At 30.9% G+C, this 144,179-nt stretch overlaps 9 protein-coding genes and 1 pseudogene across 11 annotated transcripts; 5 read left to right on the top strand and 5 right to left on the bottom strand.

The window, feature by feature from the left end:
• The first annotated feature begins 27 nt into the window (after positions 1-27).
• LOC125813613 (UDP-glucuronate 4-epimerase 2-like) lies at positions 28-641 on the top strand. Its single transcript, XM_049493089.1, has 2 exons — positions 28-59; positions 230-641. Exons 1-2 carry the CDS (start codon positions 28-30, stop codon positions 639-641), a joined length of 444 nt encoding a protein of 147 aa, XP_049349046.1.
• A 14,153-nt stretch (positions 642-14,794) lies between these two features.
• Positions 14,795-17,951, top strand: LOC125813543 (long-chain-alcohol oxidase FAO2-like). The gene is made up of 3 exons (XM_049493029.1): positions 14,795-15,050; positions 15,670-15,942; positions 16,203-17,951. Exons 1-3 carry the CDS (start codon positions 14,853-14,855, stop codon positions 17,934-17,936), a joined length of 2,205 nt encoding a protein of 734 aa, XP_049348986.1. The 5' UTR covers positions 14,795-14,852; the 3' UTR covers positions 17,937-17,951.
• A 7,014-nt stretch (positions 17,952-24,965) lies between these two features.
• LOC125812783 (protein NPGR2-like) lies at positions 24,966-31,316 on the top strand. Its single transcript, XM_049492255.1, has 6 exons — positions 24,966-25,292; positions 25,886-26,158; positions 26,335-26,587; positions 27,447-28,660; positions 29,678-29,831; positions 30,854-31,316. Exons 2-6 carry the CDS (start codon positions 25,967-25,969, stop codon positions 31,168-31,170), a joined length of 2,130 nt encoding a protein of 709 aa, XP_049348212.1. The 5' UTR covers positions 24,966-25,292; positions 25,886-25,966; the 3' UTR covers positions 31,171-31,316.
• A 663-nt stretch (positions 31,317-31,979) lies between these two features.
• Positions 31,980-34,366, bottom strand: LOC125813551 (berberine bridge enzyme-like 13). The gene is made up of 2 exons (XM_049493035.1): positions 33,958-34,366; positions 31,980-33,404 (listed from the first exon to the last, which is right to left on the bottom strand). Exons 1-2 carry the CDS (start codon positions 34,322-34,324, stop codon positions 32,107-32,109), a joined length of 1,665 nt encoding a protein of 554 aa, XP_049348992.1. The 5' UTR covers positions 34,325-34,366; the 3' UTR covers positions 31,980-32,106.
• Positions 34,367-37,154: 2,788 nt separating this feature from the next.
• LOC125813563 (rho GDP-dissociation inhibitor 1-like) lies at positions 37,155-54,188 on the top strand. The gene is made up of 5 exons (XM_049493037.1): positions 37,155-37,478; positions 38,217-38,280; positions 38,364-38,585; positions 48,644-48,768; positions 53,915-54,188. Exons 1-5 carry the CDS (start codon positions 37,284-37,286, stop codon positions 53,981-53,983), a joined length of 675 nt encoding a protein of 224 aa, XP_049348994.1. The 5' UTR covers positions 37,155-37,283; the 3' UTR covers positions 53,984-54,188.
• A 373-nt stretch (positions 54,189-54,561) lies between these two features.
• On the bottom strand, positions 54,562-58,730 carry LOC125813381 (putative F-box protein At3g49980). Its single transcript, XM_049492885.1, has 2 exons — positions 58,572-58,730; positions 54,562-55,795 (listed from the first exon to the last, which is right to left on the bottom strand). Exon 2 carries the CDS (start codon positions 55,754-55,756, stop codon positions 54,566-54,568), a length of 1,191 nt encoding a protein of 396 aa, XP_049348842.1. The 5' UTR covers positions 55,757-55,795; positions 58,572-58,730; the 3' UTR covers positions 54,562-54,565.
• Positions 58,731-69,245: 10,515 nt separating this feature from the next.
• LOC125812924 (cation/calcium exchanger 1-like) lies at positions 69,246-71,013 on the bottom strand. The gene has a single exon (XM_049492400.1). It carries the CDS (start codon positions 70,985-70,987, stop codon positions 69,251-69,253), a length of 1,737 nt encoding a protein of 578 aa, XP_049348357.1. The 5' UTR covers positions 70,988-71,013; the 3' UTR covers positions 69,246-69,250.
• A 3,664-nt stretch (positions 71,014-74,677) lies between these two features.
• On the bottom strand, positions 74,678-76,475 carry LOC125812994 (peroxidase 44-like). Its single transcript, XM_049492487.1, has 2 exons — positions 76,205-76,475; positions 74,678-75,492 (listed from the first exon to the last, which is right to left on the bottom strand). The coding sequence occupies exons 1-2, from the start codon at positions 76,412-76,414 to the stop codon at positions 74,734-74,736; spliced, it is 969 nt and encodes a 322-aa protein (XP_049348444.1). The 5' UTR covers positions 76,415-76,475; the 3' UTR covers positions 74,678-74,733.
• A 5,334-nt stretch (positions 76,476-81,809) lies between these two features.
• LOC125812906 (phospholipid--sterol O-acyltransferase) lies at positions 81,810-98,460 on the bottom strand. Of its 3 annotated transcripts, none has more exons than XM_049492377.1 (16): positions 98,161-98,460; positions 97,755-97,890; positions 95,655-95,799; positions 94,924-95,093; positions 94,748-94,824; positions 89,434-89,647; positions 89,179-89,356; positions 86,948-87,047; positions 85,577-85,671; positions 85,033-85,084; positions 84,449-84,520; positions 83,424-83,592; positions 82,610-82,714; positions 82,449-82,533; positions 82,277-82,366; positions 81,810-82,155 (listed from the first exon to the last, which is right to left on the bottom strand). In XM_049492377.1, exons 1-15 carry the CDS (start codon positions 98,374-98,376, stop codon positions 82,285-82,287), a joined length of 1,896 nt encoding a protein of 631 aa, XP_049348334.1. In that variant the 5' UTR covers positions 98,377-98,460; the 3' UTR covers positions 81,810-82,155; positions 82,277-82,284. The 3 variants fall into 3 exon arrangements, 2 of the variants coding, with proteins under 2 accessions (XP_049348334.1, XP_049348342.1); XM_049492385.1 differs by having other exon boundaries at positions 89,179-89,353; positions 98,161-98,391; XR_007442027.1 differs by lacking the exon at positions 81,810-82,155 and having other exon boundaries at positions 82,610-82,704; positions 98,161-98,391.
• A 2,873-nt stretch (positions 98,461-101,333) lies between these two features.
• On the top strand, positions 101,334-105,515 carry LOC125813612 (exocyst complex component EXO84B-like; annotated as a pseudogene).
• Positions 105,516-144,179: the final 38,664 nt, after the last annotated feature.

The following is a 144,179-nucleotide window of genomic DNA, read 5'->3' as shown; positions in this document are numbered from 1 at the left end:
TCTTAATGCTTACAATCTTTGATGTACATGGTACCTTCCAAAGCCAAAAATGATTCCAAGTTAGTCACAACTTCTTCAGATATAAGAAACAATCTCTTTTTTCAATTTATTCATGTTGCAAAACAGCATATAAAATAAAAGGTTAATCGCAACTGTGTAAACTCAAAATTATCAAAACTTGCTTAACTTTGTCCCTAACAAATTAAGAGTAGTAATAAAATCATTTAAGGAGACAAAAAGCAGGAATTGGTCCACTGGTCCACGCCGCCACAAAGAAAGCTGGTGAAGAAATTGCACATACGTACAATCACATCTGCGGTCTTTCCATTACAGAATTAAGATTCTTCACTGTTTATGGACCTTGGGGTCGGCCAGATGTGGCGTATTTCTTCTTCACAAAGAATATACTAAAAAGAAACCCCATTTCAGTATTTCAAGGTTCTAATAGCAAAATTGTAGCAAGGGATTTTACCTACATTGATGATATAGTGAAAGGCAGTTTAGGGGCTTCAAATACATTAGAGAAGAGCACAGGAAGTGGAGGAGAGAAGAAGAAGAATGCACAATTAAGAGTGTTTAATTTGGGGAATGCTTTACCAGTTCCAGTAACAAAGCTAGTTAGCATATTGGAAAATTGCTAAAGGTAAAGGCCAAAAGAAATGTGTTGCCATGGCCAAGAAATGGAGAATATAAAATTTGGTCACACTTGAATTCGGATTCTTCTGTGAGTGAGTTGATCAGAACTCGATGATGTTTGTTATTTAGTTATTTTATTATAGCAGATAAACGCCTTGATCACATTTTTTTTGCGGCAAAATATCACTAAACCAGCCAAGCAGCACTAACATGTTAATGAAAACCTGACAATGGCTCATCTGGTAGGAATACACAAAAATTGCAATTACTATTTTAGTGCTCAAATATGCTATTTGTGATGTTTTACCCAAAACTATATATATCCTTGATAATCGACGCACTCACGGTGTAAATTATAGCAGCTCCCTCTGCTATTTAGTCATATTTCTTAAGAGATTATTTTTTAGGAATACATTTTGAAGATAAAAGAAGGAACGACCGGAAGATTTGAGAGAAGCTCGAGTGTGTGCAATTATCAGGCACTTGAAGCATGAGAGCTAGAGGGCTAGAAAGTTGTGCTCTCGTTCACTGAGAACGTTTAACTTGATTTAAATGTACAAGCTAATCACTTTCTCATTCCCTCCGTCCTTAAGTTATATAATGAAAGTCGCTTTGTTTATGTTCAAATTCAATTCAACAAAAACACCAGGATAGACCAAGATAAGAATTAACAACACAACCAAGCTCTTTAGTTTTTTGCCTAAGACCATAAAAGGCAGTCCTATGCATCATACTCAAGTGAAAAATGAAAAAAAATTAAGGTCATTATAACTCAAGTTATAAACAGGAAAGGAACAGTACAATACAGGAAAGAATTCAACTTCCAAATGTAACAATCTCGACAAAAAAAAAATACCGCAAATCCCCTCATATAAAAAAACCTCAATCATTTTTCCATGAAACCCCAAGTAACATTAACCATTTTACTTATTGAATCCAAGAAGAAAAACCCCAAAAAATAAATCACAAAACCCACCTACATTTCCCTTTTTACACAAATTTATACAAGAAACCCCATAACCAACATTCGAAAATGTGAATCATCGAACCGGTAATCAAAAAAATACACAAAAAAAGATAAAACTCAGTACTCCAATTATTTTCCTACAGTTATAAACAGAGACCAAAAACAGAGAAACACTCACAAGTTTGGAGGAATGAGAAATCGAGTTACGAGCCGATACAGTTGTATGATTTTCCGCTCCAACATTCAATTTCCGGCCTGATTATTCTCCAACCCCAATGAATTCGCCGCCATTGCTTGTCTCTTCGCCATGGCACTCGAAACTGACAAACGCCTATTCTGGGTCAAGAAATCGAAGAAGAAGAAGAAGAAGAAGAAAGCAATAAATGGACCGTTGCTACTCTGTAATTGTGAAAAATGCGAAGGAGTAATATATAAAAGCAATAAATAAATGATTAAATTATAATGCATAGGCGGGAAAAAGGGTTTAATTGTATTGATTTAATATGGACCGTTTGATTCGATTGAAGTATTCGTTAGAAATTGGACTCGAGACATGAAGGACCAATCATATGAAGACACCTAGGCTAATTTATAATTTGGACATGGAGTGTTTGAAAAAGTTAGAAAAATTATTAGTACTACGCATTGAAAAAACAACACTAATAACATATTCGGTAAAATCTCACTAGTTGAAATCCAAAGAAGATAGTGTGTAGACGTTGTATAAAAAGCTATTTAAAATTTCATGTTTTATTGTCACATTACCCGTATAGAAAAATATTTTTCTTTATCCACTTTATAAATTATAAATTGTTAGGAGTTATTACAATATGTGTTATTCTACTTCTTCTATCACAATATATATATATATTATTTTTTTGGGTATATTACATAATGTTCGATTTGGATGTAATAGCACAATATTAGATGATTATTTTGTTATGAAGCGGAAAATGAGTTGAATACAACTTTGAATTTTAGTGTCAATGTTTATGATTGTCGTTAATTCAAAAAATATTGAATAAGATTAAGCAAAATGATTCATATCAAATAAGCCGCACAACTAATTATATGTGATGAATATTGTGTTTTTTTTATTTTACAGGATTTCCCATAATATAAGTAGTACAATAATTTTCTCATCGGGTATTTATTGTATAAGCATTCATATCGAAGAGTCATGTGTTCGTAGTTGAATAAAAAACTTAATATTTTTAAATTAATTCAGTTTGTATTTTTACTGTATCTTTGGAAAGTTCAACAACAAAGTCTTCAACAGACAATGTCTAATGAATATATTTTCCTTTTTTTTAATACTTCACAATCATTTATACCATATTGTGTTATTTCAGCTATATCATTTATATCTATTCCTTCTGACCAAAAAAGTTTATATTTATTCCTTCAAAAACTTATCAATGTAAAACTAGAAAAATGTATGCATGTAATGCTTTTATTTGATTTTTTTGTTATATCTTATTTTTTAACATGTAGTCAGATTATTTTTTTTGCATATCTTATGTTATTATTTTTTAGTTTTGGTATTATAATATTTTTATCCTTTATATATCAATTAAATTTATAAAATATTATATTAGACGGTATGATGCCTGACAAGTTAATATTTATTCCTTGAAAAACTTATATCAATAAAAAAAAATAAAAAATGTATGCATGCAATGCTTCTATTTGAATTTATTGTTATATCTTATTTTTTTACAGTCTTGTTCTAATATTTTTCAATTTTTTTTTACATATTTTACGTTATATGTTTGTCATTTTTTAGTTTTGGTATTAAAAATTTTTGTCCTTTATATATCAATTAAATTTATAAAATATTATGTATGATCGCGTGAAACGCGGACAAGTTAATTAGTTTAAGATATATTTGTAATTGTTACATTTTATCACTCATTACACATATATTCTCTTATGATTTTTATCATTCTAATGAATCTAAAAAAATTATATGGAACACACGTGTAACACACGTGTCCAGAAACTAATAGAACTAAAAGAGTGAAGCATCCTTTGGCTGGGTGATCTGTGGTCAAATTCGTGTATAACTCAGTGGCATATCTATTGTGGATGGGCTTGAGTTCACGTGCACTCATGCTTCTTTGACTATAAATAGAGAGTTAGTTCAGTCATTAATTTGAAGAGAAAAAAATTATATGGGACACACGTGTCCAGAAACTAATAGAACAAAAAGAGTGAAGCATCCTTTGGTTGGGTGATCTGTGGTCAAATTCGTGTATAACTCAATGGCATATCTATTGTGGACGGGCATGAGTTCACGTGCACTCATGCTTCTTTGACTTTAAATAGAAAGTTAGTTCAGTCATTAATTTGAAGAGAAAATAATAATATGGGACACACGTGTCCAGAAACAAATAGAACAAAAAGAGTGAAGCATCCTTTGGCTGGGTGATCTGTGGTCAAATTCGTGTATAACTCAATGGCGTATCTATTGTGGATGGGCATGAGTTCACGTGCACTCATGCTTCTTTGACTATAAATAAAAAGTTAGTTCAGTCATTAATTTGAAGAGAAATATTTCTATAAATAAAAAGTTAGTTCAGTCATTAATTTGAAGAGAAATAAAATATTCCTCTCTCCCAATTTCTTTGACTATATCTCTTGTTGCCTTGATATTTTATTTTTATTTCATAACACGTTATTGACATTATATTCTACCCTCTCTAGCAAATAATAGGCAAGTCTCAAAAGTCAAAGATATATATGCATGCACTGCCCAAAAAAATGAAATAAAAGGAGTTGATTTTAGAAGTCATTCCATTATTTGTCAACGAAGTACTATTTTTTGCATTTACACCATTGCTTTTTTGGTAAGAAATCTATTAATTAGCATTCGGATTTTAATTCATGGGAACTTACCTAAATCTCACTAGTTTATGAGATAATTATTTAGATACATTTTAGTTTGTAATATTACGTATCTTATAAGATTTTGATGCCCTCCAGATACGTCTAGATACATGTATTTCTTATATATCAGGTCAAATTTATGTATAATTTATTTTGGATACATTGTATCCAAGTGAAATCGAATCTATCTGGAATACACAATAAATCTTCGTTCGCCACTCTCTCATGTTTCTGGTATCCCAGTTACATGCGAATCACTCCAGATACATGTCTTTAGTGTGTAATCTAGTGTGATTTGCATGTATTTGGGATACATACAAATCTCCTTCGCCAGATACATGTGAATCTCATTCGCCTCCCTCCCCAATCTTGTTTGCCTCTCTCCCTATTTTTGTGTATCTTGTCGCAAAAATACATATATCTAAGTGTAAGATATGTAAGAAACTCTTAATTAGTGGTAAGATACGGAATATTTTGAAAGTATAAGTAATAATAGTTTATATGATAATGAAGTATGTGTAATTATATAGTTTTTCTTTAATTTATTCACACTTTTGCTTAAAAAAAGAGATTAAGCACTTTTTTTAAATATGTATCTCTTGCAACTTTTAAATAAGAAAAGAAGATAAATTACTTGAAAATGACTAGAATTTTAACATATTTAGACAAATAGTTTATTTTTCAAAATCTTAATTATAATGATGCAACCCTCTTTTCTTAAAAAAAAATATATTTGAACTTCTTAAGAAAATCCACTACAAGTGAAACTTTATTAAAATAAGTAAATTTAAAATAATTTTAAAGCGGAAGAATAAGTAAACAAACTAAAAATGAGAAATTCTTATATACAACATATTGTAATTCAATAAAACTAAAATAACTTGCTTGCTTAATTTGGAGAAAGCTTATAATAATAGTTAGCGTATTTGATTAAGTAATTTGCGTTATTTCATAATTTCAATCTATGTTTTAATAATTATATTTTAATACATTTAGTTATAGTTGTATTCCATAGAGTGTAAGTGTAGAATTTTCATAATGTAAGTAGTGTAAATGTTCAATTTTAAAATACAAAGGGTGTATTTCGAATTAATTATTAATACATGAGTATTTAATATATAGGGCAAATTACAGAAATCACATACTTTTAAGGCAAAATTATAATATATCCCTTAAAAGTTTATAATTACAGAAATCCCTCAAACGGATACAATAATATAACCGTGGATACATTAATTTGATGCACGAGATACATTAATCGTTAAGTAAGATACATTACATTTTATACATGATACACTAATCTGATGTACATTTTATACATGATACACTAATCTGATGCGCGAGATACACTAATATAAATGCTGATACATTAATCTGATGCGCGATATACACTAATCTGATGCGCGAGATACACTAATCTGATGCGCGAAAATAATGGATTTTGAAAATTTGTAAAACTTATAGGGGATAATGGTAATAAGTAAACTAAAATGTGAGATTTCTTTAATTTTTCCTTTAATATAATTAACCTTTAATTAGAGTAAAATGATATTTATTTTTGTCGATGAATAGATCTTAGACTATATTAGAGCCATCAAAATGGGATTAGCCCATGGGGCTGGCCCAACCCAACCCGTTCTTCAGGTAGAGTTGTGATAGAATTTTTCAAGCCTATTTAAAACTAAGGCTTATAATCCCGGCCCATATAAGCCCTTGGCCCTTGAGGCCTGATCAGAGCAGGACCGTCAGAACTATTTAGTTAAGTGTAACTTACAGAAATTTCACTAGTGTATGAGCTAATTACTTAGATGCACGCTATGTGGTAATAGTACGAATCTTACTAGATTTTGATGTGTCCAGATACATGTATCGCGGGATATATGGATTCAAAATTAGGTGTAAGTTATTCTAGATACACTCTATCCAAGTGGATTTGCAGGTATCTAGGATACATTGATAAATCCCGTGCCCTCGCCTCCCTCCCATCTTGCTCGCTCGCGTATCTAGGATGCATCACACTAGATACATGTATCTCGCATCTAGTATCTTAGATACATGCTAATCAAATTAGATTATTTGCTAGTGTTATTGAAACAACACCATTATTTACCATATTTGATTTGAAAATCTTCTCATTTTCTTGATGTCATAGAATTTAAAGTTTGAAAAGAAAAAGAAAGGGCTAGCCCGGTCCATCCCGTGGCCCTTCTAGGGTTGAGCATATTCAGGCCCTTCCAAATGAAGGATTATTCCGCCCTAGCCCATCAAATTTCTTGACCCGCAAAGCTTTAGCCGGGTGGGGCTGGGTTGGGCTTTTTGACAACTCTAGAATATATCTTTATGGAGTTGGCTAAAGGAACCTATTGATTAAGAAAAGGGGACAACAAGTCAATGAACAAGTGGATACAAAATTTGTTAAAATATAATTATTTTTATCAAAAGATAAGAAAATAATTATTTATTTAACGTACTACTAGGCTTGTCAAAATATAACAACGGTTGTACAAACTGGGAACTGACTGGGAGGAATAAATAATAATGAATAAATCTCTCAAATGTTACTCAATTTAATAAAATTAACTAATAAATGTACTTATTATTATATCAATAAATTCTTTTAATTTCAGTCGTGTTTTCTATATAACAATTCTACAGGAAAAGAGACTTTGACTAGAAAGGAAGAATAGTAATGAATAAATTTCTCAGAAGTTACATAATTTAATAAAATTAACTGATAAATTACTTATTTTATGTCAATAAGTTCATTCAACTTCAATCGTTTCCTCCACAAAATAATTCTATAGAAAAAGAGACTGTGACCAGATTTAATAAAATTAACTAATAAATTACTTACATTTATTTTTATTTCAATAAATTCATTTAACTTTTGTCATGTTTTCTACATAATAAATTATTATATATAAAAAAGAGACTTTCTTCGGATGGATTTTCGTACAGATTATTTTTTTTCTTTTCTGTTTTAACTATATATGTGGTCTGTGATGCCGTTCAAGTCATGTTTTTGATGGAGATATAAAAAAAAAAAATCAATCAAAGTTATATGGTAGGAAATATGGTATAAATTGAATTATTTTAACAATATAAAAATAAGATCAATGAGTTTGTTAGTCAAGTTCATTAAACTTCGTAGATGAGCTTCAAAAGGTGTTAGTATAGTGATCCTTTATAAAATTTATAAAAGTAATAATATATAGATTGGAAAGAAATTAAATAATAAGAAAATACATGAGAATAAGTAAAAATACTATTCGTCCTCTTTGATGGAATAGAATGGAAAAAATTAAAAAAAAAAAAAGGTCCTTTTAAGAGGATTTTTCTTTTTAACAAGATATAATAAATAAATATGTTCTTTAATTTGATTTCAGTTAAAATTTATTTTTTTAAAAAAAAATTGAACATAAACACCATAACATTAAATAAGTACACATATATATCCTACACGGCCAATCTCACACGATGTAGCAAATTCTAACATTAGCATATTCGTATTTTATTTTATCTTTCTTTATTCAAGTTTCCCAAACATTCTCTGCATCATTTTCATGATCTCAAATATTTCTTGACATGGAGAAATTAATAAATTAAAAATTTATTGGGTCAATACATACTCTTTCGAGATGATATCGTAAAAGAGTTATATTTCCTCTCTTCAATAACAGTTTTCCATTATTGAGTTGACACATTAATTAATAAGCAGTAAATAATAGATGTAATTTTATTAAATCATCCTTACTAAATATCAATCATCTAAACATTGAAAAATGAATAGTATTTAATAGTAAGGATAAAATACACACAAAATAATAAATTACTCATTGATTTTATAAACTGGACAAATATTATTCGACATATTTAAATAGTATAATAGACAAGTAAAGATTGACGAAAAAAGGATTAAAAAAAGTCAAATTATGAGAAAAATTCATGAACCATCATTGATTATAGTTAGTTGACATTTAAGACGAATGAGAACCAATTCTTCCAAACCATAAACCATCAATTGTCCCACCTCTCCACTCTTCTATCTAGAAGCGTGGAATTTGAATTTGATTAAATCTTAGTAATTTTAATTTTAATTTATATTTATATAAAAAATTAATAATTAATAACGTTAAAAAAATTTGAATTCATAAATTTCAAATTAACTAGGTTGCGCGCTTGTGTCACATCTTATCATTTTGAAATTGACATCTCTTGCCCACTCTCCTCTCCAACACCAATAGTTGCAATGCTAACAAGATATGAAGCATATAGTTATATATATAGCCAAGCATGTTAATTGCGTGATGGGAATGTACAATTTCCATATTTCACTTTCACCATAAATTTAAAATGGCTTGAGCTTCGTTTTAACATAGTTGGCTTGTTTCATTCTCAACTTTTACGTTGAGTTTTTCTTTAAAATTATACTCGTTTCAATTTCTATAGTGGTATTTAACTTGTTGATTGAATACATAATTTAAGAATGAAAAGAAAATTTTGAATTATGGTAAAATGGAAAGTTTTTAAGTTAAATTATTACTCTCTTCCTCCACTTTTACTTGTCTAGTGCTATACGAAAAAATATATGTCTACTTTAGAAAATCAAAACATAATTTATGTTATTGATCCCAAGCCATTGAATTTCTTACATTTAAAAGAAAATATAACAAAATTGTTATTCTATTTATTGCTCCTTAATAGACTGACTAAGTCAATATACTATACAAATAAAAATGAACAAAGAAAGTATTAACTATACAAAAAAAATTTAGTTCACTTAAAATAAAAATATTTATGCCATATAAATTGAGACACAGGCCTACACTATTAATTAGATTAGAATCTCATGTCTTTTTGGACTCTTGGTGTCAAGAAAGACATGAGATTCTAATTTAATTAATAGTGTAGGCTCGTGTCTCAATTTATATGGCATAATTTTTTTATTTTAAGTCAAACTAAAAATAAATAAAATTGTATACTTAATACTTTCTTTGTTCATTTTTATTTGTATAGTATTAACTTGGCCAGTCTATTAAGGAGCAATAAATAGAATGTCAATTTTATATTATTATATTTTCTTTTAAATGTAATAAATTTAATGGCTTGGGATCAATAACATAAATGGAAAAAAACCCGTCAAGTATTATTCCCTCAAGTAATGTTCAATGGCTTTTTAGATTATGTCATGTGGATCATAAAATAATGTATGGTTGAGATTCATTTCAAATCTTACACTTATCGGAAAAGCCAAAAATAATAAAGTAAAGCTAACGATATCCATTAAAATAATTCAATTGTTTTAGATTTACGTCAAATATTACCCTATTCGAAAAATAACGCTCTTTAATTTGGAGAGGATTTTTTTAAATTCAGTGAGCAAATTGTCACTGTCAACTAGGGGTGTTCATGGTTTGGATAAAAACCTATCCAAACCAATTAAATGAATCGATTTAATTTGGGTTTTGACTTGGTTTTAGATTGTTAAGAACCGATAGTATTTGGTTTGGTTATGGTTTTGTTCGAAAAAAGTCGAAGAAATAACCGAACTGAACCAACAAGTTATATACATAAATTTTATTATTATACATATATAATATATTATATTCATAAAATTTTAAAGATTTTATACATGTTTCATCAAAATTTATTTATAATTTACTTATGAAAGAAAAAATGTCTAAGGTGAGAACATTTTTTTTTTTTGGTTTCATGTATATGAGTGTCTATGGAAATTCTTTGTGGGACTGAAAATATCATTGTCTCTTCCTTCTATGCCAAAATAGTGAATTTTGAAGTTTTATTCAGTAAATTCAATGATCGAAAGTTCTGTAATGCCAGTCATTCTAACTATTTTTTTTGTTTGAATGGATTGTTGTCACATGTTCACGTTTTGAATGAATTGTTTCTTTTATTTTTATGTATGGTTAATAACCGAATAACCGAACCAAACCAAAACCGAAAACAACCAAACTAATAAATGTATATTATATTTGGTTTAGTTTGGTTTTGATAATTTTAAAACCAATTAAATTGATTTGATTTTGGTTTTAACCAATAACCGACCCAAACCAACCCGTAAACACCCCTACCGTCAACGTCTTAATTTTTAAAAAAATTGACAGTGGCAGTGGCAATTTTTATTTAATTAAGATGTTAACAGTGAATATTTACTCACTGAATTAAAAAAAAAAATCCTCTGCAGAAACTATTTTTCGAATAGGGCAATATTTTGTGTAAATGTTCAATAATCGAATTATTTTAATGAATATCTTTAGCTTTACTTTTATTATTTTTGGCTATTCTATTAAGTGTAAGATTTGAAATGAATCACAATCATACATTATTTTATGATCCACGTGACATTAATATAAGAGACCATTAAACATTACTTGAGGAAATAGTACTTGACTAGATCTTTTTTCCGAAATTTAGAAGGATATTGATTAGCAATTTTTGGGAGATGTCCAAATACTACTAATTTTCTAATTTGTGAAGTTCACTTGGTAAAATTTTCTAATTTGTGAAGTTCACTTGGTAAATAAAATCTTTACTTATAAAAAAAAATTAAATTAATATTTGATTCCATTATTGAATTGATGAGTCGACCGAATAATTAATAAAGTTTGATCTATCCTTAGGGTCATTTTCTGATACTTTATAATATTCTCTAATTAGTACTATTTTTTTAATTTATATTTTACCAGTGAGCTCCCACTCCTTTTTTGCTAGTGACTCGAACTCGCAACCTTCGGGTTGGAAGTGAGGGGTGCTTACCATCCGAGCAACTCCCTTTCATAATTCTCTAATTAGTACTAATTAAATTCACGAAGTGGAAGGGTAGATTTCCGGGTATATTCAATTTATTTTAGAACTAATTATGATTATTTGTATATTTTTAATCATGATCTGTTAATTTTATTTGTTTTTATTATTTTCATTGGGAGTTATATGACTTACGACATTTAATATATTTACAAAATATAATTGATGATAAGTTAAAATAAATAAATTGTTGAAGTTATTTATATAAGTAATTGTTGATAATCTAATATTTTAAAAATAGTCAAGGGACATTTTAGTAAACTTGCAAATATCATTACACAATACGACATAATCAAATAAAAAAATATCTTTAAACTATAACAAATGATATAATTTATTCAAATATTATAAGTAATTAATATGATGTAATATAAAACAATACATTACAAAATAAATCATAGAAGTAAGTAATGCCTAAGTAGGCAGGGCGGCCAACTTCTAGGGGGACAAAATTTATTAAGAAAAAATCACGTGTTAATTTATTATTAAAATTATTTATTTATTATAAAAGTTTCCAAGCATTACTTTACAATAAGTATATTAAAGTGGGATATGTCAAATTTTCAAATTCTTAAATTCAATTTTATAATTCTAACTCTATTATTTTTATCTAAAATTTCTCAATTTATTATTTATAAAATTATGTCAATTTTTGTAATGATGGTCCCAGTGAAAGAATGTTATTCAACAAATTTATAAAATCGTACTTAAAAGTTAAACTAACAATTGAAAAAGGTTATATTCAAAGAATTGATTATAAAAAAGTATTCAGTAATAATTTTATATCTAAAATAAAATTATTCTCTTCATTTTTGTAAAAAGATATTTTATTTTTAAATTTTTTAACGAATTGCAAATGAAAAAATGAAAAAATATTTTCGTCACCAAATACACTCATAATTATCACGGGCAGGACTTAGAAAACTTAAGTGGATATATGTCCAAATCGTATGAGTTGGCATAATTTTAGCCTATTGGTGACTTAGGTTCTTCTTGTACTTTTGCTTGAATTCAATTTAACGTGGAAGACTTATAGGTTAGGGGAAAAACCTCGTAATTATTACTCTTATCTCAATTTATGTGACACATTTCAAATTTCATAATTTAAATAAGATTATATTTTATCGTAAATTTTCATATATATTTTAAATATTTTTAATTATCAATTATTGTAATTTATAATACATTTTACGTAGTTTATAAATATATAAATTTTATTTTTAAAATTTTAAAAATTCCCAGTCAAACTTAAAATGTTTAACACTTGAAAAACGAAATACGTCACAATTATATTAAATCAAGAAATGAACGGCATCTGTTTACACATGAATTTCTGACTGTACTATGGTTGACTAATCATATTTCACATCGATCTTGTTAATATGATACGATGGAGTGTTCACCAATAAGAATTATGGGTTTGTGGTGGAGTGGTAAGTAGTCCTTCATTCTTAATTAGACGTTTTTGATTCGAGTTCTTCTGAGTATAGAATCACCTTTGTTAGGGGTGGGTGGTGAGGTTTTACCCCCCAATGTGGGACTTTCCAGTGAATCCAGATTTAATCGGACTCCAACGTAAATCGAACACCAAATGGAAAACAAATGATATGACAAAATAGTGTTTATGGTTTGATTTGAACCAATATTTTGATCATTAAAATTAAATCAAATTAAATTCAATTGTGTTTTAAATTTCTAAAATCAAATCAAATCGTGTAAAATAAAAATTAGCAGTTAGTTCTTTTACGTATTGGTTCGCTTAGTTTTTTTAATATATGACTAACTAATGATACATTGATAGTAAAACAATACATACATGAACCAATTATTTTGTAAAAGCATTATGAGTTAGTAAATTTTTCTTTACTATCACAAGATAAATGTATCTGAATCTTATAATATGTTTCAGTACTATTTTAAAGCTTTTACATATTTACGTTACATAACTATAGAAGTTTCTTTATTTCACTTGTCTAACATCTACAAATTAAATATACAACAAATAAAAAGGTCAACCCTTTAAAAGCAAAAGGAACGAGCCATTGAAAAATAGATGATATCTGAACAAAAGAAAATTAAAAATCAATAATACACCACACATACCACATTCACAATTAGACTCTAGGTTGAGGCTTTGGGCTTGGTCCATTTTTTATTTTTAATTTAAGAAATAGGCTTTAATAATGTTACGATTCATGTGAAATAAGCAGAATAAAACAATAAATTAATGGTCAAAAGGTATAAAGTATTTATATGACAAATTAATATCTTGTATATAAATAATTGTTAAATTAGTGTATTATAATTTATCGGAATGATTTGATTATTTTTTTGATTTTTTTGTAAGATCAAAATCACACCAATAAAATTAATATCAATTTTTTAATCAGTTTTTAATTTGATTTGATTTTTTATCTAGACGTAAACATCTTTATGCAATCATTTGATGTGAATAAATATTTTCATAGATAAAGCAAGATTATAAAATTTGATGTTGTTATATAGTTCAAAATAGTAGCGATAATACTTAATGGAATTGTTTGCTCTGGCGAATAAAAATAATAACTCAAAATAATATACGAAATTATTTATTTCACATAATTATGATTCCTAAAAAAATTATTTAACCCATTTTTAATAATAAAATGATAAAATTAGTTTTCTATACTGTACCGTATAACTTATCTATAAAATAGACATAAAGACTCGTATTACAAATTCTTTAATAAAAAAAATTAGCTTTAAAATTGAATATGGTTCAAAATTATATATTGATTGATGTGTACTACACTAAACTAGTTTAAAGAAAAAATGGAAATAACATACTTAAAACTTCTTTGATTTGGAACAAGTTATCTTAAAAAATAACATGCAACTTTCACATATAACAAATAAAAAAAATCATATTTGTATATTATAGCTATAGTTTGCATAATTGCGCTCCATAACAAATTTTATGTTTCCTATAGAGTCTTTGATTTGTATAATTCGCTACAAACATCCAATTTTATAAAAATTGTTCAGTTTTGTATAAATTCATTTATACATTATAATTTGTATAATAAGATCTGTATTTGTATATTTATAAGTGTATAAGACGAAAATAGATGTATTTATATTTGTATATACACTTTTCTCTCACTTTATACAAATTAAACACAAACGTATTTTATACATTTTATACCGAAATGTATAAAATAGCTAATTGTATATCGAAAATGGCTAATTGTATACCGAATGACAAAAAAAAGGATATTTGTTGCGAATTATAATTAAAATAAACTATGACTATAACATTTAATTTGAATTAATAATTTGTTATTTCATACAATTTTTCTCAAAAATAAACTCAAACTAAAATTAATCCCGATATTAGTAGGAAAGGGATTCCCAAGTCTATTAGGATTTGATATATCAAAACCGAGAACAATTCTAGTATGTATATAAATACTCCTTTTTAGCCTCTGACATTATAGCATAACTCAAAAACAAGAAAGCTGAGGTATTCTTATTTGTGACTAATTAACTAACAAATATGGTGAAGGAAAAAGAATGTCATTCTTCATTGAAAGGAGGAAGAATTAACAGTAGCTATACACATGGCTTCTCTTCTTCTCAAATTCAAACTGTTTCTTCCTTTTGTGAAACTCTTGTCCCACCTTGTAATAACAAGGGTATTGATGATAATTCATTCTTTGCTTCTTCTGGGGATCACCCTCCATACCCTAATGAGGTAAATTTTAGTCTTTTTTTTCCCTCTTTTGAACTTTTTGTTGTTGTTGGCTGTTTACTGTTTCTTGAAAAGAATTCAAGAAACTTTTTTTGCAAAAAAAGATTGTCTTTTTAGTGTGATGTGAGGATCTTTTTGTCATAAATCATAACTATCTTCTTGAAAAGACACTTTTTTTGTAAACAAGATTGTTTTTTTAGTGTGATGTGATGGTCTTTTTGTGATAAAGCATTGGTCTTTGTAACTATCTTCTATTATTGGTTTGAGGGTTTTTTTTTTTTTTTTGGCAGTTTAGTGATCTTGAAAAGACCCTTTTTTGCTAACAAGATTCTTCTTTTAACTTGATGTTTTTTTTTTTTGTGTGTGTTATTATTTTCCACTATTGGTAATAAAGCACTGGTCTTTGCTATACTCTACTATAGATTTTGAGGGTATTTTTTCCTGTCTTTTTTCTTTTTTTCCAGTTGACTGATTCTTGAAAAGACCCTTTTTTGCAAACAAGATTCTTATTTTAATATGATTTGTGTCAAAGCATTGTTCTTTGTAATATTCCAATATTGGTTATAAAGCATTGGTCTTTGCTTTCTGTGCTGATGTTTTGTTTCGATTGGTTGGTGAATAGGTTGCAGAGCTACTGGTGAAGAGGAGCAAGCCTGAGGCATTGTTCATAATAAGGATAGTTGTGTTTTTGTTATCAACAAGATTAGGGAGTCTTCTGCTCTGTGGGAGAGTTTGCTTGGATAAAAGATGGCCTTTTATTCACAACTTTTCTGAATTAGCCTTAAAGGATAGAGAATCTCTTCTACAAAGATGGTCCAGAGAAACTTTTCTCATTCCACTAAGGATTACCTTCTTGATGATCAAAATTGTCTGTTTCTTCATCTTCTTCTCTTGGGTAATGTTCCTCTCTGGCCCTACTTAACCACTCCCATATTAATTTTTTGTGTCAGATCATGGTCATCATACTCTTTTTTTAAATTTTATAATATAATACTTGAAATTATTTGTCACTAGTAAAGAAACTTCATGGGGCTGAAAAAAAAAGATAAAATTAGTGATAAGCCTCAATTATTGGACTTGTTCATGTTTATGTATCATCATTGATAACATATTGGAACTAACCTTGACTTTGGAAACTTGGTGTTTGCTGTGCAGACTGATGAAAATTGCAAGAATCCTACATGGGAAGCCATTGGATATCATCTTCCAGAGACAGCAGAGACCCTATCTGAAAACAAGAAAGAAAGACCACTTGAAAGGGGGATTGTGGAGACCATAAATGAGAGTGATGAAACTCTGGAAGAATCATTATCTAAGAAAGGTGTAGCTATAACTGAGGATACAAAAGACAACACCTTTAAGATTAAATGTGATGTTTTGATTGTTGGTTCTGGATGTGGTGGAGGTGTTGCAGCTGGAATCCTTGCGAAATCAGGTTACAAAGTCGTCGTGCTAGAAAAAGGTCATTACTTTGTGCCAGAAGATTATTCTGGTCTTGAAGGTCCTTCTTTCAGTGAGTTATATGAGACAGGTGCAATGCTTTGTAGTCTTGATGGAAAGGTAATGATTATGGCTGGTACAACAGTTGGTGGTGGATCAGCCGTAAATTGGTCTGCTTCTATTAGAACACCAAATGATGTTCTTAAAGACTGGTCTGTGAATCACAAGATTTCATGGTTTGGAACTTCTGAATATCAGTCTGCTATGGATGCAGTATGCAAACGAATTGGTGTGACGGAGAATTGTTCTGAGGAAGGACTTCAGAATCAAGTAATACGAAAAGGGTGTGAAAATCTTGGTTTGAAGGTTGATAAAATACCAAGAAATTCTTCAGAGAATCATTATTGTGGTTCTTGTGGTTATGGTTGTAAAACAGGAGATAAGAAAGGGACTGATTCCACTTGGCTTGTCGATGCTGTTAATGCAGGCGCCGTTATCTTGACTGGATGTACTGCAGAAAGGTTCATACTGGAAGATGGGAAGATGAGAAAAACATGTCTTGGAGTAATTGCTACAACTGAAAGCAAGCAGATCACTAAAAAGCTACATATCGAAGCTCGTGCCACGATTTCTTCCTGTGGATCTCTCTTCACACCTCCGTTACTAATTTCCAGTGGACTGCAGAACAAGAACATCGGGACAAACCTCCATCTCCACCCCGTTCTTTTGGCGTGGGGATACTTCCCCGAATCCATGGCTGAAATTAAAGGAAAAAATTATGAAGGAGGAATACTGACATCCCTTCATAAGATGTTGCCTGAAGAAACCAATGCACAGGCCATAGTAGAAGCTACAGCTATGGGTCCTGCTACTTTCGCCAGTTTGTTTCCGTGGATTTCTGGGCAGGATATGAAGGAACAGATGACAAAGTACTCGCGAACAGTCACTCTGTTAGCATTGGTAAAAGATCAAGGTCGAGGAGAAGTAAAGAAAGCAGGGAGGATAAAATACAGCTTGGATAGAATTGACAAAGAGAATATCAAAGCTGGATTAAGAAGGGCACTGAGGATACTGATTGCAGCAGGAGCTGTTGAAGTGGGAACATATCGAAGCGATGGACAGAAAATCAGATGTAAAGACATGAAGAATGAAGAGTTAGAAGATTTTCTGGATACAGTTGAAGCTGCTGAAGGGCCGATGTCTAAAGAAGAAAACTGGACAGTTTATGCCTCTGCACATCAAATGGGAAGCTGCCGGATGGGGTCGAGCAAGGAAGATGGAGCAGTGGATGAAAACGGAGAATGTTGGGAGGCGAAAGGCTTATATGTATGTGATGGAAGTGTGCTTCCTACTGCAGTTGGTGTCAATCCCATGATCACTATACAGTCCACTGCTTATTGCATTGCCAAGAGAATAGCAGAGTCAATGCATAATGAAAAGCTAGTTTAAGACATATATGTAATGAGTTCTGTAATCTCAGCTCGAAAATAAAAGTTTACATTTCCATTTCAATCAATTACAGCACTATTTTCAACCACTGTTAAGTGCAAATTCAACCACTGACTAGCAAACATACGAAACTCGTAAAGCAATGAACAAAGACAGATCAAATAGAATAGATGAATCGATAACAAATCGATTTGTACAACTTTACTTGTTAGTGATAATAAAGGGGCTTATGTATATGGACAAAACTACAAAGAAATATGGGGCCTAAAGGGCCAGTAATTAGAAGGAAACTCTCAAGTTCCACAAGCTGGAAACAGCAGAATCATCAATGAATAACAGTCTCAAGTAATATGTGATGGTATGTGTATTACACTCTCTCTTTTTTAAAACAATATAATTGCCACGTGAAAAACAATTTCACCGTGACAAAAAGTTAGAAACTTAAAATGAAGAACTAATCAAATTAGCCAAGAAGAAAATGGAGAAGGATGTTGAGAAAGGTTAAAGACATATGTCTATAGATTGTCGTGCTCCGAGAAAAGATAAGAAGAAGGGTCAAGCAAATATGACAGAAATAAATGAAGAAGTGGACAACTTATGTGTCATGCTCTCGAAGAGCAACTTGGTTGGATCTCCAAGGAAATTGTGAATAGATTCTGGTGCCACGTCCAGTCATGTTTACGCTAATCTTTATGAAGCAATCCTTTCACCCTTGTTGAGATTCTCTACAAAAAATTGAGATCTTGAACAAATCGAAATGTGGAGTGTCGGAAGCTGAGATTACTACGCTGGAAATTGAAGTGTTTAACTGGCTTAATTTAATATTTTTAAGGGAAATTGGTAATATTAAATGTTCTTAAATTAGGTGAAATTGTTTAAAATTGTCCTTAATTAGTAATTTGGTCCAATAATGCTTGTGTTACTCCCTCTGTCCCTAATTACTTGTACACTTTTGAATTGACACACCTATTAAGAAATCAATTAATGACATAGTAAGTTTACCATTATACCCCTATTAATTATGAAGTTCTGCATTTTTCAAAGTAATTAGTCATTTAATAGAGTGTATAATAGGTAAAAAAAATGTCCTTTCTTGATTTGTCAAAATGGACAAGTAATTAGGGACAACTATAAAAGAAAAAGTGGACAATTAATTAGGTACAGAGGGAGTATTACTTAAGGAGTGAAAAATCTATTTTTAGAGTTAACGCCATAATCCTAGAATTGAAAATTTTAGCTACGCATAATTTAATTACGAAGCAAAGAATTCATATTTATCTTAGGTTCAATTGAAAAGAAAAAGGAAATACAATAAAAATATACGAAAATAATATTGTTTTACCTTTCTTTGGGTACTAGGCTTGACAATCCCTTCAAAATTGTATTTATGATACATATATATATATCAATCCCTTCAAAATTGTATTTATGATACATATATATATATATATATATATATATATATATATATATATATATATATATATGGAAAGAATTTCTTAAATTTGAGACAAAAATACTCTTCATTAAAACGAATATAAAATTGATAGCACTTTTACACTGCCGCAACGATAGGATTTTTAAGATATTCTTTTGATTTTTCTTACTTTTATTTAATTTTCGTACTCGGTATGTCCCTTCGAACTAGCTTCGGATTGGATTTTGTGGCTTCTACTAAGATTTCAAAGTTTTATTATATTACTTTTCGCGTTCAAACTCCTTCATTTTTATCATATACATGAAGAAAAAAAAACCAACATAAATGTAATACATGAAACCATGCTCAAAGTGATGATAAAAAGCCCAAATGTTAGGCGACTGGTGGCAAAGTATATAGCAACTGTTTAGCCTCACATCACACTTCAATCTTACTTGTTAAATGTACCATCACTTTATATTTCTTTATTTTAATAGAGAATTTATAAGATTTATCAAATTTAATCACACGATAACAATGTGTTCAGCACTTTCCCTACTAAATTGATGATAAAAATTACCTTTCTCTTTTGAAGGACCATTTTAAGAACCCATAAAGTTCTGCATTTTATAATTAGCACAATAATGACTATTATCCTTTTATCCTTTGTTGTGCCCACATTCATTTGTACAATCACAATAACTATTTTGTCATATTTCAGATTTATCATGTACTCCATTACATTCAATTCAACAGATGAAACAAATTCAATGAAACAAACATAATTTAAAATTCGGAAATATTACATGCAATTATATTTTCACGATCACAAATAAAATATGAAGTGGATTCCACATTAAAAAATGCGTTGCAACAATACTAGTAACTTCCAAAGAGATTAAACACAACCTTAATCGAGATGATACAATTGATTAAAACTTCATTATAACAACATATTATGAAATTAGAGCAAATAAAAAATCTATGAAAATAGATAGAAATAAGAAATGAGAACTTTTCTTATTTTTTTTAGAAGTTTTTCAAGTCTTCAAATGTATATAATATCACTACAACAAAAATAATTTTTAGCGACAATAAATAGACACATTAATAAAGAGTGATAAAGTCTTTACCGGCATTAGTTAAGTGTCATTAGATCCAATGTCGCTAAAGCCTTTAGGGACATATACAAAGAGTGTTAATTGCCGCTAAAAATACATATTTAGCGACAATTGCTAATTAATTACCATTAAAGATCATTTTTGATGTAGTGTATGAGTTCTTATACTCTATTTATAATAGTCGTAAAGGTATATAAAAATTTGTTATAACATGACATTAATCATGAAAATAATAAAAAGATTAAATGAGGTAAAAGTTAAATTTATAATGATGAGAATTAATGGAAAATTAATTATATATCATGGAGAAGATTATAGTGGAGTAACTTCTTAGGAGTTACTGACATTCACCATAATAATATTACTTATTTTCTTGTTGGACAATTTTTTAAGATTTATGTACTTTCGATTATAAGATAAAATAATATTTGATCCATTTGACATATTCTTAATCTAAAACCACTTTAATTTTATTTTTATTATTTCTTAAATTTTGTATCAAATTAAAACAAGACAAATAAATTGAAATAGGAGAGTATTTCATACTCACTCTGTCCCTTTTTAGTTGTCCAATTTTGACTTTAACTTGTCCCTTTTTACTTATCATTTTTGACAAATTAAGAAAAGATAATATTTTTTTACATATTATCCCTCAATTTATTTAGAGAGTTGTAGTAATATTTTTGAAAAAAGTAGAATATCTTCAATGAGTAAATTTATTTTGAAAATTTATCAATTAATATGGATAAAATGGTAAACTCACTATACAATTATTTTTTTTTACGAAAAATATATTTGGCAGGACACTTTTTTGGCACGAAATGATGCTTGTATTTATTACCTTCTCCTTTATTTATTTATTATATATTTTCTTGATATCTTTTTAGCTTGATTTTTACATTCATGTAATTGTTGTTATTAAGAGCATGTATAAGGTAGTTAAATTTATGCTCAAGTTATTTGACATTTTTTTCGTCGAGAATTTCTGTGTCCTTTTTCTTATTATAAAATGACAAGTATAACTTCTAATATTTTAAGCTTTTCTAATTTAATATGTTTATAAATAGTAACTACTCATAACTCATACCCTTTAATTTTAGTCTTGATAATTTCATAACTTACAAGTATATTTTAATTTATTTTTCCTTTTTTGATATAATTTTTTTTTTTATTTGACATGATGGGAATATAAATATCATAATACCATACATAAAACAATATCATAATAACAATTTTTTATATTTTTTGTGTTTTATATTATTATAATTAAATAATTTATTTTGAATTTATGAATTGATTTATTGAATTCATATTTATTTGATAATGAAAATTGTAAAAGTGATGCTTGTATTGTATTATATTACTTTCTCCTTTATTTATTTATTTATTTATTTATTGTATGTTTTCTTGAAGGAAGACTTAGAAGAATATTTTTTGAAGCATAGTTAGGAATTACTTTTACTAGAGATTTTTTTTTTTTTACTTTGACTTGTAATATATAGTAACTTAAGTACACATATTGACAACATTACTCATTTAGTCCTCTATGATCCTACTTTTTATTGTAAAACATAATTAATATAACTATCTTATTTCAATCAAAACAATTATGAGAATAAGTTATATTTTATTTTTCTCTCAAAGAAAATTAAAGATGAAATAAATTATTATATGACATCATTGCTTATTCTTATGCATATGTAATAATTTGTTTTTGTCGCTATTCTTTTCTTGCTTGAAATGTATTTAGAAGTTTTCTTTTCATTTTTTATTACTTTGTGAATATAATAATGTAGATTATTATTTTTTATGTCTTAGCTACATAATTATAAAAATCTATGCCTATATATTATTTAATTGTGGTCTTTGATGAGATTGTAACATGACACGTCTTTTATGCAATCAATTTATTTATCTTCTTTATAATTTCTACTCTTAAATATTATTGATAACTCCTATTTGTTTCATTGTTATAATTTTTAAAAACATTTCTTTAATATATAAATAGTAAACAAATGTGATGAAAAAGACGTAACGTGAAAGATCAAAAAATAATAATTAATATCATCATAAATGATCGAGTACTCAAAAGATAGATAAGATTTAAACAAAAAAATGTATTGTTTTCAACTTAATACATAGATTATTGTTTTAAAATATGACCTCTAAATAGTTTGTTCTACCATATGCATATAAAGTCTATTTAGCATATTGAAAAAACATATCATATTTCAGATGAAGGCAAAAAATTACATTGTCTTTTAGGTCACTAGCTTGGATATAAATATTCCATACTACTTCATTATAATTAAAAATTAGCAATTCATAGAATTATTTTTTATAAATGATAAAATAAATTAACTTATTAATTTTCATTGGGGGGTGGGGGTGGAGGGTGGTTGGGGTAAGTGTGGACTAAAAAAATGAAAATTTAATTATTTTTTCAAAAACAAATTTTAATTATTTTTGTGGAAAGCGGGGGTGGGACAGTCAGGAGTTGAGCGGGGTAAAAAAATTGAAAAAATCTAACTTTGAACTGTTTTTCAAAAATAAAATTTTAAGTTATTAATTTTTTTTTTTGTTGAGGAGGGGCTAGTTTGGGTGTAGTAACAAAATAAATTGATTTTTTTAAGAAAGAAAATTTTAATATTTTATTTTATTGAATGGGGAGGGTCGGGGTACGGAGTGAGGTAAGGAAAAAATTATTATTTGAGGAAAATAAGTTTATTTGAGAACTATTTTCTAAAATATTTAAGCCAACCAAACATAAGAAAATTAAGAAACATTTTCTAGAATGAGAGATAAAATGAATTAAGTAAAAAAGAAAGTAAAGATATTGGAAGAGTAAAGTAAATGAAATAAAATTAGTAAAGTAAATAAAAGAGAAAAGTCAAAAGTGATTTTCTTTTTTTGGTGGAAAATTTAGGTGATTTTGGAGTCAATAACCAAAAGGTTGTTTCTGTCATTTCGCAGTGTCATGCCATTTAGTTTTACCCTAAAAAAGAAAAGTCAATGTGATTTTCTTTTTTTGGAGGGAAATTTAGGTGGTTTTGGAGCCAAGAACCAAAAGGCTATTTCTGCCATTTTGCAGTGTCAGGTCAAGTCGTGCAAAAAAAGTGTCCATTTAGGGTGTGTTTGGTATGAAGGATTTTCCAATTTTCTCATGTTTGGTTGAATTAAATGTTTTGGAAAATGTTTTTCAAATTAACTCATTTTCCTCAAATTTAAGGAAAATGACTTCCTTTCAAAACTTAAGAAAAACATTTTCCAAAACTCTCTTTCAACTTCAAATCACAATTTTTTTACCCCATCCTCAACCTACCCCCACTCCCTACCACCACCCCACCCAAAAAAAAATATTAAAAGTTATTTTTAAAAGATATTTCTAATTTCAATTTTTTATTTTTTTACTCCCCACCCCCTACCCTCCCCATCCCCATCAACCCCCTATTAGCCCCCCACCCCCTTCAAAAAGAAAATTTTTTTAAGCTTGTTTTTTAAAAATATTTTCAACTTCAAAAAAATCATTTTTTCACCCCTACCCTCGAACCCCCACCACCACCCACCCACCTTCCTACCGGCCCCCCCTCCCCACCCCCCAAAACAAAAATTTAAGGTTGTTTTTAAAAAATATTTTCAACTTTAAAATTTCAATTTTTCACCCCTACCCCCCCTACCAACCCCCCCCCTCCACCCTCCAAAAAAAATTTAAGTTTGTTTTTAAAAATATTTTCAATTTCAAAATTTATTTTCTATTCTAGTAAAAATAAAAGATATTTCTCAAAAACATTTTTCATTCATAAATCAAATACTAAAAATCTTTCTCGAAAAATATTTTCTACTCACCAACCAAACATGAGAAAATAAGTCAAAAATTAACTTGTTTTCTAGGAAAACATTTTCTCGAAAAACATTTTCTATGAAAAATATTTTTCTTCATACCAAACGCATCCTTAGTTTTACTTATTTTTTTAACGTGTGTCAAGTCAAAAAAATGGACATAGGGAGTAACAATTTGATTTGACACAATTATTAAGAAAATAATTAATAATATAGGTATTTTACCAAACTATTTCCTATTCAACGATATCTTAAAAAATAATTTGGAAAATAAGTATCAAGATTGAGAATAAAACATAGAAAAAAATTATTATATTTTCTTGATATGTCAAAAGTAACAAATAAAAATGAACGGAAGGAGTAAAGTTGTTGGGATGACAAATGGCAAATTGATGACAGCGTAGCATGATTAGGTAAAACATTTACTGACAACATTTATTACTCCTATTTCATCATCTTCAGCTTCCCAAAGTTGATGAAATTGACATTGACTTTGTCAGTTTCCTTACAAAAATTGTTGTGAAAAGATTCAAGAATTGTCTCCACCCCACAATTCCCACTGCTGTCTTTTTACTGCCACTATCCACCCACCCCTTCAAAATACCCCTACCTACAACCCCATATCATCATCAGACTCTTCTTGGAACTCTGCTATTAGTAGTAATAATATATATAATTTACATAAAGTGGAGAAATTTTAGAATACAGAGAGTGCCCATATATCCAAATTTCCACCCACCAAAGGGGTCCCTACTCTACCCACAAACCCAAATCATTATTGGGTTATGTTTGTTATGGTAATTTTTACAAATAAAAAGTGGAGAAGAATAAAAAAAGAAGGTAAAGTTTGAAGCTTTGATATATTCTTTGGTTGATCACAGAAAGAATGAGTTTTTTTGATTGATTGGAGATTTTAAGTATGGAAACTACTGTGGCTGGCTTGTCTTGTTTTCAGTGTTATTCATTTAATAGTGAAAGGTATAATCCCTTCTACCTGTTCCTGTTTCTCCTTTTCTTTGCTTTTAATCATTGTTTTCTTGCTTTTTTGGTGTATGAATTATGATGGGTCACTTATAGTTATTGATCATTTCTAGTTGATTTATGATGTTTTGCTAAATGACTAGTAACTTGGTATCTAAAGGTGTTTTTGTATCCCCAAAGGAAAAAGAAAAATCATTTGGAATTGAGGGACATAATATAAGTTTGAAGATAGATGTTGATCATATGGAAATTTTGTCACTGTGCTTTAATTTGTTCACTTTTTGGTTAAAGATTTAGTTTTTGGAAAAGTTTGTGCTTATTACAGTGGGATGTTGGGTTTGGAAAGAAACTGTGTCAATTGATCTGCTCCAACTTAAAGAAAGATAAAAGAAATATTTATTGAGGGGAGACAGTAATATGATTGATTTTTTATCTTCATGTGAATCCTCTTATCCTTTTCTTTTTTGTTATCCATGATTGTGACTTAAATTTGAATACATTAAAATTCAGTGGTACTTGTAGAGTTGTAGTTCTAGCTAATTTCCTTGACAAATGAGCTTAAATCCTTGTTGGTGTTGCTGACATTGAAGGAAGGATTGTAGAGTATGAAGAATGTTAATTGTGTCAGCAAAAGGGGAAGACGTCGGACTATTTGAGTTGTGCGCAAGATAATGAACTGCCTACGCTCGTCGGAACAAATTCTGATGGATGAGATGGTTCCATCTCCTGAATCCCTTGCAACTAAGGATCACACATCGAGTGTCCATTCATCACGAGCTGGAGAAGCTGGACAGAAGCCTGATACTGGAAATATCGAAGAAGCTGAATCATCTTTGCGTGAGAGTGGTTGTTTGAATTATGAGGTGAATTCCCTGTTTATTATATGTCAATCTTTTCATTTCTCTTTTTGGTTCTAACATAATGAAATGTATATCTTCCTTCCGTGCATCATCTCATCCGGAACCGCTTCAAGGTTTAATTTGCATGTCGCAGGATTTCCATTTTATGGCAGTTTAACTAAGTTATCAATATTTTCTAGGAAGCAAGAGCATTACTAGGAAGATATGAATACCAAAAAGGGAATATAGAGGCTGCTTTGCATGTTTTTGAAGGGATAGATATTGCCTCAGTGATTCCTAAGTTGAAACTTGCCCTTGCCGAAAGAGTGCAAACTCAAAAGAGACGTTCACGGAGTTTTTCTACACCACCATTGTCCATAAACGCTGCGAGTTTGCTCCTGGAAGCAGTCTTTCTCAAAGCGAAATCATTGCAGGCTCTTCAGAGGTACAAAGGTAGAGTATATGTCGCAATCAATATCACTTCTTTTTGTACTAGTCATCTTCAATAATGAACAAATTTGTTCAGTTTGCTTCATTTGTTATTTTATTTTATGAGTCAGGTACAAGGGCAGAATACATAATATTATTTCTCTTTTTACTAGCTTCCCGAATGTTTCCTTTTTCTGAAAAGTGGTTGCTTTTTCATCAGTTTTACATGATGTATTCATGTTGAAATACGAAAATGTTCGCACTTGCTGTCTGTACTTTTGTTACTTTACCCATCCTTCACTTCCCAATTAGTTTGTGATTGAGTCTTAGACTCTTAGTTGATTGATTGATTGATATTGTTGACCCATCCTTCACTCACCTACTAAATTGAGTCAGTAAATTATCCTGAAAACCTTTGGATTACCTGGTTTCTTTCATGTTTTTGGATTTCCGAAAATGTAATAAATTCATACTTGATACTCTTAATGAACTGAGAACTAAAAAAATGTCATCTGCAACTCTGCTACACCGTTCTCAAGTGTATCAGGTTGTCTTAAAATTTTTACTATGTCAATGCTTGGGCTGTATGTTGGTTTTTCATGAATGAGCATGCTTAAGGCTTTTGACTGGGCATTCTTATTGAAATACTTTTTGACCTTTTCAAATGATTTGGCTTGGGTCATACACTAGACTTGTACGAGAGGATTGCCCTTGTCTCCTAGCAAGCAAACTTTTTGGTCATTGCCACTTAAGGTAGCTTCTGATTAATTTTTATTCTGCCATGTGTGACTATAATCAACGAGGGAAATAATGTGTACCTGAAAAATTAACTGCAGGTTTTCACCCTATCACCAGCTAATGTATTTCCAATATCTTTTTGCAGAAGCTGCACAATCATGTACAGTACTTCTCGACATTCTTGAATCTTCATTACCAGCAGGCTTGCCTGAAACCTTTGCTACTGACTGTAAATTGCAGGATACTCTCAACAAGGCTGTTGAGCTGCTTCCTGAATTATGCAAACTTGCAGATGCTCCTCGAGAGGCAATTATGTCATATCGTCGAGCTCTTCTGCATCAGTGGAACCTTGACATTCAAACTACTGCAAAGATTCAGAAAGAATTTGCCATCTTTCTTCTCTATAGTGGAGGTGAATCGTGTCCCCCTAATCTCCAATCTCAAATGGACGGTTCATTTGTCCCCCGAAACAATATTGAAGAGGCTATTCTTCTCTTGATGATTTTATTGAAAAAGATTTCTCTACAAAGGATAGAGTGGGACCCTTCGATTCTTGATCATCTCTCATATGCATTATCCATCTCAGGGGGTTTAAAGGTTTTGGCTAGCAAAGTAGAAGAGCTGCTTCCCAGAACTATAGATCGGCAAGAGATGTATCTTATTTTAGCTCTCTGCTATTATGGAGGAGAAGATAACTTCACTGCATTGAACTTGTTACGGAAACTGTTGAGTAGTACAGAGGATCTCACCTGTGTTCCAGGTTTGTTATTGGCTTCAAAAGTGTGTGCTGAAAGCCCAGATTGTGCAAGAGAGGGGATAATTTATGCTCACAGAGCTATTGAAAGCCTACAAGAAAGATGTAGTCAGTTGTTGGGTGTTGCCAATTGTGTATTAGGGCTCTCACTTTCAGCTCATTCTAGAACAATACTGACAGATTCCGAGAGGGTTAAGATACATTCAGATGCACTCAAGTCCTTTGAATCTGCTGGAAAGCTGACAAAGATGAGTGATACTAATGTTATTTACCATCTTTGTCTAGAAAATGCCGAACAAAGGAAGTTGGATGTCGCAGTCCATTACGTAAACTGGTTTCTTAAACTGGAAGGTGGCTCTACACTGAAAGGATCGATGCTCTTGGCTCGGGTGTTATCAGCTCAGAAACGGTTTCTGGATGCTGAAACTGTCATTAATGTTGCCTTAGAGCAGAGTGGAAAGTGGGATCATGGAGAACTGTTGAGGACCAAAGCTAAGCTCCAAATCGCGCAGGGTCAAGTGAAAAATGCTATAGAAACATATACTCAGATTCTTGCTATTCTTCAGGTTCAGAGAAAAAGCTTCAGACTGGGGGAAGATCTCAAGGTGAGCAGGTCTTGCCCTTACAAGCTGAAATGGAGCTTTTCAACAAAGCTTTTTTTCATCTGTCTTATTTGATGCTTTTAAAGGTTGTAAGAGGTTTGCAAGTAAAATGACTATAGAACTTTTTATACATTGAACTCTATAGAGCTCTAACTCCTTATGAACTATCAATTAACAAGCTTGTTAACTAGGAATTGTTCAGGCTGTGTCTGCTAATACGAAAATTCCATGGCTATTGAAAGCCAACAGAGCTACCCTGTCCTCGGACATAAAATCTCTTAGGAAAAATAAATGGGTTACTACACAGTACAGCTGACACCGACGAGTAGCCGAGAGTGCAAGGTGTATGGACAGAGGAAAAGGGTTAAATAATTAGATAGAATCAGGAGAATTAAGTGAGGGAATGAACAAATGTAGCATGAAGGTATTGCTTCCTTAAACAAATTTCTTGGCAATGCTTGGGGGTCTCAATTAAACCATGCTGCTCATGCAAACACACTGAATTGGGATACGGCAGGCCAAAGCATGTCTTTATTTCTCATTTGAAAGGCTCCTGTTTGTTTCATATGGTTGCATATTGCATAACTGTCCGATACAGCTTGTCGGCTTGGTAATTCAGGAAAGGTTTTTTCCACTTCTTTTTATGTGTGTGTCTCCCTGACTTTTACAAGTGTGATTGTTGTAAATGTTAGGCTTTTTTCTGGTACTTCTAGCTAACTCTGACCTTCGGAATGGAGGAGAAGTCTTGAGTTGCTTAGCACATTAGTGGTTTGCCTGACATAGTGGCAGGTGAATGAAAACTGATATGCCCTTAAAGCCTCATTTTAAACCTTAGGCAGATGAATATGTTGTCCTTCTCTTACTTCTTTTAATGTGCAACCTTGAAGAGTTTGACCTTTTCACTTGTCCATCTTAGCGGTAAATACTTCTCTGGTGTTGCCCGTTTTGCTGGCTTACTTTCTTGAAATAACATTTTTATGTGGAGGAAGAAGTAAAAATTTTATTTTATGTACATATCAGGAGTTTGGAGACCATTGCAGAACATTGGAGCTGGAAACCTGGCTGGATCTTGCTTCCATCTACATTAAATTATCTCAGTGGCGAGATGCAGAGAAGTGTCTTTCCAAAACTGAGGCTATCAGTTCATATTCAGCTTGTAGATTGTATACTGCTGGTAGATATATCTCACTCATATTCTCCCCTGACTGTGCTCGTTATTTTAAACATATGCATGTAACTCAAAATGTTCATGCCTGCTGATTTATATTCATGAGAAAACCAACATAACATAATTACGAGTCCTAGTTGATTTTAGTCAATTTAACTATGCTCTAAATGTGGCATCCAAGGATGGATGATGTAATGTTGGATCTGTAATTTATAGGATTGGGACCATTTTATCCAGTGTTATGGAAAAATTCATCGGTGTTAAGGAGTTTTTGTCTACTCTTTTAAAAGTTTATATAGTCTTTATCTGATTATTTGGGACACACTTTTATTTGGAATGCCTTTAGATGATCCACTTAGTTCTATAAAATCCCCCATTTTACCTATAGGCTATAGCCAAGTTTTAACCTTTGTGTAATGTTTTCCCCATTGAACCTATTTTGTTCAAAAGTTTCTCTATTAAGTGAACTTTCCTTTTCACTGCTGTGTACATAACTTGCAAGTCATACAATTCCTTGAATTCCATTAAACCTTCTCTTTTATATCCTAGGATGTTAAATTTGGCTATTTATCTTCTAGGCCTTTTAGTGTTACCAGCAGAGAATCCTTTAGACGTCTGGTGCTTCAGCTATATACAAGTAAAAGGGTCAGGAAAATTTAGTTGATCGACAATATCATATGTGTGGGCTGTGTGTGTATGTAGGGGAATCAACTTCTTGTTTATCGACATTCTTTTGGTTATCGACTCCAACATCTTCTACATTAAATAGTTACTGGTGGTCATATGTGTAAAGATCATCTTTTGCTATGTTTTGAGTTTTACATGGTATATATGCATCTCCTGTTCTTGATTCGGCTACTTCTTTGTAGTCTTACTTAATGGTTCATATATTTGGTGTCTATGGTAAATTTTGATGTCCATGGTGAACACTATTTTGTTCACATTTGTCTGGTTAATGAGCAACTAATTCTTCCTTCGAATTAGCGGGCGGTTCTGATCATGTAGTATACTTTTGGTGTCATACTCAGGTTTGCTTAACCAATCGAAGGGCCTATATAAAGCAGCTCTGGGAGACTATTCCAATGCTTTGGCTGTTAATCCATCCCATGTGCCAAGTCTGGTATCAAGTGCAGTGGTGCTTAGGAAGATAGGTAAACAGTCTCCTGCAATTATTCGAAGCCTTCTAACAGAAGCACTACGGCTTGATCGGATGAATGCTTCTGCATGGTATAATCTGGGCCTGTTATACAAAGAGGGAGGTTTAGGTTCAGCCGCGGAAGCTGCTGACTGTTTTGAAGCTGCTATTATTCTGGAAGAAACTGAACCTGTTGAACCATTTAGATGACTCCCTACCTGTACATAATTTACTACAGTTTTTCAAGTTGCAATCTGTGCATCGAATGAATCCATCTCGGGAGCTGTGAAATGTATAGTGCAATAAGAGTGGGAAAAGTATCAATATTTCTTGTGTTTATTGACCATATTTTTGAAGCTGGTAGTCGAGGTGCGTCAAAAGAGTTCAAAATTGTACTGCATAGACCTTACTGCCTCATGTTTGCAGGAACAAAGTCCTAATCTTGTTGTTCTGAAACCACCTCACAGTAGCATTCTTGAGGGGTTCAACATAAAAGGGCAGTCTACTGCACGAAGTATCCTGCATTCACATTGGTGTGGAGAAGGACCGCACGTCAAGAGGGTGTAATGTAGGGAGCTTAACCCTGATGCAGGCTAATTCTACGGCACAAACTTGTGACCTATAGGTGTTACAAACATACAACTTAACTATTACACATATCTCCTACCGCAACAGAAAGAATAAGAATCATAATGAGTTTCTTTTTGTTTGTTTGGATCCATATTATGTATATGACATGAACAAAGAATTTGTTTTGCCATGATATATTCTATTAATGATATTAATGATAAATTTAGTTGAGTGATTTTAGATGATGAAAACGTTAACTTGAGTGATTTTATCAATACAAAAGAAAGTCTCAGATAAAATTCTCCATAGTCGAGTGATCTTCTGAGATATTAACTTGCCCAAAAATGTTGAGAAAAGAGAAGTTCTCTAATTGCATATATAATGAGCTTCGTGCACCAAACTATCTTTTTTTTTTTTAGAACACAAATTCATCTCAAGAATTTTATACCATCTATAGAAAATTCAAACACTCCAAAACAAACATAAGGCAATTGGTTCTTCCCTATATATGGTTTGTCAAAACCTTTTGATTACAACTTTGCAAAGATAAAATGAACTTAAAAATAATGCATCATATTACATTTCAAAGTGATTGACACTCTTCTCCTCCCCCTTCCTTGTAATAGGAAGTGTTGGTATACTTTGTTCATGCAAGAAGAAGTTCTCTGGATCCACCTTAGTCTTCACTTTCACTAGCCTATTGAAATTGTCTTTGTAATACTTGTTTCCCCACACACTAGCTTCTATAAAACTAGAACTCTCATTCTTATTCATCCCTATATCCAGATCTCTATAATTCACATAAGCTTCTCTAGGGAACATAGAAGCATAAGGTGTCATATAATTATAAAGTCTTCTAATCCAATCATAGTGTTTTGTGGCTGATTCTTTAGAAGGATCATTCCAAAGTGTTAAGTATTGGATCATGTAAATGATCCCTTTCCTATGAGGAAAAGGGGTTTCAGATTCTGAGATTTTAGCCATCATTCCACCATATGGATTCCATATGACTAATGGTGAGTCTTCTTCCATTAGCCTTTTCCATAGCCCTTCAAGACCATCTATTGGAATTGGCTCTTTGACGAAATCTGACTTTGCTTTGAAGTAATTCTTGAACAACGACTTACCTTGAAGGAGAACTTCTGGTGGGGTGTTACTCGGGTAACCAGCAATATACATGATCGACTTAATCCAACTCATTTCTGTACAGTCCTTGTGTGTCAATCCCAATTCAGGGAAAACATCATTCATTATTTGTAAAAGTCTGTCTGTTCTACCAAGGAACATTGAATTATAAGCAGTCTGAATAGTCTTTTCACCTTTTTTATCAGCAACTACGTTTATGATGACTCTGATGAAGAGATCTTCATCAAGCTTATCAGCTGCAACTTGTTGCCATTTGTAAAGAATGTTTGTCGCGTTTTGATCAAGTGTTTTAGGGACAGTAAAAACTGTTACAATTGATGGAACAGGTACTAACTTCAACTTCCAAGAAAGTATAATACCAAAACTAGCTCCTCCGCCTCCTCTAATTGCCCAAAACAAGTCTTCACCCATACTCTGCCTATCAAGAATCCTGCCGTTTGCATCAACTATTCTTGCATCAACCACATTATCAACTCCTAATCCGTATTTTCTCATCATAGTACCATAACCTCCGCCTGTTATGTGACCGCCAATTCCCAAACTTGTACAAAGACCAGCTGGAAAACCATGAGTCTTGCTTTTCTCTGAAATCCTATAATATACTTCACCAACAGTTGCCCCTGCCTGTGCCCAAGCATAGTTGTCCTCTGTGTTCACCACGATATCTCGAAGCTTTGACAGATCAAGAATGATGAAAGGAGACTCCATATCAGACATGTAAGAGAGACCTGCCAAAACAAAAGAAATTCTTTGAGGGGTGAACTGAGAACAGGAGATATTTTCCGTATTTGATACAACAACAACACACTTAGTGGAATCCCAATTGTGGGGTCTGGGGGAGGGTAGAGTGTACGCAGACCTTATCATTACCTCACAGAGGTAGAGATGTTGTTTCTGAAAGACCCTCGGCTCAAGTGTAGCAAATCCAAGTACAAAAAATAAGAAAACATAGCAACTAACAAGCGGAACAGCAAATCCTATGAGAAAGGAACAAGAACACAAAAACATGCGATAATCGAAACACAATAAACAACAGATAATGATAGATATTACAAGCGTTGACTACAATAATACAACTAGTACAACGACAAACGCCAACAAGCCTAAACCCTCAGAAAGCAAGAAAAACACTCCATTGCACAAACCTTTTACCCTAATACACGTCCTCTACACCTTCCCATCTAATTAAGGTCATGTCCTTGGTAACCTCAAAGTTGTGTCATGTCCTCTCTAATCATCCGTATTTGATATATAATATTAATATACGTATAAATAAGTTACCTTCATAATCATGGCCTCCACTTCTAACTCTAAGCTGAAGGCCAAGCTGTTTTGAGCAAATGACAGCAGCCTGTACATGAGATTCTGTCATTGGTGTGAAAATAAGCTGAGGTTTGGTAACAGAAGGAAGTAAACATCTGAGATTTTGTGCAGTAGATTGTAGGATTGTGTTGAACGAATCATTTGTTGGGGTGACGAAAGCTGTGGAGAAAGGGACACAATAATCAGAATTCTGGCAAATACATTCATACAACTTCCCATTAAACGACGATGTTGAATCATCTGAAAGAGCATACGTGCTCGAACATGCGTACAATAAGACTATGAGAAATATTGAGAGCATAACAGAGAAGTTTAAGGATTTCATAGTTGATACTACAATGTGATTTTGAATTAGCTTGGAGGGGTTTATATATTCTTAATTAGTATCTGGCTGATGACTAGAATATGTATACAGACATGATTAATTAATTGAGGTAATATACGTACGTATGTCATGCCAATACAATGTCTTCCTATGTATTGTTTTTTGGTTTCCCACCAAGTGTCTGATACGTATTCTCCTAGAGTTTTTTCCATTTCCGAGACTTACACCAATAAAACAAAGCACTAGCTGTACAAGATGGAGAGGTTATGACTTAAAGTAAGAGCAACATTTCTTGCTACTCAAAGAAAGAGCAAACAGGAAGAGGAGGATTAGACTCCAAGCAAATAACCAAAATAGATAGAGGAACAAAGACATATACATACATATTTTTTTTATAAAAAAAATCAACTAGGATTTGACAAGATAGTGAATTTTTATGTTGTATAATAAACAGTTTTTTTTTTCTTTTCATACAACTGTCACAACTCACAGTATATATGGGACCAGACACCTTACAAGATTTTTTTTTGGTTTTCCACTCCGTATCACTTATTGTTGCCTATAAAATTTATTAAAGAGGACGACTTTCCTATGCTTTTCTTTTTGGTTTCCCACCATGTACCTGATATGTATCGTCCTAATAAAAGATGTTCTGACTTAAAGTAAGAGCAACTATTTCTTGCTACTCAAAGAAATAGCAAACAGGAAGGAGTAGGATTACACTCAAAGCAAATAAGCAAAATAGATAGAGGAACAAAGACATATATATATGCATGCTTATTTTCTTTTTGTTATGATTGATTTTATTTTGATCTCTTAATTCTCCCTTAAAGTTAATCATTTCTTCTGTGAATCTCAGATCTGAGGACGTTTCATTATCTAAATGCTATGAAGTAAAGACTTAATAGTAAAATATAGAAAACTTGGAGCATAAATAAGAATATCAGTATATTGCTTTTAGTATGGTTCAAAATTCAAACCTTTACAATTGTGTGAAAAATTGAAAATTACTATTTGTAGACAACCAAGGCAATACATTATACATCAACCAATAGAAAAGCTCCACTCGAGTCCTAAAGTACTTCACTCAATAGTAATATTTCACGTGGGGAATATCGTTAGTTGTGCCAGCTAATATTCCTCTGTTGTCAGCAGGATAATTGTAATTATTGAGTATTTGTCTTTTTCCTTTGCCACATCTTCGGGCCATGGGTTCATTTCTATCTTTGGGCCACGAGTTCTCACTTTTTTCCCAATGACAATCACTTTGCTCGTCACCGAAGGCAATTATGGCTCTTTCTATTTTGCTTATAAATGGTGTTTTTCACAACTTTTTCAATCTCTCTTCATTTTTCTTGAACTTCTTCACTATTTCCTCTAGATCCTCTTAATTATTAATCTTCTAACCTTCATACCTTCCTATCTTCCTTTTCACTAGACACTATCATTCTGGGAAAAGGAACGATGACTTACCTTCCAAGCCTTCCATAGACACTATCATTCTCGGGGCATTTTAACTCCGAGAATGATTTTAAAGTCTATTGTGTAAACTGGTCAGGACCAGAGACAGAACTGCCAACGCCTACGCTTCCTTGATTAAAGATGAAGACATTCCAACCATTCGAAAGTGCTGCAGGTGGCCAGTGGGAAAATTAGTTCGATTTCTAGACCCCTAGAGCATCCTATAATACAGAAATGCACAATTTAAATCACAATATGTTCATGTTCTAAGAAATGACACAATTCAAATCACAATATACTAAAATCTTTCAAGCATCATGTTTTATATTCAAATTGTAAACTGCTAGTATTGTCACATTGGAACTTTTTTACTCATTACTTAACCAACTAAGAAGAAAAGTTTTATAGAAAAAAGTTATGAAATTCCGCATAAAAAATACTATCATTTTATCATCAGAATGTTATTTCTAGTTCAGATTTCAGTGGTCTTTATATTATAGCTACATACTCCTTTTTTTTCTTTCATACATTGGAATTTGAAAAAGACTAAAAAAAGTACTTAGTTTATAATATCATTTATATTTTATTTTTATTGAGTCTCACTTAATACTATTTTATGAAAAAAAAAAACGTCAATTAAACACTAAAATAACTCTATTAAAAATAATTTGATAAATGTAATACATATTTTTAAATTTCATATGCAATCTAATAGTGTCATGTAAATTATAACCGAGTAAGTATCTAAAAAAAATGGAAATGACAAGTGCCATTTTTTTAAAAAGAAATTGTGGGATTGTAATACTTTATACTTTAGTTTTTTTAACTAACAATAATAGCTTATTTAATTTTTGTTAAGATGCAGTATTTTATCTATGTGGAATGTTATGTGATAAGATTTTCACAAATAAAAGAGAAAGTGTATTACACACACCACTGAAGTGTGTTTCTCAAACTAATAAGTGATAATTTAGACATTTAATTATGAAACTAAAAAAAAAAGATAATCTAAGTATGTTTTGGATACTTATTTTAAAAAGAAAAAGGAAAAGATACTACCTCCGTCCACTATTATTTGTCATACTTTCCATTTTTAGAGTCAAATTATAAAAATTTTGACTAACATTTTACGATAAATTTTTTCATCATATTGATATGCAAAAAATTGCAATGTATAGTACTTTTCGTATAATTTATAAATATCTAAAATTTTTGTTTAAAATATTAAATTAATGTAATCTAATTTAACTTTGAAAATTAGTCAAATTAACTTTTGAAAAACACAACATGATAATTAAAAGTGGATCCGGCGAGCACCAAACAAGAAAACAAAATTCGGACACACAGCGGTGTTGTGTTTTTTTGTCTGTAAAGATTGAAATTTTGGAGCTTGTACTGCACATTTTTTTCCCTCTTCAATAATTGTCAAACCAAAATCTTGAGTGTCCCTACTGCTGTAAGACACTTTCACACTGCTCTCTCAACAGAGAAATCAAGAATGATGGATGGTGGCAAGAAAGAGGAAGCAGGTCCATCTCATGGCGGTGCTACTTGGGATAAGAGGAAGGAGGAAGAAGATGGAGAAAGTGAAGAAGATGACCATCATCAAGATCCTGCTGCTGCTGTTGCTGCTGCAACAAGTTTTGTTCCTGGTCCTCTTCTTTCTCTTAAAGATCAAATTGAAAAGGACAAGGTGAAAAACTCTATCTTTTTGTTGTTAAATCATAAAGCTTCCAACTTTATGAGTTTCTTGAGGGTTTTTTTGATGTATCATGGACATCTTAAGTCTCAACTCCTTTGATTGTTTTAGGGTTCTGCTTATCTATAGTCGTATCTGTTTTCAAGATCATTGAGTTGAGTTTTTATCCCTTCCCTAGGAGCTCCACCTCTTTTGCTTCTTTGGTGACTCGAACTTATAATCTTAGGGTTGGAAATGAGGGGTGATGGTACTCACAATCTTAAGGTTGGAAGTGAGGGTGCTTACTATACGAGCATATCTGAGTTGTATGTAGATAGTTTCTTCTGGCAGTAATTTTTGAATTTACCCCAATTTTGATATTTTAAAGGAGAAAAAGGTTTCTTTGGTGTTTAGGGTTGAGAATTTGAGCTTTCCCCTCATTGCTGTGAGTGATGTTTCTTGAAATTTCTGTGCTGTTAACATCTAAAGTCTTTCTTCTGTTTTGCTGTCAAGTTTGGTTTGGAGTTGCTTAACTTGCTTGCTCCATTCATTAAGTTGAAATTGTCTCCCAGTTGCATCAGCTATGCTGTTACCATCTAAGGCATTCCTTTTCAATTTTGCCTTGCTCACTCCAGTTTGTTTTTTATTGACTTCCTTTCTTTTAATTTGAAATAGTCTCCTGCATTTGCTAGGTCTCTTGGCATGTTTTGAATTTCCACATGATTGTTCTTTACCTTATAAATGTTTGTGTAGGAGGATGAGAGCTTGAGGAGGTGGAAAGAAAAGCTGCTTGGTTGTCTGGAAAGCGACTTAGATGGTTTGTCCCTGAACGTTGCACACTATTTACGCTGCAATTAACCTTTAAATGTTGTTTAATGACTACTTGGATCAATTTTCTAGGACAAATGGAACCTGAAGTTAAGTTCCACTCAGTTGGAATCCTTTCGTCCGACTTTGGGGAGATAAACACTCCATTACCTATCAAAGAAGAACAAAGCAATTCTGTTCTCTTTACGCTCAGGGAGGGCTCTGAGTATCGGCTTAAGCTAACATTTAGTGTTCTGCACAACATTGTTTCTGGTTTGGCCTACACAAATATAGTATGGAAGGCTGGTCTTCAAGGTTTGATTTCTAGTCTCATTTCCTCTTTCTTTTGCACCCTATGCTTAAAAAATGCTTTGTTGGACAGCCAAGCACATAGGGATTAAATACTTGCATTTCATGGTGCAGTTGTGATGTGAAACGGGTTTAGGAATTCAAAGAAATTGAAGATGAATTCTTCAATCCCACATGAACCTCAAGAAAAATTATGGAAAGCAATAAAAGGATTAGAAGATTAAGATAATTATTGGGAAAAATACACACCTAGGTAATTAATTACCTAGACATATATAAATGCAACCAATAATCTTAAATCTAGAAAGGAAGGGTTAATTTAGAATTGAAATGCAATCAACTCAAAGAAACAAATGAAGAGAATCTAGGAACTAATGAATTAACATTCAAATACGAGATACAATCCAAAGGGAGAAGAGATATGTACTCATACATGAATTACTACTACGAGTAGTTCATGGGATAATCCAAAACAATCCCTCTTCAAAAGAAAGACCTAATAACCTATTTATTCTGGGGTTCATTTTTCTAAGAAAAATACTAAGTACTCTCTAACTTTGGGATTCCTAATTTAAGACCAAAGACATGCATCTTCTTCTCTTTTTGGGCTTCTAATTGTCTCCCCTCTTTAAATAACCACATAGGTATATTGTGGATCTTGAAGTTCGAAAAGAAGCCTTCAAATTCATAATGGTCACCTCACATCCAATCATGTTGTCAGGCAACATGATTACATTTGTTTATTCAAGTAGAGGACTTCTTCGAGTTGTGCATTTATCAACTGAAAATACCATGTTATGCTATGTGAATTGAATCATTTAGTTTTTAAGTTTTAGTCATGTAGATTGTGTGTGATTTTCATGAAACAGTCAATATGGATTATGGTTCTGCACTAGGTGTTCCTTAAAGCCTTATATCCAAGTCTGGCATGGAATAGAGGCCAAAAGACTTGGTCTCCAAGTTTGTGGATTCTTCCTCTTCTATTTTTTTTTTTTTTTAAAAAAAAATGTTGCCTGATTTGGTTTCTAAGATGACTAGGGAATTTAAGGCAGTCATGAAAAACCTATTGATGACTGGTCTTATAAATAATTGTCTTCTCTATAATAACATGTCTGTGAAATTATAGAAATTTCAACTCTGTATACGACGTACATTATGATCTAAACTTTCATTCGACTCATATTTGGTTCAATTTTTTGGAATATTTACATAGAAACAATTTTACCACGTTTTGTAAGTGAGGTTATTACCATTTACAATACATATATCGTCGTCTTTTTCTTTATGCAACACATGCAACACTTACACAGGAAAACATTAAGTGATTTTAGGAGTTGAATCACTCTTCTATGGTGAAATTTACTTGCATATTCCAATCATTTCTTTTTGTAATTTTGCTAAATACATGACTGAATAATATTTTTACCATAAGTTAAGCTATTCAATCTTGAGTTTTCTTTTCAACTACAATACTCAAAAGTAAGATGCTTATTCAAAAATCAGTCTACAAGTCTATAGAGCAAAATTGTCATCAAAGCAACAATAAGAAATATTAGATTCATATTATGGAATGTGAATTTTCAAAGTTATTCTATGTTAGTTTGTTTCGGAGGTAATAAACACTAACTCACATCTGTGTCCCTCTATTTCTTTAGTGCCTCCCCTCCCCCACCATTTAAATTTCCACTCCAGAAAAAGAAAAAATCAGAGGAACTATAAGTACGTAATTTCTATTTACATTATATCTCTCACAAGCATTTATCAGAATGAGTTTTTTTTTGCTTCTTCATACTGAATTCTCTCTTCTTTTGTAGAGTTATTTCCTTCTTTTCCAATTTATACTATTGAGTGATGAGAAAGTGAAAAATTGGATAACTATAAGAAATAGAGATACAATTATCAAATTGCTTACAATATCACTCTTTAAATCTTAAACAAAGCGGTCTCCATTGAAATTGCTAAGAGGCATACATGTATAGATGCCTTTATAGTTGATTATTTTTTTTGAAACCTGTAACATGTATTCTTCAGCATACCCTTTATGCTGGCCACCTCCAAAAGTGTGATTACAACGATAACTAATTACAAAAAGCCTAGGAAGTCCATTATCTGTATTTCATCTTCTATACATTGTTCTTTACACCAAAAATAAAGAGTGGAAATGCATTTTTCCTTTGATCTTCTGAATGGAATTTGATCTTCCCATAAAAATTCTTTCATTCCTCTCCTTCCATATGGTCCACCATATGTAAGCTGGGCCAGTTTTTCACCATTTCTTCTGGCTTTTAATTCCTCCTTTCTGATCCAGCAGCTCAACAAATCTGCAGTGTGTTCAGCCATTTGTTCAGTTGGATGGCTTCATGAGTGAGGCATGCCTTTCTCACTGTCAGCCAGGTGAAGCATTTCACCTTGGTTGGTGCCATGCTTTTTCAGGTAGCTTTCCGGGGACCCTTTACTTCTTCCTGACAACTCTGATAGTTCCCTCTAGTAAACTCTACTGACTGTGAATTGGCCATCTGTGTTGTGTTTCCATCTTATGGTGTCAGGTTCATTGGTAGTCCCTGTGAAGGTTCCTATTCTACCAAGCAAAGCAGCCACTCTTTCGACCTCCCAGTCATTCAAAAGTCTTCTGAAAATCTAATGTCATCCTTTAGCTGTCTAGATTAGTCTCAGTGTTGATGCTTAGTTGATGTTGATCCTTCCAGATTAGGCTGTGTTAAACTACTACAATGAACATGTACCTAAACTTAGGGATCAAGATGAATGAAATAAGCTGATTTTACACCCCTCAATTTTCTACAACTGCACCTTTTTTCCTTCGTTATCTTATTTTCATTGATCAACTAATTATCATTGTTGTATCATAGAGAATAATAAACAAAATCAACAAAAGAAAGGAGAGGATACGGAATAAGCTCGATTAGTTGCAATTATTGTCATATAATATGGTAAAAAAATACTTTAAATATTGTGAAAATTCCTATAGTTTGATTATCGAAAAGTGAAATATGGGAAGTATGTATAAGATAAAACAAAGAGTGATATAATTGTACAGCGAAAGAACATAAAACACTTAATATACAGGAAAAGGCTTGTTCTAATGACAAATTTGAAGGTTCTTAATAGGTATATCTGAGATTGTATCTTTGGAAATTACCTCATTTATGATAGGCAGAATGACTTCAACTCCTCATTTTCAATAACCTATTCCTAAAACCAGTGTTTTGGACAGCGAAAGGCGACAAGGGCTTGCCTCACCTTTTTGAATTAAGGCGCCAATTAATACCAAAGATGTAAATTTTTAATTGCACATATAAATATCCAAAATCTTAATAGCAATAACATATATTAGCAAACATTATAATTCAAAAACTAGTAGTAGATATTAAAAGTCTAGAACTTGAATGAACCAATAATTCAAAATACTATACTAATTAGTATAAAACTAAATTAAGTAGGGAAGGAATAATTATAGAAGAATTAAATTGTTTTTTTAAAAAAAATATACATAGCCAGTGAGCAGCAGAGCAGTACAACATAACAGAAGAACAGAGCACACAGTTCACACTTCACCACCAGTCTACCACTAAAAATAGAGGTCTGAAAAACAAAGCTGCATAGTCGTACTGCTGAAAAACAGAGAAGAAGAAGAAAAGAAGGGAAGAACTAGAAGAGAAGAAGAGATTCGCGTAAGTCTCCAGGGTCGTACCTGAACAACAGTCGCGTAAATTGTACCTGAGCAGCAGCATCGCGATTCGCGAAGATCACGTAAGTCTCTAGGGGTCGCGACTTGTGAAATCTGAGGAGAAGAGGAGGAGCAGCAGTCACGACGCCTAATCTGAGGTGAGTTTGCAAAAATACCCAAAAAACCCCCTTAATTTTAACTTTTAATTATTAATCAGACTTTTTTTTTTATAAACAAAGGCGATGCCTATTGCATAGTCGCCAGTTGCCTTTTGATCGCCATGGCACACCTTTTAGAGGTCACCTCGCCTCGCCTTGTCGCCAAAGGCGAAAGGTGCTCGCCTTTAATAACACTGGTTAAAACCAACAAAAAGTATCTTCGAGCATGCATTTTAGATTATGTACAAAAATCCACTTCCAATCTATAAATAGATAGTGCATAACAAAATCACTTTATCAATAAGGGGTCGTTTGGTAGAGTGTATTAGAAAAGAAGAACAAAGCAATTTTGTTCTCTTAACGCTCAGGGAGGGCTCTGAGTATCGGCTTAAGCTAATATTTAGTGTTCTGCACAACATTGTTTCTGGTTTGGCCTACACAATATAGTATGGAAGGCTGGTCTTCAAGGTTTGATTTCTAGTCTCATTTCCTCTTTCTTTTGCACCCTATGCTTAAAAAATGCTTTGTTGGACAGCCAAGCACATAGGGATTAAATACTTGCATTTCATGGTGCAGTTGTGATGTGAAACGGTTTTAGGAATTCAAAGAAATTGAAGATGAATTCTTCAATCCCACATGAACCTCAAGAAAAATTATGGAAAGCAATAAAAGGATTAGAAGATTAAGATAATTATTGGGAAAAATACACACCTAAGTAATTAATTACCTAGACATATATAAATGCAACCAATAATCTTAAATCTAGAAAGGAAGGGTTAATTTAGAATTGAAATGCAATCAACTCAAAGAAACAAATGAAGAGAATCTAGGAACTAATGAATTAACATTCAAATACGAGATACAATCCAAAGGGAGAAGAGATATGTACTCATACATGAATTACTACTACGAGTAGTTCATGGGATAATCCAAAACAATCCCTCTTCAAAGAAAGACCTAATAACCTATTTATTCTGGGGTTCATTTTTCTAAGAAAAATACTAAGTACTCTCTAACTTTGGGATTCCTAATTTAAGACCAAAGACATGCATCTTCTTCTCTTTTTGGGCTTCTAATTGTCTCCCCTCTTTAAATAACCACATAGGTATATTGTGGATCTTGAAGTTCGAAAAGAAGCCTTCAAATTCATAATGGTCACCTCACATCCAATCATGTTGTCTGACAACATGATTACATTTGTTTATTCAAGTAGAGGACTTCTTCGAGTTGTGCATTTATCAACTGAAAAGACCATGTTATGCTATGTGAATTGAATCATTTAGTTTTTAAGTTTTAGTCATGTAGATTGTGTGTGATTTTCATGAAACAGTCAATATGGATTATGGTTCTGCACTAGGTGTTCCTTAAAGCCTTATATCCAAGTCTGGCATGGAATAGAGGCCAAAAGACTTGGTCTCCAAGTTTGTGGATTCTTTCTCTCTTTTTTTTTTTTTTTAAATGAAGATAAAGAATCCACAAACTTGGAGACCAAGTCTTTTGGCCTCTATTCCATGCCATGCTTGGATATAAGGCTTTAAGGAACACCTAGTGGATTCTTTCTCTTCTTGGATGGAATCTTAACAAATGTTGCGTGATTTGGTTTCTTAGATGACTAGGGAATTTAAGGCGGTCATGAAAAACCTATTGATGACTGATCTTATAAATAATTGTCTTCTCTATAATAACATGTTTGTGAAATTATAGAAATTTCAACTCTGTATACGACGTACATTATGATCTAAACTTTCGTTCAACTCATATTTGGTTCAATTTTTTGGAATATTTACATAAAAAGAATTTTACCACATTTTGTAAGTGAGGTTATTACCATTTACTATACATATATCGTCGTCTTTTTCTTTATGCAACACTTACACAGGAAAACATTAAGTGATTTTAGGAGTTGAATCACTCTTCATGGTAAAATTTACTTGCGTATTCCAATCATTTCTTTTTGTAATTTTGCTAAATACATGACTGAATAATAGTTTTACCATAAGTTAAGCTATTCAATCTCGAGTTTTGTTTTCAACTACAATACTCAAAAGTAAGATGCTTATTCAAAAATCAATCTACAAGTCTATAGAGTAAAATTGTCTTTTAAAGCAACAATAAGAAATATTAGATTCATATTATGGAATGTGAATTTTTAAAGTTATTCCAGTGTTATTAAAGGCGAGCGCCTTTCGCCTTTGGCGACAAGGCGAGGCGAGGCGAGGCCTCGCCGCCTATTTCCAGCGAGGTGAGGCGACCTCTAAAAGGCGTGCCATGACGATCTAAAGGCGACTGGCTACTGACGTGGTAATGCAATTGGCGTCGCCTTTTTTTTTTATAAAAAAAAAGGCTGATTTAATAATTAAAAGCCAAAATTAGGTTTTTTGGGTATTTTTGCAAACTCACCTCAGATTAGGCGTCGCGACTGCTGCTCCTCCTCTTCTCCTCAGATTTCGCAAGTCGCGACCTCTAGAGACTTACGTGACCTTCGCGAATCGCGACGCTGCTGCTCAGGTACAATTTACACGACTGTTGTTCAGGTACGACCCTGGAGACTTACGCGAATCTCTTCTTCTCTTCTAGTTCTTCCCTTCTTTTCTTCTTCTTCTTTTCTGTTTTTCAGCAGTACGACTATGCTGCTTTGATTTGCAGACTTCTATTTTTAGTGGTAGACTGGTGGTGAAGTGTGAATTGTGTGCTCTGTTCTTCTGTTATGTTGTACTGCTCTGCTGCTCACGCTATATATATTTTTTTTTTAAAAATAATTTAATTCTTCTATAATTATTTCTTCCCTACTTAATTTAGTTTTATACTAATTAATATAGTATTTTGAATTATTGGTTCATTCAAGTTCTAGACTTCTAATATCTACTATTAGTTTTTGAATTGAAATGTTTGCTAATATATGTTATTGCTATTAAGATTTTGGATATTTATATATGCAATTAAATTTTTTAATTTTTGGTATTAATTGGCACCTTAATTCAAAAAGGTGAGTGCCTCCCCTCGTGGCGAGGCAGGCCCTTGTCACCTTTCGCCGTCCAAAACACTGAGTTATTCTATGTTGGTTTGTTTCGGAGATAAAAAACACTAACTCACATCTGTGTCCCTCTATTTCTTTAGTGCCTCCCCTCCCCCACCATTTAAATTTCCACTCCAGAAAAAGAAAAAATCATACGAACTAAAGTACGTAATTTCTATTTACATTATATCTCTCACAAGCATTTATCAGAATGAGATTTTTTTGCTTCTTCATACTGAATTCTCTCTGTTTTTGTAGAGGTATTTCCTTCTTTTCCAATTTATACTATTGAGTGATGAGAAAGTGAAAACTTGGATAACTATAAGAAATGGAGATACAATTATCAAATTGCTTATAATATCACTCTTTAAATCTTAAACAAAGCAGTCTCCATTGAAATTGCTAAAGAGGCATACATATATAGATGCCTTTTTAGTTGATTATTTTTTTTGAAACCTGTAACATGTATTCTTCAGCATACCCTTTATGCTGGCCACTGCCAAAAGTGTGATTACAACGATAACTAATTACAAAATGCCTAGGAAGTCCATTATCTGTATTTCATCTTCTATACATTGTTCTTTACACCAAAAATAAAGAGTGGAAATGCATTTTTCCTTTGATCTTCTGAATGGAATTTGATCTTCCCATAAAGATTCTTTCATTCCTCTCCTTCCATATGGTCCACCATATGTAAGCTGGGCCAGTTTTTCACCATTTCTTCTGGCTTTTAATTCCTCCTTTCTGATCCAGCAGCTCAACAAATCTGCAGTGTGTTCAGCCATTTGTTCAGTTGGATGGCTTCATGAGTGAGGCATGCCTTTCTCACTGTCAGCCAGGTGAAGCATTTCACCTTGGTTGGTGCCATGCTTTTCCTGGTAGCTTTCTGGGGACCCTCTACTTCTTCCTGACAACTCTGATAGTCCCCTCTTGTAAACTCTATTGACTGTGAATTGGCCATCTGTGTTGTGTTTCCATCATATGGTGTCAGGTTCATTGGTAGTCCCTGTGAAGGTTCCTATTCTACCAAGCAAAGCAGCCACTCTTTCGACCTCCCAGTCATTCGAAAGTCTTCTGAAAATCAATTTCATCCTTTAGCTGTCTAGATTAGTCTTAGTGTTGATGTTTAGTTGATGTTGATCCTTCCAGATTAGGCTTAGTGTTAAACTACTACAATGAACATGTACCTAAACCTAGGGATCAAGATGAATGAAATAAGCTGATTTTACACCCCTCAATTTTCTACAACTCCACCTTTTTTCCTTCCGTTATCTTCTTTTCATTGATCAACTAATTACCATTGTTGTATCATAGAGAATAATAAACAAAATATCAAAAGAAAGGAGAGGATACGGAATAAGCTCGATAAGTTGCAATTATTGTCATATAATATGGTCAAAAAATACTTTAAATACTGTGAAAATTCCTTTAGTTTGATTCTCAAAAAGTGAAGTATAAGAAGTGTATGTAAGATAAAACAAAGAGTAATATAATTGTACAGCGAAAGGACATAAAACATTTAATATACAGGTAAAGGCTTGTTCCAATGACAAATTTGAAGGTTTGTTAAATAAAAAATTTCTGCTTAATAGGTATATCTGAGATTGTATCTTTGGAAATTACCTCATTTATGATAGGCAGAATGACTTCAACTCCTCATTTTCAATAACCTATTCCTAAAACCAACGAAAAGTATCTCCAAGCATGCATTTTAGAGTATGTCCAAAAATCCACTTACAATCTATAAATAGATAGTGCATAACAGAATTACTTTATCAATAAGGGGTCGTTTGGTAGAGTGTATTAGCAAAAATAATGCATGTATTAGCTTTGTATATTAGTATTTCCTTGTTGGTACACTTTTTCATGCTATTATAACTCTATTGTGTATTGAGGAATGTATTACTAATACCATGGATTTCTAGGTATTAGTAATGCAAAGAGATTTAATACATGCATTAACATGGGTAAAGACTCAATTATCCCTCAAAAACATTTTTACATCTTTTCCACCATAATAATGGAGGATATTTTGTAAATAAATAATTTTGTACAATGCATACTATTTTTATTACACCAATTCAAACAATGCATAAGAAATAATCTATGCATAACTAATGCAAGCATAACTAATATAAGCATTATTAATGCAAACATCAATAGACTCCATTGAGCATCATTTTTATACACTCTACCAAATGACCCCTAAATATATAAAATAATCAATGTTTGATCTGCCTGATCATAGTAAAAGACTCACTTACCATATTAAATAGCATTTGTCATCACAAGTTATATATCTCACATTCCATAGCAGTTTTCCCTAATTTAATCACTATATTTCTAGCAAATATTTTTTCATTTGCGTAACTTCTAATTACAGTAATGCTTAATGTGTATTAATGTCTCACAATTTAACTACATCAGGTTTGTTGTTGTTGTTTGTATTGATAAAATGATTTTATTTTTCAGCCAATATTTTGAGGGAAATATAAGAGAAAAAGGTCAGAAAATTGACAAAAAAGATATTTCTACCAATGATCGCCTAAGAGAGGTGCCAAATCACGTACTATATGCCTAGCTTTACTATATATAGATAGATGTGATTTCCTTTGTTGAAAGAGATTCGTTCAAGTATGAATGGGCTCATATAGTAGATTTTTCCTTATCTGGATTTCCCTTTAGCAGGAGGTATAAAATGCATTTCTGTCTATAAAAATTGTAGACAAACGTTTGAGGCAAGGTGCGCCAATCGTGGAATAGAACTAGAAAGAGTAGGAAGGCAGGCGGTTTATTCAATGGTTCTTTATCAGTTGGAAAGAGTGCAAGGATTTGGTTGGTTAGATAATGTATCCAAGTGAGAAATTTATTTAATTATCACAGTGAAAAGAACAATCCAACTCCCCATGGATGTAAACCATATGCTTGCCGAACCACATTAAATTCTTGCACTTTTCTTGTTCTATTATCTCTAGTTCTACTTTTTCATCAATCCCATGCATTTATGCCAACTTGATTTACTTTTTTTTTTTAGCTAAAATGCTTGCACAATTTCTTTTGGTTACTATCCTAATATTAGGCTCAACGTTATGTTCAATGAAAAAATAACTTAATACTAAACAAGTATTACCTCCACTTTTCAATATTCACTTACTTCTGTTATTATCTTTCATAACATATCGTTGATCGGTCATTTGAATGTCAGTTGATCAAAGTAAGGGAATGCTTGGCACCTTTGCTCCTCAGCGAGAACCTTACATACATATGTTAGAAGAGGAGACCACTCCATCAGGTGCACTTGCAAGAGGAACATATACAGCTAAACTTAAGGTAAGAGCATTTTATATTCCTATTGGATTTAATATCACTTGGTATTGTTCATTTCATTAGTGAAATCATTCTATAAGTCCAGCTTGTCCACGAGAACAAATATAGTGGTCATTACGTATTAACTTTCCACTGATATAGATCTAGTGTATCCTAAAGATTGTACAAATTTTAACCTTTCCATTGTTTTTGAATCGGCACTAGATAATATATTTGAGAGTTGACATTCCTATCTGATTTTACCTAAATACATAGCTAATTTTATCATATTTTTCTAAAATTTTCTATCATTTGAAAAAAATACAAAAATCCCTACTCTCTCCTATTCTCGGATACATCATTTTACGTGATGTATCGGGATGTATCCGAAATCAGGATGCAATTTATCGGGACATTTTGGGATGTATTCAGGTTCCACCAGATTTAAAGGATTTTTGTAATTTAGAAAAAAAGTAGGAATATGATGTAATTAGTTCTTAACACTATGGAATTTGTGTAAAATTTCCTTAAAATTAATGGGATTCAATGAATTAGTTCTTAACATATATTCTTGATTTTTCATTGAATCCCATTAATTTTAAAGAAATTTTACACAAATTCCATAGTGTTGAGAACCTAATTACATCATATTCCTATTTTTTTTCTAAATTACAAAAATCCCTTAAATTTGGTGGAACCTGGATACATCCCAAAATGTCTCGATAAATTGCATCCTGGTTTCGAATACATCATGTCTCGATTTCAAATACATCATTCAATGTCCCGATACATCGCATAAAGTGATGCATCCGACCGATACATCGCGTAAAGTGATGTATCCTAGAGTAGGAGAGAGTAGGGATTTTTGTAATTTTTTCAAATTTTAGAAAACATGATAAAATAAGCTGTGTATTTAGAGCCTGTTTGGATGGGCTTTTAAGCTGGTCAAACTGGCTTAAAAGCCAGTTTTTGACTTATTAGAGTGTTTGGCAATTATCAAAGTGACTTATTTTAAGTCAAAATGACTTATTTTAAGCCAAAAGCTAGGTAGGGGGAGCTTCTTTTTTTTTTAACTTAAAAGCCCTTTTATGTTGACCAAGTATATTATTTTTTGCCCTTAATTCTTTTATACAATTTCCAAATTGCCCATATTGAATTATTATTATTATTATTATTATATATATATTATTATTATTATTATTTTTTTTTTTTTATTCTTATTGTTATTATTATATTATTATTATTCTTACTATTATTATTATTATTATTATTATTATTATTATTCTTATTATTATTATATTATTCTTATTATTATTATTCTTATTATTATTATGTTATTATTATTATTATATTATTATTATTCTTATTATTATTGTTATTATTCTTATAGTTATTATTATATTATTATTATTATTCTTATTATTATTGTTATTATTCTTATAGTTATTATTATATTATTATTATTATTCTTATTCTTATTATATTATTATTCTTATTATTATTCTTAATATTATTCTTATTATTATTATTATTATGATTGTTATTATTGTTGTTGTTATTATTATTATTATTATTATTATTCCTCTTATAAATAATTTGTGGTGGTAAAGAAATATGTGAATGATAGGAAAGTATTATTACTTATGGATGTAAAATATAAATTTATTTTTAAGTATAAAAACCTTAAATTAATCAACTTTTTATCATGTTAACAACTTAAAGGGTATTTCAGATATTTTGATTAAAAAAAGTGTTTACCAACACTTATTTGCCAAACACATCAACAACTTTTTTTTCAATTGCAACACTTTTATTCAAACACATAACTACTTATTTTTAAAATAAGTTCCAGCACTTTAAAAAGTTACTTTTTAAAAGTTACTTTTTTTAAGTCAAACCAAACGGGCTCTTAGGTAATTTTAATGAGAAATGACATGATTAATATTATTTGAGAGTTTCTCTTTTTTACACCTTTGTGTGTGGACTGGTTACTATGGATTAATTTTACAATTTTATAAGAATGATTTTTTAAGAGGTAAAATAAATTCTTAACTTGATTTCTATTAAAGAAGGTGATTAGTCTTATACTAATCGTTGTCTCTAATTTCTTTGAAATAGGAGTCTAGATCACCTTTGATTTAAGTTCTCTAATTGACTCTATTAGATAATTAGTGTTTTTTTTTATTTCTCACACAAACAAAAAAAGAGATAAAAATGATATATATATTTTAAAATATTTCATTTTTTCTCTCGAAACACAAAATCCTCGAAAAATTGGAATAATCCATATATTTAAATAGTTTAATATATTAGATGATATTATATGGAGCATAGTTAAATATTTAAATAGTAATATACTAGATGGTATTATCGAGTATCATAATTTGGGGGAGTAAATTTTTCTAACCAAAATTACGAGTAAAAGAAATAAGAATTGGGAAATGAAATATGGGCTAAGTGGAAGACAAATGGTGAACAATCAACGCAACCACCTTAAGCTCGTGACTTGAGAAAATTATAATTACACTTCACCTGATATATGTTGAGTGTTTGTCTTCCCCAAAAATATATTAAGTGTTATCATAGAGTTTGTACATATCTCCTTCCAATATTTTATTTTGTTTTTTTCCCTGTTCACTATTTTATACAAATTCAATAATGTGTTGCATGTTATTTTATTTGAAATTAAATAAATGGTTAACCTTGAGTTATAATTAATAAATTTAGTAATGTTTCGTTTAATTAATTTTATTTCTCAATAGGTTTGGATTCTACAAAATATAAACGCATCACCTCACATTAATTACTTTGTATTAAAAAGAGTGAAAGAAAAATCAAATCTTTTTAATAGCTTGTGAGAAATAGGGTTAGTAGGTGTCCTCAAATCTTCACTAATGGTACTTGAGTACACCTACTTACCCTATTTCTTACAAAATATTGAAAAGATATGATTTTTCTTTCACTCTTTTTAATACAAAGTAATAATGTGAGGTGATATTTTTGTATTTTTCAAATTGTTGAAAAATAAAATTAATTCAACGGAACATTAATAAATTTATTAATTGTAACTCAAGGTTAATTATTTATTTAATGTCAAATTAAATGTAACAAATTATTGAATTTGTATAAAACAGTGAAAAAAAATACTAGAAGGGGATATATACGAACTCTATAGTAACACTTAACATATTTTTGGGAAAGACAAACACTCAACATATATTAGGTAGTGTGTAATTATGATTTTCTCGAGTCACGAGCTTAAGGCGACTGTATTGATTGTTTACCATTTGTCTTCCACTTACCCCATATTTCATTTCTTATTTCTTTTACTCGTAATTTTGGTAAGAAAAAGTTACTCCCCCAAATTTTGATACTCAATCATATCATCTAATATATTACTATTTAAATATTAAATTGTACTCAATAATATCATCTAATATATGGATTATTCCAATTTTCGAAGGAGGATTTTGTGTTTCGAGAGAAAAAATGAAATACATTTCTTTTAAAAAAATATCTCTTTTTTGTGTGTGAGAGAAATAGAAGAAAACACTAACTATCCCAAATATAATGGGATTTAAATCCTACTTTTATGGAAATAATATCTAGGAAAATTTAAAATATGGAACTTTTAAATTAGGAAACTTTGGCTTTAAACGTCCATCTCTTTGGGCTCTTTTTTGTGGTTTCATGGCCTAATCTTCTTTCTTTTGAGCTTGAATTTGGATATTTCTTTTGTGATAATTATAGGCAAAATTATGCAGAATACCAAACACTTAGGCTATATTAGGTATATAGCTATAGTTTAAGAAAATTGTAATTCACGGCTATAGTTTTCCCAATTCTTGCTATTCGCCTGATTTCTATAATTCGATGGTATTCTGAAAAATTCTTAATTGTATAAATACATAATTTGTATATACTTACCCTGTTTGTATATTCGCAAGCGATATATACAAACGTGCAGAAATATACAAACGGCAATCTCCATAGTAAACAAAACTATAGCTATGGAGCGCAATTATTGAAACTATACATAAAGAGCCTTATTATGTCTATTATGTTTGCTATTTCTAAAATTTTCTGTATTCTTGATTTTTCATTGAAGCCCGTTATTTTAATGGAGGTATGCTAATGTGGATGCTATCAATATCTTTCTTCTGTTTAGAAATGTTGAAACATCTGCAGTTACATACTAAATAAGTAGAGTTCATATCACATTCTTGTTGAGTGTGCGCTGATTAATCTGTGCATTCATGCAGACAATGAGACAAATAGAAAAACTGCTAGAAAAATCAGTGCTTGGTCTCAGTAGATATACTTTTGTTGTGTGCATGTCCAATTTGTGGGTTGTACGTAGGACTTAAAGTGAAATATGATCCATCTGATGTATACATCAATAGTAATTGTCTAGTTTAAAACAGAAGGATTTTGTTTGTCTAACAGTTTACGTTCTTTGCAAACATAACTCATTTAACTGGTATTTAGAAAACGTAATTAGTTTGATCAAGTAAGGTGACACCCATGACGGAGAGATGGCCGATGAGTGTGGGTCAAGAGAAGGATTGACAACCTTCTAGGCAAACAAACTTCTAAAAAAGTGGTGCACATGATACCTGAATCATACATCAGGTTAAGAGAGGAAAGTGAACTTTATAAGGTGTAACACAAGTTTACATCTCTTTTGTACTCAATTATGGTGTAGCCCAAGGGACAAATCCGTGAGGCTTGTTGTGGCAAAACAGACAATATGTGTCATGGACTTGAGTAATAGATTTATAATAGAAAAGAGATATTTTTCAATCCTGCATTCTGAAAATAGAACATAACTTATGCACGACAATGCTGCGTGTGTTTGCACTATGATAAAGTGCACTCCGACATGTAATTGTCTGTGAAAAGCCTAATTTTGCAACCTAGAAAATAGAAGTAAATAACCTGCTGTAACCAGTAAATACATCTGCAGTATAAAAGAAGCCGTTTTGCTTTTGTATCCATCCTTTTAACACTATTGCCTGTACCAGGTGTTGTGTGCATGTTCCGCAACTTAATGACTCTGTACATCTCTGGCTTCTCTATGTGTTTTCCAGTTTTCGTTTCACTTTACTGTTCCTATTGGTGAGTGAAGATGTTGATGAATTTGGTTTTTCTGTGGACTTGTTTTCTGCAGTTTATGGATGATGATAAAAGATGCCATTTGGAGCTCAACTATTCATTTGAAATCAGCAAGGCTAGGTAGCCAAGGTGTCCCTGCAGCTATTTCTGGCCTTCTTGGAAACTGGATATTCGACTGAATTCGTGTCTTTGGATTGTGCCTTGTTTACTGGATCCAGCACATACATAGCAATAGCTTAGCAAATATGATTTACTTTTACAGTGGATTCTCTTGATGCCTTGTATGAAATTTGGTTGTTTTTCATGTTACTGCAACAAAATCCTTCATTGACATTGCTAAAGCCTTTTTTTCTTATGCATACCAGACCGAATATTATAAATAAACAGTGAATGCACATGTTAAGTTCATTTCATCTCTTTAGCTTTACATATTTAAGTTTCTTATTGCAGAACCATAATATTAACTTCAAAGTTTTAATGCCATATATTACACATCTCATTGAAGTTGAGGATTATCCCATGAAACAAGGGACTTTACATGAGGCATATAAAGATCTCCAACTCTGTTGGTGCCTTTAAAATTGATCTCCTATTACACATCTCATTTTAGTTGAGGATTATCCCATGAAACAAGGGACTTTACATGAGGCATATAAAGATCTCCAACTCTGTTGGTGCCTTTAAAATTGATCTCCTATTACACATCTCATTGAAGTTGAGGATTATCCCATGAAACAAGGGACTTTACATGAGGCATATAAAGATCTCCAACTCTGTTGGTGCCTTTAAAATTGATCTCCTGCATTTCTTCAGCTTCAAAGTTGTAAATATGTAACAAAGGGTATCCTTCTTCTCTCTGGAAAAATATCTCCTTAGTCGACGCGCAAAGGGGAATAAATCCTGTGATATCATATAACCTGTTGATACTATACCTCTTTAACCAATTCCCATTCTTCAGTATCCATACCTGAATCAAATTCAATGTGGCATGAGTTATGAAGCTCAGGGACCCTCCAATTTCAACGAGTCGATCGTTTTTCGTGCTGCTGATTGGTAGAGGTACAGTTAGGAATTTCTCATCATGAAATCCCAAGGAGACAACATGGTTACAGCCATCAATCTGTGGAAGCCAATACAAAGCACCAATTGCTGAAACAGATCTATGAGTTGTGATCAATCCAAATTCTCCTGATTTAGGTCCATCCACTGCATGCCACGATCTTGTTGTGAGGTTCAGGATCTCACAGCGAATGTTTCTAGAGTTACCGCGGAATAAGTGTACTACTTTATAAGAACCTGTGAAATGGCTGAACATGAAGGCATAGCACTCCTGCGCGAAGCCAATCGTACCAAGAGGCATTCTAACGTGGTTCCGTGTACTTGGATTCATAACAACTAGACCTCCATTTTTCGCAATCTTGGCAAGGACCAAACCATTGCAGGCAGCCAAAATGCACTTTATGTTCCCCAAAGTATCTGGCATACAAACTTTATGGCCTTTGCCGCTATGGATATCCCAGAAATGGAAATAAAGTTCATTCTTCTTATCTGAAGGTAGTGGAAAAGGTGACCGTATGTTTTCCTTGTGAAAGGAAATTTCAGTAATTAGAACTCTCTCAGACTGACGAAAGTGATCTTCAATAAAACTCGTACTGTTGATCATGTTGAGAAGCGACTTGCATACACAACGCAGTTTGCAGAGAGTTTCAGCTGGAAGTAGAAGAAAAACCTCAAAAAGCAAGTCACCAGGAAGCCAATTCCCCTTGGTCTCTAAATTATCATCCATTTCTTCTTTTGTTTCCCTTGATGTTGTGCTTTGTATCAGCTGTTCACGCGCGATTGTTTCTACAGATGCAAATTTAAGCCATTTTTTACCTCTTGGCGACCAGTCTCTCATGACGTAAATCCACTGAAATCAGAAAGCTCTAAAAGAATTCTGCAACCAAAATGAAAACAAAAACATTTTTGAAGGAAAAAACTCCATGCCAGCATCTCGTTATTCCCTCAGTGTTTGTGAGGGAGGCACACAGGTTTATGAAAATTACAAGAAATAATTTCTAGCACAAAGTTTCAGCAATCAGACAGTTACTATACATAGAAAACTCCATCAGTTTTTCTGTACTTTCTATATGGAACTTAATGCTTGTCTCTACTCCCACCTTACCTAGCCTTGTTGGCCTTTTGGTCTTCCCAAAGACAAAATATTACCTCATCACTAGGTTCTTTATAAGAATAAACTGCAAAGAAAATCGTTAAAGAAAGAAATACAAGGACCATTAGCGGCTTTAAGCCGAAGAATGACTTCACAACGGTTTGCTAACTGAAAAGATGTGAAAATTACTTCATAAATGAAGAAGGATAAAATAATTTGTGTTTGTGATGAAATTGAACAAATGTAAAAAAACAAAACCAAAGGAAAAAGATGGTCTAAACTCTAAAGTCGGAGAATATAAACGGAAGCAAACTATATACTTGCACGCTTCAATTTAGAACACCAGTCAACCCGATTACAGAGTTCTAAACAGAATACAGCAAAATAATCATCATAAGCAGCACCTATGAATACTAAACTTGTGCCCTCAGCTAACACTAGTTAAAGGCGCTTTAAGATCTCCGTTAGTAACTAACATCTCTAGAAGAGAGCATATATTAGAGAAATGACATCGGGCTTAAAACACTAGTAGAATACATCTTGGATCAATAAGATAGGTTCTGAGGCATCAAGATTGCCAGTTTTTTATGACAAAGAATAAGGTAACTAGCAAGACTAGAATAGTAGTTTTTATTAAACCATTACAACCCCAAACACTCCCATTATATGATCAGTATTCTCCGAACAGGCAGCTAACTCACAAGGGGTAACCTTTTTACATTCCCAGGACATAGCATGTAACATAATCGCCCTCATTCTTTTTGGCATATCTATAGGTGGACTAAATATATTTCAGCTCAGCTTCAGTCAATCTTGGACAAGTTATAGCCAGCCTTTACATACCAAAGCATTATGAAACTAGAAGAGGTAAGAAAATAGATCACAACCCGTCTACGGAAACTAGGGAGGGATAGGCTAGGTAAAGGTATAAAGCGGGACAAAAGAAGGGAATAATAAGATAAATTACTAGGTCAAAATGAGAAAACTCCCTTTCTCTACTATCTTTCCTTTTTCACTTTTTAAACGAACAAAAAAATGAAAAGGGTTCTACTTGTCCCTTCATTTTCTTCCCTTCCTCGCCATCCAAATGAACTAGAACCCATAGCATTAAAAAAGTTCAACTTAGTTTCCTATGACGATAAGTTCACAGCTTGATACTCCAGGGCATACTGTGCAGAGTCATCTTAACGTTGAACCTTGAAGTAAGCAAGATGACAGATGAATTTAGTTACACCAGTGAAGTCTACTTGATGACCAGAGGTTTTCAATGGAAAATCATGTAACTGATTAAAAATGACACGGTTGAATAAAAAGACAGAAAAACAGACCTCTAAATGAATTCTCTCCAAAATACAGATATAAACATATTCCTTCATGGTATGCGGAGATCATGGTTTAATTAAACGCACAGAACATAGACTTGAAGGCTTTTTCCTAAAAGAATCACAGACATTTATTTTATCTTGACATCTTGTGCATTTTGTTGTGCTCCCTCATTGCATGACAGAATAGTTATTAATTAGTTAATTTATTTATTGATAACAAAAGGTAATATATTAATTAAAATCAGTATCAAGTAAGTACCATGAAGAAATTGTCACATTCTAAGTAGTTTCGGAGTGAAGCAAGTCCATCACAGAGTCCACAAGACAGACAAATTATGTTGGTTTTTTCTTTCTTGTAGCAAACTTACCCTACATGAGAAGCAACTTACATGGATCTTAGTTTAACGAATAGTGTCACTTACATCAAACATGCATTAAAATAGTCAGATACAAGGAGATAATACCACAAGAAGGAGGAAAGGGAAGAAACAAAGTTCCATACAGGCCATACAACATGCTATAGTCAAGCCCTTATCAGTAAGTCAGTAACACGCTAAAGTATATACATTACATCTAATTTTGCACAAATTTATACGTATTGTTGATCCATCTGTTAGAATTATTCAACAGAAGTCTAACAGACATGTTCTGTACTCCACATCATAGAGGAACACATTACACACCTTGTTTTCTTGAAGAAAGATATTCCCTTTCATCAATCGCAAAAATAAATAAATCTGTTATTACAGTCTTCGATAAAAATGTAATAACCAATTACAACTCTTATTTAGCTGAAATTAACAAATAACAGACTTGGTTGAAATGTGAAACCATGGCATACCAGTCACAGATGAAATATGAGCATCTTATACCATATTCATAATTGATTCAATATGACTCCTCGTGTAATATGAAATTGTATCCCATCTCTTGCTGAAGCAGATGAAGAATAGCTAAAATTTTATGTTCAAACGCTCGGATTTATAAGTTCACTGTCTCCTCCTCACCCATCTCCTCACCCCTATAGTATTTTTCCAGATTATACATAAATGCTCTTAGAATAATATTTTTCCATACATACACCGACTAGAAAATAAGTACAAATTTCCAAAAAAACATTTTACTTCATAACAAAACACCCTTAGCTCCTTCACAATATGAGAGTAGGATTCTCCTCTCTTTTTTTTAAGTAACAAAAGCCTAATTAAATACACAAATAGCTAACAAGACCTCACTGACATAGATTGTGATGGGATGGATAAGATTGCTCCACTCGACCAGGAGTCTCACATTCGGGCCAAATAAAATCATGTCATTGAAGCAATGAAGCCCTTCCCTATTAAAGGGACAGATTATTAGGTCAGTAGGTTCTGGATAACTCATATTTAATTAATTAAAAAAAAAGTAAAGAGGAGCCCTGATTAGTGATGTCAACATTAGCAAGGAAGTAAAAAACAGTACTACACATTCAAAGTAGAAAATAACACTCCATGGTTCCTCCCATATACTTCATCCGTCCTCATCTGTCCTAATTTATGGTTTCAATCACAAATTTCAGAAGGTCTACATTTTTCTTAAATTTTGTGCCAAAACAAATTATATTAAATCAAACAGTGTCACACAAATTGAGACAGATAAAATACAGTTTAATCCCATAAAAAAAACAATTATAAGAAAACATGCGTGATAATCACAATCTGATACACCAAACTGAAATAAAATTTAAGTTTATGGCTGACCTTAATGACGGAAGAGAGAATTTGTGTATTTTTTTTCTTTTTTCTCGACAGCAATGATCCTGAAGTCTGTTCTCTTAACTCTTAAGTCTTTGCTAGTGGTGGGCCGCTTGATTATTAATGATATAAATTTTCTTTTTTAGAAAAAATGAGCTTTAGAAGACTGAGTCTTTCTTTAATATAACAAAAGTGATAAGTGGGCCTCACCCACTTTTTGAAAAAAATCATGTTTATATATTCAGAAAAAAAAAAGTTATTATTGTAAGAATAAATTACAAGTATATTAAAAATATATAATATATTTTTAAAAAAGTATAAGAATAAATATGACCTTTTATCTTAAAAACCTTCATTGAATTCTAAGTTCTTTTGGATTTGCACCTTGTAGGGGCCATTCGAGGGAACAAGATCGAAGTCTGACTATTTCAAATTCACACAATATAGGAGTTTTATTTGAGGTGAAGCGCTTACTATTAATGATTTTTGCATACCCAAGACACAAACACAAAACCTCTTTGATTAAGAGAGGAGCAACCCATCTGCTACACCACATTTGTTGGTGGTATTCGCTTTGTTATTATTTCAACAGACACGTTGCATTTTAAAATGATTTCAACTATTGAATATTCCTCGAATTTATTCATTTAAATTGTCTTTGTGTAATTACATTTAATTCAACTATGTGAATTATTTCATGAAATAATATTATTTTTTAAAAGATAAATTATTCACTGTGCTAAAATTAAAGTAGAATGGAAAAAACACATACTAAAAATAAAATAAAAATTAATTGCACTCCTTAACTAAGAGAATTCTATTTAATGAGATAATAGTACGAGGATCTAGATTATTGTGTATCACTTAATAAAATGAGACTGAAAAATTATGAGTTCTCACCAATAATGGCGGATCATGGATTTGAGAAAAGGGGTTCATTATTTTAAAGAAGTGAATAGTAAATAATCTCATTAAATGGGTTTCTCTAAATATAAACTAAATTATCGTTTAAAATTAAATTAACAATATATTAAATAAAAATTAATAGAACAGTACGTTATTTTGAAGTGATCTTTTTTTTGTCAGAAGAAAAATTAAAAATTAAGGGCCCGTTTGGCAATGCGATATGGTATCATGATATGGTATTATGATATGGAATTATGAGATGAAATTGAAGTTTTGTTTGGACATGCAATATGGAATTTTTGTGTTGTATATTTTCTCATAAACATAAAAATCTCATAAGTTGTAAAACTATTAAAATAGCCCCAATTGTTTATTCAATCTTATCAAATAAATAAAAATTTATAAAATCGCATAATAAATTATTACAAAGCTATTGTTCTCCACTTAAGTAATTGTTTCATCTAACTTTAATTTGATAAAAAAAAATTGAACATAAATTGTAGTGTATTAGTCTTTAATATAATCCTTCCACACAGTACAAACATTTTCCTCACGTTGAACTTGCATTTCTCGATCATGTGACCGAGAAGACGAACCAACATTGTTTCTTTGAGCCATTTGTTGGTCAATATCATCCGCAACTATATTTTCATGCTCATAGACCATAAATATTTCATCATTTTAACAATCAGTTGATGTGAGTTAAAGTAACTATATGTTGGTGAGAATAATAAATTTTATGTCGGTGAGAATAATAAATTTTAAAAAGTGATGATGTGATTATAAATTTTATTTACATATGAAATAAATGGTTAGTAGATATAAATGTGGGGTTGTTTTAACAAAATATAAACTCGTGGATCAATTTTTGTATTAAAATATCTCAAATCATGATATGGAATTACCATATAATTCCATATCATGGTTTTTGGAGAATATGGAATCACATCTCATGATATGGAATCATGAGATGGAATCAGCGTAAAATCACATGTCCAAACGCTGATTCCATCTCACGATACCATATCGTGATATGATATCGCATGGCCAAATGCCTACTAAAATACTTGTGAAAATGACATTTAAAGGAAGAAAAGGCAAAAAAATAATAATCATAATCTAATTTTAAAAATAAACTAAAGATGATCGGGTAAAAAAATGTAATTTTAAGTAGACAAATATCTTGTTGTGGATGATATTTGTATTGCTACAAAAATTTGATTAGTGAAGAATGTTAGGAAGAAAAAAACTCAAGCATTAAAGCTATGGCCATTTTTTGAATTGTAACATATTTTTTAGTAAAAAAAATGCCTTAAGAAAGAAAAAGTTTGTCGTGTAACCAAACTCACCACCTTCAAGAAATTTTGCACCCCTTAATCGTTCAGCTAGGCTATTATATTGTGTTAAGGGGTTAAAACATAAAATATACTAGAAAATAATTTTTCTTATTTTATATATACACAATATAATTTTTTGATAAAGAGGATCCAAATGAACCTCCTGATCATTCCCCACTCACGACTCACCTATGATGAGTTAAACTTCTTATCTCTATAATTTGCATGAATTATTTTTGGACGACATGATAACACATACTATTTTATCAAGGATGACTTAAGGATGAAGCTAGTAAAATGTTTGATTTAGACTCTCAAAAGATTTTAATAGTGAATTTTATGATTTTAAATTTACTTAAAATAATATTTGAAGATTATAAAAAAATATAAAATTTAAATAAAAAAAGAAAGAAATAAAAGCTATTAACTTTTTATTAGAAATATTTTAAAACATTGAATTAAATAACTCAAATCTTCGTATCAATAAATAAACTTTTTATAACAATATCTAATATAATGTATTGTAAACGAATATGGACAACATCTTATTAACTAGAATTAGTCCATACTTTTATAAATATAATATTACTATTGTAATTGTCCGTGCTTCACACAATTATAAAAATAATTTTATAAATATAAAATTATAGATCTATTTGTACATTTCATTTAAAATATTTCACAATTTATTTTAATTTGTATATAAAGGAGTACAGTTTGAGAAATTAAATACTTTTTCTATCATAATTTTTAAATATTACGAATTATTGACTTATTGTCTTTAAATAATACTACACTAAAAAGAAATAATATGTAAAAATTAAAAAAATAGTTTTAAATCATTATTATTTTTATATTCAAGTGTATATATTTAAGGTATCTTTTTAAAATTTGATTTAAATCACTAATTTTATTGAGACGTGATTGTACTAGATTCTTCTTGAGTCACCTTATTCACCGATGTCAAACATATTAACTTCTCTTTGGGGACTTTTGGGGACACTAGAGCTATTTCGTTTTCCTTTTTGCTAAAATAAGGGTGTGACATTTTATATTTTTGATAATAGGTTGTGAAATCATTGAATGATGGTACTAAATCGGTTATAAAGTTAAATTTGAAATTCATTAAGTGTCATATTGATCTTGTGTTTGCAAAATTAAAAATTTATTGATCGAAAATATGTGCCGATTAATGTAAAGGTGTGGGGATATCACCACGACACCCAAACACCTTCATTGATATACGTATGTTGATATTTTATTTTAATCATATAAGTTGAAACAGAAAAAATATAGTTTAATTATATAAAAAAAAATTAAAAGAAACTATGCATGACAATCACAATTTCAAACACCAAAATAAAATAAAATTTAAGTTCATAGCCTACCTGATGCTTTCAGGATTTTTTGTGTTTTTTTTCTTCTTTCTCAATGGTGATGATCGGTGAAGTCTGCTCTCTTAAGTCTTTGCTAGTTGTGGGGTGCTTGATTATCAATTAAATGTAACTTTCTTTTTTTTTCTTTTTTCTTTTTTGAGAAAAAATGAGCTTAGAAGATTGAGTCTTTCTTTAATTAAACAGAAGTGATAAGCGGGCATCACCCAATTCCCCCTAAAAGACTCATATTTATATTTTGAGAAAAAAGTTATATTGACAGAGTAAATATATCCAAATATATATATATATATATAAAAAAAATGAAGGATAAATATATATTTTTTCTAAAAGTATAAGGATAAATATGATATTTCATCTTGAAAAATGCATTAAAATTCAACTTTTAGATTCGCATTGTGTAGGATCCCATTCGAGAGAACAATATTGGAGCCCGACTATTTCAAATTCGTGCCGTGTAGGGCCCCATTCGGGGGAACAACATTGGAGCCCAACTATTTCATATTTGCGCCCGTGTAGGACCCATTCGGGTAACTCCCACGAAGTCTTACAAATGAACACTCGAGCCTGTCAAGCCTACTTTCCTCGATCCAAGTCCGGAGCTCGACTATTTCAGATTCATGTCGTGTAGGAGCCTCATTCAAGGGAAAGTGTTTCCTATCAAGAATTTTTTCATACTTAAGGCTCGAATCTGAAATCTCCGATTAAGAAAGAAGCAATCTCATTTGCTGCACCACATCTATTGGTGATATTTGCTTTGTTATTATTTCAACAGACGCGTTGCATTGTTAAAGGATTTCAACTATTGAATATTCCTTGAATTTATTCATATACATTATCTTTGTGTAAATACATTTAATTCAACTATGTGAATTATTCATGAAAATAAAGTTATTTTTTTTTAAAAAAAATTTACTACATCTGTTCCTAATTACTTGTCCATTTTTGAATTGACACACATATTAAGAAAATAATTAATGATATAGCGAGTTTATCATTTTACCCCTATTAATTATGACGTGGATGAAAAGTTCTACATTTTTCAAAGTAATTAGTCATTTAATTGAGGGTATAATAGGTAAAAAAAAATGTCTTTTCTTGATTTGTCAAAATGGACAAGTAATTAGAGACAACTATAAAAGAAAAAGTGAACAAGTAATTAGGGACAGTGAGAGTATTCACTATGCTAAAATTAAAATAGAATGGAAAAAACACGTATTAAAAGAAAATAAAAATTAATTGCACTCTTTAGTATAGACCTAACTAGGAGAATTCTATTTAATGAGATACTCCCTCTGTCCCTAATTACTTGTCCACTTTTGAATTGACATACCTATTAAGAAAGCAATTATTGACATAGTGGGTTTACCATTTTACCTCTATTAATTATGAAGTAGATGGATTAAAAATTTAAGATTTTCAAGAAATTGTACATTTTTCAAAGTAATTAATTGAGGGCATGATAAGTAAAATTATTTTGTCCTTTCTTGATTTGTCAAAATAGACAAATAATTAAGAACAACTATAAAAGGAAAACTGGACTAGTAATTAGGAACAGAGGGAGTAATAGTACAAGGATCTAAATTTTTGTGTATCACTTAATACAGTGTGGGACTGAAAAATTACGAGTTCTCAGTTCTCACCAATAATGGCGAATCGTGAATTTTGAGAAAAGTGATTCAATGTTTTAAAGTAGTGAATAGTAAAAAAATTCATTAAACGAGTATATCGAAAAAAATAATCTAAATGTAATGTCAAATGAGTTTATAAAAAAATGAATCTACATATATATATAAAAGCTAAGTTATCATTTAAAATTAAATTAACAATATATTAATAAAATAGTACGTTATTTTGAAGTAATCTTTTTTTTTTTCTGAGAAGAAAAAACGAAATACTTGTGCAAATGACATTTAAAGGAAGGAAAGGCAAAAAAATAATAACAATCATAATCTAATTTTAGAAATAAACTAAAGATGAATATTGGAGAAAAAGAATCTAATTTATTTTAGATTTAGAAAAAGAATCTAATCTAACTGAGTCACAGAAATGTAAACACAAGCTTGAGAAAAAGAACTAACCTAAAACAATACAATAAGACTTGTCATTTTTAATCTTCCTTTACCCATAAAGCTTTGAAATGCATGTGGACATTTTCCCCATTGGAATGTCTTCTATAGATTGTGGAATGTAACTGGACAACAAAAAATTGAATAGGAGATCGATTATGCATGTGGGCATCTAGCCATGTTTCATTCTGAAATTTGATAAATAATGGACGATTGAAAATACGTAAAAAAAAAAAAAAAAAAACTTTATAGAAATTTGAGTTGGAAGGATTTAATAAAAACACTTTGACATGTGTTTAAGTGCTCAGTTATGAAGAATGGGAACATAAAATGTGTTTAAGTGCTCAGTTATGAAGAATGGGAACATAAAATGGAAGTTACATTGAAACAGGTTATTATCATATTGTATGATATAAAGGTCACAAATAACATAGTGCATGAATAATGTGATTGGTATGACATTATTTTCTCCTGTAAAAGTTAGTTGCTACATAAGGAATATCTTCTCAACATATTCATTTTTACCTTAATTAAAGCTTTAAAAATAGAACATAAAAACAATTAGATAATAGACAGCCAATATGCTGATATAGGTAAAAAAAAATAATACAAAAAGCAATATCAGTAAGTTGAAAATTTATATATGAATGCGCATTTGACTTTTGAATTGCCAAATATGCTATAATAACCCTGTAACCTCAAACACAACCCGTCGACAATTGAATACACAATAAGAGAAACAACCGATAATAACAAAAAAAAAACAAACACAATTCTTCTTCAACAATTCGAAATCAACTTACTAATATATATCTAGATCGAGCAATATTATTAGTTGTGTCCTGTATTGTGCTGCCATATTCCTCCAATTTGATGCGAGAATACTTGTGCTCTGAAACACATTAAGATCGAAAATAAAAATATGTATAAGCGCTTTAGGTAAAAACGTACCTGAACTTGTAACACTAATCAAAAGAATGAAAGAAATTCTCAGTATTTTTTCAGAAGTCGCAAAATGAGAGATGAATTTGTCTGAAAAAGCAAGTGGTGAGCTAATAGCCATAAGAAATTTGAACTCCATGTGTTTTACACAGAAAAAGCTAAAATTATAAAATACCCTAACAGGCAGACATGTTGACCTCCTGCCTGGTTCACCAACTGAAACTCTCTCCTATAGAATATATAGTAGAAAGATTATATAGTTATGGCCATTTTTTTGAATTGAAACATCACTTTTTCTAATAATAATAATAAAAAAAAACACCTCAAGAAAGAAAAAGTTTGTCGTGGAACAAACTCGCTACGTTCAACTAATTTTGAACTCATTAACCGCTCAGATAAAGCTATTACGTTGTGTTAAGGGGGTCAAAACATAATACATATTAAAATAAAAAATTTAACCTTGCATATATATCATATAATTTTTCAAACAAAATAGTTTTGAATAAACCCGTATACTCTTTGCGCCGCCTTTGCTCACCTATGATTAGGGGTGTTTATGGTTCGATTTAAATCGATTATTAGTTAAAATTAAAATCAAATCAATTTAAATTGGTTTTTAAATTTCTAAACCAAACCAAACCAAATCAAAAAAATATGATCCGTCAGTTTGATTATCATCAGTTTGGTTCGATTTGATTAGGTTTTTTCGGTTTTTTTCTGTTCAAAAGTAATAAGTTTGTTGAGGAACATACGCATCTCGATAGACACAAACACTTAGTACATGAATAATTCACAAATAAGCTATTACATGAACAAAGTGATTCATCCAATGTACCAAGTTTTAGAAAGTAAAAAACTCATTGTCAATAGCATAAAGTTGGTTCAATATTCTAGAGATCTCAACATCTTATCAATAGACTTTTCAATAAAATTACACCTTAAAATATTGAGAAATTACTTCTCAAAAAAATAATAATCAATATTTCATAGTCAAAACTAATCAATTACCATCTTCTTTGGCTTGAGCTTTAAATTATTCAATGCTACATTAGAAAATTTTATAAAGAACAGAGAAAGTGTGATCTTTAAAATAATGAATATTGAGGGATTTAGATAAGGTTTAAATAGTTGGGCTAAAATTTAAGTGTTAGGCTTCAGAAAATAGTAAAATTAAAGACTTAAAGTTAATTAAAATTTATCAAAATACTTATATTTTATTTATAAATAATTATAAAATTTATATATATAACTTCTCGGTTCGGTTTGGTTATTTTTGCGGTTAATTTTTAGTAAAATCAAAACCAAACCAAATAATATCGGTTTTTCAAAATTTAAAACTGAACCTAACCAAATCAAACCAAATATCAATTTTTTTTGATCGATTTGATTCAGATTGCGATTCGGTTTGGTTTTATAACCATAACCATGAACAATCCTACCTATGATGAGTGAAACTTTTTGTCTCTATAATTTTTCATGAATTATTTATGGACATATGATAGCACATATTTTTTAAAAAAACTTTCAAAATATTTTTAGTGAATTTTATGTTTTTAAATTTACTTAAAATAGTAGTTGAAGATTATATAAAAATGATACAAAATTTAACTGAAAAGGGGAAGGAAATAAGAACTATCTATTTTTTATTAGAAATATGTTAGAACATTGAATTAAACAAGTCAAATTTTCATATTAATAAACAATTTTTTTACAACAACATCCAAGGTAATATATTGTAAACAACTGAAAAATATTTTATTAACTAAAATAAGTCCCTATATTTATAAATATAGTATTATTATCATTATGTGAAGTTAAACATTTAACATTTAACACTTAATGTTAGGATACTACATTAATAACAAGTAATATGTAACAATAAAAAGGAAAACTTTAATTTATTATTATTTTTATGTTTATGTGTATATATTTAAGGCCTCTTATTAAAATTTAATTTTAAACCACTAATTTTATTGAGATGTTCATATAAGAGTCAAATGGCTCATTCACCAACTTCTGCTTCAGCAACGTCAAACAACTTACCCTTTTTTTGGAAAACAGGCTTTTTGACCTTTTGGCTTAATAAAAATTAGTCTGACAGCATAAAAACGAACTTACATTCTCTTTAGTAACATTTTTTTTTTTGACTTTTTACCTTAAATAGAGAAGGTTTTGACTTTTTATACTTTTGCTAATTTCATTCCCTAAATGAATCACAAAGTTCAATTTAAAATTCATTGAGTGTTACATTGATTCTGGATGAAATTGTAAATGTATTGATTATATTGCATTTCTTATTTCTTATGGAAAAAAAATGACTCACGCCTAATAAAATTCGAATACATAATCGCTTGATTAGAAGTCAAACGTCTTATTCATTAGTCCATGTACGCAATAATATAGATATTGTAATTAGCATTCGAAACAATCAGTGACCTTAGTTATAAAAACTTTTTAATTTATTTTTTGTTAACCTTTTTCCATTTTTAATTTGATTTTTTGTTGAGCTTTCGTTTATTAACTTTTGTTAACTTCATTTTCTTCCGTTTATTTTAAGCATGAAATATAAATGATTTTCTGATTTCAATTTTTAAAAAACTCTTTTTTTCGCTTTGTCAAAATTTAGATAACATCCCATAAGTTTTTCTTTCTCTTTGCTCTATTATTTAAATGCACATAAAAAATAGTCAAGTTATGAAAATTTGAATCTTATTGAAAAATTTTATTTGCAAAATAAAATACAACAAAGACATGAAAATTAGACTGAAATTTCATTTGATTTCTTCGGCCTCTTCAATTTTTTTGTTATTGTGAGTGAAACCATTCACATATGACTTTGTCAGTTACTAAAATTATGTTTATGAAATTCTCTGGCCTCATTTATTTTAATTTGGTTGTTACGTAAAATATAAATATGTATGTAATATAAATAGTTATGCCATTATTGGTGTTTTTAGAATATAAAAACTGATCAAACACAAATATAAATGAATGATATATTTATCATATATCAACCTCTTTGGACATTTTATATTACAACGTAGTATGATGCCGATAACCTTCAAATCCTAATTCGCTATAATTTTGCGTACCAATAATTCCAGTCTAGAAGTTAAATCAATATAGAAATGACTTTTCTAATTTCTAATTAAACTAGATTTTTCACTATCATAAACATAGATGCCTCTAGTTAATTTTTACGGTGAGAAGTAATGAAAAATCTGAATATAAGTTTATGAATAAAATATTTTCCGTCACTCTGAAAATTTTACCTCCAACTTTTCTATCAATTAACTTCCACATTAAATTTCTTCAAAGTTTTGTTTGTATAATAGGAACCTTGACTAAACAAAATTTCATCCATAATTACAAGAATATTAATTGAAAAGAACTTTGAAGCATTTTAATAATGTGTCAACCAATTAAATATTGTTTATTATACAAGCCATGCATACACTTCATATAATTAAACATCCTTGTCTTTTCACAATATGAAAACTATATACATATAATAATTCTCTTAAAACTCCATACTAAAAACCTTTTGCAAACCTTAGAAACAAGGAGCAAAAGTAAATAGCCAAAAGTCCAACACCAAGTAAGTGATCTGGTTGCATATTTCTCTTAGGCAAAACAACAAGAGCCCATAGTAAGCCAAGTATAAGAAATCCCAAAGTTTCAAAGAGAAAAGGATCTTTTGGAAGCACAAAAGAAGTTGGATACTCCCACCATGAAGCAAGCACAAGAGAAACACCTAAACCAATCAAAGTGTTAAATAATGGACCAGCATAACAAGCTGATAATGCCATTTGCACACCATCTTTTCCACCATTTAATGCCAAAGCAACATTTGATATTAGATCACCAGTTGAGTTGCCCCAAGCTAGGACAGTTAGTCCTAAAATTGAAGGGTTTATACCAAGAATATATCCAAATGAGACTAACAAAGATACCAATTCTTGTGCAAGAATATATGTCCATGTAGTACTCATAACAAATCCTCCAAGAAGCCAAATCAACAAGCATTTCTTTGGAGGACTAGAGTTTTGTGTAGAAAAATATGCCACATTCCCTAAGATAAGTCCAACAAAAACTGATGTCATGACAATGACTAAGTTCGTGTTGGAATAATCTATGACTTCTCCTGTAAGACTTAAAACAAATGCTGCAAGAATTGGTGCCAATGTTGCTGAAATCACCGCCATTGGCTTGGACCAACGTTCCTCATTAACAACCGGGATGGTTAGCCTTCTTGGCAAGTATAGGGGCAGTTCTACAACACTAAGAAAATGATGCAAGAATTTGCAACAAGATGATGAGGCCGCGCCTATAGGAGGAGAATTCATTTGTATGGTTTGTTTCACATGACTTGAACAATTCTCCTCATCAATACACCCTAACAATGGTACCTCAACATCGCGATCAAATCCATCATCATCATCTTCTTTGCCATGTAAATTCACATTTCTAGTCGCCTCCTTCTTACTAACAAGAAAATGCATAGCACATACCACACAAATGTAAACAACATAAATGCAAGAGAAACAAATTGCTATCCACAAACTAACTCTCCCAACAACAATAACCCCAACAAGACATGATAATGTAAAAATAATGAACAATACATCCCTAATAAAACTCGATTTATCAATCGTTACTCCAAGTTGGGACGTAGTCATACACAATAGTATACTTATAACTCCCACAACGAAACAAGAAATGAAAAATGCACCACCTAACACACTATTAAGCCCCACAGTGCCACTATTGCTAGATCGAGTGAACGATATGATACTCGAAAAAACATCGTTAGCTCCATTTCCTAGAGGGAGAAGAGTTGTTCCAGCTATAGCTGGGGAAAGATTCATGACTTTAGATAAACCCTCAGCACAAGGACAAAAGTACTCCGCCGCGGTATTACCTAACAAATAAAATAACAAAATAAGCCATACAACTAGGATAACGTACCCTAATTTTGGTAACGTACCTAAGGTGCAATAGAAAAATTGAAGATAATTCAAATACCCTTTTGTAGAACAAGAATTCATGTTTTCTTTTATGTAGGTACATTTTGATTGTGCATCACTAAATTTATGTAAGTTGGAGCAATCATTATTGTTAGTGTTTGATAAATGGATGTGTCTAATTTGAGATTGGCTAAAAGTAACATTGGAAGTAAGAGTATAAAATATGAGTAGAAAAAGGAAAGAGATGTTGAGGAATATAGAAAGAGGTGATTTTGGCTTGAAATGGAATGGAAAAAAATTCATTATTATGAATGGGAAGAGAGAAGAGAGAAGAGAGAAGAGAGAAGAGAGGAGAGAGCTAAATGTATAAGGGATTCAAATGGCCTTGATGACCTATTTATATAAGTATCATCTTTTAACTAAATTAAGTTTTTGAAACTATAATTTAGTAAATATTTTTTTCGAATTTATGAAGTTGGAGTTGAAGATGAAGTTATATTTGGTGATAGTTTTTGCAAATAATATCTAGTTGTTTAAACGTACTTTTTCTAGAAAAATAAATATGAAATATGATTTATGCCCTTAATTTCTAAAAAGTAGAAAAATCACTCAACTTAATTAATTTATCTGACTCAAACAATCAAATCTGCTTTAAAAGAAAACTATCATAAAATAGATAATCAAGTAATGTCGCTGATTAAATCTCATATATAAATAATTAAATAAAAAAATAAATAATTCTCATGATCAAACGGGTCCTATATATATTCGCAACAAGCACACCTCAAATAGAGGTGCATGACATCATTTCTTTTTACATTTAATTACTGTAAATCATTTTAAATTAGTTTTTTTTTTCTTTCTAAAAAGTGATTTTTGGAAACACTTTGTATTTAGTTTTTCTCTTCTTTAGTCCTTAAACTTGTATATAAATAATTCTTTTAGTAGCTAAGTACTAGAGTGTCTATCCTTTTCTCCAAAAAAGATTGTCTTAAATGGACATTAATATCTTGTGCACACATTAATTAGGTTTTTATTTATTTATTGGATTTGCACTAACAGCCTAAACTAGGTTTTCATGTCAAGATATATATTTGTTTCCTCTAATATGTGCCTCCTATGTCTATTTTTACCTATCAAGTATCGACTTGATACACCTTTTTTAGTAACAATAAATAGAATGACAATTTTACGATATAATCTTTTGAATACAATAAATTTAATATTTAGAGAAGTGATTATAATTAATAATATGAGTACTTTTTTCTGTGTAGGATTCAAATTTACTAATTTATCATCCATTTTATAAACTCGTATGCTAAAATGGAATGCGGCTTCTCAATCTCCATAAAATGTATGACGTGTGTCGTATTTTAAAATCAATGGTGCAATTTTTTTAATAATCACATGCCTTAATCATACGATTAAAAGAATATATATATATATATATATATATATATATATATATATATTACTACTATTTAAGTTAGCTCTATTCAATTCTACTTAAATATAAATTGAAATTAAGTTAAAAAAATATGTTTATATATTATGTGTTTTAAAAAAAGAAACACAGATAGAAGACAAAAATTAATTGACCTTCGAAATGATAATTCTATTACATACAATAAGAAAGAGTGAGTATTTTATCATCTCACAAACATTTTGTAAATGTGTTGTCACTCTTAAACAATTAGTTAAACAAAAAAAAAAGAACAAAAGAGTTTTTAGTTGGAAGTTTCGATAATGAGACAACAATTCCCACTCTAAGTAGAAAGGAAACTTCGTTGTACCAAAGTCCAAAAAACATGTGTCATTCCAAGAAGAGTTAAACTATACTACTACTTCATACTATGGTCTATGTGTTTATGATTTTAGAAGATCCCTTTTTGGTTTATTAAGTGGAAATTATCTAATTAGACAAACATTTTTACCATACGTAATAATTTTTTTTACCTTGCTTTAAAATACTTACATATCGGTAGGGGTGTTCACGGGTTGGTTTGGATCGATTATTGGTCAAAATCAAAATCAAATCAACTTAATCGGTTTTAAAATTATCAAAACCAAACCAAACCAAATATAATATACATTTATCAATTTGGTTGTTTTCGGTTTTGGTTTGGTTTGGTTTGGTTCAGTTATTCAGTTATTAACCATACATAAAAATAAAAGAAATAATTCATTCAAAACATGAAAAAAATGACAACAATCCATTTAAACGAAAAAAAGTTAGAATGACTGGCATTACAGAGCTTTCGATCATTGAATTTACTGAATAAAACTTCAAAATTCACTATTTTGGCATAGAAGAAAGAGACAATGACATTTTCAGTTCCACAAAGAATTTTCATAGACACTCATATACATGAAACCAATAAGAAAAATGTTCTCACCTTGGACATTTTTTCTTTCATAAGTAAATTATAAATAAATTTTGATGAAACATATATAAAATCTTTAAAATTGTTTATGAATATAATATATTATGTATGCATAATAATAAAATTTATGTATATAACTTGTTGGTTCGGTTATTTCTTCGATTTTTTTCGAACAAAACCATAACCAAACCAAATACTATCGGTTCTTAACAATCTAAAACCAAATCAAACCAAAACCCAAATTAAATCGGTTCATTTAATTGATTTGATTTGATTTTTCAGTTTGGATTGGTTTTTATCCAAACCATGAACACCCCTACATATCGGTGATGACATGTTGAGGCAATTAATGAAGGTATGAGTGCATATTTTGATATTAGATGTATATATTGATGTATTAGTGTATGTTTTGACAGTAGATATATGTATTTATATATTAATGCACTAAATATTTGATATCAAATGGAATAAATTTTGATACACAAAATATGAAATTGATACTGGATATATACGTTTTGAAATACAAATATCTAAGGAGAGAGGTGGGCGGGAGAGCGAGAGAGAAGAGATGCGAGCAAGAGAGTCAGTGTATCTCAGTGAATCATGTTTTAATAAAATGTATTACAAATAAATTTCACCTAATTTGACTCACATGTATCTAAGATACATATATCTATTTCGTCATATATATATATATATATATACACATTCGAAACAATATTTTTCACAAAGAAATATAATTAGAGAAAATGTAATTTCAGAATATAATTAGCACCAATAATAATGTGCTTTGTGTTGTTTGTACATTCGAATTAGTTTTTTGTGTTTGGTAGGAGGAGGACCATTTTGGCATTTTCCCTTTTAACGTGTATTAGTCCGAGATTTCTCAAGAACTATTGCTTGACTATTTCGCGTATTATTTTCGTCTCAATTTAAGTGTTTTTTAAAGTTAAAAAAAACGAATCTCTTTTAATATTTAGTATATTCTCTAATTTTAATATTCTACATGTAAAATTTAATACTAGAAGATTTTAAATAATTACACACATCTTTAATTTAAAATCACATAATTCGAAAATCTCCTTTTGTTTCTTAAATAGAAAGTACTATTTAAGGAAAAATGTTCATAATTCCCACCATTATGTTATTAATATCCATACTCCACATGTTCATGTATTAATGTCATATTAACCCAACCTAACAAGTTACAACAATATTTTTGTAGCAGTATAATTTACATATAATTATGATATGATAGGTAATGAATTATATACTTAAAGACACTTGAGAAAAACAAGAAATAAAACTCTACACTGTCATTTTTTATTTCTCTTAATTTATTTGCTTGGAATATATTTCTTGTTTGCTAACAATTAATAATATATAATTGCTAGTTAAATATATCTAAGTTAAACTAAGGGAAATTTGCACATTAGGAGTTTTTTTTTAATAACATAAACCACACTTAATATTTTATTGAACACTCCATTAACATAATAACATTACAAGGGAGGTATTGTAACAATACAAAAAACGATATCTTACCAAGTTATTTTACAATTCCCATATATAAAATAATGCAAAAACATACACCTTATATTTATTTTTTTAGTAAAATAAAAATAATACACTCAAAATTAAATACTATATTATAGCATATGTTTCCTAATTAACAACCTTGCGATTAGCCTTCTGATTAAAAACCCCACAATTTTTCCTAATTTCTCCAGCACTCCCCACTAAAACATCAATATTTGCCATTTTTATCATTGCATTTGCAAAACTTTGGCTAAATACATCCTTATTAGCTGCAAAACTCGTAACAATTGGAGCACTTGACTTATCCAACGTAAGCTCTTGATCAATTGTCAATATACCTTTACGTAACATAATTTGTCTATAATACTCATTATCAACAGTAAAAGACGTATTTTGATCCAGAAACGCCGTTGCAGAACTTTTAGCACAAGTTTTCAATAGCTGAGCCGCTAATGTAGGATCCATAGTTTTATCAGGTACGGGCGATAGCCTATCTTGGAAAAAATTACAATGTGCGATTCCAACTGTATGAGCCCCTAATAGTGTGACCATATCATTTAAAGTAAGTCCTTTATTTGTGAAAAATTGGAGGGCTTGTGGAATTGTTAATGATGGGCCTGGTAAATTTACATCTGCTGCATTTGAAATTAGCCCATCACGTCTACCTGTTGGAATTGGATAATTTGGGCCTCCAGCTAATGCTACAGAGTCTCTAGTTGCTAGTGTTATTATGTCAGCACATGAAACTGTTGATGGACATGATGTTTCTAGGGTTTTCTTTATTTTGTCGATCAACTCGAATCCTCGTACTGTTTTGTTTGGGCCAGCTTCTCTCTCTGATTTCTTAGAACCTATTGACTTTATGAGTATCGATGCGTCGCATCCCTAAAATCAAGTTATACATTTTTAGGAACAAAATTAATCATGCAAACAATAATATATATCAAGATGTACACAGATTGTATATCTATTTTTCTATAGACATTCATGCAATTTCTTAAACATCACATGAATTCCAAATTGAATTATAAGATTGTTTCCTTATTTGATGAAAATCATTTACACTCCCAAATGACGTATATACCCCTGAGTTTTGAAATATTGACATTCTCCTCCCTTTATATTCTATGCAACATAGATAGAATTTGTTACATAGAACAAAAAATGGAAAATATATTAATTTTAAAGAAGTTAAAAAGAAGAAGACAGATTGATAATATAAGGATAAAATATGCATTTAAAAAAAATGAAGTATATAAAAAGAGAGAATGTCTATTAATAGAGAAATCTAACTACATGAAAAATTATAGTTTTGAAAGACATATAGAACAAAGACATGAATCGATACCAAGTGAAGATATAATTTTGGGCAATTTATTTCACAAGAAATGTTCAAATGATATTGACATTCATGATGTTGTCAATTAGTAAACATGTAATATTATGACTCGTTATATTTTATGTATATATAATCAATGTTTAACCCTGATCTTCGACTAGCTAGTTCGTACGTTTACTGATTCATATTTTGAATCACTTATTAAAAATCCTGATTTCTCCGATATACGTAGCTAAAAACATAAAGTAGTAGACTTACTCTAACAAAGCAATCATGAAAATGCATGCGAAGCAAAGCTGCAGTGATGGAAGGGTCACTATTGAACTGATTCTGCACAGCTTGTCGAACAATAGTTTCAGTTTGTGGACATGTTGTATTGTAAAAACCAACTTGAAGAAGTTGGGCTGAAATTAAATGGATTACACAACAATGAAATGTTAATAATGATAATATCATTTTCATCTTCATGATGTTAATGAAATCAACACACCCAAACTATATATGCTAACACTATCAAAGTAGAAAATAGTACTTCTAGTGTGTATATAATTAGTGATGAAGCTGAAAGTATATATAGACATGTATAAATACAAGTGCACCAAGTTGTGGTGCAGTAATGGGACACTAGACTGCTTCAAACAAAGGCGGAGTCAGAATTAGGAGTTTGAAGATTCTCAAAAGAAAAAAAAACTTTTTGTTGATAATGGGATTCAAACTCACAGTTGTAATGTGGAAAGTATTTCTACTACTCCTTCCTTCCCACTAAGCTATCAATCAATTTTGTTAGAGGTTTACGAGTTAATATGCATATATATATTTATTTAATTTTATAGTACAAATATAGGGTCTACGGAAAAGTTACTGGGTTCATCCGAACCCACAAACTCCCACCTAACTCCGCCCTAGCCTTCACATTTAACCAAAGGTCTTGGGTTTCAACCCCTACTACTTCACTTTTAACTAGAGGTGTCAGACTTGAGCCATGAGTATGGAGAAAATTCTGTTGGAACGTCATCCCTGAATGAATCATGTTGTGCAATTCAAATTTAGTGTGGGCTCGAGACAGGAAAAAAATGTGTATATATAAGTGGAGGATAAGGATTGTGACGTTGGGCACATGCATGGTCAACAAAATACCAACGAGCCGGCAATATAAGAAAAGAGCTGTTATTCACATTACCATACGCGTTAATCGCATAAGGATAAATGGGTCCATTGGATTCTTATTAATTAAAAATATACACTTGTTCTCACAAATTATTTGAATTTTAAAATAGAGTACATTAGTACTATAATGAGTTCGAGAATTATTTAAATAAATAACCATAATTTACTTATTACTTATTAATTAAGAAATTTGATTAGAGCGGTGATTATTTTAGAATATTAAAATAGGTCTCAGAAGTATGAAATTAAATAATTTTGGCTCTGATATAGCTTCCTGAATTCATTAACACTTATCCTTAGACATGATATACTCAACTCATGATAATTCCTTCAAAAATCAATTGTCTTATATGTTCATGTTTCAATTATGCAACTAGGGGTGGCAAAATCAAATTCAATTCGTCCAATCTGTTTAAGAGTGAGTGGGTTATTGACCCACCCATTAATTAATTAGTTCAACCCATTAAAAATTGAGTTGATATGTAATTTGAATTGACTCATGAAGTTTTTTTATCAAAATATTTTTTTATAAAAACTTTTTTATTTCAATTTGACATATTAACAATTTTATTAGGTACTAAAATAGTCTAAAAGAACAACTAAAATAATTAAGCTTAGTAAAAATTGAGGTTGAGTTGGGTCTTGACCCGTAATATAATCAATTTTGACCTAACCCATTTGACCCAAGCAAATTTAGATTGGGTTGGATCTTGACCTGATTATTGTCTTAACCCATTATGATCCGTTTAAATTTGACCGAACCCATCCAATTACCACCCCAAAATGCAATATCAATATGTCTAGATTTCCCATTGTAGCTAGTTTGTTGAATACCTTAGACATAGTTGTTTCACTATCACAATGTAAGAGGACGGCTCACTACTCTATATCTAGTAATAGATCTCTCAATCATTCCATCTAAATTCTGTTGTCTTATACATTAAAAATATAAGTTGGATCTAATTGAACCTTAAAAAAAAGCTCACAAAATAGTTTTGGAGGTTGAGTTATAGGTCCGAGATTCATTTCTTTACATTTAATATCAGAGCAGGATCCATCTCACTCGATGTTCGGCCTTCAAAGTAAATTGTCTACACTCCAGATGTACAATCCTAGGCATGAGGTGAGGTGTTAAAGAATGTAAAAGTCTCACATTGATTATTAATGAGATAAGTGGTCTTTTTATATGGACTTGACAACTATCTTAATTCCCATCATAATCTAGTGTTTGGTGTTAAGTTAGACGCAATATTCTTCTTATACCATGAATTAATTGTGTATATATATACATGAAATATTATGTCATCTATTATTTCGACTAAATTTCAATAATATCATTTTGTTAAATTTAGTATTTTTTTTTATTAATCATGTGAAGTGCAAGTAAATTTGATAATCATTATCCTAAGGTATGTAGTTTGGTTTACTACCATTAGCCCTACATGGTTTATTCAGAAAGTCAGCATCCCGTGAATATTTCTTATCTATTACGTACGATTTTCCTTCTCTAATAAGCCAAAAGATTTAGTAATTAAGCCATATCTAGTGAGCTTAACTTATATAGTATATTATCGGTGTAAGAAATTTTTATGATGACTTATTATAGTACGTTACTTATCTTATTTTCAAGATTATATTTATACTTTTTAAAAAATCACTTATAAATATCTTCAACTAACTTGATCATATGATTAATTTTTACATTGACGATAGGAATTCCAACCATTTGTTTAATGATTGCATATCGTAGAAATCTTACGGGTTGTATTGATGATTAAAATGGTTAAATAAATGCTCCTTATCATGGGCTGACCTACATAGAGTCCGCTGGGTGCTCAAGCACCCATTAACCTTGTCTAGATATATATATATATATATATATATATGTGTGTGTGTGTGTGTGTGTGTAGAAATTAAGAGGTATTTGTATAAAATTAACATAGAGCACCCAATGAACAAATGATCTAACTAGTCCATTGTCTCTTGGGTGGGTGCTTAAGGCTCTTTTAGTGTTGTTAAGCCCGGGTTTGAATCTCATTGTTAATATGTCTTTTTTACATTTTTGATTCCGCTACTTTCAGAGCACTCACAAGCCACAACCTTAAAATCCTAGATCCGCCATTACTCCTTATATAGGAGAAGAGTCTTAGACTGACTATACTTAGAGTCCTACTACAATACAAATATAACACCAGTATAAGTTTACGACTACTACTACTACAATTATAATAACTATCCTAGGTTTAGCTAGTATAAGACACAACATCCTAGTCGACATTTAATTAGTATTTAGTAGCTCAGTCCTAGTGTAGCTCCAACTCTATAACAGTTAACAATTGTACATTTGTTGATTGTACTATGTTGTTCAACCTGTTCCATATCATCAACTTCTTTTATCTTCAACACATACTTCTATTGAAAAAAGAACTAATAAGAAGATTGTATCAAACAAATTGAAACGACGAAAGTGAGTAATATATATTAATTTACTTGTTAGGTATATAAGATAAATTTGTATATATTTCCCAAACGATGATGTTGTTGATTATAATATCAAGAAAAGCAACCAATTATTGAAGCTCACAAAATGAGATCTACCATATTTTAGGATTCTTTCACATAACACAATCAATAGTCACAAGACAAATAGGTGGATGATGCCTATCATTTTCTTTGTCTACGCAGCTTTTTTTGGCACCATTTGTCACACAACAAACTTTCTCCAATTAGAATTATGGACGACGACTTTCTCATTATTTATAAATGCATTGTATATATAACATAACAAATAAATATAAATGAGTAGTGTGGACCAAAGATAAACTTTGATATCAGCAAATTAGGTGGAATCAAAATTTTTACTAGAAGTTCAAAATGTAAAATAAATATATGAAAAGATTAAAGGTCAACATCTATCATATATGTAAAAAAAATAAAATTCTAAACATATGTAAGTGATGTAATTTTTCATTCAAGAAAGTTCGAATAAAATCTCTGGATCCTTGCTAGTTGCTAGCTCTGCCCCAAGTTTTTTTTTCCTTTTTTGTCCAGTGTTGGGTACCGATATTGAAGTCCGACTAAATCTGAATTCGCGCTGAAGTCTCATATTAAGAGGTAAAATGCTCCCTAACAAAAGTCACGTCATATACAAGGGGAATCAAACTCAAAACCTCTTAGTTTAAGATGAAGGAATACACACTACAACAAGTCTAATATATATATATATATATATATATATATATATACACTATTACTTGAAAGAAATAATAATGTCCAAATCATTGCCAGTGCAGTCAATATAGTATATTTTTATAGATTGAAGACATAATTGTATTATTGTCTTTGGGACCACTGAGCCGGTGATCGTGTTAAAATATTAGAAATATTCTTTTTAGTTATTAATTTCCTTTTAGGTTTAGTATTTACATCAATGCTAAATTATGTATTTTCTTTTTTAGTTTTAAAATATTCTAAAATATTTTTAAGTGTAGGATCTACATTAAATATAAAAGATTTATTTTTTTTATTTTTGAAGAAATTAAAATAATACATTTTCTTTTATTTTATTCCCTTTAATTCTCTATAAATAATGATGTAATTTTTTATGCAACAATTGAGTTTTTATTAATTATCTTTTCAATTTTGTCTTCCGTTTCTTCGATTTCATAAAAATGATATCAGAGTCGCCATAGATCTTTATGGAGCTGTGAGTTCTGTTAAAAACAAAAAAAAATCAACCATTTTTAACTAGTGGAGACTTTTTCTATAAAAAAAAAAACCTTTAGGGCTTATTTCTAACCTGTAAGGATTAATTTTAATTCTTTTAGGGCTCTCCGTGCCCAATATGAATGCATCGCATCGGGCTCCAATTTTCAATTATGCCACCTTTTAATCACACCAAGCCACAATTTCTTATTGAATGCCCCACAATAAAAAATATTAAATTTGAACAGTTAAGATCTTATCTTCAAGTTTGTTATGTTCTATAAAAAATTGTAATGGAAGATAAACCTATACAAGAGATGTTTTAAAAATTCTGCTCTTGCCCTGATCAAGGTTCACTTAAACGAGAATAAAAAAAATATAAAGTCAAATTTGTAATTCAAAATTCAGCTACAAATTCATTATTACACATGAGACAACCAAAGAAATTTGGGAAAACTAAAAAAGGAGCATCAAGAATTTAGAATTTGAAAATAAATTGTATCTCTTAGAATACAAGATGTTAGAGACTATCAGTAACTACCTTAACAAAAATTCTTTGATTGTCATCGAAATATGTTTATTTTGTGAAGATTTTGAAGATAACTAAATGGAAAAATTCTTGTGACTATACCTATGAGATTTGAATTCAAAATCTCCACTTTAATTAGAAGAGTCTAAAAGTTTTTCTACCATATATCTCGCATAATTAATAAGTGTTTTTCAAGCACAAACTTAAAGAGGAACTTTCAGACAAGATAAATTTATTGAAGATATTTTTTTAGTGCGAAAAAACCCGATTATTCTCCTTGCAAAATTTTTGGTGATGATTTTGTAAAAGATGCAATCAAAAAGGTCATATTACAAATATGCGCTAGTAAGACCCTCAAAACAATTCAAAAGCTCTTATAACATACTAAATAAGATTGCACCAAATTAAAGTGTTCAAACTCAAATTGGATATACCAACTTGAATTTGAAGGGAATGTTAAAATATTAGAAATATTCTTTAACAATTTCCTTCTTGGTTTAGTCTGAAAATATGGACTAAATATTCAGAATTATTGGGCCTCAAAACACCAATGCATATAAATGATTATCAGAGGCTTCCACGATATTAATAGAGCTATCTTGACTCTTAGCTGAAATAACATTCTAATGTGGAACATATTCTGGTGCTAAAATTTAATACTCTACAAAATTTCTTCGATGAACAGCGGCTCCAGATGCTCTCCAAGTTTATGATACACAAACGAAGTTGGATGTAACGCTGTCCAGATGAACATCCCAGTCTTTGCTCTCTGAATCATTTCACCTTGTTCTTCAAATGTTTGTGCAAACTTGTTCCGTCAAACAAAATTTCTACGGTGAAAAGATTGTTACTGATGCATTTGAAAGTGATGAATTGTCACAGTTGTACAACGGAAGTTGGTCTTCCGTTGTACAAAGTAAGAAACACACCTTAAAAATCACACATAGTGCGACAGGAGATGAGATGTAGAACACTTCAATCTGCAACTCTGTCCCAGGTGAACATCCCCGAATACATATCTGCATCATTGTAACCAGGGAAAGGTTGGCCTAAATACACAAAAGGAGAATATTTAGCAAAATTTAATTTGAACATTCTTACCTGTATTCACAATGTTCAGACCATGCACATCGAGCTTTCCCGTAATCCCAATAGCAGTCCTCATCCCTCAGAGGCCCACGCTTTGCTTTTTGTTGCAATACTTACAATGTCAATAGAAACTCAACATTTATAGAAGAAAATAGTAAGGAATCAGACATCACCTTTTGTAACAAAGTTAAACTTTTTATCAGGATGAATATCATGCCACATCTCAAGCCACAGCTCCCGCATCAAAGCTGGAGATCTGACAATGTTCCTGTGATTTGCTACCCAAGAAAATTTACAGTCATCAGATCGAAGATTGCCACGAGGTGTAAGATGTCTAAAGCTTGATTCAATATCTTATATCTAGAACTATCCAACATTACCAAATTCATTATATGCAATTGTACAAGATCTTTAATATTGCATCATATGGAAGCTGAAGATCATATATGCTAGATTGAGAGTTATACATGGATGAACCATGTCTTAATTATGTCCAGTATCAAATGCTTGCAACTGTCTTAAACCGATGAAGAACTCAGAAAAGTAATATTAGCCAATGGAATTGGGCAAGCACTCAAAACATGCTACTCAGGCAAGCTGGAAATTCCAATGTCTGCTTTTTGAACAAAAATATAAGTACTTAATGATCCAAGAACAAAATGTAGAGGCAAACTTGTTCAATTTCGCATTGTTAAGGGGAAAATTTGGCCCTTTTCCCTAAAAATTAGGAAAACAGAGAGGAAGGTAAAGAAATAATAGGTGAGAAATTTCACATCGTAAAAGAAGAAAAATAACTGCATTCCGAAGCTTTTGGGTATTAAACAGGTAAAGCACAGCCACAAATGAGATGTCGGAAATCAGACAGTGAACCAAAAGAAAGAAATATTTATTTTCTAGCCAACAGAGGAAGTGAGAGAGGGTTAAATAACCCAGAAATTCCTTTAGGAAACTTAATTAAGAAAAAGGAAATTGAGATATTTCAGATACCTTTATCAAGCTCCCAAACTGCTGTTCTCGTTCCTGGAAAACTTTCAGAATCCTCATAATAGGTTATGTACTTCATTGTAGGTAACTTTGTCATATTGGGAATGATATCTTCACCATGTTGATGCTCTATATTTTGATGCACTTGTACATCTGAGCCATCATGCTCTGACTGATGTTGTCAAAGACAGAGAGTAAGATAGAACTGCAGTTGCCAGTGAGTAGACAATATAAATGCTAAAATCATTCATAAGCAAGCTTAGCAGAAAACTGGAGAGTATGAGGTCATGTGACTACATTTTCATGAGTATGTTATGTTTCCCATATGAAGTCAATTAGGTGAAAGGGATCCTAATGAAATAACATTGCATAGCTTGGTTATGAACCATCCTTTCCAAGAAAGTCCATCTTTGTTCCACACAGGACGATTAATTAGGATTGAGGACCCAAATCATTTAGTTGGGGTAGCTGCCGCATTAACCTTCTCGGACCCTGACTGTCCAACCGGAGACCAGATGAACTGCTGAACTGGAAAAAGTTGGATGTAGTTCCAACTGCACTCAAAAGTAGGGCTGTTGGGACCATACTAACACTGAGAAATGGACTGTTTTGTAGAAAAAGGTGGGGATCTTTAAAATGTATTGCATCAGACGTTCAAGTATCTGAGATATTACTACAATTGTCAGACATATCATAATGTATGCTCCTCTAATGTGTCTGTGCAGGATGGTGAGATTGTGTTGGAGCTGTTTTCATGCGCTTAATATGATTAGAAGTATTCCCCATAATTAGTGCAAGTAAAGGAGGTAATAATGGTTGTGGTATTCCAATTTGACTGAGAATGAGATCAAACAAAAGATCAGATACCACTTACCAGTTTAAAAAAAATTCAGATACCAAAAAGGAAGATAGGTGATCTTTTTAGACAGGAACTCCAAAAAATATCAATTTAGCCTTCAAAGTCATACAACAGAACTGATCAGGGGAACAATGGTATCTTAGATAACTAATACCTAAGACAGTGATACCTGTGGTGTCCTTGTTATGTTCACTTTTGGCCCCAGCCAATTCTTGCACCAGGAGAGGGAATGGTATGGCACCTGCGAATCTGCTTCACTTAATAAAAAAAGAATCCCTTGCTTGTACTCATAGTCATAGATATGAAAGTTATCATAATCAAACGGACCTGTTTAAGTTAAAAATTACACTACTTATGTCAGATTTTTGCAGCTAACTCATAATTTTAATATAAACGTTACCGTTTGTCACACATAATATAGTGAAATTTGTTTCACATCTTAAGACTACAATTATCTAAAGTTCATTTTAGACATATTTACTTACCATATGTAAGTAGCCTTATACTCCTATACAAGAAGCCACTTTAGTACATTGTCAATCAACCAAGCTAATGAGTCTTTTATGTTATTTCTTCTAATTGCAGGTTAAAGAGGGAGGTTTGTTACAGTAATCCAACTAAAGAGAGCTTTCTAACGACATCTAAAATTTAAGAGAGCTTTATACCGACATCTAAAATTTAAGAAGGGGGGCCATTTCAATAAACCAAGATAATTATAAACTTAAACATGCATGATTTTATCGTTCATCGTACCGTCTCATCCCCACTTGTTGCACCCGGGTTTCCTTCAACCAGATTTCCTGACCTAAAAGGAGAAAAAAATGAGATACTGAAAGGGATCCATATGTTCAAATAGTCAGTATTCAATCAATGAGAGGAAACAAGTTAACATATATCTTACTCAATGTATAGATTAATATGTACAAGCAGAAAATAATTTCATATTCAATAGGAAGAATGATCAATTAAGTATCATACATAGTATCATACTCCACATTGTCTGTATGGAAATTAAATACTAGGACTAAACTTTGGAGCTTGGGGATTTTAAAAGAAGGATACAATGTCCTGCATGCATTATCCAAATTTACATAAATCATGCAACTTAATCCTCTATTTTATTTTCAACCCTTAAAACTTTCTGTCTCATTGAAGCTGTGAAAGACCCCCATGACATGGATGAGGAAAAGAACATGATGAAGTAAGAGCAATAATAACAAGTGAAAAACCATGTTCAGATGTGCTGTTTAGAGAGAGCTTTTCAAAATATGCTATCAAGATGCAGAAGACAAGTTACCGGGAATACAGAGATCCTTCGATTTCATATATCACATCTGTTATAATCCAATTATCAGGATAAGGCTTCCCACTTGGTGCAAAATAGTAACCAACCTGCCATTCAACATGAAGAAACCAGAAAAATATTCAAGATCATATATTGATTGAAGAGCATAACTAGAAGAGGAGAATATAATCACATAGAGGCAAGTAATGATAGCGTGGACAGAAGACTAAAAGTTAGGGTCTATTGGAAGCAGCCTCTCTACCCCACAAAGATAGGGGTAAGGTCTGCGTACATCCCACCCTCCCCAGACCCCACTTGTGGGATCATACTGGGTAAATTGTTGCTGTTGTTGTTGACAGAAGACTAAAAGTTATTAAGTGGGGGGTAGTAGAGGTAGACAGAGGTTGATTCATTGAGAAAAATAGCAAACTTGGGGGAACGCTATAACTCGCTTGTTTCATTTCCTTTTCTTTTTCCATATCATTATTTCTTCAATCAGGGTCATTCGGAAACAACCTCTCTATCTCTGCGAGGTAGTGGTAAGGTCTGCGTACACTCTACCCTCCCCAGACCCACTTGTGGGATTCCAATGGGTATGTTGTTGTTGTACTATTTCTTCAATCATCATTTTTTTCTTGCTTTTTTCTTCACTCTCTTGCCGCAAACAACTGATGGATATGAATATGGTAGCAAGCTCTTCCTTTAGAAAACGAAAATGAAAAAAAAAAAAAAAAGGGCAGCCAAAATTTTCAAGAAATCAAACATTATAGATCACAGCTAACATGACATGGTTGTAAATAAAAATGTGGACTTTCTGTTTCTGACTTCTTAAGCCCCAGATCAAAAGAGGCCCCTTAAAAAATTTCATGTTGGAAGTTTCAACAGAATACTTAAAAGAATTTGAGATCCAAACAGATACTTCCGTCACAAAGTTTCCATGTGAAAGCAATACGGACAAAGAATTATAACAGACATGCCTAGGGTGATCAACAACAGACAAACTTACAACCTTCTTGCTGTAAGTTCCATATATAGTACCACTCCACCTGTAACATAATATGCAAAGTTTGAAGGCTAATTCAAGGGTTTCCAGCCATCCTATCAACTTCAGATGAAGGGTCATCTAGAGAACTATTCTTTTACTTTAGGTTTTGAAGAAGTTCAGAAATCAATACAAGAACATAATGAATTCTCTGCTAAACGAGCGCAAAAAAAGTTGATTTAGTGTGTATGCCGATTTAGTGCAAAACAAGCAATACTGACACTTGAGAAGAGAAGAATACCTACTGCCTAATCATCCATGTTAATATACATATGCACAATAACATAATGAATTTCAAATTTGGTTGAGCAAAAACTTGACACTTGAGAAGAGAAGAATACCTCAGTCTTCGAATCTACGCCATAAATGCAGAATATGTTCTTGAGAGGTGGTCTTTCCCAAGGTGTTAGAGGATTTAAAATCGGATCATCATGGTAAGACCTGAATTTTAGATGGCAGAACATGGTATAGCTAGGAATAGTTAGCAAAGAAATAAAGAAAAAATAAGACAATAGCCAATAACTCATTTTTTAATTTTTTTTTTATAACCGAGAAATCCGTCTGTGACCCGCCCTTTGGACCAATCACAGTCTTCTAAACTCGGTGGATAATGGGTCCGCCCCTCTACCCTTCTCCACTTAAATACCGGGCGTCGCTTTGCATGGTGTGGGGATTGAACCTGCGACCTAAGCCACAAATCCTCCACCTTTTGCCACTTGAGCTAGGCTTTGGGGGCACAATAGTCAATAACTCATGGACAAACAAAAAGATAAGAAAAGAAAGTATGCACATGATAAGCTAACATAAACTACTTCCACCATACAATATTCTTTTAAATAAAGAGAACTTAATCGTTGACCAAGTTTTATTTAGTTATCCATCTGATATTTACAACCAACTTTGGCTAGCTCGAAGATTAAAAGAAGTTAGAATAAATACAACTGAATTAGCATAATAACATTGATAGCACCCATTTACCCTCGGATGTCATATTTCTCCGTTCAGTTTCAAAATTGCAACCGCAAACTCTGGTTCAATACTTTATACCAGAAAATTTCAACTATTAGTTAATGCTACTCTCTTTATATTTCAATTTTTAGTTAATCAAATTTTTCTCGTTAACTTTATTCATATAGCATCTTGAATTGATTTTCAATTTTTTTTTTTTTGATAACCGAGAAATCCGTCTGTGACCCGCCCTTTGGACCAATCACAGCCTTCTAAACTCGGTGGATAATGGGCCCGCCCCTCTACCCTTCTCCACTTAAATACCGGGCTTCGCTTTGCATGGTGTGGGGCTTGAACCTGCGACCTAAGCCACAAATCCTCCACCTTTTGCCACTTGAGCTAGGCCTTGGGGGCAAATTGATTTTCAATTTTCTCCATATAATTTCTCGATGAAATGGATGTACAGCTACCTGCATAACTGATTAATGATAGTTTTGGAATAAAAAGTAACAAATAAATACTCTCTTCATTTCAGTTTATGTGACAGCATTTCCTTCTAAACCCATTGCAAGAAGAATGACAATTGTCTAAAACAAATTTTAAAAATAGGTTTAACTTAAACTTCTCGTTTCACCCTTAATGACAATTTTTTTCTATAATAAGATAGATATAGACAAGCTCTTATAGCCACACAAATTTAAGGCATGTTTAAGATCAAAAGTTTCAAAAGTCTTATAAGTCACACAAACAGTGGCGAATTTAGGTGCAAAAAATAGGCCACCCGAACCCGTGGTCTCTTCATAAAATTAGATATTTTATGTATATATTTTCTAACATTTGTATAATATTATATTCTTGCACCCGTACTATAAAAAGTCTAGTTGGTCCACATGGTTAAATGTTGAGCTTTTGACTTTGAAGACTGAGAATCAATTCCCACTTAATACATTTTTCTTGGTGCACCCATATTCAAAAAATTCTAGATTCGCCTCTGCACACAAATGTTAAAGCGTGTTTAAGACCACAAGTTTCAAAAGGCTTCATTCCTTTCTGGAACTCCGTGCCCAGTCAAATTTTGCTTATAAATTGAAATGAAAAGAGTAATAAATTAGACAATCAGTATTCAATGATCTATCAAAAATAAAAACTTTTAAATGCACTATTCTAATAATTCACTGTGGCACACAGTAGATACCCTATGCATTGACAGTGTTTAGGTTGACACTGTAGTTATGCAATTCATGATAAATTTGGTGTCTTAATATTGATATATAGGAGGTGTGAGAGGTTGGTTATGGCAGGTACGAGGAGAGGTAGAGGAAGGTTGAAAAAATTCATTTCCTTCAACGAAAAGCTCAACTATATTTTGAATTTATTGAATATGTTACATTATAAGCATCAAGGACACTATCATTTTTGATGACCAAAGCTTTTAACCAATACATCAAGGAGACTATCTTCTTATCACATTATCTGAAAATGTTGCATGGCATAAAAAGATTTGTAGATTTGATAGGAAGCTTGTAATTGCTCTCTTTTGGAGGTGGCCAGCATTCAGGGTGATGAACGCAATTTACCAATTTCAAAACAAAAAAAAAAGAAAAGGATTTGCTGTTATACTCACTTTTTTAAAAGGTGAAAGAGTCTTTCACTGTCAGGATCATAATTCTTTATGGCTTTGAAAAAGGTTCCATCAGAGACTTCACGAGCAGAAAAGGACAATTGTGTCGGGTATCCACATTCCATTCCAGACAAGTTGGTTTGGGCAGTTTCTACAACTGATGGATAAACCTCATTCCCTGCTGCTAAGACATATTAAAAGCTCATTAACACAAGTTATGCTAAAGACACAACATGCTTGTTGGCCTTTCGGTCATACCTCGAATCGAAGGAACTTCAATATTGATTATGTTTGTTGGCCAGCCAGAGTACTTCGATTTAAGTTCATGCTCATTGCAATGGTAGGCATGATGGTATTTTCTGTTTCCACCAGAGAAATGTCTCCGATATAAATTATCAGTTGTACAATATTTTGAAAATGGTAACATCCATATAGAAGATCCAAACGTATTGAACATCAGGCGAGCTGTCCCCTGATAACTTGGAAAACATAGGAATCATATCAATGCAGAATTGCAGATATTGAAAAGCATAAGACAAACTATAATCTTTAGACACTCCAAGATAATGAACAGTATCATACATATTACTCAATGAAGTGCAAAAGGCCTTGTAATAAAAAGAATAAAAAGTAATAAATCTTTAAGAGAAGAACCTAGTTTATGCGAGTCATGTACTCCAACCTTTTTCTTTCCTTTTTTATTGTGACCATGTCACTTTTACTTAAACATGGCGAAAATTGGGGCTTCTCCAAATTCCATCTTCTTCTTTTTGAATGGAGAAGTGTTACGTGCTATTTTACAAAGAACAAACACTCTCCTGTTTGTCACCAATCTCTTATGTTTAAACATATTACAGGAAGAGAAAGAAAACGAATGGGAAAACATTCAAACAAACTAGGTGCACACACAGAAAGAAGGGGGCAAAAATGGCAAGTACAATGCATAGTAACTGCAGGAACACTGGAACAGAGTGGAAGGCGCATCCTCAGTTGTCATAACATCCAGATCCCAGACATTATTTTCCAGACATCCTCTGTTGTCTCTATATCTTCACCTGCCTATATCTCTTCCATAATATAGTTGTATTTTTTGTTGTTGAAAGCCTGTGAACTTCAGAATTTTCCCTTGATTTCCCCCATAGTACAGGTACTGCTTGTGTTAGTTTTATCATCGTGTATTAACGGGTTTGTTGTATTATCTGCTTGCGTTTAACTTACTTTAGCTTTAGTGTCCCTGATAAGATGTGATAGACTAGGATCCTGTCCTCAGTTAGGGTCGGAGGCAGGGGTGGGTATGGGATTAAGGGGGCTAACAGACTGAAAGTAGGGCCTTGGAACATAGGAAATTTGTCCAGGAAGTCCATTAAATTAGTGAAGACCCTTAAGAAGAGAAGATCAATATGAACTGCATTCAAGAGACTAGATGGGTAGGTTCTAAGGCTTGGGATGTGGACAGGTTCAAACTTTGGTACTCAAGAAGTCCGGGGAACAAGAATGGTGCAGGCATTCTAGTAGATGGAGACCTTAGGGAGCAAGTGGTAGAGGTTCGGAGGGTTAACGATTGGTTGTTGGCGATCAAGCTAGTCGTTGGAGGGATAACTTTGAAGGTCGTTAGTGCTTATGCTCCATATTCAAGTTTAGACGAGGAGGTCAAGACGCGTTTTTGGGAGGAATTGGATGCATTTTTGGGAGATATGTCGATCACCGAGAAGGTTTTCATTGGCGGAGATTTCAATGGCCACAATGGGGCAACTCGTAGTGGTTATGACAATGTGCATGGCGCAGTGGTTTTGGGGTTAAAGATTGTGGTGGAAACTCATTCTTGAATTTTGCTAGAGCTTTTGAGTTGGCAATAGCTAATTCGTGCTTTTAGAAGAAGAATGATCACTTGATTACCTTTGATAGCACGGTGGCTAAAACTCGGATAGATTACTTGGAAAGGCGATAGAGGCATTTGTAAGGATTGCAAAGTTATTCCGAGTGAGAATCTTACTACTCAGCATAAGCTCTTGGTGATGGACTTGGAGATTAAGCGAAGGAGGAAGAAGAAGAAGTTATATGTTTGGCCTAGAGGGGACGAGGGGGGTTGACACCTGCCCTCTCCCATGTAATTGGGGATAAGTTAATGACGGTGGGAGCTTGGTAAATTAGTGGGGATGCTTTCGGCATGTGGAATAAGAGGCTAGTCGCATTAGGGAAGCTGCTAGAGAGATGCTAAGGGTGTCGAAGGGTAACTTTGGTGAACACCAAGGGGATTGGTGGTGGAATGGAGAAGTTCAAGGCAAAGTGGAAGCAAAAAAGGTTGTGCATGTGAAGTGGGTAGACTGCACGGACGAGGCCGAGAAGTGAGCGAATAAGGGAATATATAAGGCGGCAAGGATGGAGGCTAAGTTAGCGGTTACAACAGCTAAGAGAACAGCTTTTGAAAGACTGTATGTTGAACTTGGAGACGGAGGTAGAGATAAGAAGTTGTACACGCTCACGAAGGCAAGGGAGAGATAGGCCTGAGACTTAGATCAAGTGAAGTGTATCAAGGATAAAGAAGGTAAGGTGGTAGCGGAGGATATCCTCATTAAGCAATGATGGCAAGCATACTTTCACAAACTTTTGAACAAAGACTATGAAAGTTTGGGAGAGAGTGGTGGAGATGAGGGTGAGAAGTGGGTGTCTATCTTCGAGTATCAGTCCAGATTCATGCCAGGGCAATTGACCACGAAAGTCACCCATATTGTGAGGAGATTGATGGAAAAATATTAGGAAAGGAAGAGGAATTCACATATGGTGTTCATTGACCTTGAAAAGGCTTATGATAAAATTCCAACGGAAGTCTTGTGGCGATGCCCGGAGGCAAGAGGTGTATATGTGGCCCGTATTAAGGCGATAAAGGACATGTATGAAGGAGCTAAAACGCGAGTAAGAACTGCGGAAGGAGACTCGAAGCATTCTCTGTGGCGATGGGATTACGCTAGGGGTCAACTCTTGGTACATTTCTATTTGCCTTAGTGATGGATGTATTGACGCGAGACATTCAAGATGAGGTGAAGAGGTGTATGTCATTTGTGGATGACATAGTACTGATTGTTGAGACGCGCAATGGAGTTAATGCTAAGTTAGAGGTGTGGAGACAAACTCTGAAGGCTAAAGGGTTCAGGTTGAGCCAGACCAAGATGTGGACTGCAAATTCAATGATGTGATGAATGAGGTAGGCATGGAAGTGATGTTTGACACAAAATATCCCCAAGAGAGATAGATTTAAGTATCTTGGGTCTATAATTTAGAGGAGCGGGGACATTGACGATGATATCACACACTGTATTGGTGCGGCGTAGATGAAGTGGAGGCTTGCCTCTAGATTCTTGTGTGATAAAAAAGTACTGTCGGAACACAAACATAAGTTATATAGAGTAGTGGTTCAATCGACATTGTTGTATGGGACTTAGTCTTGGCCAATCAAGAATTCCCATGTCCAAAATATGCATGTTGCGGAGATAAGGATGCTGAGGTGGATGTATGGTCATACTAGGAATGATAAGATTAAAAATGAGGATATTTGATAAGGTTGGAGTGGCCTCCGTGGTGGACAAGACACAAGATGAGGGAAGCGAGACTGAGATGGTTTTGACATGCAAGGAGGAGATGCATAAGCACACTAGTGAGGAAGTGTGAGAGGTTGGTTATAGACGGTTTGGACATGTGAAGAGAAGATGCATAGGCACATTAGTGAGGAAGTGCAAGAGGTTGGTTACAGAGTGTACAATGAGAGGCAGAGATAGGCCGAATAAATAGTGAGGAGAGGTGATAAGACATGATATGATGCAGCTTCAGGTTACCGAGGACATAACCTTAGATAGGAGGGTGTGGAAGGCACATATTAGGTTCGTAGGTAGTGTAGTGTTATCTTGCTTAAGATGGCTGGTGTTTGCAATGGTACTAGTTGTATTATTTCTTGTTTTTTTATTTTTATCATTATTTATTATTATGTTTTAATTATCTATCCTAGTATGTTTTTTATGGTGTTTCGATTATTGCATGATTTTATTGTTGTTTTGGCTCCTCTCTAGTAGGCTTTTGCACTGTTTCCTTGTTATTTTCTATATTCTCTTAATTGCCTCTTTCTTTATACCGGGATTTGTTGCACTTGAGCCGAGAGTCTTTCTGAAACAATCTCTCTGCCTCCACGAGATAGTGGCAAGGTCTGCGTACATTTTATCCTCCCCAGACCTCACTTGTGGGATTTCACCGGGTATGTTGTTGTTGTTGTTGTTGACTTGCCGTTTGAGCCCTCTTTACCTTTCTAATGCGCTCACTCTCCTATAATGTATATGTAGACAATATGGTGAGAGAAAACGTTCTATAACACAATTTTCTCAGTTCGTAATTATATGTTCAAAGAATATATAAAAATGCATTATACACACACATACAACATATACGTATTATTGTATATGTGTGCGCTGTGTGTATATACTCATTTTGTCAGTATTGACACAACTTAATTCCAGAAATACTTGAACTAACAAATTAACAATCACAACAATCTTGCTACTTCACAAACAATGCTTATGTAAATCTTTAAATGCAGTACAGCAAAGTTTGGAGCTTCATGATTTCAGGCAGATAGAGGCAAGTCAAGAGAAACCAAATAAGCCTTGAGAATCTGCCGAAGAAGTAAGTTTCTTGAATCTACCGGTATATGTGTCCAGCTATAAATTAGAGGGTTAAGAGGCTCTTGATTTCCAACTTTTACGAACTAATAAGAATGTCCAGACTTCAACTTTATTAAGATTTCTAATTTATGAAAACAAAAACTAGAACTTTTTTTATAATTAATGAAACAAATACAAAAACAAGAAACTTTCAAACAAAAAAATTCAAATTGACATTTCTTTGGTAAATAAAAAGGTTGTCTCTAAAGCTCTCCAAGGAGTTAACAGTGCCTAGAATTTTTGTTGGAAAATTTATAGATGGGGAAAATATAATATCAAAATAATAATACGAGAATTAAGATAAATACTACTACAATAATATTCTTAAGTAATATATATAAATAATACTTGAATCGTGCTAGGCACTGCCCTAAGAAACTATTTCAGCGGTGTGAAATGTTTTTCCAGGATTAAACAAGCCTTCTCTAATTAATTAGAGGATACAAGAATCAACAAAATATAAATACTACAAAATAAACAGGTCGGAAGAGGATATTTTGAAATTGGTTGTGTCTTACTACTTCACTTGGTTATATGCCCTCAATACTACATCAACTTATATATAGGAGAGTTTAGGCCTTGAAGCTTGGAGAAAGGATAACATTACTTGGAGACAAAGGGAATTAATACTTGGAGGCAAAGGAAATTAATACTTGTTCATCAAGTTGATGACATATGCACATTAGTCATCAACTTAATGACATAAGTGCTTAAGTCATAAACTAATAGAGTCCAAAATATGTCTCAAAATATATTTTAAAATATCCAACAATTTCAATATCTGAACTGTGCAACCTAAAGGTCCTAAACAGGTATAAAGGTAGCCTACCACATTGGAATTTAAGTTGGATTAAAAAAAGTAAAACCTCTGAAACAGGAAGACCAAATGTAGACCCCGATAATGTTGCTTTGACTGTCTCGATAGCACCAAGAAGAGGAGCTCCTGAAACCACAAGAAAGCAGCAATTCCAGATAAGGACCAATCCCTAATTTCTGAGATAAAACTGGAGGTCAAATAGTGTTTTGGTTAGCAAAGGCATACCAACAGCAAAATAGGCATGAATGTGATCGTCTAACCATCGACCATACTCTTTTGGAGCAATCTCTAATTTCAGCCACTCCAAGAAGTATCTAAAGACATTGTTACCTAATGAATGAGCGAAAACTATTGAAGGTCCACCACGAAGTTTAAGAGCAGTTTCAAAAGTTAGCCTGCCAGAAAGAAAAAAAGAGATCAAAACCTCTCAATAAATAGAACACATTTATCAGAAAAAGTACAAAAGGAAATGCTTAAACACCCAAACACAGAATATGGCTTGGGCAATCCTCACCTCTTGAGCTAGCTTTTGAGGTTCAGTTAGGCCCAAGATCCATTTCTTAATATTTTCTCCTAAATTTCTCACAGGAGTTGAGAGATAAAAGGCAGGAAAAGAAAACTGTAAAGTCCCTGTGTTTTCGATGGTCATATATTCTTAGATATTTGATGAAGGGAAATTCCCCATGCCTAGGAGTAAGCAAGAAGAACTTGTATTGGATTCAAGCTCAGATCTTCAACCATTGTAATAAAGTTATTATCTTGCTCATAGCTAAATAAATTGCAACAAAATGAAAGAAAGAAATGCATGATTCTACTTTCCCCAGGGAAAATGGAACTGGAAAGTTAGACTTTTCTATCAATTAACTCATCATTTGCACTTAGGAAAGGAACTATGTAGTGAGATCATAACATATATATCTGAATTTAAGGCACAAACAGTATCTCGAAATACAAACTTTAGTTTGTGAAAGTAAAGGTCTCTCTCCTCAAGCTTTGATGGAGACAATCTCCAGTCATATGGAACTGCGATGATTGCATTAGCCTCAATACCAAATTCTATGCACCATTTAATCCATTCTTTCCACACTGATGACAAAGGACCTGAACACGAATGGAATTTGGATCAAGTAGAGAACCAACACAAGTAAAAGAATCATCAGGTATAGCCCCTACAGTAGCGGCAATATGTATGAAAAATTGTCCTTCACTGACCAGTCTCTGTTAATGTCAATTTTATATACAGTATTCTTTAAAAAATGATGACAGTAGAATCCCTGCTAAATGGTCTCGACAATCCAAGAAAAAAGGGCAGCACACAAAGTTCATGGGTCTCAAACAAGAAAAATGGCAATCGAGTCGTGCATTAAGAGGTTTTCCCTATTCAGTTCCATGTCTCACTAATTTAACAAAATTAAAAAAAAAGGAAAAGAATGTGAACTCAAAAAATGCAGCAGAATCAGTAGAAGGCGAAAGGGCCTGGTGAAATACACAAACAGTTGCCACTAGTTTAGAAAAGTATCTTCCACTTATTGATTTGATGAAATCATGAGACCCTGTTCTAACTTCTTGGTAGCATTCTGGATCTAGAGGTGTTAAAGAAGCCAAAAAGTCATACCAAACTGAACCACTTGAGCTGAGTTGATAAACTGATTTGTTCTTTAATTTGGCACTATTTGGTGTTAAACATAAAAAGATAATAACATTATGTTTGATTTATTATTAAGAAAAACAACGCTAAACCAGACCAAACCAACAATTTACGTATCACTTCGTAATTTTGTATATACAATAACATATTTCTTTTGCATTTTTTCTTATCAGGAACATATTTCTTTTACATATATATATATATATATATATATCCCTTTCCTCCTCCAGGTCTGTGGTTTTTCCCCTCTGGCCTATGGTTGCTTAAACATATGAATAAACATGAACTCCCACTATAGCGATTAGATGCTTGTTTTGTTGTTCTTTAGTTTAGTTCTTTTACAACTACAAGAATAGCTGAACATGGTAGCTGCAAGGACTTGATTAAGCCTGCATATGTTGTCATCCAGATTCTATTCGCGATGGAAGTAAAGACTTACTTGACCTTAACCAAAAATTGAAGTTCCACTTCTGTAACAACCATGTTCAATCAAATTATACATAGTGTAGTAAAAAGGAAAACTTTGGAAGAACAGGGAAGAAAAGCATTAAACGACTAAATACTGGAACCTGTAAAATTCATTTCAGACCTAGCTGGTTTGGTTTTTTCAAAGGTAAAATTGGCTCAAAATTTCAAACTAAACAACAAAGGCCCTATCTAGACCAGTGTTGTCAAAGGCAAAAGTGTAAGATAACGCCAAGGACTCATTGAATACTAAGATAAAGCACAATTAAAGCGTGCATTGAAGGAAGGTGCATATAAAAAGAAAAAATGGGTAAACACATACACAGTAGCATATATTAAAAAAAACAGAAAAAAATTAAGTACAACCACAAACAAGAATTATATGGGTAAAGGAATTGAAACAACTGTAATTAAGTAAAATATCTGAAGTAAAAACAGTGTTAGTATTTTCATTTTTTCTTTATAAAGCAAGTAAAAACAAGTGTATCAAGCTCAAAAACCAACAAAAGAAATTTATTAGATGCAACAATGCAAATTTTAAATGTCTAATTCAAATCGATCAACCACTATATTCTACATTTTCTATCTCTATTTCTCATATTATGTTTCCTAAGGTTGCTTCTGTAGATATTTTATTGTTTGGTGTAGCTCAAGACAGTAAACTCAGTGGTCTTGTAAGTTCTCCAGATATTATAAAAAGAAAGCTAGTTCGATGATTTTTGCTAACACATGCTTTAGCACTTGGTGCCTGCTGAAGCACTGCCTAAGCAAGGCAAAGTACTCAGCCGGCTCTGCGCCAAGATTCATGTGGCAACTTAAGATGTTACCATAGAAAAATCAGTTCAGTTTCACTTCTGTCTAATGGAGGCCTAACATTTTGAATTCCTTATTCCAGTTTAATAGAAGTGCAAATGATAACACAAGGAGAAGAAATCAAGAACACCTGTAATATAACCAGGATCAAGCTCCGTTATAGCAGAAAGGCCACTGTCAGGTCGAGACTTGCACTCTCTGTGATCTGTTTGATTGTAAGGATCCAACATCATACACTTCAACCAGCAATTTACAGCAGAAAGAAGCTGTAAGCAAGATAAATTTATTAACTTACAAGAAGTTAATACAAAATGTTACTCCTCTTTATCCATTCCGGATATTCAAGTCCAGTTCATTCCAATACAAAAACAAATTTGTCTTTTACCAGAAATTAGATTATCCCCAATTAATTGGTATTTGTCGTGTTCTGCTCTTAATTAAATCTACATTTTTACTCGATGCATGAAATCTCCAGCTTTGCATAAAATAAACAGTGAAGAATATCAATATCTGGAGAACTAATGTTGAAGATTTACTTTAGTAGTGTCGAGCCAGACTAAATCGAGAGGATTGAAATCGAGAGGAGAATAAGGGCAGTCTAATATTGACCATGCTCTCAGTTGTGTAGACGCGAATCCCGGGATGATAATTCCGGACAGCTTGGAGTAATCGCCGGCGAACTCACCGCAAAGGTTACCGGCGGCAGCTAGGAGAATGAAAGTGACGACGAATCCCACGTGTCCTCCCCTCATTGGCTAGAAAAATTTTGTTAATAACTGCAACTTTTGGGGCGACTGACTGACTTTGCCGCTAGGAGTTGGAAAGTTTTCAATGATGCCTTTATTTTTTCTTTGGTCAAAACACAACAAAAATACTATTTTGTCCGTTTATTATCCGAAATTACTCTATTTTGTTTTAGCCAAATTTTTGGCGTTCGTTCATTTTAAAATATATACGTAATTTTTATTTAACACTTTAAACACATGATAATTGTTTTAATATTAATTGATATGGTAATCTAATCAATGGCGAATTTAAAATTTTACGACGGTGAGTGCAATTTAATTTTTTAACATGAAGCTATTAAAATAACTTTGTATTAGGGAGGAATTGATTCCTCACCTACCAAAACTGAAGGCCTCAGTATTCACCTCTTGACCAATGCACCTAAAAATTAAATTCATATGTTGTGGGTGCTTCGTAGTAATATATTTAATTTGCTTAGTATTTCTGTATATTTATATATACTTTACGTTCGACTCATTCAGTACTCGAGCACCCACAACCTAATATGTAGGTCCCCCCAAATTTAATATGAATACTATGGAAATCTATATGGTAATTAATATGAATATTATGATAATCTAATCATTAGTTATTTCTCAAGGAATAAATGGAGAGTGTGATTTATTAACGAATCTTCTCATATTTAGGCTTACTATTAAATGAACGGTAATTGAAATAGGTATTCGAATTTTTTGAGGAAATAAATCAAATTTATCTCTCAATTTTTAATTAATACTTTGAAATTACGATTAGATTTGATTTCATTAAGATTAAAATTTGACCAAGGTTTAATATTCTTTTCTTTCACTTTTACTTTTTCACTATTTCAAAATAAGTAAATTTTAGAAATAGCAAATATAAAAATCATATTAGCGCTCTGTAGCTACAATTTTGCTATGCAACATCTGATTTGTATAAATTGCATTGATTTGTATAAATTGCGGTGATTTGTGTAAATTGGGGGTCTGTGTCTATGAAAATTGTGTTTGTATATGTATATGTTCTTTGTGTTAGACTAAAGTGGTGAGTGAGATCAGGAGAGATAGGAGAGAAGCGGGCGAGAGAGGGCAGAGAGTGGAGAGAAATGAATTGTGTGTATATATATATATATATATATATATATATATATATATATATATATCAGTTAGATAATTGTATATATGTAACTACTATGTATGTACCAACGATTGTATTTTTATATTTGCAAAAAATTGAATTTTTATACAATTGAATCGAGTTAAAACATTTGTATTTGTATATCAAATATCTCTCTCCCGCTTTAGACAAACACAAATTGTACATTATTTTTGTATAATGTGTGTTTGTATAAAGCAAGAGAGAGAAACACAAAAGAAACTTGGGCAGAGGAAGATTCGTATAAGTATAATAATAAGTGTATAGGACGGAGAGATACATATTTATATTTGTATATACAGTCTCTCGCTTTATACAAACACAATTAATTATACATTTGTGTTTGTATAAAAGTGAGAGAGGCGAGGGAGAGAATTGAGAGTGGCGAGCGAGATTCCGAGGAGAGATGTAAGAATGACAATGTGTTTGCTACGAATTAGAATTAAATGAAACTGTAGCTACAACATTTATTTTGAATTAATAGTTGTTACAATGCACATTTTCCCCTTTCAAAAATAAGTTCTTACTTTTACTTGTAACTTTTAATACATTAAGAAAAACAATTACTATATTTTTCATGCTATATCCTTAGTATTAATTACATATTTTCAAATCATTTTCAAGATCTACTATTAAACATCAAGTAATAGAGATAGCGTGGTAAAATAACCATGTCAAATGTTATTTTCTTAATAGGTATGTCAAGTTCAAATATAATACGTAAAAGTGCGCAGATAAAATAAATTATAAAGTTGCACTTTTAGAACGCGTGCATGAACAAGTCCAAGGAGATTTCTTTTTCCTCCAAGGTCCAAAGTAAGGATCTTTTATCGTTTGGGCTTAGTTTTTGCTCGTTATTTATAAGAGCTTCTTCTTTACTACTTCTAGTATTTGTGCAAGGAAATTATAAGTGTTTGACTTCATAAAGAGTAAGCTTATAACGACATCAACGACACGATGAAAGTGACTAAGTCAAGAAATAAGATATGTGAAGCTAAAAACCTCTTCGTTGTAAATCACAACCCTACATCCTATATATTTTCCTTAAAGGTCGATCAGTCTACACAATACATGAAAATAAAGTCTTCTTATATTACATGTCACCACATGTTTGTTTAGTCAAGTATTCATAACGTTTCACATAACCATATCATTTAAAACTTTTAAAAGTCACATGATATATTTCACATGTGTTTAAAAAAGAAAAATAATTGGCCACTATATGACTGCACTTGCACACTCTCCTCCCTTATCTCGCTCGCCTTTCTCTTACTTCATCCTATTTCACTCACCTTTTTCTTCCTTATAACGTGTAGCTATGAATCGTATTTAAACAAACTATGGATGTAAATATCTAATTAAGCCAAAACTATACTATCTACTAAGAAAGTGTTCATACATCAATATGGGCTGAATAAGGTGTAACATTATATACTCCCTCCGTGTCAAAACTTTTTTTTTTTTTATGTAGTTTACAAATATATAAATTTCATTTCAAAAAAATTGAAGATTTCATATGTAAATTCCTAATCAAACTTAAACTGTTGACTTTTTAAAAGCGAAAAATGTCACATAAATTAGAAGAGAGAGAGTAATATTTTGTATCAAACTACATAATACAAATATACCTATAGCCAAATTTTTCAATTTTGAGACAGAAGAAGGAAGAAGAAGAAGTCATAAAAAATATTGAGGCAAACAATCGGAGAGTAGGACCAAAAGATGCCGGCAGAGGTAATAATTAATAGCACAAGGAATCGTGAAAACAAAAATAATAGAGATTTAATTCTTACCATTCTCCGTCTTTATTCGGCAGTTTGTAACGTCAAAATCAAAGCTTTTGTCCCATATTTACCAAAATTGCAATCATCACACACAACAGACAAGCTTGTTTACACATGGAAACTGTTACTGCTGCTTCTTCGACATCAAGGTTTCGGTTCAGGGATATTCCCGCTGATGACGATTCAACGGATGCTCATTCCGCCTCTGATTTTTCCTCTGTTTCCAGTGATTTTGATGCTGATACAGAGCTCCAGTCCATGACTGCTAAGGTCTCATTTCCTCTACTCTTTTTTTTTTTTTTTTTATTCGATGTTCGATACCTGATCACAAGAATTTCTACTTGTCTTTCATTTAAAATTACAACATTCAAATGTCTTCTTACTTTCTGTGCCAAATCAAAATTACACAAATAAATTGGAATAGGAATATAGCCGCGCGTTTGGCCACATTTCATTGTAATTTTTTTTTAAAAAAAAAAGTACTAGTTTTTGTTTACAAAATGAAATTGAAAATTGGATTTGTGTTTGATGATGAATACAAATTGGAGTTGTTTTTCAATTTTTGTGAGTGATATAAAGTGAAAAAAGCTTTTTGAGTGTTTTCCAAATTTCTGAAATTCTGGAAATTGAATTTCAAATTTTTATAACTAAACATGTTTTTCGGAGTTCAACTTCAAGAAAAAAAAGTAAAAAAGGCCCATAGCCAAAAGCCACTAACTTGCTATGAGTAGTTACTTCTTGTTGTATATCATCCTAACTTGATGATTTATAAGGAAAAAAAATTATAAATGGGTAGTGCACAAAATTTATCAAACTTTTACTAAATGTGTGCCCATTACGTTAGGATATTTTTCTTTTAGAAAATTATTTTTATCATCCTTATGTTGCGCATTTGATTTTCGTTATGTTTCCATCATGTTGAAATCAATTTTTGATGAAAGAGAAAATGAGACTTGAAAAAAAGAAGGTATTTGGTTTTTATTTAAGAGCTTAAATTGTTTAACGTACTTTTATTTACTTAATTATGTCTTCAACACGTCAATCTCTGTGGAAATGTACCATTCTTTTAATTATGTTTGATTTTGCAGGGCATTACTCATCTTTGTTCAGAACTCCTTGAGTTGAAAAGAGAGTCAGAGGAAGATTTTCAGAAAATCATCTTCACAAATTATTCAGTATTTATTGGGTTAGTTATTTGCTCTATAAAACCGATGACAAAAAGATAATTTTTTATTACTCCAACAATGTGATATTTTCTATTTGAGGGTCTATCGGAAACAACCTCTATACTTGTTGTTGTTGCCAGACCTCACTTTGTGAAATTTCACTGAGTATGTTGTTGTTGTTGTAATGTGATATTTTCAATTGTTTTACCTTTTTCTCCTGTAGTCCTATCTATCAACACATCTTCCCTTGTTATCGAATGCATATGACATATGGTTAACAGACTTAAAAACTGCTATACTGGAGCTCAAGGCAATAAGAATAAAGCGTATACGCGTCATTGTCTGTCTTGTGCTGCCACTTTAATCCAAAATTGTCAATACTTACAGTGTGCAATCCAATTACTATATTATCGCGATATGTATACAGCCTTCAGTACTAGATCAACGCGATTTTATGTCTTATCTTGGCAGGATATTTGAAGGGACAAAAAATCTAGAGAGTGACTTATTGCAACTGAAGTATCAGGTTGGAAAGCAGAAAGGGCTCATAAAAGATCTTACAAATGGTGTTTTTCTAAAGTTTCTCGAAGAGGAGAAGACAGAGTCAAATCTTGAAGACAGTTTATCAGATTATACGTCTTTGTCCAGCATTATTGATGCTCACACAAACGAGGTTTCTGAAATTCTGGATGATCTTCTTTCAGAACATCGATTGGATGAAGCTATTTCTTTCTTGGAGAAGGAAGCTGAGTTCTTCAAATATAGCCAGTTGACGGAGAACCCTTTAACGGATGAATTGATGTGTTATAACTCTAAAATATCAGAGAAGACATCTATGATTGCAGGTCAGTTGACAGTAGTAGCTAAGAATCCTCGCGTTTCTGCACCTGAACTGCAGAAAGCATTGATTGGACTTCGTAGAATTGGTGAAAGTGATCTTGCAACTGAATTATTGCTTAAGTATTATCAATCACGTATTGCAGATGGCACACATGATATGTTTTTCTCCAAGGCCTATACACACGAACTATATCTTCGAGAAGTCACAAAGTTTTTATTTTCCATGATCTCCCAAGCAGCTAAAAGTTTCACCCTTTTGCATGGTGAGAATTCATCTTATGAGTCGGAATTACATCGGTGGGTGATGGAACAAACTGAAATCTTTTCTGTTTGTTTCAATAATTATGTTATATCCATGGTAGAGCCAAGTTCTGGCCTATCAACAGCAGTAGAGGCTGTACAATCCACAATGGTTTATTGCTCTTTGTTAGAGGCACATGGAATTGAATTGCAATCGTCTTTGATAGAACATATCCGTCCATGTATGCAGGAGGTCTTACAGATCCATGTACAACACTTTAAGAAAGTGATCGGTATCTTTACCTCATGCGAGACTTGGGTTCTGGGAAGATATCTAGTATCAGGAATTTTATCGCCTGATAGTTATTCCACCAACACTGGTCAGCCGCTATCAGACTATTGTCTGCTCACCAACAGTGGTCGGAAGTTCATAACACTAAATCAGGTTTGTTTCATAGCAAAAATTCATAGTAACTTACGATACATAGCATACCAAATACATGAAGTATTCATGTCAGTTGAGAAGGAAGGGCTCGAAGTTAAGAAATCCGGTTAATACTATTGTAAATTGAAGCCATATATCTATAGCTATAATTTGGTTCTACTTGTTTACACTACTCGATTGTGTCTATCTTTGAGTACCCTTTAAGATGTAAAGCAAGAAGATAATGGCTTTCTGTCGTTTTATTGTAGGCCATAATTGAAGAAGTTTCTCCGCTAATTCAACTACATATGGAAGGCTTACTTCTAAGAGGCCTTCTAGATCTTTTTACAGAGTATACTTCTATTTTGGAAAGCGCACTGACAAATCAAACAGAAATTGAGGAAGTCGATTCAAGAATCAATATTGCAGAGTCAGTAGAACAACAAGTTTCTCTTATTTCTAACTTATCAAAACTAGGACAAATCTTCTCCAGTATGATTCGGAGGGCGTTCTGTGACACCTACCACTTGGAGTTTGAGATCGATAATTATGAGCTCTTTATTAGCGACAACTGTAGTCGTCTAAGATCTCAATTCTGCAAGCAATTAATTCTTCAAAGTGGCCATAGATGTAGTCCTCCAGCATGTTGCACTGATCTACAGCCCTCTATTTCTTACCAGGTATGCTTCCCTTCCCCCCTCCGCGGTCTCAAAATAGTTGTCCTGTTTTTCATTTACACGCCCCTTAAGAAAGCATTAATAAGGATAACATTTTGACTATTTTACCTTCTTAAACTATTTCTCCACAATTAATATTTACTCTAAACTTCTTTGTTTGGGACATCAAACTACCAGGAATTGTATTTCGCGTTAAGGAATCTAAAAGAGCATGCTGATGATACTCTTATCGAAATGAAATGGTTAAAGGATCTATTCATTGAGCTGACGGAGATGATGTTAGATACGAATATGGATAAAGAAGAAACTTTTCTAATTTTGAACCTTAAACAGCTTACTCTTGATATCCACTTTCTCCTTGAAATTGCTAAATGGGGAGGATACTTGTCTGAGACCATCATGAATGTCTATTTTAATTCGGAATCTCGTATAAAATCAGCGTTCCTCTATGCTGGAATGGATCTTGAAAGGTAACTTTTCTTTCTATCGCGTTGATCTAAAACTATCATCAATAACATGCATGGTTAAATTACAACGCGCGGAAGTTCTCAAGTTTTCAGTATATTGCCTTAATACTCTTCCAGGTACATGATCTATGTCGGATGGGCGACAAAGACTGCTATTGACACCCTGCAGAAGCTGCATGAACTTGATAAAGCGGAAATGCTTAGCAGTGAGTTTATTGATAATATTGAAGATGAAACGAACAATTCTACTGAAACATGCGGCGGCATTGATGCTACCAAATCAGAAGATGTTACAGCTTGTATCAAGATGTTCGAAATCGGTATTGTATCCAAGGAAGGTAATGCAAGTGTTGAAGAAGAGAATGAGAAATGAGGTATATCAGGTCTTTTTTTCCATTTTTGTGTGTTAATACTAGAACTAGAATAGAGTCGATGTTCACAACAAATTCTAATGACTAGCATTAACTTTTTGTTAGAATAAAGTCGATATATCAAACAAGTTGTATTTCATAATCATCATATATCATATATCATCATATCATATATCATATATATCTATATATAATAAGCCACAATGCAACTATGATTGTAACTATCTTGTTAGCTTTCAACCAAAAGCTACAAGATTTTTAGTTACATATTTATTATTTAGTTAAATAATAAATATGTCATTGTATGAGCTATTTATTACTCATTCCTTTTGAATTTGTTAATCTGATTTTGATCTGATACATAGTTTATGAAAGTAAGTTAGATTTTGAGAAAAAACATTAAGTGATACTTGAAGTTGTCCCAGATTTTCAAAAAGACACCTTAATTTTGCGTGCGTCATATTACCCCCACAAAACATTCAAAAATCACAATAAATACACATTTTTTACCACAATATTTCCACTTTGGACAAAAATATCCTTCGAATGTGCAATTTCTTAAAAACAAAAAGTCGGACCCATTATTGATGTATTGAAGGATGCTTTGGTAATTTCCTATGATGAATTCGTTTTGTTTGTTTCTTTTAAATTTATTTTATTATACTAAATAATTGTATAAAATATTATGAATCACGATAATTAATTACTTAAATATTTAAAAGATATAAAAATATATAAAAGATCTGATTGACTCTTAAAATTTTACCAGTGACACATAAATTGGGACAAATGAAATAATATATATTATTTGAAAATTTCTTAGAAAGTACTATAAATTACAGTAATTAACAGCTAGAAATATTTCAAAGACAAAAAGATTGATTGAATCTCAAATTTTTTTTAATACTACATAAATTGAGAAAGAAGAAATGACCTCTATTATTTGAAAATGATGTAAAAGTATTACAAATCATACAATAAGAATTAACAATTTTAAATTTTAAAAGACTTTAATATTTTATACTTATTCTATTTCCACTTTGGACAAAAATATCCTCCCAATATGCATATTTTTTTAAACAAAAAGTGGGACCCATTATTGATGTATTCAAGGATGCTTTGGTAATTTTCCTATGATGAATTCGTTTTGTTTGTTGTTTAATTTTTTTAAAATAATTGTATAAAATATTATAAATCACAATAATTATTTACTTAAATATTCAAAAGATATAAAAATATGTAAAAGATCTGATTAACTCTTCAAATTTTATCGGTGACACATAAATTGGACAAATGAAATAATATATTATTTGAAAATTACTTAGAAAGTACAATAATTTACAGTAATTAACAATAGAATATTTTAAAGACAAAAAAATTGATTGAATCTCGAAATTTTATTAGTACCACATAAATTGAGAAAGAAGAAATAACCTTTATTATTTCAAAATTGCGTAAAAGATATTACAAATCATACAACAATAATTAGCAATTTAGAATGTTAAAAGACATAAACTTTTTTACCATAGTTAACAATAATTTAAAATAGAAACTATTTTAAATTATTATTAAAGTTTGATTAACTCTTTAATTTTGTCTTTATCACATAAATTGAAACAAAAAATGATACATATTGGGCCCGTGCTAGCACGGGCTCCGATGTCTACTATATATATAAAAGAGAATCTTTTAATTTATTTATTTAAGCCTACGTGGCTCCACCACAAACTAGAATTTCCTTTTAATTTATTTATTTCCAAAACTAGTCTTCCCCTTTATGAAAAGTTGTGACTTTTTGCGACTTTAATGAAAAGTTGCGACTTGAATGAAGGGTTGCAACTTTTATGAAAAATTGCGACTTTAATGAAGAGTTGCGACTTTTATGAAAAATTGTGACTTTTATGAAATGTTGGGACCTTTCCGAAGGGTTGCAACTCTTCCAAATAGTTGTAACATTTCCGATAAGACACAATAAACATTTGTTCACACTACCTTTGTTGTCTATAAATAGAGGGATTTCCTCTCATTTTTAAAACAACAAAAATTCTGAACCTCTTCTTCTTCTTCTTCTTCTTATTCTTCTTCTTCACAATTAAATATTTGTGCACTTTGCTCCTGTTGAGTGGCTCACTGACACTATTGCTTATGTTACAGATCCTGGTATGTAATTTTACAGTCATTAATTTATGCTTATGTTATTAAGGACAAAATGATAAGATGTAATAATTTTTATTTTCCTTTACATTATTAATGTTTGTTACTACGTAATCATGTATGTAAGATAATATAATGTTTTAGTTTTATTGACTGATAGGTTTTAAGTATTATCTTATAAATTCTATGATATTAAATTTCCGCGCGAAGCGCGAATAATTTTACTAGTATATATATATATAAGGGAAAATGACATTTTTAGTTCCTAAGTTATCACGTTATTTTAATTTTGATCCCTATGATAGTTCTTGAGTTATCGCGTTATTTTAAGAGGTGAAGTCAATTAAATTTGCTTGACAAGATGCATAATCAATAACAAGTGTGGAGAATAGATACTATAACAATCTTTGCTGTGAAATTTTGTTCATGTCCAAGAAACTCCACTAGCCAAGGATAGACCTTGCAAATACTATATTGATTATATTAAAAATGCTATCCCACTAAATAGCTCACAATAATAAAACAATTACCATTAATAAGATGAAACACCTATCATAATCAAATAACACTTAAGATCCCATCAGTTTTAGCTCAAGTACACTACAATTACTAAGCAAAGTAATTGTTCTATAAGAGATTAAGAGTTGTATGCAGCAGTTTCTTCTATGCTTTTGACATAATACTCACTTCATCCTTCCAACAATAATTGTCTACTATTGACTTGCCAGAATTAAGAAGCAGTAAATAATAAGAGTAATTTATCAAATCACCCTTGTTAAATATGAGTCATCTAAGTATTGAAAATAAATACTCTCTCTATTCCATATTAGTTGAATTTTTGAACCTTTTTTCATTGTTCAAACTGTTTAAAGTTCAAGCTGGATGTTTAATTTTATTTTATTTTTCATATTTGCCCTTGAATAATTTTCTTAACTTACTCTTTTTGTCCAACAATAGTTGTTCACTATTGACTTGACACACCCCTTTAAGAAATAATAATTAATTGGGATAATATTACTATATTATCTTTTGACTTTATTTAAAATTTAATTTTTTGAAAAATGTGTTAGATGATAAATAATATTTAATAACAAGGGTAAAATAGACACAAAAGGTAAATAATCTCTTGATTTTCTAAATTCGACAAGTATTAAGTTGGACAACTATTTTTAGTAAGTGGACAACTATTGTTGGATGGAAGGAGTAATATACAATAAATGAAGTAGTATTTAATAGCAAGGGTAAGAGAAACATAAAATGATAAATTATTCATTAGTTATATAAACTGAACAAATATTGTTGAACATCCAAAATAATAAAATGGAAAGACGGAGTAAATAATATTTTTTTTTGGGGTTAACTGAGGGAGTAGTCAACTAAAAAGCGCGAAAATTGAAATTTTAAAATGTGAAAGAACAAATTGAAATGATATTATCCATGTTTTAAGTACTATGAATGGAAATTAAAAGTACACACCATTTATTAACAATACTCCATTTTCAAATTGAACAATCACTCCTTGTCCATGGACTACATAACTAGTAGTGATGAAAATCAGAATAATAAAGCAGACAAGAGACAATTTTGAAGACATATTGTCAATGATTTCTTTTTAAGATTTAAGATAGATCTTTTTTTGTGTTCAGACAAGTTTTCGATATTTCTTTTTATAGTGGTTAATTTATGATAGGTACGGGGATATGTGTAGGGTGCATGCATTACTTTTATAAAGTATTCATCATTTATTATAACAAGAATATTATAATAAAAATGATTATTTATCTTATTTAATGGTTAAGTTATTGAATGAAAAGAGATCATTATAACTTCTTTATATTAGTTTACTTAATATAAGTATTTTACTTTTCTCAAATTCGTACTTACCCCGACATAACTTAGGATCATTAGAGATTATTTTTATAATATTTAAGTATGATTGTTATATATAAGTAATTTTACAAAAAGTATACCGTGCTATAATAAGTGCCACGTTTTTTTTTTTACTTTATCAAAAAGAACCAAAAAAAAGTTGGTGCACGAATTAATTTTACAAAGTATTCATCATTTATTATAACCCTAATTTTATTAAAGATAATAATTCATCTTATTTAATGACTCAATAAATGAATTAGAACCGTCAATATGGGTTAGGCCCATTGGGCGGCCTGGCCTAACCCGTGATTTGATAGGATTGGGGATATGATTTTTGGAGTCCATTTAAGAAAAGGGCTTTTTTGCCCAGCCTGAATAAGTCTGCTAATTTGTGGGGCTTGAGAAATATGGATAGGGCCGGCCCGTGGGACAAATAAAAATTAAATAAAAATTAAATAAAAAATAAAAATAAAATAGAATATTAAAAATAACAAGAGTCTAAACTCAAAATTTGTTTAAAGTTTGAAATATTACAATGTAAATACAAATTATGTTTATAAAATATGTACTACATAAAATAAAAATTTCCTAAAATTTCTAGGAATCACTACATAGGTCGTAGCCTATGGAATATTGTCATAGTTTTTGTATTTTATTATGATCATTGGAAAACAATTATGTTAATATTTTTATTTAGCTATTTATGCTTTTACTTGAAATCAAATTTAATAAATATTATAAAGATAATTTTATTTGTAGATTTGATTAACAAGTAGTAGCACTAATACTATGTAATATTATCTTGTCGATATTTATGATAATATTTTTAATTATAATTTCATTAAAAAATTATAAAAAAATATACTTTTAAGAAAAGAGGGCTGACCCGGCAAGCCCGTAGCCCACATACTTGTGGGCTGTGCCGACCATTTTCTGGCGACACCAAAAATGGGCTAGTCCGTCAAATTTCAAAGCCTGTATGAATTAGCCCGAATGGAGTGGGTCAACTCATATTGACAACTCTAAATTGAATGAAAAGAGATCTTTACACCTTAACAATAAATTACTTAATAGCAGGTCCTTTTTCCTTCTTTTTTTTTTTTGTTAATACTAGCTAGAACTAGAATAGAGTTGATGTTCACAACAAATTCTAATTACTTACATTAACTTTTTGTTAGAATAAAGTCGATCTATCAAAGAAGTGTATTCATAATATATATATGACGAAAACTGGCATTTTTACTCCCTGAGCTATCGCATTATTTTAAGAGGTGAAGTCAATTAAAATTTTCTTAACAAGATGCATAATCAATAACAAATATGGAGAATAGATACTAAAAACTATATCTGCGGTGAAATTTTGTTCATGTCCAAGAAACTCCACTAGACAAGGCAGGTAGACCTTGCAAATAGAAGTATATATATATATATATATATATATATATATATATATATTGATTATTTATTCAAATTTTTTTCTACCTAATAGCCATCAATGTATCACCATGGCTACAAAACAAAAAGAAAAATAATAATTTATATTAAAAATGTTATTATCTCACTAGGCATTAATTATTAATTTCGTCCCCGAATTATTGACAGCCTTAAAAACAACTTGATTAACTGAACTTAAATACACCCTTAAATTCTCGTCAAGTTTAAGAGTGTTCTCACAACTTCTCTTAGTTTTTTACTAAGAGTCTCATGCTCCTACAAGAGTTTGAGACCACTTGCTATGTCATGTATCAGATGGGGATGTACCTAAGTTTAGTTAGTTAAGTAAAAAATTATTTTTAAGATTGTCAATAATTCGCAAAGTTCAAGAGTGTCAATTACCATTAGTAAGATCAAACACCTATATATCATCATAATCAAATAACAATAACTTAAGAACCGATAAGACAAGGATTCCTGTGGTAGGAAGAACAGGACAATTCACATTAGCATTAACAATTGGGAGATCAACGACTGCAACAATACCATTTAATAAACCTAATATGTTTGACACAAGCTCTGGAGTACTAATTGTAGCACTAATGTTGCCCCCAGGACCTGTGACCACTGTTGCAAAGGTTGTGTTACCTCCAACAGGTAAAATATTGACAGGTACTCCAGGGATTCCGATGCCTGGAAGATTTCCCGTCGCGGAGCAAGCCAAAATTCCTTGTAATTGAAGATTCACTCCAATTCCATGGACTACATGACTAGTAGTGATGAAACCAGAATAACTACGCAAATAAGAGCTGATTTTGAAGACATGATTGATAAGAGTGTTGTGTTTTTCTTGTGTACACACAAGTTTTCCACACCCCTTTTTATAGTAGTTACTTTACTTTACTATAGCTACGTCGATATGTCTATGAGAAAGTAAAGTATTCAATTGAAAGATAAGCAATTATTTTCTTAATAAGTTTATGATACATTATCTGATAATATTTTCGATATTATCAAAATATAGGGTTGGACATAAATATTGGAAATTGAATTACCAAATCAAATCGAATTTTTTAATAATTTAGTATTCGATAATTCGGTATGGTAATCAGGAGTAAAATTTTGGAATTTTGATATGAGATACTCGTATCATTTGGTATTTGGTATTTCCTGAATATCAAATTATTTACTTAATAAATGTCATATATTAACATGACATTACTCATTAGTACAAGTCCAAATAGAAAGTTAAAGAATAAACATAAACAACCAAAATGCATGTCTTTTAGTTGTATCAATTAGTTTTTCTTGATGTATATCTTTTTTACTTGTTGATATTCTGTTATATCGTGCCTCCAAATAAAAAAATAGAAATAATTGGAGAAATTGTATTCGTCTACAACTTCAGAACGGTACCAACATTTACTTTATCGAATTACCGAACCAAAATTTAAAATTTTAGTGTTTGATATCTACTTTTAATTATTAATTACCAAATCCGAAATTTAAGAATTCCGAGCCGAATCCCTGCCACCCCTATTAAAATATAATGCCAAACTTTTAAAATAAGGATTTACATACCATGAAAACGACTTCTTTATTTTTTTTTAATTTTCTCTTAAGAAAAATAATAATATATTATGTTCTTTTTCTCACTTGGAAGTTGGAATATAGCGATTCCCTCAAATGGTCTCTAATAATTTAGATATTATTGAAGTACAATGTCAAAATTTAGACAAGGATTTACATAATATAAGAACAACTTTTTTTTCTTTTTGATTTCTCAAAAGAAAAATGACACTAATTTTTTTAAGCACGGTAAATGAACTCTTTCATAATTAATTAAAATAAAAATTAATATAATCTAACTTTTGATATTTTACTTTATCAAAATGTACGAAAAGAGAGTGGGGTGTATGATAAATGTGTTCTTTCCAAATCAATTATTTTTACAAAGTATTTACCATTCATTATAATAAGAATATAATATAAATGATTACTTATCTTATTTAAGGCTCAATTACCGAATAAAAAGAGATTTTAACATCTTTAAATTAATTTACTTAATATGTAAGTGTTTTACTTCTTTCAAATTCTCACTTACCCGACATAACATCGGATCATTAGAGATTATTTTTACAACATTTGAGTATGATTGTTATGTATAGATAATTTTACAAAATGTATATCACACGATATTATTGCCTTTTACTTTATAAAAAAGAACGAAAAGAAAGAGGGTGCACGAGTTAATTTACATAATATTCATCATTTATTATAATATTAATAGCAGTAAATATAATAATATATCTTATTTGATAACTCAATAATTGAATGAAAAAAAATTCTTACACCTTAATATTAAATTACTTAATATATGTATTTTACTTATTCAAATTCTCACTCAATTACTTTTACATCTGTTTATTTATGATCTTTGTATGTAACCCGACCTAGTATAGCCTTGCCAAACTCAGCTTTGAAATTATTATTAGTAAGGTTTTATTCCTCACGCCATGTATTTATTTATATTCATATACATAAAAATTATGTAGAATGAAGAACAAACTTTCGAGTTTTGAAGACATTAAGATATATTCAAGTACTTGAAAGATAGATATTTTTTTTCATTGTTCAAACAAGTTTTGGGTATCCTTTTTATAGTGGTTAATTTACTCCACCCTACTTATAACTTGATAATTTTCCATATCAAAAAGTACAAAAAGAGAGTGGGTGCATGAGTTTAATATTATAACAAAAATATAAATAAAATTTGCTTGATACTTGAGATTGATGCATTTGTTGCGTGTGACTAAACTATTGGACTTTGAGGTTGACTTATTTGATTCCTTTAATTGTTGAATTGTAGCTATTAGACTGTGAATATTGAGCCTAGCTTGTGAGTCGTGTATTGTAGAATTGCTAGGTTGGGTTGATTTTTGTGCAGGTTATAGTTTGACGAGGTTTGGTTGCCGAGTCAGGGGCATTCGTTTCTAGCTAGTTGCCTTATTTAGTAGGTTGTTTCATGGGTACCGTGTTATTGATACTCACCCCTTGATTCTACGTACACTTGCGTATTTAACTATGCTATACAATCGTCTACAACTTCAGAACGGTACCAAAGTTTAATTTATTGAATTACCGAACCAAAATTTAAAATTTTGGTGTTTGATATCTACTTTTAATTATTAATTACCAAATCCAAAATTTAAGAATTCCGAACCAAATCCCGAACGCCCACCCCCATAAAATATAATGTCAAACTTTGAAAATAAGGATTTACATACCATGAAAGCGACTTCTTTATTTTTATTTTTTTCTCTTAAGAAAAATAATATTATGTTCTTTTTCTCACTTGGAAGTTGAAATATAGCAATTCCCTCAAATAGTCTCTAATAATTTAGATATTATTGAACTATAATGTCAAAATTTTAGACAAGGATTTACATCATATAAGAACAACTTTTTTTCTTTTTGATTTTCTCAAATGACACTAATTTTTATAATCACGATAAATGTGTTCTTTAATAATTAATTAAAATAAAAACTAGTATAATCTTACTTTTGATATTTTACTTTATCAAAAAGACAAAAAGTACCAAAAGAGAGTGGGTGCATGATAAATGTGTTCTTTCCAAATCAGTTAATTTTACAAAGTATTTACCATTCATTATAATGAGAATATAATATAAATGATTATTTATCTTATTTAAGGCTCAATTACGGAATGAAAAGAGATTTTAACATCTTTAAATTAGGTTACTAATTAATATGTAAGTATTCTACTTTTTTTCAAATTCTCACTTACATGACATAGCTTATTAGAGATTATTTTTGTAATATTTGAATATGATTGTTATATATAGATAATTTTGCAAAAGGTATACCGCGCTATAATGCGTGTTATAAGATTATTGCCTTTTACTTTATCAAAAAAGAACAAAAAAAAAAAGAGTGCATGAATTAATTTACATAGTATTCATCATTTATTATAACATTAATATCATTAAAAAATAATAATTTATCTTATTTGATGACTTAATAATTGAATGAAAAAAAAAAGGAAAAATTGTATATAATAGCAAACTATTAATTCAAATTAAATGCTATAAATATAGTTTGATTTAATTGTACCCCATAGCAAACTATTGCTATTTAACCTCTCCTGGTGAATCTCGCTCGCCACTCTCGTTCTCTCTCTCGCCTCTCTCGTTTTTTATACAAACGCAAGTGTATAAAGTGTGTTTGTGTTTGTATAAAGCGAGAGAAAATTGTATAAATACATATATTTTCGTTCCCCTCTCTCCCCTCTCCCAGATCTCACTTGCCACTCTCCCAGATCTCGCTCTCTCACTCGCCTCTCTCACTTTATACAAAAACCGCAAATTGTATAAAATGCGTTTGTGTTTGTATAAAGCGAGAGAAAATTGTATATATACATATATTTTCGTTCCCCTCTCTCCCCTCTCCTAGATCTCACATACCACTCTCCCAGATCTCGCTCTCTCACTTCCCTCTCTCACTTTATACAAAAACGCAAATGTATAAAATGCGTGAAAATTGTATATATACATATATTTTCGTTCTCCTCTCTCCCCTCTCCCAGATCTCACTCGCCACTCTCCCTGATCTCACTCGCCACTCTCCCAGATCTCGCTCGCTCACTCGCCTCTCTCACTTTATACAATTGATCTTTTTGTATATGTATACCAAAGCAGATTATACAACTGCTTTCTTTTGTATATGTATAGCGAAATATACATATTTATGTTTGCTATGAAACATAATTATGCAAAGTTTGCTATAGCATATAAATATGAATTTTGTGTTTGCTATATGTGAAAGTTGCTCAAAAAAAAAATCCTTATACCTTAATATTAAATTACTCAATATATGTATTTTACATATTCAAATTCTCACTCAATTACTTTTACATATGTTTATTTATGTAAAAGAAAAATGACACTATTCTTTAAGCATGATAAATACATTCTTTCATGATTAATTAAAACAAAAACTAATATAATCTAACTTTTGATATTTTACTTTATCAAAAAGTATCGGCGAAATGGTTTGACAGACCCTTTTACTTGTATGCGTTTGTATTCTGGACCCTTCTACTTGACTATTTGTCAACTGAACCCTTAAACTCAATGAAACCCTATGTTTTAAGCCCTTTTGACCGTTGACCAAGCTTATGTGACAACTTAATTATTGAGTTGGCACAAATTCGTAGGAGGAGCCTGAAAGATCAAGTTTTAGACTAATTTTTTTTTCTTTTTAAAAATAGAATAAAAAGATCAAAATAAGAAAATAAACTTTTTTTTTCCAGTTCTTTTTTCTTATCACCCCACCCATCCCCATTTCTTTTTTTTCTTTCTACTCTCAAAACCCCATTTCTCTTCTTTCTCCCCTTTCCAACCCTTTCCAATTTCTTGTTTCTCTCTTCTTCTTTCTTTCACATTTTCTTCCTCTCGTGAATAGAAACGAAATTGTATTGTGGTTATAGATCTGTATTTTTCTTTTATTTTTGGGGTAATTTATAACCCATATAGTGATAAAGATTCAACAATCTTGAAAGATGAAAGTGATTGTTGAATGTCATTGTGAAATTAGATGAAATGTGTTATGTAAAATTGTGTACAAATATTAGAGTATATTGATCTATTTTAATGGTTATCTATTAACATCAATGGGGAAAGGAGATTTATGGTGGTTCAAGTGGTAGCTATAAATGTTGGTAAAAGAAATATGATTAAAAGTTGGGAATAATGAAAGAAATTTGAAAAAAAAAGTGAATGATAATTGTTAGTTATTTAGGAATGTAATGATACTAGTGAGAATGAAAGATTGTGGTGGTATCTCTAATGTAAAAAAAAAAATGGAGAGAGGTGAAGGGATGATGTGAAAAGGAAAGAAAAAATAGATTATTTTTTTAAAAAAAATAATAAGTGATCTGTCATTTAAAATGTGATGTGGATGATGATATGTCATTTTTGTCAAAGTGTTTGAAGTTCACACACATCGAAAGGGGTTTAAAATGCTTAGTTTCACTGAGTTTAAGGGTTCAATTGACAAATGATCAAGTAGAATGGTCTAGAATACAAACTCATACAAATACAAGGATCTATCAGACCATTCCGCCAAAAGTACCCAAAGAGAGAGAGAGGGTTGCATGATAAATGTGTTCTTTCCAAGTCAGTTATTTTTACAAAGTATTCATTATCACGGGCGTATCTAGAGGGGGTGTTGTGGGTTCACGTGAACCTATGCTCCCCTCTCTAGATCATATATAGTAGTGTTATATTTTTTATAAAATATTTAAATATAGATGTGTGAACCCACGTTCAAAGTATCATATAATAATATGATGATGATTGGGTGCACCCTTCTAAGTGAGGATATAAATTTAAATCTTATAGCTATCTTGTCTTTTACTAACACCTCTCTAAGTGATTATTGGTTACACTTTTGGCGTTTCAACTAATTATTCTTTTGTTTTTTTCCTTTAGTCTTTCAAAATTTTCAAGTGTGTTACATTGAAAATTCCTAAAAAAAATTAGCACTGTAAATTTTTTATATAATTAAATCAAATGTGTATATTAAAATTTAAAACTAGTAGCATTATATGTTTTAGACCTATAATTTTTTAAAATTTAATCGTTCATATTAAAAACCTAAAAATCAAACCGATCAAATTTATATTTAAGACACATTTCTTTTTGTAATTGTGCACCCATCTTGCAAAAATCCTGGATACGCCTCTATTCATTATAATAAGATAAAAATGATTATTTATCTTATTTAATGGAAACAACTTTTAACATATTTAAATTAGTTTACTTAATATAAATATTTTACTTCTTTAAAATTTTCACTTACCCGTCATAACTTAGGATCATTAGAGATTATTTTTACAATATTTGAGTATGGTTGTTGTTTATAGGTAAATTTATAAAGAGTATATCACGCTATAATGAGTGTTATGTTATTATTGTCTTTTACTTTATCAAAAAGAACGAAAAGAAAGTGGGTGCACGAGTTAATTTACAAAGTATTCATCATTTATTATGACATTAATATCATTAAAAATAACAATTCATCTTATTTGATGACTCAATAATTGAATGAAAAAAACATTTTTACACCTTAATATTAAATTACTTAATATATGCATTTTACTTATACAAATTCTCACTCAATTACTTCTACATCTGTTTATTTATTTATGATCTTCCTATGTAACCCTAGTATAGCCTTGCCAAACTAAGCTTTGAAATTATTATTAGTAAGGTTTTTCCTCACGTATTTATATTCATATACATACACTACGAGAAAAATGTGAATTATATGGGGATTTTTCTAGAAATTGTATATGAAAATTCCCAAGAAACTAAGTTTTTGCGGATTTTTCAATAAAAAAAATCCTATGGCAAAATCTTCGCAGATAATTATTTCATGCGAATTTCAAAATCCCCAAGTAATTTACCTAGGAATTTATATTTCGCAAGTAAATTACTTGTAAAAAATATACCAAATTTTTTTGGTAAAAATTAACAAATTTTTTTCTAGACAATATTAATTAGTATCTCCTAATTAATTATTTTGTTCATGACCCCATACACAATAACATTTAATGCTATTGTCCACCTATTCCCTCCTTCCAGCAATATTTGTCCATTTTATAAAATTCATGGATAATTTTACACTTAGTTAGACAGAGAGATTATTATATAATTGCATTACTTAATCCTAGTCCACTCTACTTATATAAGCACTAACTTAATCCTAGCTCACTACCCAATGCCCAACCTATATGTAATTACTCTATTCTACCAATGATCTAACTATTAGCATTATAAATGCTAAAGATCATGTGTCTTCCACCGATGTGATAAAAGGTACGCTAGCATTACACTAAATTTTGGTATTTTTCTCCAATTGATTAATTTTTAAAGCTAAATTAAATTAAATTAATTGAGTATTAAAAATACAATTTAGATATTCATTATATAAAAAAAATACTATAAAGTCATTATCATATTAATATGAGAACGAAATATATCTTAAAATATTGGGTAAAGTACATGTGATTTAACTCTTCAAATATAAAGCATGGTAACTATTTATATATTTAAAATAAATCACTACCACACAACATATCATGAAAATTTTATGTTGAATAATATCTATAACAAAGCATATTAAATATAGACAAAATTTACATTATACATACAAAATTCTTATAAATAAAGTCATTCTCTCGCTTTATACAAACAAAAACACAATTTATACATTTGTGTTCATATAATGTGAGAGAGGCGAGGGATAGATTAGCGAGAGTGGCAAGCGAGATTGGCTTGGAAGAGAGGCGAATGACAACTGTTTGCTACAGGTTACAATTAAATCAAACTATGGTTATATAATTTAATTTGAATTAATAATTTGTTATTTTATACAATTTTTCCTAATTCAATTTGATTTACCGACAATAATAGATGCTAAAAAGGTAAATCGATCCATTTTGAAAATGAAATTATCAGTTATTATAATTGTCATTAAATAATTAGCGCTAATTATAGCATGTGAGTTTGAAGCAATAAAGATTATTTATACCGACCCTTGTAAATGTACGCTAAATATTTTAGTGACCTTATAGACGTCCAACATATAAAACTTATTGACTGACAAAATGAGCTTAGCATCTCTTAACATATGGATCACTAATGCAACATTCTCTCTATACCACAATTCAACAAATACACACTTCAATTTTAATCTTCTTTTTTTATTTTTAGTAAAACGATCTCCAATATGTTATGCTTCCGATATTATTAAGTGATTCACACAATACTTTACCATATCTTTGTATTTTCATAAACTTAAAAAGTATCCAAATCTTTTAGAAACGGTTGACATTTACTTGGTTGATAGACTCACTAGCTCCCTTTCTTTTGATTTGCTAATTGTAAAGTAGGCTTTAGCGCCACAAAGGACTAGTCTTTTTCAAAATAAATGAAAAGTTTGTTCTACTACATTAATCTACATATTTTTTTTTAGAGATAAGGGTCAAAAATACATTTTTTTTTTAGTTTCATACTTAAACTATTGACAGTGTGAGTTTCATACATACACTATCACTTAAAATAATATCAATTTTTTTTAGAAAGGAGTGGGAGAGGGAGTGAGATTTGTTTTTTTTTAAAATTTTTTGTAAAAGTAATTGAAAAAAATAAAGGATGCATGGGTTTGTCGGGGGTGGGGATGAGATGTTGCGGTAGGGTGAGAAAAATATTTTAATTTTTTAAAAGAAAATAATTATTATTTTTTTAAAAATAATTTCTTTTTTTAGGATAGGAATACTTTAATCTTTAGCTTTAAACTAATATTAATAGTTTGTTTAATTTTTATCAAAGTGGAATATTTTATCCATGTGAAATGTCATGTGGCAAGGTTTTTGCAAATAAAAGGGAGAGTGTATTACACACACCACTGAGTTGTGTTTCACAAACTAATAAGTGATAGTTTATGTATGAAACTCACAATCTCAATCGTTTAGGTTAGGGGTGTTCGTGGTTCGGTTTGAATCGGTTATTGGTTAAAACCAAAACCAAACCAATCTAGTCGATTTTTTAAATATCTAAAACCAAACCAAACCAAACAAAAAAAAAAACCATCGGTTTGGTTATTGACAGTTTGGTTCGATTTGGTTCAGTTTTTCTGGTTTTTTCAGTTTTAAAGTAATAAATTTTTTAGGACATACGTGTCTTGATAGACACAAACACCTAGTACATGGGCAATCCACTGAAAAGTTATTGTCGGTGCAATTAACCAATTAAATAATACTAAAGTTATCATTACACGAACAAAGAGATTCAATTAAGATAAGGTGTAACTATCTTATGAAATGTATGGTAGGTAAAGACTAAAGTAACGAATTTTGATGGACTTGGACTTATGATTGTAATAGATGGACTAAAATTTAAGTGTTGGGCTTGAGAAAATGGTAAAGTTAAAAGACTTAAGTTACTTAAAATTTAACAAAATATTTATATTTTATTTATGAATGATAAATAAATAATTATAAAATTTATATATATAATTTATCAGTTCGATTTGGTTATTTTTGCAGTTATTTTTTAGTAAAACCAAAATCAAACCAAATAGTATCGGTTTTTCAAAATTTAAAATCAAACCTAACCAAATCAAACCAAATATCGGTTTGGTTCGGATCGTGGTTCGATTTGATTTTTTAACCATAACCATGAACAACCCTAGTTTAGATATGATACTAAAAAAAAAAAGGAATAATTTAGATGTGTTTTTGACACTTTTCTTTAATTTTTATGTATATGAATATAAATAAATTAAATACACGGCGTGAGGGAAAAAACACCTTACTAGTAATAATTTTCAAAGTTTGGCAAGGCTATACTAGGGGTTACATATGAAGACCATAATTAATAAACTGATGTAAAAGTAATTATGTGAGAAGTTGAATATGTAATGTATATATATATATATTAAATAATTTAATGTTAATAATTTTCAAAGTTTGGCAAGGCTATACTAGGGGTTACATATGAAGACCATAATTAATAGACAGATGTAAAAGTAATTATGTGAGAAGTTGAATAAGTAAAAAATATATATTAAATAATTTAATGGTAAGGTGTTATAAGAGTCTCTTTTCATTTAATTATTGAGTCATTAAATAAAATAAATTATTTTTTAATAATATTAATGTTATAATAAATGATGAATACTTTGTAAAATTAACTTGTGCACTTTCTTTTGGTTCTTTTTGATAAAGTAAAAAAGCGATAATAACACTCATTATAGTATGCTATATTTTTTTGCAAAAGTATCCCTATATACCAATCATATCCAAATATTGTAAAAATAATCTTTAATGATCCTAATTAGTTATGCCGGGTAAGTGAGAATTTGAAAGAAGTAAAATACTTATGTTGAGTAGTAAACTAATCTAAAGATGTTAAAATATTTTTTCATTCAATAATTGAACCATTAAATAAGATAAATAATAATTTTTATTATGTAAATGATAAAACTTTGTAAAATAAACTCATGCACCCACTCTGGTATTGATAAGGAAAAATATTTAAAGTCAGAAGTAGTTAGTACTAGAGTATTATATCTTAGATAATAAATTAAATTATGTCTTGCATTCCAATGATAGTCAATTTTCTAAGATAAATCCGATCCCATGCATGCATGCGAGAAAAGTATTGCAAGTTGTTATGTACTCATTTTGCCATATATCTATATACGTACACTTATCGTAAATAAACCACTATAAAAAGGGATATCGAAAAATTGTATGAACACAAGAAAAACAGTCTATATATCGTTCTTAGAAAATATATCTATGTCTTCAAAATTGCCTCTTGTTTGCCTCATTATTTTGCATTTCATCATCATGATCATCACTATCAGTACTCTTGTAGTCCATAGCCAAGTTTTAGTTGGTGTAGGATTTAGTAATGGAATGTTGGCTTGCTCCGCGACAGGCAATCCTCCAGGCCCTGGAGTCCCTGGAGTACCTGTCGATATTTCTTCTGATAGGGGTAACACAAACCTTATAACAACTATTACAAATGGTGGAGGCAACTTTGATCCTATATTTAGTACTACTTCAAATCCATATATGATGTTGCTTATGCCAAACTCCCAATTCCTAATGTCACTATCTAATTCTTCAGTCGTTGCAATGGTTAAACTCCCAATTCCTAATGTTACTGCTTGTCCTCTTCTTCCTATATCAGGAACCCTCCTAGCTCCCATATCCATTCAAGGTAGTCCCATATCCATACCGTCTAACCCTAGAGGCGTCGATTATGGTCGACTTTTGAATCTAGGTGTTGGTAGTTTTTCTTATAAAATATAATATAATAGGCTCATGTCATTTCTATTTTAATATAATATGCATAATTAACTAGATCTTTCAGTTAATTAATTATGCTTGTCCATCACCTATCTATCTTGTTATGAAGTAATCGATATATTTATATGCAAACTTATGATGTTTGATTTATTTTATTCAACAATTTATTTTTTGTAATAACCCGGTATGGCATTTTTGAGAATTTTAAACTATTTGTTTAACTTGAGTTAATTAACTGATGGATAATTGTAGATAAATGACTTAATCGATAGTTAATGGGCTAAAGTGATAAATTATTTAAGACCCTATACCATTTAGCCTATATTTGATAAAATAAGTGAGTTAAATTTATCACTTTTAGTACATAATTAATTGAGAAAGGAAGTAAAAACGGGAAGAAGGAGCGGACAAGGGTTTCGGCATCGCAAGTTGCGAACTGCATCCAAGTGAGATTTCAAATTGGAACTCTTTAAATACGTAATGAATTGTAAATTCATGAATCAATTAATATGTTTTCAAGGGGAGGATAAAGAGTAGCATACTGATTTTAGAAGCTATTGCTGCTTTCAATTAATGTTGCTACACGTGGGTTCTTTGAATTTGGGGGACAAGTTTTAGTGGGTAATTGTTTTAGGTAATTATTGGAATGATTATAAGGTAATCATAAGGTGAGGAAGAGAGAGTGAGATTGGTATATGCAGTGGGTTAGAGTAACAATCTGGAAAGTTGGAATTGTTTCAGATTAATTGTCAATGGTGCTTTCTTTTTATATAAAGATGTTAGTGGAGAACTATGACACGTGATTGGCCACTAATAGCCTTACGATAGGGTAGTTATGAGGTTTATGTGATAATGATGAGTGTAATGGCAAATTTGACTCTACAAATTGTTTTCGGTCACTACTTTGGTTCGGTTCTTTTTCTTAAAAAACGTTTTTGTCATCACATTATAATTCCAAGTTTTGATATGTTGAGATATGTCATTAAATATCGAGTGGATATATTATATGAAAGAAATTGAAGTTGTAGTCTTAATCTTAGGCTTGAATTTGAGAAATATGAGAGTTGACATGTTAAATGGCACCCAGATATAAGAACTTGATTTTAGGTTTGGATGAACTTTTAGGTCTAGGCTAAACCTATAGTACTATGGTGTTATTAGTTTTGAAATCTTATTGTGATTATTCATGTGAATAGATTGCTTCGAGTCGGAAGTACAACAAAAATGGAAGACTCAAGTACCGGAGTGATTGTTCGATTATTTGAGGCAAGTGGATTTCTAAACCCTTGTTAAGTGTATGGAATTCATGTATTTCCTTGTAATATGTGTTTAGGGTAATGAGGCTTGGTGATGGGTTGACTTGTCCACATTGATTAATTCTAATGATGAAAAAGGGATAATAAAAGGCAATGTGATCAATTGTTTGTGTGATGTGTTGAGAATTGTTTGAAAGGCTTGTTGAATCATTGTTGATGTTGTATCTTGATTGTCTTGTTGTGAATTGTGCAATGTTATGAAAATGGCCACCCCCTCATTATTTGTGTGAACATGTCATTTGTATTGTTCTGAGACATGGTTGTGACAAGTGTTATGTGCATTGAGAAAGAATAAGAAAATAAAGAGGATGTACCATTTCGAGGGACGTATCGCGCACCGCGATGGATACTATATTTCGAGGGACGTGTCGCGCGCCGCGACGGATACTATATTTCGAGGGACGTATCGCGCGCCGCGATGGTTGCTATTATCGAGGGTCGTATCGCGCGCCGCGATGGATGCATGGACAAATATGTCCCCCATGGGTCCCGGACTGAGAGACAGCGGGTGTGTATTATTAGGTCAGACATGCATCACTATACTTGACATTGCATTGCACTTCTTTATTATTGGTGAACTTGATCTTGTATGTTGCTGATCTTGTGAGTGCCTTTCTATGGAACTTGTGACTGATGAATATTGAGCTTGTTGTTGAAGATATACAATTGTTAGAGTGTTGTTGTTGAGGATATGAAATTGTTAGAGTGTTGTGTTGAGCTATGTGTTTTGTAAATTGTAAAATGTTAGGTTGGGCTGGTTTTATACAGATTGTAATTGTGAAGGTTCGGTTGGGGTGTAAGGAGTACTTGTATTCTATCCCCTTAGCTCATGTTTAGAGGTTTACTTGCTGAGTACCGTGTGGCTTGGTACTCACCCCTTGCTTCTACAAATTTTTGTAGGTTACGAGCCTGGATTTTTGTGGTACTTGTTATTCTCTTCTTTTCCGAGGCTTCTGGGAGATTTGTGAGGTAGTTGTTTGTCTTCTCAGTGATCCTTCTTACTCCTGTTTATGATCTTGTTCTACTCTAGAAACAATGTCATATGAGACTTGTATTTTTCTTTTGATTCAATTGTAATACTTTAGAGGCTTGTACACGTGACAACCAGATTTTGGGGGTATATTTGAGTTTATTATAAAATTTCCGCATTTTATTGTAATGGTTGAGTTTTAGGCTGACTTGTCTTGGTGGGTTAAGACGAGTGTCATCACGTTCATTTTTAGGTCGTGACATTTTTCTTATTCAAATTAAGACTACCCAAATGTCACGTCCACTTAGGGGAATTAATGAGTTAACTTTTAGGTATATATTCTATTTCTTTATGTTCGAGGATGCATATATGTTATTTAGTACGTAGTAGTGGATGATTTAAAATCTTTTAAGGTTGTTTTGTGATTTTTTTTGCTTTTTGACACTCTCATAGTTGTGGTTAGATGTTTGTAGTAACTTATGGGAATAGGTTGATATTCGAGGTGATTGGGGAAGTTTTTCAATTTTAAAAGTTTGAAAGTCTCACCAAAGTCAACATTTAGACTAGATAACAAAGTCACTTTTGAGTTTTGACCATTCCACTAGATCCGAAGGGTATTTTTTGACTACGTACGTTGAATGGTTTGTAATGGTCTTGAGGTGGTCAGAAGTGATTTGAACCCTTGGATGACATGTTATAGTTTCTTAAGTTTGGAGTTGATCACGGTCAACATTCTGTGAAGACGACATTAAAATGGTGAGCTGATGATTCCAACATGTATTTAATGATCGATTTGCACTATCAATTTATGTCTTCAGGGTTTCATATGATTTCGAGTATTGAAATCAATTTTGATATCTGGTGTGAGCACAATTGCGAAAGAGGGAGCCCTCACGGTCCACATTATCGGTGCAGAAGGAGACCGTGGAGTCAATGCAATCGTGTGGGCGATATCGCACATTGTTGGCACGGATTTGTAGACTTATTCGCATAATTACTCAATTGATATTGAGATCTAAAATATCAGGATACTCACTATAGTTTAAAGAAAGATTTAGTAAACAAAATTTCAATCGATTATGAAGTCTTAAATATTACAAAATTATTGAATATAAAAACTATTCAATGTGAAATTTATTTTTAAGAGGTAATAGAATAAAACAATATTTCACAAGGGCTTCATGTGGATAAGACTAAAATTTGGATTAACAAAACATGAATAGTCAGTGTTATTCCTTGAATTGTGTTAAATTAATTATGCCCATTCTATAATAATAATAATTAAAAAAAAAAACTTTTGGGACCCTAAAGCATTTTTTTTCTTTTTTATGAATGTGAATACATGGCGTGAGAAAAAAAAAAAACCTAGTAGAAGTGGTGTTTAAAGCTTAGTTTGGCATGAATATACTACAAGCTAAGTTACGTGTAAAAACATTAAATAGAAAGATGTAACAATAATCTCTTATAATCCTAAGTTAGGCCTAGTAAAATAAAATTTGTAGAATTAATATACTTATACCAAGTAAACTAATTTTAAGATGTTGGAATCTTTTTTAATTCAATTACTGAGTCATTAAAAAATAAATTACTATTTTTAGAATTGCATAGTACTCCTCCTGGTAGCCGACAAAACATGAATATACTAAATATTTATACAATATATATTTTTAATAACATTCTTTATTTTAATAGTTCAAGATTCATGTTTATTAATTGAGTTATCATTGAGTATTTCTTCGTTCAATGTAAAAAATTTAGTTAATATTTGAAGATGTATTTTTTTTATTATATTAAATTAATATGAGAATTGTTGCAGCTTATAGTATTTTAAAATATCTAAAATTTTAATTTAAACTTTTGATAATCGAATTCAGTATAGCTCTGAAGAATAGTTAATAAATTGACTCTCATAAAATAAAACATGACAAGTAAAATTGAACATACAAATAAATATGTTCTTTTGTAATTTTTGCTGAGCATTTTCTCAATACGATTGTTTTAGAAGCAGCAAAATAATAGGATTTTGTGGTTTTCATTAGTTTTATATTAGCTTTGGGTTAGAAGATACTTAATTCGAAGTTTTGTGTTTAGAGGAAGCAACTAATTATTTTGTAAAACAATTGGATTATATTTGGTTTGTGGATAAAATGTTAATGAAGACGATTGTTCTTTATCTTTTGACTATTATTAGTTCAGAAAAACAGAAAACAATCTAAGCAATTTGCCTTTGAGAGCACGATAACGCGTACTTATATATCCATATTTTTCTTCATTAAAAATAATTTTTTTTTTAATTAATAAGACGACATTACGAAAAGAAAGAGTAAGAGCACAAAAATATAAAAATATACTTCATTCATATTGATTTATGTGTTGTATTTATATACTTCTTTCATTTTGATTTTTATGGTGTACTTTGATTAAAAATATAATTTTTTAAATTTAAATTTATATAATATAGTTTGATTGAATGTTGATATACATTTTATCAATTTTCATATGTTGGAAAATTTTACTTAAAAAAGAAAAGTTATGTATTAACCAAATTTGGGGTCATAACTATATGTTTCAATGTACATGATCTTGATAAAATTAAATCTTTAAAGTTAAATTATTATTATTTTGAAATTTAAAAGTTAAATTATTTTGAAACATTTATAATGATTTTTTAAAAAAATAAAAAAATAATATCATATAAAATTAAATGAAAAAATATAAGAAATTCAACTGTTTTTCAAATGATAAGGTTGAAAAATATCTTTCTCTTGCTGTACTCCTTAAACAATTAAGAGTTTAGATTTTAATTAGGACGTTAAAAATTATTTATTTTTATTTAAATAAAAAATAAATATACATATTTATTTGAGTAAATTATAGGTTTAGCAAACATAAAAATCATATTTGTATGTTATAACTATAGTTTGTATAATTGCGCTCCATAACAAACTTTATGTTTGATATGAATATTAATATGTATATTTCGGTATACATATATATACAAAAGAATCAATTGTATAGTATGTGTTTGTATAAAGTGAGAAAGAGAGAAAGACAAAAGAAAACTGGGCAGGGGAAGATTTCTATTTGTATAATTATAAGTGTATATGATGAAAATATATGTATTTGTATATACAATTTTCTTTCGCTTTATACAAACACAAACACAATTTATACATTTGTGTTTGTATAAAAGGAGAGAGGTGAGGGAGAGTGGCGAGCGAGATTCTCTGGAGAGAGAGGCGAACAAAAAGATATGTATATATACAGTTTTCTCTCGCTTTATACAAACACAAACACATTTTATACATTTGTGCTTGTATAAAGTGAGAGAGAAGAGGAAGAGACTGCCCAGCGAGAAATCGAGAGTGGCGAGCGAGAAATTTAGGGAGAGAGGCGAATGACAACTATTTGTTACGGGTTACAATTAAATCAAACTGTGGTTATAACATTTAATTTGAATTAATAATTTGCTATTTTATACAATTTTCCCTATATGAATATATTATTCTTTTGGTGTCACATTTAATTTTTGTAGTGTTGACTTCACTATGTAAAAACTATCTCAAGCATACTTTAATATTATTTAGGAAAAATAACTAGAATACACAATCTTAGTTAATGTATTCACAATAACTCCCTACTATTTTAAAAAATTTCAAAAATTCCTATTTTTCCCAAAAACTAAACTACAGTAGATACATTATTATTAAAAATTTCAAACCATTAGTTACCTCCCCTGAATTTACTCTCCTCTAATTTCTCCTACTTTACTGTTCACGAACCCTTCCCTTCCAAAAAATTCTCCTCCATCTTCTCAACAGATTCATATTCCAAGTTTGAATTTCAAACTATTTCGCACTCCATTCAACCAATTTCAGAATTTGACATAGGTAGTCTCTTCATCTTCAACTTTTTTTTTTTTCGTTTATTTTTTTTTTCTAATAATTCATGGATCATCCGTCTTTTAGTATGGGGATTATCCAAATAGTCAAAAACTAAAAAGGAGGCACATGCAAAAACGCCCAAGAAAAGGGGTAGAAAGGTCGCCCATGCCATATCCAGATCTGCACTACCAATGGTATATATTTTAATTTTTTTTCTTTTTTTTGTAATTTTCTGTATTAACATGTAGTAAGGTTTGTGTAATAGTAGATACATTATTGTTAATTAAAAATTATTATGTATATTGATTAAATTCTTCATTTGTTACACAAAATCCTAATTTTTGATATATTTGTTTATTTATTACGATTAATGTATCAAAAAGTTAAAATTCAAATAATGAGATAGAACTGTTGATATTTATTATTAATTTATCAAATGGTTGTTTTGTGTGTCATTTATTCATTTTACCAGAAAAGGCATTATTGATCATTTTTTTGTTCTCAAAAATGTATGAAAGGTTAAAGTTCAAATTAGAGGATTACATGTATGTTGCAGAACAACATAATGTTTCATAATTTGGCTTATTGTTTCTATTAAGTATCAAATTGACTAATTCATAATCTGTAGTTAGTATTATGTATCAAGTACAATTTTACATTCTTATGTATTGTCTGAAAGCTTATTGTTTCTATTAAGTATCAAGTTGACTAATTCATAATCTGTAGTTAGTATTATGTATCAAGTATAATTTTACATTCTTATGTATCATCTGAAAGCTTATTGTTTTTATTAAGTATCAAGTTGACTAATTCATAATATGTAGTTATATTATGTATCAAGTACAATTTTACATTCTTATGTATCATCTGAAAGTGTATTGTTTCTATTAAGTATCAACATCATATTTATAATTTGTAGTTAGAATTATGTTTCAAGTACAATTTTACCTTCCTATGTATCATCTGAAAGCTTATTGTTTCTATTAAGTATCAACATCATATTTATAATATATAGTTAGAATTACTTATCAAGTACACTTTTACATTCTTATGTATCATCTGTAAGCTTATTGTTTCTATTAAGTATCAACATCATTATGTTAATCTTTTTTTTTTTTAGAGATTGCGGAATGTTCGTAGTTGCATTTGCTGAATTCTTGAGTGACAAAATCAACATGTCATATGATAGTTTTCGAAGTGATTATCTTCGCAAAAGATATGCAAGGTTGTTATGGAAGTATGGTCTCGACAAGGCCAATGTTGGATATGTTAGCGACAATGATGATCCTCCAAGGCTGAAGAGTGTTTTAAACCCAATAGCAGAAAATGAACTTGTTAATGTAGGCTAGTTAGTTTTCTATGTTACTGTTCACAGACATATGCAATGCTTTTTGTTTTTTAAGATATATTAATTAGTGTTTTGGAGTATTTATTGCCCTTATAATAATATAGTTTTGATTTTGGAAGAGTTTTGAGGTTTAAAAATGTTTATTTTCGCTTTTAATTTTATGTTTAGTTCAGTTAGGACTTCAGAAAATTATGTATCTGATACGTGTGATAATAATGACATTTTTGTATCTGACAAGTATGATAATAATTACATTGATGAAATTTTGTGACTGAAAAATTATGCACCACGTTTCTGAAGCTTTTTTTGGACGAACAGAGATAAACAATTCAAAATTTATATTTTCTAATTATTTTAGTGTTTCATATAGACTGAAACTGAATGTTTGAAACAAATAAATTTAGCCATATTTTGAGGGACTTAATAACGGTAGCGTATTTGGGGGGTTGTAATTAAATTTTCAGTTTCTAATCCCTTACTTCACGCAACAAATTGATAATCATACATCAAATATAATGTATCACATAGCGTAATGATGTATCCGATACTTATTAAAAAGATGGGATTTTTGTAATTTGTGAAAGAGTAGGGATAGGAGGTAATATGTTTTACACTATGTGATTTGCATAATTTTTACTATTATTTAAATATAATACTCCTACCGAACTTTAAAAACAAGAATTTATTTAGTGTAAGAACACTTTCCTTATTTTTTGATGTTTATGTAAGAAAAAATATATTTGATGTTCTTTCACACTTGGGATATAATGGCCTAATAAATGTGCTCTTTTCATATAAGAATGATATAATATGTTTTTTTTTTATATTTTACTTTATAAAAAAAATCACAAGAGAGTGGTGTACGAGTTAATTTTATAAAGTATTTATCATTTATTATAACGTTAATAATCAATATTATTGAATGACTTTGAATGAAAAGAGATCCTTACACCTTAACATTAAATTAGTATATGTAGGCTTTGACTCTCTTCCATTGAGCTTCACCTCCAATGTTATTCTAAAATGTTGACACATGTCTTATTTTTCAATTAATGGATCTGATTTATTTACTAACTAGTATATTTTAATCACAATTAAAAGTAATCTTTGTTGATAAGATTTTTTTTCTCATGTCATGTATTTATATTCATATACATAAAAATTAAATGTAGAATAAAGAAAAAACTTTTCATTTATTTTGAAAGAGACTAATTCTTCGGGGCCACTAAAGTCGTACTTAAGAATTAGCAAATCAAAAGAAAAGGAATGTGTCTATCAACCAAGCCAACGCCAACTGCTTCAAAAAGGTTTGGCACACATTTTAAGTTTACGAAAGTACAAAGATATAGTAAGGAATTGTGTGAGTCACTTAATAATATCGAAAGCATAATATATTGGAGGTCGTTTTACTAATTTTTTTCAAAAAACTTTAAATTAAAATTGAAGTGTGCATTTGTTGAATTGTGGTATAGACTATAGAGCCAATGTTGTATGGGTGGCCTTTTCCGGTAATAATAAGAATTGCATAAAATATTTATCGATCATTAATTTTTTCTATCGTACGTATACAAAATTGCTAAGTATTTAGCATATGTTTAGAAAAGTATCGATAATGATAATCTTTTTTGCCTCAAACGCCACATGCTATTATTAACATCAATTATTTAATGACAATTATAATGGTTGATAACTCTACTTCATCCTTCAATATTTTTTTCTTATCCTACCCCATACATAGTACCGACCCTCTTCATAAAAAAAAATCATTTATTATGCCACCCCCTCACTACTCCCCCTCCCCCTCCCCCGGGCCACACCGTTAATTTTTTTTTTTTGAAAAATATTTCAAATTTTAATTTTTTTCATTTTTTATGCCACCCCACCCTACCCTCAGCCCCCCGGGCCACCCCTCCAAAAATATATTTTTAAAAGAATTTGTTTCTGAAAAATATTTTCCCGGATTAGGTCCTGGGTCGAAAGTTTGGGTCAGATCTCAGGGCGAATTTTGGAACGGACATCGGGGTCTTGTCCTAGTTCGGGTGTCAGGGTCGTGTCCTAGATCAATTATTGGAATTGATTTTCTGATAAAAAATTATTTTCTAGTCTCAAGCTAAAAATAAAAGATATTTATTGAAAAATATTTTACAAACATTATAAAATATTTTCTACTTACCAATCAAAATATGAAAAAATAAGCTAGAAAGTCACTTGTTTTCCAAAAAAACATTTTTCGTTCGTACAGAACACACTCTTAATGGCTATTTCTTTTCGGTAACAAAAGTGACTACTAAATTAATTTGAAATTCTTAATTTGCCTTTTTAACATCCAATTTTAATTTGTCTTTAATACAAGGGTTGTGTTACTCCCATGACCCATCAGAAGAAATATCGACATGTCCTCCGAGAATTTACGCCAACTACAAGTTGGGGTTGGTTTGCTCCGCAATAGTGATGAAATACAGAATAATGCAATTTTGAAGACAAATTCTCAATAATTTTTATTTAACTCAAAGAGTTATGCATTATTATGAAAATAGAAATGACATGATGAGCCTATACTTCATTTATCTAGTCAAATGCCTCAATCTCTACTACCATAAATTCACCAAAGTTGGGAATTCTAATAAGTGAAATGGGAGGTTGAAGTCTTCCTGAGGTAGGAAGAAGAGTACAATTAACATTAGGATCAATTGGTAGATCAATTGTTGCAACAATTGGAGAAAAGGAAAAAGTTTGTATTATGCTTGGCTCTGAAAAATTAATTGTAGCTTTAATGTTGCCCTGACAGGTACGCTAGGGATTCCGACTCCTGGAGGATTTCCTGTCACGGAGCAAGCCAACATTCCGTTTTCAAATTGAACAATCAGTCCTTGTCCATGAACTACAGAACTAGTAGTGATGTAAACCAGAATAATGAGGCAAATAAGAGGCAATTTTGAAGACATTTTCAATGATTTATTTATTGTAAGATTTAAGGTAGATCTTTTTTCGTGTTCAGACAAGTTTATGATATTCCTTTTTATAGTGTTAATTTAATGATAGGTACGCGGATATGTGTGGGGTGCATGAATTAATTTTACAAAGTATTCATCATTTATTATAACAATAATATGAATAAAAAATATTAGTATCTTATTTAATGGTTCAATTGAATGAAAAGAGATTTTAACTTCTTTAAATTAGTTTACTTAATATAAGTAATTTACTTCTTTCAAATTCGCACTTAATTACCTGACATAACGTAAGATCATTAGAGATTATTTTTACAATATTTGAGTATTATTGTTATATGATGAGTAATTTAATAAAGAGTATACCGTGTTATAATGAGTGCTACACTATTATTGTTTTTTCATAAAAAAGAATTAAAAAAAAGTAGGCGTACAAATTAATTTTACAAAGTATTCATCATTTATTATAAATATTATTATACGTGCTCGTGCGTTGCGCGGTTAGTAATAAATATAATTATAAATATTAATCTATGGACAATTTCAAAATTTAACTTATTATTAAATAATATTATCAAATAAATGCTACACACTATATATGTGTAAATAATAACTTTAACAATATATTAAAATAAAAATTCAAATTTGGCACATTAAACACCAATCATCCTGCAAAAAAATATATATAATGAAGTAATTTTTCCCTAATTATTTGGCTTTATCTACATATACAACAATTAGATTTTGAAGTAATTATCTTTATGTAAATATTTCATTAACGTATTCATTCGGATAAAATATATGAAGGGATTTCTTTGAAAACTAATACGCATAAACAAATATTAATTTAATAAGTATAAACAAATATCAACTGTTAATAAATAGTTAAAAGTGTTCGAATTTTCTTTTAAAATGTGATTAAAAATAGTAAAGAAAAATATAAAATTCATGATTTATTTCGATGTAATATACGTTTTGATTTTTTTTTTTCATGTTTTAAATAGTTATTTTTTATTTTAAAAAAATAATATATTTTAATCGGTTACCTATATTTTAGGTACCATTACTCCATCCATAATTCAAAATTAAAATAATAACATTTACATAAAATTACTTAATATATGTATTTTACTTATTCAAATTCTCAATTACTTTTACATTTGTCTATTTATGGTCTTCGACTCTTCCTATGTAATCCCTACTATAGCCTTGCCAAAGTCTAAACTAAGCTTTGAAAATCATCACCAGTAAAGGTTTTTTTTTTTCTAACGCCTTGTATTCTCATTCATATACATAAAAATTATATAGAATGAAGAATAAACTTTTCATTTATTTTGAAAGAGACTAATTCTTTGGGACCGCTAAAGCCTACGCTTTAGAATTAGCAAATCAAAAGAAAGGGAGCTAGTGCGTCTATAACCAAGTAAATGTCAACTGCTTCTAAAAGGTTTGGACAATTTATAAGTTTATGAAAATACAACGAGATAAGTGTTAAAAACACATTTAAGTTTTTTTTTTTTAATTTCGTATCTAAACTATTGGGAGTGTAAGTTTGATACATAACTATCACTTATTAGTTTGAGAAACACACATCACTGGAGTGTGTAATACACTCTCTCTTTTATTTGAAAAAACCTTGTCACATGATATTCACATGAATAAAATAATCCACTTTGATAAAAATCAAATAAACTATTAATATTAGTTTAAAACTAAAGATTAAAGTATTACTAATATATATATATTTTTTTTTTAAATGTTTTTTTTTAAAATTCAGACCTCATCCCCTCCCACACTCCTTCCTTAATATATATATATATATAGTAAGTAGTCTGGTAAAAGTAGGAAAGTTGAATGACATTATCCTTGTTTTAGATACTATGAAGTGAAATTAAAACTAGTTAATTATCCAATGCGAGGCCATTTATTAGATAATAATAATAATAATTAACATAAAGAGACGACCTTTTACACCTTGCAATGGTTGTTACCCGTCGTTGTGTTGTATTGCATTGTGTTGTTAGTCTACATATAATGTTTGTTTTGATTGTTACTTAAATTTTACTGTATCGTATCGTGTAAATCTATCATTAAGTAATGACGATAGGATCCATGTTATGCGTAATGACCAATTTGGTGTGATTGTGTCGTTACCTTATCTTTCCTTCTCATTTTGTCTCTATTAATTATTTAATAATTCTATTTTATCATTTACCCGGCCATTTCATAGTATCTCTACCCCGTACACTACGATTTCTTGTAGGTTTATTATTCAAATTATTGATATGTAACATTATGTAACGACAAAGAACGATACAATCTATCCAAACATTGTACTAATTAAAACAATACAGTACGATAAAATACAACCTAATAAAATATAATATAATACATTATGAAACAATAACAACCCTCCGAACAATACCAATAGGTACTCCCGGAAGTCCGGGGCCAGGAGGATTTCCTGTTGAGGAGAAAGCCAACATTCCATTATTAAATCGTACACCAACTAAAGGTTGGCCATGGACTACAAGAGTACTGCAGGTAGTGATGATGAAATGCAGAATAATGAGGCAAACAAGAGGTAATTTTGAAGACATATTCTCAATGATTTTTTCAAAGATTGATAGACTGTTCTGTTTTTCTTGTGTTCAGACAAGTTTTCGATATCCCTTTTATAGTGATTTTTTTACTATAGGTACGTAGAAATGTGTGGGTAATGTCGTCCATGGCCAAATGTTACATAACAACTTGCAATATTTTCCTCACATGGGATTTATCATGAGTTAGGTTGACACTTGAAAGTGGTCAAGTTGAAAAGTGGGACCTTAGAGAATTGACTACCATAGGAATGCAAGACGAGGCTTGAAGCTGCAAAGGCAGGAGAATGAGTACTTCAAGCCTCGTCTTTGTGTTTCATCGAGTATACACTTCGACAAGCTTTGAAGCGGGGGCATTTGTAGACATTGAAATTTTTTGGAACTCTACAAGACGTGTTCAATTGAAATTGGGACTTTAGAAGGTGTGTTCAGTTTCAATTGGAATTCTTTGAGGCTACTCAACCCTAAGCCTTAGTTTATTATGCCTATATAAAGGGTACTAAATTCCCTTAAAAGGCATTTCAAATATTCCACAAAAGTCATGGAATATTTATATAGAGGTCAAACCTATATCATCCTAGTTCGAGGAAATACGCCACTAACGGCCCTCGAATCATGATAAATCTTAGGAGAGTAGAATCAAGGGAGGAACATAATTGTACCCTGATGAATAAAATTATGTTTCTTCTTATTTTATTGTGATTGCAATTTATTTTCTATCACTTTAAAAAAATTTAAGATCGAAATCTCGAATATAAGAGTTATTAGCCTTGAAAATATACATTTGACCAACTTAGAAAAGCTAAGTAAATTATTCATGTTCATTGGTTAAACTAATTAATCAAAATAAATTAATTCATATTCATTGATTGAAAACTTGAGTTCCAAAAAATTTAAATAAGGGTAGAATAGTAAACTTAGTTTCTTAATGCACGTGAAATCCAAAATGGTGACATATAAATAGAAACGGAGGGAGTAACACCTTAACATTAAATTACTTAATATATGTATTTTACTTATTCAAATTCTCACATAATTACTTTTATATCTGTCTATTTATGATCTTCATATGTAACTCTTACTATAACCTTGCCAAACTAAGTTTTGAAAATTATTATTAGTAAGGTGTATTTTTCCTCACGCCATGTATTTTTTTATATTCATATACATTAAAATTATATAGAATAAAGTACAAACTTTTCATTTATTTTGAAAGAGACAAATCCCTTGGGGGCTGCTAAAGCCTACTTTAGAATTAACAGATCAAAAGACAGGAAGCTAGTGTCACCAAGTAAATGTCAACTGCTTCTAATAGATTTTTGACATTTTTTAAATTTATGAAAATATAAAGATATACTCCCTCCGTCCCATATTATAAGTCACATTTTCCATTTGCACTTGCATTAAGAAATAAGGTAATTTTATCCTTATGCCCTTATTTAATGTTTGCTTATGATAACTTTGTAATAAATGATAAAATGTTAGATTTCAAAAATATAAATACATTTGGATGACTATTTAAATTTTACTTTTTGGAGCCAATTTTTTTCACCAATTGATCCAATTTTTTTAAAAAATCAAGTTTTTCCCACCTCAATTTTCCTATATATTTTATGTAAAATGTTTTTTATATTTTTATATAGAAATTCTTAAAGCAAACATGACAACATCACAAAATATTCAAATTCCGTTACTTCAAATTAATCTAAATTTTCCTGTTGAATCTGATGTTATTGATAATGAAATTAGACGACAAATGAATTTTAGTTCTAGTTCGACAAATCATTAATTTTTTTATTTAAATGGTGCATAACTCCTTTATTTGGATCTTGGCATTCACATGTTTTGGTTGTCTTCTTTTTTTATATCCTTTGAACTTTTTGAAATGTCATCTTCCTTGATAAAATTTGTTGAAACTGCAACAATCAAGATTATTTTTGAATTTTTTTTGAATTTTTTATTTTTAATTTGTTTGTTGATATTTTTTTTCAAAATCAGATTTTATAGAATAAGTAGTGAATAAATAAAATAGTTAATTAATGAATGAAGTACTCTCCCAATGAAATTAATTACTTGTAGATTCCCTAGGTTAGTCAAAGTAAATACATTTTCAAGATTAATTAATTAATCAATCAAGGGTATAATGGAAAAATATGGTAATTTATGCATAAATTTTATAAAATGACATATATTGTGGTCCAGCTATTTTAAAAAAAGGGTAACTTATAATATGGGACGGAGGGAGTAGTAAAGTACTGCATCAATCACTAATAATATCGGAAACATAATATAATGGAGATCGTTTTACTATAAATAAACTTTAGATTAAAATTGAAGTGTGTATTTGTTGAATTATGGTATAGAGACAATGTTGTATGGGTGATCCACACTGCTAACATAAAGGCCTTTTACGATAATAATAATAAGAGCTGCTAAAATATTTGTGGTTCATTAAGTTTTTTTCTACTTTACGTATATAAGATCGCTAAAATATTTAGTCATAGGCTGTAAGAAGTCATAGGTTTTAACAAAATAATCGTTAATGGCAATTTTATTTGCTGCTAAATTCTTCCTGAAAATAACTTAGTTTGCACTTTTAGCGTTCAAGACGCGGTGTCCATTTTAAAGAGTCCGGAGCCAAAAGGGCAAAAAAAAATTGTCAAAAATTCCAAAAGGGCAAAATCGCTCCTGACAAAGTGATTTCCCTCTGACACAATGACTAAAAATCGCTGCCGTGGCAGCAATTTTAAGTCAATTTTTTTTTTCATTACACATCGCTACACGGGCAGCGCTTTTCCTAGTGCTATTATTTTCATGTCTATTGTTAATTATTAATAATATAAAAATGCCTATTCATTCCTATTGTTAACCAAAATCGTTGCTATAGCAGCGATTTTGAAGAAAAAAAGGTTTTTTCTTTTTTGATGTGCCGTTTTAATTTTTTGAAAGAAAAAAGTTACCCTTTTGACTCCGGACTCCCATTTTAAAATAATGAAATATTAGAAATAATATATACTCAATTGCGAGATAGCAATTTTCTTAATTGGTATGTAATACATTATTTCGAAAATACTTTCGATACTATGAAAATATAATGTCAAACTTTAAAAACAAGGATTTACATACCATGAGAACGACTTTTTATTTATTTATTTTTTCTCGATATTACGTTCTTCTTCTCACTTGGAATATTATGGCATGGTAAATATGCATTTTTTCATATCTACATAAAAATCCGATATAATAAGTTTAATTTCTTGATATTTACTATGTCAAAAAGTATTAAAAAAAACTGTCAGGATCTAAAATTTCAAATTATGATTGTATCTACTCATGACATCCTGCCAATAGATAAGCCGAACTTATACATGATCTAAATTTCAAATCCAATAGAAAAGCCAAACTTTATATTGGTATATTGGTGATCGATACACTACTACCAAAAAGGTCTTTAGCGATAATAATAGCCAAAAATAACTTAGTATGCATTTTTAGCATCCAAACGGTAGTGACTTAACTAAAAGTACTGAAACATGAGAAAAAATGTACTGTATCGTGAGATATATAGCAATTCCCTAAGTTATTGTTGAAGTATAATATCAAGTTTTAAACACACAAGAAAAATGAGAACTTCTATATATATTTTCTGGTTTTCTCATAAGAAAAATGATTTTATGTTAATATAATGGCAGCACGAGGTCAACATATGTTTAATTTATGTGATATAGATGAAATTAGGAGAGTAAATAAAATTTTACAGTATATGATTTTTAAATATTTTAAGTTGTTGATTATTGTGATTTATAGTATTTTGAAAGTAATTTTCAAATAATATATATTACTCCATCTGTTCAATTTATGTGGCACATATGAAATTTTGAGAGTCAAGAATTTTTTTTAATAATTTTTTAAATATATTTTAAATTATTAATTATTGTAATTCATAGTGTTTTTAATGTAATTTTTAAATAATATATGTTTAATTAAGAGAATTCTATTTTTATCTTTTAACGTATTATTTCAAGTTTGACTTAGAATTTTGAATATTCTAATAAAGGTTATTATTCCATAGATATTATTAGTAACTCTAACAAAGTTCAAATCAATATTACAAAAAAAAAAATCAACTAAAATACTAAGAGTGACAATAATGTTGAATATTTGTTCTTTAGCTATATATTGGTTTAGATTTATTTTAGCATGATATATACTTTAAAGTTATGATCATTTATATTTGACTTGTTTATTTGCAATATTTATTTTATGTGATTTCATTATTATTTTTGTTAAATATTTCGGCGTCATCACTCATATCATATCAAACTCCATTGGTCATGAGTAAATTTACCCCTATAAAAAGGGATATCAAAGACCTCTCTTTTAACACAATCAAATATCCTCTTGTATATCATAGAAAAATCGCGGAGATGTCTTCAAAAATGTGTTTCATTTGCCTCTTTATTCTGGTTTTAATCACAACTAGTGATGTAGCGAGTGGTCAATCATCTATAGTTGGTGTACAAATAGTTGGAGGGCCTGTGACTTGCTCTGCAACAGGAAACCTCCCAGGACAGGGACTTGTTGGAGTAAATGGTACAATTTCTTGTGATGGGGTAACACAACCCTTGCAACATTTGTGACAGGTGCTCTGGGCCTCTTTAGTACTGGTGTACTGCCTGCTATACAACAGATTTTGAGTAGCACTGGTTCTTGTGCTGCAATCGTTGATCTCCCAGTTGCTAATTGTAATATTCTTCCTTCGACAGGAATACTTCAAGCTCCACTCTCGTTGACTACCACTATCATTCAAACTGTGCTTGGTCAAATTACAGTGTTACTTGCTGGGGTGTTTCGATTAATCATATAGTCGTCATTACTAGCTTAATAATCTCGCTTCTGAGATCCTAATAAATATTGTGACCTAAATAAATGCACAATATTATTACTTACTTCATATGGAGTAACAAAGGTGATGCTATATATATTACTGTATGTCTTATTATTATCTAATAATTAAATAAATGGTTACTTGACTACTTAATTAACTCTTTTTATTCACGTTACTATCCCTGCAATAACCACAAAAAATTAAACATACCGAATAAGAAAAAATAAAAACTGGATACAATAATGAAATAAGAAACATTTTTTTATGAAAATGGTATGAAAGGAAAAAATTATTTGTTTGTTTAATGAACTAAAAAAAAAAAAAAAAAACTATTTCGTGATTTTTGCTAAAAAAAAAAGAAGAAGTAATATTCCTTCTTCTTCTTCTTCTTCTTTTTGATAAAAATAAGACCTGGATAAATTTGAAATCCCTCTTCTATTTGCCTATGGTTCACTTCATTTTTATTGAATTTTATTAGTCTTAAGTAATTAGACGCTAGTGGCAACCTCAGCCTTGACATATAGTGATCAAGACGCATAAATGTAACCTCACTTTGTGCATCATATCTAAACATTGAGTCTACTCATTAATTTGTTGAACTAAATGTTATTATTGTATTTAAAATCTTCTAATCAAGATGCATAAATGTGACCTTATCATTTTATTTACATGTCTTCGAGAAGTGAGTTGCGATCTCAGTCAATACGATATATTATGCACGCTCTTAGTAGGGATTAACACTTGGAGCATTTATTCTATTAACTCTGGAAAAAATTGTTTTGTCATGTTTCACTCTTCTTTAATTTTTTAATGAGTTTTGAATTAATCTGCAACTCACCTCGCTTCGTCACAATAATTTCATTCAAGTCAAACAAATGCTTCAGTACTCTATATATAATTTCCTCAAATGTTTTTTCTCAATTTTCAACTCTTTTAATGTACTTATTCCATGATCTGATATAATTTAAAGATCTAGCCAAAAGTTTTGTAAGCATATGATCATGTCATCAAAGCTAAAAATATAATAAACTATATACAAGAAGAGCTAAGTAGAATGAATCAAAGTAATACGAATACAACATTGATTCTATTCCACAGCTCATGAACATATATCCACACTTTGCTTTATTTTAAAGTTTTATTTTTTTGAGTAAAATAACCTTCAATATGATATGCTTGCAATTAAATGATTCACGTATTACATTATTGTTTTCTATAATTTCATAACCTTAAGGATATTCAAATTTTTTAGAAGCAATTGTGATGACACTTCTGGATTGACTGACATACTTCCTTTCTTTTAATCTACTAAGTCTAATGATGACTTTAGCGAGCCCAAAAGTTAAATCTTTTACAAATAAATAAATAAATAAATAAAAGTGTTGAAATAAGCTTTAATAGCCAATTATAATTGCTTAAGAGAAATAAAGTATCATTACTTATACACAATAATTAAAGTGTTAGACATAATTTTTAATAGTCAGCACATATACAACCTTGTACAAATCATAGTTTTGGATGCTATGATTTGTTTGTAATTTTTTTTTTGTTCAGACTATCTTAATGATGTTTAGACTATCTTTTTTATTATGTGATGTAGTCTATATCTTCTCTATGGAGTATGGTTGAATAAATAATCTTTCTCTAATTTTTTTTTTGTTTGGTTAAAAATGTGTTTAAAATTAATGATTTTATAATTATAAATATGAATTTTTTTCTTATTCAATAATTGCACCATTCAGCTGTGAAATTTAGGTGGTAGCCATTTGAACATACATTTTTTTTGACTAAATTGTAGGTTAAATAAAGACAATAATATAATTATCACTAATTGTTTGAACTATTAGTGACAAAAACTAATGTCACAATTGAATACAAAGTTTTGCCGCTAAAGTATATAATCATTAACTACAAATTATAGTTTATCTCTAATATATAAATATGTTTTTTGCGACAAATTTTTCGTATCCAAATTTTAACTAATTTTGAAACAAAACACGATTTGCCGCTAATATATTAATATAATTTTTGCGACAATTTTTTTGATCCAAAATTTAACTAATTTTAGGACAAAAAATGGTTCGTCAATATTATATCAATATATTTTTGTGACAAAATATTTTCATATCTAAAATTTAACTAATTTTAGGACAAAAAATGGTTCGTCACTATTATATCAATATATTTTTGTGACAAAATATTTTCATATCTAAAATTTAACTAATTTTAGGACAAAAATAATTTGTCACTAATATAACAATATATTTTCTGTGACAAAAGCCTTTTGTATCCAAAATTTAACTACATTTAGGACAAAAATGATTTGTCGCTAATTAGGAACATCATTAGTGATAAAATAATGTTTCACTGATAACTGTAAATTCATAGCTAATAGTACTTGTAACACCCCGTATTCAAAATAGACAAAAATGCAGATTTTGAGAAGTTGCAGGTGCAACTTACGGTCACCATCCACGGACCGTAGGTCAGACCACGGCCCGTGCTGGTGGTCCGTGGTTCACCACTGCAACCCCTCCCCAGCCAGCTCAGAAAATTGGTTAAGTCTCGACTCACGGACAGACCCACGGTCCGTAGATCAGACCACGGTCCGTGGTCTGTGTCCGTGGATCAAGACCTCCTTTACCCAGCCTCTGACACGAACTACGGTTGACCAGCACGGACCGTTGTTCGATCCACGGTCCGTAGGTCTGACCGTAGATGGAAGGTTAGCAGCCAGTTAGCTGAAAATTCTGATGGGTCAACTTCAGATGGTCATAACTTTTAGCACAAAATGAATTATGTGTCCCATGACCTATGGTTAGATAGATAATTGAATTATCTTTCCAACGCCACCAAGTTTGCTAAATTCCGACCTCCGAGTAAAGAGTTATGCCTGTTTTAGTGAAGACCTGTCGGGCAGACTCGACCTACGGACCCAATCGACGGACCGTCGATTGATTGACGGACCGTCAGTCACTCCGACAACAGCTAATTTAAGGGTCTTTTGGTCTTTTCCTGTTTCGTTTAACCCCTAAGATACGTCGTTTAGACCCTAAATCATGAGATTTTAATCAGTTTAAACCTAGAAACATAACTAGAACTTACCTAAGTCAAATCATTAATCAAACTTAGAAGAATTAGAACTCTAAAAGGAGAAAAGAAGTCAAGTACCCTAGTTCAAGAACGCAACAAGTTTCCTTCAGTTCCAGCCCCGAAATCGAAAGATTTCTCCGTGGAATTCGTCACCAGGTATGTGGGATTTCACTAGTGGGTTCCTTTCGCCCATTAGGTCCCTAGAATTCAGTCAGATTCTTGATTCCATAATTATGAACATACCTAGGGTT

This window comes from Solanum verrucosum, unplaced genomic scaffold (assembly GCF_900185275.1).
Source record: "Solanum verrucosum unplaced genomic scaffold, falcon-dt-bn FXZP01000235.1, whole genome shotgun sequence".
NCBI classification, from domain to species: domain Eukaryota; kingdom Viridiplantae; phylum Streptophyta; class Magnoliopsida; order Solanales; family Solanaceae; genus Solanum; species Solanum verrucosum.
Note: the sequence above shows the minus strand (reverse complement) of the source record. Positions and strands in the feature narration are given on the sequence as shown.

What these genes read in the sequence shown, in the direction of transcription:
- LOC125813543 (XM_049493029.1), top strand. Translation starts at nt 14,853, where the DNA reads ATGGTGAAGGAAAAAGAATGTCATTCTTCATTGAAAGGAGGAAGAATT. An exon ending in ACCCTCCATACCCTAATGAG is followed by an intron (nt 15,051 to 15,669) that starts GTAAATTTTAGT and finishes GTTGGTGAATAG; the next exon opens with GTTGCAGAGCTACTGGTGAA. An exon ending in TCTTCATCTTCTTCTCTTGG is followed by an intron (nt 15,943 to 16,202) that starts GTAATGTTCCTC and finishes TTTGCTGTGCAG; the next exon opens with ACTGATGAAAATTGCAAGAA.
- LOC125813381 (XM_049492885.1), bottom strand. Translation starts at nt 55,756, where the DNA reads ATGAGAGACTGGTCGCCAAGAGGTAAAAAATGGCTTAAATTTGCATCT.
- LOC125812994 (XM_049492487.1), bottom strand. Translation starts at nt 76,414, where the DNA reads ATGAAGATGAAAATGATATTATCATTATTAACATTTCATTGTTGTGTA. An exon ending in TTCATGATTGCTTTGTTAGA is followed by an intron (nt 75,493 to 76,204) that starts GTAAGTCTACTA and finishes ACTTGATTTTAG; the next exon opens with GGATGCGACGCATCGATACT.
- LOC125813563 (XM_049493037.1), top strand. Translation starts at nt 37,284, where the DNA reads ATGATGGATGGTGGCAAGAAAGAGGAAGCAGGTCCATCTCATGGCGGT. An exon ending in ATCAAATTGAAAAGGACAAG is followed by an intron (nt 37,479 to 38,216) that starts GTGAAAAACTCT and finishes ATGTTTGTGTAG; the next exon opens with GAGGATGAGAGCTTGAGGAG. An exon ending in TCTGGAAAGCGACTTAGATG is followed by an intron (nt 38,281 to 38,363) that starts GTTTGTCCCTGA and finishes TCAATTTTCTAG; the next exon opens with GACAAATGGAACCTGAAGTT.
- LOC125813551 (XM_049493035.1), bottom strand. Translation starts at nt 34,324, where the DNA reads ATGAAATCCTTAAACTTCTCTGTTATGCTCTCAATATTTCTCATAGTC. An exon ending in TGGAGGCCATGATTATGAAG is followed by an intron (nt 33,405 to 33,957) that starts GTAACTTATTTA and finishes TTGTTTTGGCAG; the next exon opens with GTCTCTCTTACATGTCTGAT.
- LOC125813613 (XM_049493089.1), top strand. Translation starts at nt 28, where the DNA reads ATGGTACCTTCCAAAGCCAAAAATGATTCCAA. An exon ending in AAAGCCAAAAATGATTCCAA is followed by an intron (nt 60 to 229) that starts GTTAGTCACAAC and finishes AAATCATTTAAG; the next exon opens with GAGACAAAAAGCAGGAATTG.
- LOC125812783 (XM_049492255.1), top strand. Translation starts at nt 25,967, where the DNA reads ATGAACTGCCTACGCTCGTCGGAACAAATTCTGATGGATGAGATGGTT. An exon ending in GGCTCTTCAGAGGTACAAAG is followed by an intron (nt 26,588 to 27,446) that starts GTAGAGTATATG and finishes ATCTTTTTGCAG; the next exon opens with AAGCTGCACAATCATGTACA. An exon ending in GACTGGGGGAAGATCTCAAG is followed by an intron (nt 28,661 to 29,677) that starts GTGAGCAGGTCT and finishes TGTACATATCAG; the next exon opens with GAGTTTGGAGACCATTGCAG.
- LOC125812924 (XM_049492400.1), bottom strand. Translation starts at nt 70,987, where the DNA reads ATGAATTTTTTTCCATTCCATTTCAAGCCAAAATCACCTCTTTCTATA.
- LOC125812906 (XM_049492377.1), bottom strand. Translation starts at nt 98,376, where the DNA reads ATGAGGGGAGGACACGTGGGATTCGTCGTCACTTTCATTCTCCTAGCT. An exon ending in TGATCCTGGTTATATTACAG is followed by an intron (nt 95,800 to 97,754) that starts GTGTTCTTGATT and finishes ATTCGTGTTCAG; the next exon opens with GTCCTTTGTCATCAGTGTGG. An exon ending in GTTTAACTTTGTTACAAAAG is followed by an intron (nt 82,534 to 82,609) that starts GTGATGTCTGAT and finishes TGCAACAAAAAG; the next exon opens with CAAAGCGTGGGCCTCTGAGG.